Genomic DNA, 144,179 nt, shown 5'->3' on the forward strand with positions numbered 1-144,179 from the left:
AACAACGTAGATCTAGACCCCACGACGACCTCTTCTTCCCGGTTGCCATGATCCCACATCATTGCTCAGCCAAATTTCTCATAAGTTCTTATTGGACTAATAATAACACATCCCGAATTATCCGCCATAACCTACACTCGAGCTCCTAACTTCACTGCTATATCATGAAGTCAATTAACCTCCTTGGGTCCGTACTGACCCGCCATCCGTAAGAACCCCTTCATTCATTAACATCACCCGAAGGTCCAAAATATATCATCAAGCCCTTCTCGCCACATCCAAAATTTCTTAGGAATAGAAACCACCTCAGAGATTATCTCCTTCGAGCCATCAACACTGGAAACGCCAATTCGATCCTGAAGTCGCAGCGCACAACCATCTTTGATAACTTCTTCTTAGGTTCCATCTCACGACACCGTTCCCAGAGGTAAACAAATGAAGATCAACATGCCGATGAGCCTCAATGTATTCAATCAAGAACGGTGACACCATAATATTAACAAGAGTCCCTCCAAACTCGAAAGTATCAATTCTAGACCGTAGGCAACACAAACACTGGGCTGAAATGACAGAATACCTATCCATATGGTGAAGACAATAGCTAACTCGAATATGCGGGGAAAAACATCCTGCACCTCCTATGCGGTACCTTTACAACTCCTCGATGACCAATTGGTAACAAACGCTCAACACTGTATAAGAATGAGTAGAAAGGAAACAAAGGCATAAGCCTCAATGGAATCAAATTGCACGACGAGGAATCAAGAAGGTAAGTGCTCCTAACAGCCATGTAGCCTCTCGAAGATAAGTACATAAGTCTCTGTACCTATCTGCAAGACTCTACTAGACTTGCTCATGACTCGTGATACCTAAGTGAACTTAACGCTCTGATACCAAACTATCACGACCTAAAATCCACTATAGGCCGTGATGGAGCCTAACGTCACCATCAGGCAAGCCAACAATGATTTATCCATTTAGTTACTCGTTTTATTATTTCTGAAATCATAAATATCATTAAATAAATAGAGAAAAATCGGATACTCGTAGAAAACCCGTGATTTTATTTTCTAATTCTCATATGAAACATAAATTACAAGGTGAAATGATATTAATTGCGTGAACTATAATAATGAACATCCACTAAGAACCCCCAAAACCCGAGGTCAAAAGTGCATGAGCATCTATTAGGAAATATAATAAAATATAACATCTGTCTAAAATACAAGTTAGACAGGAGAATGTAAATAACTCTGATGGAGACTCTGTATGCTGTGGATCGTAACATGGAATGCAGCTCACCGTAAAGTCCCCGCAATAGCCGCGCCTCTGCACCCAAAAGATCACCAAACATATATATATATATATATATATATATATATATATATATATATATATATATGTACAATAAGTGCAGAAGTGTAGCATGAGTACGTAAATCAATGTGTACCCAATAAGTATCTAGCCTAACCCCGGAGAAGTAGTGATGAGGGGTCGACATCGACACTTACTAGTGGTCCAATAAGTCAAATACTGTAAGAAGTAAGCAAATATGAGGCAGGTTAAACAAACAGTATAAACAAATATAGGTATGTGGTGCGATCCTCCTCTGAACAGTAAACTCAAGCTCTCAATTATCGATTATATATGTAAAATGGTCCCCACCAGATAGGTCTTCACAACTCAAATCAGGAAAACTCACGGATACGATGGCTTCTTGTCAAATATTACGCATGACGCTGCCGAGGCAAACAACCTGATCCTATAAGAGTGTTTTATGAAGCTGTCGAGGCAAACAGCCCGATCCCATAAGAGTATTTATAGAAATGTCTAGGTGAACGGCAAGATCCCATAAGAATATGATACTATCGAGGCAAACGGCTCGATCCCATAAGACTATGATACTTCCGAGGCAAACGGCCCGCTCCCAAAAGAATATGATATTGCCGAGGCGAATGGCTCGATCCCATAAGAATATGATATTGCCAAGGCGAACAGCCCGATCCCATAAGAATATGATACTGCCGAGGTGAACTGCCCGATCCCATAAGAATATGATACTACCAAGGCAAATGGCCCGATCCCGTAAGAATATGATACTGCCGAGGCGAACGGTCCAATCTCATAAAAATATGATATTGCCGAGGCGAACGGCCCGATCCCATAATAATATGAAGCTTTAATGAGTCATTGGCCCCATTCACGAATAAACGTGTGAGTTATGAAATTTAAGGATGCTTTTATAAGAAAACGCACAATGCGCGAGAAATCTGTAAGGGGACCACAACTATTCTGCGAATAAATCAAGTAGCTCTTCAAATATCTACAATAGCGAGTCTATCACACTACGCATGCCTAGTCACAGGTCATAATGTATAATAAAGGAATTCAACAGGAAAGGAAAACTCATAGTACAATTAAAGCATGGCGTAAACCTAAGTCTACCCGGACAAATTAGGAATTCTAGCATACGCACGGACACTCGTCACCTCATACGTGTATAGCTCCTACAATATGTAGCACATAAGAATATAACACCTACAAGGTAAATTTCCCCTCACAGGGTTAGACAAGAGACTTACCTCGCTCCAAAATTCCATAATCGGCTCCAACGCCTCTCTAACTCCTTGACTCAAAGCCAAACGATCCAAAACTAGTCAAACAATGTGCAAATCAATCAAAATATTCTCCAATGCCTATAATTAATCAATTTATAATATTTTTCAACTCCGCTCGAAAAGTCAATAAAGTCAAACATCAAGCCCACATGCCCGAATTCTGAAAGTTTTCGAAGATAAACTTTACCCATAACATCACAAACTCAAATATATAATTTATTCCAAATTTCATGACTAATTTCGTGATCAAAATCCAAAAAATATGATTTCTAGGTTTTTCTTCAAAAATCCAACAATTTTCGTGTTAAATCTTTATAGAATTCATGTAATTAACGTACAATATATGGGAATTACTTACCTTACAATAGATGATGAAAATCTTGCCTCCAAGAGCTCCAAATATCGCCGAACTGTAACGACCTGACTTGTTATTTTAAGAAATAACGCCCCATTCAGTGACTTAAGGTCTCGAGCAACTTCGTAATAAGTATTATGACCCGCGGGTGTGGTCGAGTTTGATTTTCGGAAGATTCGGAATTTAATTAAAAGAACAATTCTTATTTAGAGTCTTAGATGTAAAGAGTTGACCGAAGAGTTGATTTTTGAGCAAATGACTGGAATGGAATTTCGATGATGGGAATAGCTCCATTACGTCAATTATGACTTGTGTGCAAAATTTGAAGTCATTCCGGATTGATTTAATACGTTTCGGCGCAAAAAATATAGAAGTTGGAAGATCCGAAAACTCATAATTCAATTCGAGGCACGATTCGTAATTCAAACATTTGTTTGACATGATTTGAAGCCTCCACTAAGTTCGCATTGTATTTTGGAACGTGTTGGTATATTTGGTTGACGTCCCGGGGGGCTTGGGTGTATATTTTGGGTCATTGGTTGAGAGATTAGTAAAGTTAAGAAATTTGGGAGTTTGACCATGGTCAATATCGGGTCAATACGACCTCTTTTCAGTGTTTTGAGTGCGCGAGCAGGTCCGTAGCGTGTTTTATGATTGAAATTCATATATGGTTTGTGTCCGGGAGGTTCTGGATGAGTTTCGGGAGTGCTGAGGCAAAAGAGAAGTGCGAACCTCAGAGGAGTTGTGCGAACCGCACAATTTTGGTGCGACCGCGCTCCACTCCGCAGTGGAGTGTGCGGACCGCACAATTTAGTGTGCGGCTGCACTCAAGAACTCTTAGATTCACTGGTCCGACTTCGGAAGCTTATATCTTTTGATCTACAAGGAAATTTGAGATGATTCAAAAATTAAAGTTGTAGCCCTTTGTGTCTAGTTTCCTGAAAAATAAAGAAGTCATAATTTGGACATATGTATAGAAAGTTATGGCCAAAATACTAAAGCCTGGCAGTGCAGTTCCAAGAGAGTGCGGCCGCACCATTTTTGTGCGACCGCAGGAGCTGGGGATGTGCGGCCGCGCTATTTTTGTGCGGACCGCACATTGGAAGTTCAGAGGATCTACTATATATCCGAGGTTTAGGTTATTATTTTATTTTTGGACTTTGGAAACTCGGTTTGAGACGATTTTTCGTGGGTTTATCAAGAAATTCATCGGGGTAAGTGATTCTAACTAGGATTTAGTTAATATACATGAATAAATCACTGATTTCATCATTTAATTAGTACTTAGAGATGGAAATTTGGGAAAAATTGTAGAAACTTCATAAACCACAAATTTAAGATTTGGAGGTCGATTTGTTGTTCGAATTCGATAAAATTGGTATGGTTGAACTCGTATCGGAATGTGTGTTCGGATTTTGTAGAAATTTTGTCAGGTTCCGAGAAGCGAGCCCCGCGTTGACTTTTTGGAATAAATGTTTAAGTCGACGTTTTATTATCCGGAATTGTTTTCGATGAATTTTAATGAAGTTATACAATTGAATTGGATAGATTTGAGCTGTCCGGAGGTCAATTCAAGCAAGAAGGCTATTCTGGAATATCGACCTAACTTCAAAAAAGTAAGTGTATTGCTTAACCTCGAGTGGGGGAAATACCCCTTAGGCATTGAGTATTATGTGCAAACTGTATAATTGAAAACCATGTACGCGAGGTGACGAGTACGTACTTGGTTTATATGTGCAAATTTCGTTGATTAAAATCCTTAGACGCCCTTAGGTATTAAATTGGAAATTATTGACACTTATTAAATTCTTTATTTATCATGCCTAAATCCTTGTTTGTTAAAATTGTTTTATATGATGATTTGGTGTGATTGCCACCTTAATTTTATGTGAAATATTATTTTGTTGAGTTGTTCACCTCCGGATATTTTTGTTAAAATTTTGTGCACATTATGGTCGAGCCATGGGCTCTTTATTGTGAAAATTAATGTATTGTTGATTTTTGTGGCAAGTTGTAATATTTGGGCAGTGATGTGCAATTTGTGATATGTTGTAAGATTTGAGCACTTGATGTTCAATTTGTGTTACGTTGTAAGATTTGAGCACTTGAAGTGCAATTTGTGATATGTTGTAAGATTTGAGCACTTGATGTGCAATCTGTGATATGTTGTAAGATTTGAGCACTTGATGTGCAATTTGTGAAATGTTATAATATTTGGGCACTTGAGATGCAAGTTGTATTATGTTGTGATAATTGGGCACTTGAGGTGCGATTTGTGAAAAATTATGATATTGATACGCATGCGGTGAGATAAGGATGGCTTGAAACGCGTGGCTAGTAGGGGAACTACTAGAAATCATGTGGTGATATAAGGTCAGGGTGTTGAAACGCATGCGGTGAGATAAGGGTGGCTTGAAACGCGTGGCTAGTAGGGGAACTACTAGAAGTCATGCGGTGTGATAAGGGTGGCTAAAACGCGTGATGCTATTTCGGAAAAAATAATTTCTTTAAAATTAAATGTGAAGGCTCCAGCAGTGATATAAGGAAATGAGATATTGTGAATTTAATTATGATTTGGGGATATGAGGCGGTATCTCGGGAGTGCCCTGTTGATATTTCTTTATTTATGTTCTTGTCTTGGTTGATTTTGTTTCATTTAATATGTAAATTCTCGTCTTCTTCCGTGATGTACTAGTTGACTTTATTATTATGTGTTTTGTGCTCCTAGTTGCATTGTGTTGGCTTTGACTTTTTAGCACGAGATCTGAAGAAGTATATTTCTGGTTTTTCTTACTGATTTTTGATTATTGAGTTGATTTAAATAAAAGGAATTATTATTATGTTTTAAATTAAATAGTTTTACAACCAAACCAGTAGTTTATCTGATACTTTAATTTAAGTGCAATGTTATTTTCTTCACCCAAATGATTTCTAAAAAAATAAATTCATTTCTTTATTGATTTATTACTTGATTTAAAAATTCTAAACTCACTTTAGTGGAAATAAATTGATCATGTGGATCTTATATACATTGAGGATATTGACATGTAAATTGTCTGTGCAGTTGTGATATGAAATGTAGGCACGAGGTGTTGTGATTAAATGATAATGATATTTGGCACGTGAGTTGTCCGTGCAGTTGAGATATGAAATGAGGGCATGAGATGCCGGAGAAATATGATGATTCAATTATGGGCACGAAGTGCCGTGGAGATATGAAAAATGGGCTGAGACCCGTGTTTATGAAAAATATGAGAATGAGCTGAGATCCGTATTTTTATGATTATGAAATGAGGTGTCACATGGTGACTTTTCAATTGAAGAATTATATTCAAAATATTTATTTGGAATGATTTTTATTTAGAAAGTATTATATGAAAGAATTATATTTGAAAGATATTTATTTGAGAAAAATTATATTTGAAAGAGAGTTATTTGGTAGAATTATATGTGAAGGACATTTATTTGAAGAATTTGATTTAATTGGGTGTACTTTTATTTATTATTTGTTGAGAGATATTAAATGGTGTTTTTGTTGTCTTGCTATGCATATCACTGGTTGTTTTATGATGTCCTTATTATTATCTGTTTCCTACTATTTTGTATATTATATTGCACATGCTATTAGACTAGTGAGTGTCTTGATTTTACCTCGTCTCTACTCCATTGTGGTTAGTCTTGATACTTACTGGGTACCGACCGTGGTGTACTCATAATACACTTCTGCACATTTTTGTGCAGAGCCAGGTATTGGAGATATAGGACTTGAGCAGAGTTAAAGCGGGATCGTAAGGATTCAAGGTAGTGCTGCTTAGTCGTCGCAGTCCCTTGGAGTCTTTTCATTTCATTGTACTGTAAATTTTTAATCAAACAGTATTGTATATTCGGTCCTCGTAATCATCCCATGTATTCAGTTAGAGTTCGTGACTCAGTACTACCAGTCTTGGGAGGTTGTATATTCATATTTATTCTGCTGTTAGTTTTGGTTACTTATTTTAAAAACAAATGGCTTCAAAATGTAATTGAAATCGGCTTACCTAGTCTTAGAGACTAGGTGCCATCACGATGCCTGTGGTGGGATTTTGGGTCGTGATAAGTTGGTATCAGAGCTCTAGGTTCATAGGTTCTACGAGTCACGAATGAGTTTACTAGAGTCTTGTGGATTGGTACGGAGACGTCTGTACTTATCTTCGAGAGGCTACAGAGCTATTAGGAAAAATTTTCACTTCTTTCATTCCTTATCGTGCGGCATTTATTCAGCTTGAAGCATATATCTTATATTCTTTTGCATCCACTCGTGTATGAAATTGCGCACTCAGTATTAACTATGCGCCAACGGTTCGTGACACTATAGAGGGGTTACAAGAGAGCCAGGGTTGCTCAACCATTATTACAACACGTCGTCCAGATCAAGGATGCGAAAGTATTGAGAGATCATTCAGTTGTGCATATTGGGGTGCAGCAGGTTCTGACATCTGATTGATAAGTATGATATTAAGAAGGTTTAATTAATTGTCTAATCATCACAATTGCGGTAGGGTCACGAGGTGGATGTAGATCTGAAATAGTTGGTGGTATTAGAGACTATGTAGTTCTATGGGATTTCTATTTAGCGAAGGGTACATACGCAGCCAAGGCACTGGAGGAAGCGAGTTTAACTGTCACGAGCATGACATGCGCCAAATAAATGGCTTGAGGTGTCTTATGACCGGTGTCCTATGAGCGATGAAGGTTAGTATTGTGGATCATCGGAATGTGTCTTGTGGCTTCGCACCAAGTGAGGGGAGTCCACTATCAACGATCAGATTGCAGGGTCATGTGCTATATCAGTTGGGACCTGAGATGTATTTATGTGGTATTGAAAGGTTCTCCGAAACTTGTATATGATTAAGAGGTGAGATTTGTATGGGATGATGCTGGGGCTTGCGGTATTCCGCGTCCTTAATAATTCTGCATGTTAGTACCAGCAGGGTTACAAAAATAATTTTAGAATATTCTGGGTGCTACAGTAAGTTCTTACAATGCACCACCGGCACGGGATTCCTGTGATGGTTATTCCAGTTATCCGGCACATACTCAGTGTAAATAGCCGAACCCGCAGAGGGATTGTTATGAGTGTGGTGACACTAGGCACATTATGAGAGATTATCCCATACTTGGGAGTAAGGGTGGCAAGTGGGCCGGTCCAGGCCCGGGACCGTGGCCCAAACGGGCCAAACGGGCTAAACGGGCCAGGACCGTTTGGCCCGGTTTTAGCGGGCCTGGTCCGGTCTCGTGGGCCGGTCCTATGATTTGGGCCCGTCAGGCCCGGGACCATTTAGCCCGCCAGGGCCCGGGACCGGCCCGGTCCCTTAGCGGGCCAAACGGTCCCAACGGCTATTTTTATAAAAGGATATTTTCTTTTAATTTGATTCGGTTCTAAATATTGAGGTTGGTCCTCCTATTATGCTCCGCTTATGGGTGAGCTTCGTAAATTTGTGACCCACTTATATGCTTATCCCTGTTGGGAGATTTGAAGATGTGATCATGTGACTGTCATTTTATTTTTGTACACCATTGAGGGCTATAAGTCCAAAAGTAATTGTTATTATTCATTACAGTGGGTTTAATGTGTTTCGGAATGATTGATTCCAATTTTTATGAATTATAAGCCCTACCGGTATGAGGGTTCATTATGTGTTGTGAAAACTGTTTATGAAATATATTGAAAAGAAGAAAGAAAGGTAATTAAAAATTTCAGTTGGCACAATGTGCAAAATACTTGTGATTCGGAGTTGAGGACGAGATCCTCACATTTTATATGATGTGAAATATTTAAACCGGGTTGCGAGCCGCGGTGAAAGTTATACAAGGACGAAGTCCTTGTGGTGAAATATTTATGAGTTTAAAATTCTCCCTTTGTGAAATTTAATTTGTACAATAATATTAATAGGGAGACATGCCTGTTAGGCTTATTTGATAATTCTTGTATATTTTCTGTGCATATTCAGTCATTTTCGTGCTGTAAACATTGAGTTTTAGCCTATGAGATGAGTGCCCAGGCGGCGTTAAATGTGACTCATTAATCCGAGTAAGTAATCATGAGGTCTTCATGCCTCACATTTTGTTGTCAGTGTTGTACAAATTCGAAATGAGGTGGTGGTTAATATGAGATTAATTGGTGATGCTGGAAATTAATTATGAATAGCTTTTTAAGACCAGAGATATGGTGATGAGCATACATATGATGTGCTTCATGTCCGGATATTATTGTGATAATGCAGTGCTTGTAATGCTGAGATTGGTGTTATTGATATATACATTGTGGTGTTTTGTGGGGTTATGGATGTGTTTTTAGGAGTTGTTTTGGTGTTACTCTGGCAGGTGGATAGGCCCATTTACAGGGAGACTCTGCCGACATTTCTGAAAAAATTGGGAGTATGAAACATTTGGGAGATTGATATGTGCGAAAGAAGAGAAAAGTTATGTTATGTGTTTGAAGGCAGACTCTATTTCTCATTCAAGGGTGAATGATACTAATCGGGGGAGAATATAACACCCCGGAAAATTTTTGAAGTACTTCAACAATATCAAGAAAGTTGATGTATGCCTAGGCACGAGTTGGTATAGCCAGTTGAGACTAATACCGTGCGTCGAAGTGAAAATCGTGCATTTTGGAAATGATTGGAGAGTTAGGGAATTTGCTTTAAAGCTTATAAGTATGGATAAAAGAAATAATCTCAACTGAGATGGTGTTGTCGGACCCATGTTAAATTGCGGAATGTAGAATCACCCACGAGTATGTGTGTATGAATACACTCTGTAATTTAATTCCTCAGAAAGATTCTTAGAATGTTTGAGGACGAACGTATGTTTAAGAGGTGGAGAATGTAACGACCTGACTTATCATTTTAAGAATTACCGCCTCGTTCAGTGACATAAGGTCTCGAGCAACTTCGTAATAAGTATTATGACCCGCGGGTGTGGTCGAGTTTGATTTTCGGAAGATTCGGAATGAAATTAAAAGAACAATTCTTATTTAGAAGTTTAAATGGAAAGAGTTGACCGGAGAGTAGACTTTTGAGCAAACGACCTGAATGGAATTTCGATGATGGTAATAGCTCCATTACGTCAATTATGACTTGTGTGCAAAATTTTAAGTCATTCCGGATTCATTTGATACGTTTCGGCACAAAAAATATAGAAGTTGGAAGATTCGAAAACTCATAATTCGATTCGAGGCACGATTAGTAATTCAGACATTTGTTTGACGTGATTTGAAGCCTCCACTAAGTTCGTATTGTATTTTGGAACGTGTTGGTATATTTGGTTGAGGTCCCGAGGGGTTTGGGTGTATATTCTGGGCCATTGGTTGAGAGATTAGTAAAGTTAAGAAATTTGAAAGTTTGACCATGGTCAATATCGGGTCAAGACGACCTCTTTTTAGTATTTTGAGTGCGCGAGCAAGTCCGTAGCGTATTTTATGATTAAATTCATATATGGTTTGTGTCCGAGAGGCTCCGGATGAGTTTCGGGAGTGCTGAGGCAAAAGGGAAGTGCGGACCTCAGGGGAGTTGTGCGGACCGCACAATTTTGGTGCGGCCTCACTCCAGTCCACAGTGGAGTGTGCGGACCGCACAACTTTGTGTGCGGCCGCACTCAAGAACTCTCAGATTCACTGGTCCGACTTCGGAAGCTTATATCTTTTGATCTACAAGAAATTGTGAGATGATTCAAAAATAAAAGTAGTAGCCCTTCGTGTCTAGTTTCCAGAAAGGTAAAGAAGTCATAATTTGGACATATGTAGAGAAAGTTATTGCCAAAAATTCTAAGCCTGACAGTGCAGTTCCAAGAGAGTGCGGCCGCACCATTTTTGTGCGACCGCAGGAGCTGGGGATGTGCGGCCGCACCATTTTTGTGCGAACCGCACATTGGAAGTTCAGAGGATGTACTATATATCCAAGGTTTAGGTTATTATTTCATTTTTAGACTTTGAGAGCTCGGTTTGAGACGATTTTCCGTGGGTTTTTAAAGAAATTCATCGGGGTAAGTGATTCTAAATCGGATTTGGTTAATATACATGAATAAATCACTGATTTCATCATTTAATTAGTACTTTGAGATGGAAATTTAGGAAAAATTGTAGAAACTTCATAAACCACAAATTTAAGATTTTGAGGTCGATTTGTTATTGGAATTCGATAAAATTGGTATAGTTGAACTTGTATCGGAATGTGTGTTCGGATTTCGTAGAAATTTTATCGGGTTCCGAGAAACGAGCCCTGCGTTGACTTTTGTTGACTTTTTGGAATAAATGTTTAAGTGACGTTTTATTATTCAAAATTATTTCCGATGAATTTTAATGAAGTTATACAATTGAATTGGATAGATTTGAGCTGTCCGGAGGTCAATTCAAGCAAGAAGGCTATTTTGGAATATCGGCCTAACTTCAAAAAGGTAAGTGTATTGCTTAACCTCGAGTGGGGGAAATACCACTTAGGCATTGAGTATTATGTGCAAACTGTGTAATTGAAAACCCTGTACACGAGGTGACGAGTACGTACTTGGTTTATATGTACAAATTTCGTTGATTAAAATCCTTAGACGCCCTTAGGTATTAAATTAGAAATTATTGACACTTATTAAATCCTCTATTTGTCATGCCTAGATCCTTGTTTGTTGAAATTATTTTATACGATAATTTGGTGTGATTGCCACCTTGATTTTATGTAAAATATTATTTTGTTGAGTTGTTCACTTTCGGATATTTTTGTTAAGATTTTGTGCACATTATGGTCGAGCCATGGGCTCCTTATTGTGAAAAATAATGTATTATTGATTTCTGTGGCAAGTTGTAATATTTGGGCACTGATGTGCAATTTATGATATGTTGTAAGATTTGAGCACTTGATGTGCAATTTGTGATATGTTGTAAGATTTGAGCACTTGATGTGCAATCTGTGATATGTTGTAAGATTTGAGCACTTGATGTGCAATTTGTAAAATGTTGTAATATTTGGGCACTTGAGGTGCAAATTGTATTATGCTGTGATATTTGGGCACATGAGGTGCGATTTGTGAAATATTGTGATATTGATACTATGATGACAAAAAATATCATCTTTAAATTTAATAAGTAATTCTGTATTCTAAGACCTCGAAAAGCACCATTTATCATTCCTCGACTTGCGTGCGCATCCCGTAAAATTTTCTGGATGGTTTTCATGTGAAAAATAGATTAAAATGTGAAATAGAGCTTTAAAACTCAACTAAGTTGACTTTAGTCAATATTTTTAGAAAACGGACCCGGATTTGTGTTTTGACAGTTCTGGTAGCTCCGTATCGTGATTTGGGACTTGGTCGTATGTCCGAAATTTAATTTGGAGGTTCCTAGCTCAAGTTATGACCATTTAACGTAACTAGCAATTTAAAGGCTAAAGATTTCCAAGTTTGACCATGGGGTTGACTTTTTGATATCAGAGCCGGAATCCGAATCTAGAAATTTGAACAGCTCTGTTATGTCATTTATGACTTGTGTGCCAAATTTGAAATCATTCTAGATTCATTAAATATGTTTTGGCACGAGATTTGCAATTTGAAAACTTTAAAACTCAAAGTTTGAATCGGGGTGTGAATTATAATTTCAGCGTTGTTTTACATGATACGAGACCCCGAGTAAGTCTATATTATGTTATTGGACTTGTTGGTATATTCGTACGGGGTCCCGAGTACCCCGAGAGAGATACGGATTGAAATCGGATCAAGAATTGGACTTAAGCAAAATCTGAAATTTTGCCTTCTATTGTAATCGCACATACGGATTTTTGACCGCAGAAGCGAGCCTTCGATCACAGATGCGCCCGGGTATGGCTGGGCAAAGGTTCGCAGGTGCGGAAACATGCACGCACCCGCGCGTCCACGAAAGCGGACAAAATAATCGCAGAAGCGAAGGCAGCGCAGGTGCGCATTTTTCCTCCGCAGGTGCTAGTCCTCGCCTGGCAGCCCCATTTCGCAGATGCAAGATTTTTCTCGCAGATGTGAGATCGCATGTGCGAGCCCAGGCACCGCAGGTGCGGAGATGCCTGGGCAGTGTATATATCGAAGAGTCCGATATTATTTTCACATTTTGGTCGTTTTGAGCTCGGTTAAGGCGAATTTTTGGGCGATTTTCACGGGAAACATTGGGATAAGTGTTCCTTATCCTATATTGATTATATTTCATGATTCCATACTCGTTTATATCATGAATCCGTGAATTTATGGAAGAAAAATCAGATTTTTCTAAAATCTTCCAAAAACGAGAAATTTAGATTTGAAGGTCCATTTGATATCGGAATTGGATAATTTTTGTATGGTTGAACTCGTAGCGGAACGGGTGTTTGGATTTTGCACGTTTTTCCGGGATTCGAGATGTGGGTCCCACTATCGAATATTTTAATGAATTTTGGATTTTTATCCGAAAAATTAGTAAATTCATATGGAATTAATTCCTATGATTCGTATTGAGTATATTGAATTGTTTATGAATAGATTTGAAGCTTTTGGAGATAAATTTAAAAGGAAAAGTTGTGATCGAGTAATTGATTGGAATTTGCAAAGCGAGGTAAGTGTCGTGATTAACCTTGACTTGAGGGAATAGAACCCTTAAATTATTTGTTATGTGAAATGCATGTGAACGACGTATAGGCGAGGTGACGAGTGTCTATACGTCGTTAAATTAATTGTTTGCCTGCTTACTTGAAAATCATAAATTGTTTTAAATCATAAATTAATTATTATAATAATTATTTCTCTCCTATTCTTTGTCAAATATTAATTCTTGAATTCCTGCACTAATTGTTACATGCTATTTGAATTATGTGTTTTAATTGTTATTTGACATTTAGCATATTAAATATTAAACTGCCTATTTTCTCCCTGATTTCCATAATAATTTGCTATTTGTCATTGTTTGTTTCATGATTAAATCATAATTATTGTATGCTTGTTGTCTTGTAATTTTATATCAATTGTTGCATTTATTGAGGAAATTTCTTCTATAAGAATTGGTAAATGGATATAATGGAGGATCGGGTTGCACGCCGCAACAGACTTATTAAAAGTCTATAATGGAGGATCGGGTCGCACGCCGCAACAGACTTATTAAAAAGTCCATATTGGAGGATCGGGTTGCACGCCGCAACAGACTTATTAAAAAGTCCATATTGGAGGATCGGGTTGCACGCCGCAACAGACTTATTAAAAGTCAATATTGGGGGATCGGATTGCACGCCGCAACAGACTTATTAAAAAGTCTATATATACTTGATTGAAATAAATATATAACAGAATTGAATGTGAATATACTGTGAGAGCGGGTTGCACGTTGCAACAGAATTGAAGGAAATGACAATTGGTTATGACTGCTGAGTTGGCTTCAATTATTATAAATGAATTACCTGATTTATTTCTATTATTGTTGTTATCATTTATATTGCGTACAGGTTAATGTAAGTGAACCGCCTTAGCCTCGTCACTACTTCATCGAGGTTAGGCTCAGCACTTACCAGTACATGGGGTCGGTTGTACTGATACTACACTCTGCACTTCTTATGCAGATTTTGGAGTTGGTCCAAGCGGCGTAAAATAGACTTGCTCAGATTTCAGCTACCATAGGAGACTTGAGGTATAACTGCATGGCGTCCGCAGTTCTGAAGTCCCCGTCTATTTTACTTTAGCTGTGTGTTTATTTCCATATAGCTTTATTTTATTTTAGACCTTTATTTGTATTATTCTAGAATCTCATGCACTTGTGACACCAAATTCTGGGATGGTATTTAGACACCGTTATTTTTATGGATTATTCACTATATTTAAAAATTTGCTTCCGTATTTGTTTCTTTGATTATTAATAATTTAAAAATTGGTTAATATTATTCTAACGTTGGCTTGCCTAGCAAGTGAAATGTTAGGCGCCATCACGGTCTGAAGGTGGGATTTTCGTGTCGTGATAGTTAGTATCAGAGCACTAGGTTACATAGGTCTCACGAGTCACGAGCAAGCTTAGTAGAGTCTGAAGGATCGGTACGGAGATGTCTGTACTTATCTCTCAGAGGCTATGAAGTTTAGGAACAATATCACTTCTTTCTTATTCCGTCGTGCGATTTTATTCTATCATCGATGATTGAACCATTCTACTCTTATTCTCTCGCAGATGGTGATAACACATAATACCTCTACCGATGGTCAGGGACCAGAACCCCCGGTGGTAGCTATGGCTAGGGGTAGAGGTCGAGGTCGAGGTTGTGCTAGAGGCCGAGGTAGAGCTCAGTCTAGAGCTCGAGAAGCTGCACCTGTTGTAGAACCTCAGGTAAACCTTCAGGAGGAGGTCCCAGTTCAAAATGTACCAGTTGGACCAGTTCAGGTCCCAGAAGGATTCATAGCCACTCCAGTGCTTCAGGACTCTCTAGTCCGATTGGTGAGTCTTATGGAGGGTGTGGCCCAGAATGGTACATTTCCAGTGGCACCAGCCGTCTCACAGGCTGGGGGAGGAGCACAAACTCCCACTACTCCCGCTCCAGAGCAGATGGCTCCCCAAAATCAGGCTCCAGCAGCCCCGCCAGTTGGGGTAGTTTAGCCAGTTGTTGCGGCACAGACCGGTGATAGGCCCGCCATGTCTTTTGAAGCCTTATTGAGACTGGATAAGTTCACTAAGCTATTTCCAGTTCACTTCAGTGGTACACCTTTTGAGGACCCACAGGATTATCTTGAACGCTGCCACGAGGTGCTGCGGAACATGGGTATAGTTGAGACCAATGGGGTTGATTTTGCTGTATTTCAGATGACGGGTTCCGCCAAAAAGTGGTGGAGAGATTATACATTGACCAGACCAGTTGGATATCTTGCACTTACCTGGGAGCAGTTCTCTCAGCTATTCCTGGAGAAGTTCCTTCCTATCATACTGAGAGAGGAATTCCGCAAGCAATTTAAGCGTCTACAGCAGGGCAGTATGACTGTTACTCAGTATGAGTCCCGTTTTGTGGATTTGGCCCGTCATGCTCTCATTTTACTACCTACTGAGGGAGAGAGAGAGAGAGAGAGAAGGTTTATTGAGGGACTCACTCACCCTATCAGGCTTCAGATGGCCAAGGAGACCAGAAGTGAAATTTCTTTTCAGGCGGATGCTAAAGTCGCGAGGAGAATCGAGATGGTTCTTGAACAAGAGAGAGGGCAGAGCTCTGATAAGAGGCCTCATCAGTTCGGTGGTTTCAGTGGTGCCTCGTCTGGAGGCAGGGGTAATTTTGGTAAGGATCATCCTCCCAGATCATTTCATTCAACACTTCATGCATCTCCGGGTGCTTCAGGGAGTCACGGTCCTATTATGCCTTACTCTGGACAGCTGGCATTCAATGCACATTCAGATCCTATTAGTGCTTCACCACTCCAGAGTTATTACAGCGGTTATCCGGCCCATTTGGGTCAGCTTCAGCTTCAGCAGCCATGGCATCAGGATGGGTATTATGAGTGTGGGAACATTGGTCACATCAGGAGGTATTGCCCTAGATTGGCAAGTAACAGATCTCGGCAAGATTCTCGTGCCATCATACCGGCACCGGTTGCTTCACTGCCTACTCAGCCAGTTAGAGGCAGGGGTCAGGCAGCTAGAGGTGGAGGTCAGGCCATTAGAGGTAGAGGTCAGATCGTTAGAGGTGAAGGCCAGCCAGTTAGAGGTCGTCCCAGGGACGCAGTTCAGAGTGGTGGGGCCCAGCCCCGATTTTATGCTTTTCCAGCTAGGCCTGAGGCCGAGTCATCTAATGCTGTGATCACAGGAATTATTCCAGTTTTTCATAGAGATGCTTCAGTTCTATTTGATCCAGGATCTACTTATTCCTATGTGTCCTCCTATTTTGCTTCATATTTGGTTGTGCCTTGTGATTCTCTGAGTGCTTCTGTGTGTGTATCTACACCAGTGAGAGACTCTGTTGTAGTAGATCATGTCTATCATTCGTGTGTGGTTACTATTGGTAATCGTGAGACTAGTGTGGATCTTCTACTTTTTGATATGGTAGATTTTGATGTCATCTTGGGTATGGATTGATTGTCATCTTATCATGCTATATTGGATTGTCATGCCAAGACAGTGACCCTAGCTATGCCGGGGTTACCTCGGTTAGAGTGGAAAGGAACTCCTGGTCATTCTGCCAGCAGGGTTATTTCTTATATGAAAGCTCGACGTATGGTAGAGAAAGGGTGTCTAGCCTATTTGGCTTATATTCGCGATCCCAGTGCGGATGTTCCTTTTATGGACTCAGTACCAGTTGTGCGTGAATTTCCAGAAGTATTTCCTGCAGATTTGCCAGGGATGCCACCCGACAGAGATATTGACTTCTGTATTGATTTGGCTCCGGGCACTCAGCCCATTTTTATTCCACCATACTATATGGCCCCGCCAGAGTTGAAAGAATTGAAAGAGCAGTTACAAGACTTGCTTGATCAGGGATTCATTAGACCCAGTGTCTCACCCTGGGGTGCACCAGTATTATTTGTAAAGAAGAAAGATGGCTCTATGCGGATGTGTATAGATTATCGGCAGTTGAACAAAGCCACTATCAAAAACAAATATCCGCTGCCAAGAATTGATGACTTATTTGATCAGCTTTAGGGTGCCAAGGTATTTTCGAAGATCAATTTGAGGTATGGTTACCATCAGTTGAAGATTAGGGCATCTAATGTCCCTAAAATAGCTTTTCGAACTCGGTATGGGCATTACGAATTCCTAGTAATGTCATTTCGGTTGACAAATGCCCCAGCATCATTTATGGATTTGATTAATCGGGTGTTCAAGCCTTATTTAGATTCTTTTGTGGTTGTATTCATTGATGATATCTTGATTTACTCTAGCAGTCGAGAGGAACATGAGCAGCATCTTCGAAGTGTGCTTCACACCTTGAAGAATAATCAGTTATATGCCAAGTTTTCAAAATCTGAGTTTTGGTTAGACTCAGTTGCCTTTTTGGGGCATGTTGTATCGGCATAAGGCATAAAGGTGGATCATAAGAAGATTGAGGTTGTTCAGAATTGGCCTAGACCTACTTCAGTTACAGAGATCCGGAGTTTCCTGGGTTTAGTAGGTTATTATCGTCGGTTCGTGGAAGGGATTTCATTATAGCAAGCCCATTGACCAGATTAACCCAGAAAGGTGTCCCATTCATATGGTCAGATGAGTGTGAGTTGAGCTTTCAGAAGCTCAAGACCGCTTTGACTACGGAGCTAGTGTTGGTGTTACCCACAGATTTAGGATCGTATACGGTATATTGTGACGTATCTCACATTGGGCTTGGTGTAGTATTAATGCAAGATGGCAAGGTAATTGCATATGCATCGCGGCAGTTGAAAGTTCACGAGAAGAATTACCCTGTTCATGACTTAGAATTGGCAGCCATTGTTCGTGCGCTGAAGATTTGGAGGCATTACCTCTGCGGTGTCTCGTGTGAGGTATTTACTGATCATCGTAGCCTTCAGTATCTGTTCAAACAAAAGGATCTTAATTTGAGGCAGAGAAGATTGTTAGAGTTGTTGAAAGACTATGATATCACCATTTTGTATCACCCCGGAAAGGCCAATGTGGTGGCCGATGCTTTGAGTAGAAAGGCTGTGAGTATGGGTAGTCTTGCGTATATTCCAGTTGGTGAGAGGCCATTAGCTGCAGATGTTCAGACTTTGGCTAATCAGTTCGTGAGGTTAGATGTTTCAGAACCCAGTCGGGTTCTAGCTTGCACGGTCGCTCGGTCTTCTTTATATGAACGCATCAGAGAAAGGCAGTATGATGATCCTCATTTACTTGTCCTTAAGGACACGCTGCGGCACGGTGATGCCAAACAGCTTGTTGTGGGGGAAGATGGGGTTCTGTGAATGCAGGGTCATATTTGTGTGCCTAATGTGGATGGGCTTCGTGAATTAATTCTTGAAAAAGCACACAGTTCCAGGTATTCTATTCATCCAGGTACCGTCAAAATGTATCAAGATTTGCGGAAATATTATTAGTGGAGGAGAATGAAAAGGGATATAGTTGCACATGTAGCTTGGTGTCTGAATTTTCAGCAAGTTAAGTACGAGCATCAGAGACCTGGTGGTTTGCTTCAGAAGTTAGAAATTCATGAGTGGAAGTGGGAGCGTATCACTATGGATTTTGTTGTTGGGCTCCCATGGACTCAGAGAAAATTTGACGTAGTTTGGGTCATTGTGGATAGGTTGACCAAGTCAGCACATTTCATTCCAATGGCAGTTACCTATTCTTCAGAGAGGTTAGCTGAAATTTACATTCGTGAGATTGTCCGCCTTCACGGTGTGCCCGTGTCTATTATTTCAGATCGAGGTACGCAGTTTACCTCACATTTCTAGAGGGTTGTACAACGTGAGTTAGGCACGCGGGTGGAGTTGAATACAGCATTTCATCCACAGATAGACGGACAGTCAGAGCGCACTATTCAGATATTGGAAGATATGCTCCGCGCTTGTGTTATAGACTTTGGAGGTTTTTGGGATCATTTCTTGCCACTTGTGGAGTTTGCTTATAATAAGAGCTACCAGTCGAGCATTCAGATGGCTCCATATGAGGCATTATATGGAAGGCGATGCCGATCGCCAGTTGGTTGGTTTGAACCGGGAGAGGCTCGGTTGTTGGGTACCAATTTGGTATAGGATGCCTTAGATAAGGTCAAGATTATTCAGGATCGACTTCGCACAGCTCAGTCTAGGCAAAAGAGTTATGCCGACCGTAAAGTTCATGATATTGCATTCATGGTTGGAGAACGAATATTGCTCCGAGTTTCACCTATGAAAGGTGTAATGAGGTTCGGAAAGAAGGGCAAGTTGAGCCATAGGTATATCAGCAGTTCATCCGGTGTTCCATGTGTCTATGCTCTGAAAATACCATGGTGATCCGTCCCATGTGTTAGATTTTAGCTCAGTCCAATTGGACAAAGATTTGACTTACGAGGAGGAGCCGGTGGCTATTCTGGCCCGGCAGGTCCGACAGTTGAGGTCTAAGAGTTATCCTTCAGCTCGGGTGCAATGGAGAGGTCAGCCGGTAGAGGCATCTACCTGGGAGTCCGAGTTGAACATGCGGAGTAAATATCCACACCTTTTCTACAGCTCAGGTACTTTTTTCTAACTCCGTTCGAGGACGAACGTTTGTTTTAGAGGTGGAGAATGTGATGACCCAAAATATCATCTTTAAATTTAATAAGTAATTCTGTATTCTAAGACCTCGAAAATCATCATTTATCATTCTTCGACTTACGTGCACAGTCCGTAAAATTTTCCGGATGGTTTTCATGTGAAAAATGGATTAAAATGTGAAATAGAGCTTTAAAACTCAACTGAGTTGACTTTAGTCAACATTTTTAGCAAACGGACCTGGATCAGTGTTTTGACAGTTCCGGTAGCTCCGTATCGTGATTTGGGACTTAAGCGTATGCCCGAAATTTAATTTGGAGGTTCCTAGCTCAAGTTATGACCATTTAACGGAACTAGCAATTTAAAGGCTAAAGATTTCCAAGTTTGACCACGGGGTTGACTTTTTGATATCGGAGCCGGAATCTGATTTTGGAAATTTGAACAGCTCCGTTATGTTATTTATGACTTGTGTGCCGAATTTGAAGTCATGCCGGATTCATTTAATATGTTTTGGCACGAGATTTGCAAATTGAAAAGTTTAAAACTCAAAGTTTGAATCAGGGTGTGAATTGTAATTTCAGCGTTGTTTGATGTGATACGAGACACCGAGTAAGTCCGTATTATGTTATTGGACTTGTTGGTATATTCGTACAGGGTCCCGAGTGATACGGATTGAAATCGGATCAAGAATTGGACTTAAGGAAAATCTGAAATTTTGCCTTCTGTTGTAATCGCACCTGCGGATTTTTGACCGCAGGTGCGAGCTCGCAGAAGTGAGCCTTCGATTGCAGATGCGCCCGGGCGTGGTTGGGCAAAAGTCCGCAGGTGCGGAAACATGCATGCACCCGCGTGTCCGCAGAAGCAGACTAAATAATCGCAGAAGCGAAGGCAGTGCAGGTGCGCATTTTTCCTCCGCAGGTGCGAGGCCTCGCCTGGCAGCCCCATTTCGCAGATGTGAGATTTTTCTCGCATGTGCGAGCCCAGGCACCGCAGGTGCGGAAATGCCTGGGCAGTGTATATATCAAAGAGTCCGATATTATTTTCACATTTTGATCGTTTTGAGCTCGGTTAAGGCAAATTTTTGGGCGATTTTCACGGGAAACATTGGGGGTAAGTGTTCCTTATCCTATATTGATTATATTTCATGATTCCATACTCGCTTATATCATGAATCCGTGAATTTATGGAAGAAAAATCAGATTTTTCTAAAATCTTCCAAAAACGAGAAATTTAGATTTGAAGGTCCATTTGATATCGGAATTGGATAATTTTTTTATGGTTGAACTCGTAGCGAAACGAGTGTTCGGATTTCATGAGTTTTTTCGGGATTCGAGATGTGGGTCCCACTGTCGAATATTTTAATGAATTTTGGATTTTTATCCGGAAAATTAATAAATTCATATGGAATTAATTCCTATGATTCGTATTGAGTATATTGAATTGTTTATGAATAGATTTGAAGCTTTTGGAGACAAATTTAAAAGGAAAAGTTATGGTCGAGTAATTGATTGGAATTTGCAAACCGAGGTAAGTGTCGTGGTTAACCTTGACTTGAGGGAATAGAACCCTTAAATTATTTGTTATGTGAAATGTATGTGAACGACGTATAGGCGAGATGACGAGTGTCTATACGTCGTCAAATTAATTATTTGCCTGCTTACTTGAAAAATCATAAATTGTTTTATATCATAAATTAATTATTATAATAATTGTTTCTCTCCTATTCTTTGTCAAATATTAATTCTTGAATTCCTGCATTAATTGTTACATGTTATTTGAATTATCTGTTTTAATTGTTATTTGACATTTAGCATATTAAATATTAAACTGCCTATTTTCTCCCTGATTTTTATAATAATTTGCTATTTGTCATTGTTTGTTTCATGATTAAATCATAATTATTGTATACTTGTTGTCTTGTAATTTTATTTCAATTGTTGCATTTATTGGGAAAATTTCTTCTATAAGAATTGGTAAATGGATATAATGGAGGATCGGGTTGCACGCCGCAACAGACTTATTAAAAGTCTATAATGGAGGATCGAGTTGCACGCCGCAACAGACTTATTAAAAAGTCCATATTGGAGGATCGGGTTGCACTCCGCAACAGACTTATTAAAAGTCAATATTGGAGGATCGGATTGCACGCCGCAACAGACTTATTAAAAAGTCCATATTGGAGGATCGGGTTGCACGCCGCAACAGACTTATTAAAAGTCAATATTGGGGGATCGGATTGCACGCCGCAACAGACTTATTAAAAAGTCTATATATACTTGATTGAAATAAATATATAACAGAATTGAATGTGAATATATTGTGAGAGCGGGTTGCACGCTGCAACAGAATTGAAGGAAATGACAATTGGTTATGAGTGCTGAGTTGGCTTCAATTATTATAAATAAATTACCTAATTTATTTTTATTATTGATGTTGTTACTAATATTGCGTACAAGTTAATGTAAGTGAACCCCCTTAGCCTCGTCACTACTTCGTCGAGGTTAGGCTCAGCACTTACCAGTACATGGGGTCGGTTGTACTGATACTACACTCTGTACTTCTTGTGCAGATTTTGGAGTTGGTCCCAGCGGCGTACCATAGACTTGCTCGGATTTCAGCTACCAGAGGAGACTTGAGGTATAACTGCATGGCGTCCGCAGTTCTGAAGTCCCCGTCTATTTTACTTTAGCTGTGTGTTTATTTCCAGACAGCTTTATTTTATTTCAGACCTTATTTGTATTATTTTAGAAGCTCGTGCACTTGTGACACCAAATTCTGGGATGGTATTTAGAAACCGTTGTTTTTATGTATTATTTACTATATTTCAAACTTTACTTCCGTATTTATTTCTTTGATTATTAATAATTTAAAATTTTCTTAAAAATTGGTTAATATTATTCTAACGTTGGCTTGCCTAGTAAGTGAAATGTTAGGCGTCATCACGGTCCGAAGGTGGGAATTTCGGGTCGTGAAAGATACGCATGCGGTGAGATAAGGGTGGCTTGAAACGCGTGGCTAGTAGGAGAACTACTAGAAGTCATGTGATGATATAAGGTCAGGGTGTTGGAATGCATGCGGTGAGATAAGGGTGGCTTGAAATGCGTGGCTAGTAGAGGAACTACTAGAAGTCATGCAGTGAGATAAGGGTAGCTTGAAACGCGTAGCTAAAACGCGGGATGCTATTTCGGAAAAAATAATTTCTTTAAAATTAAATGTGAAGGCTCCCGCGGTGATATAAGAAAATGAGATATTGTGAATTTAATTATGATTTGGGACTACGAGGCGGTACCTCGGGAGTACCCTGTTGATATTTCTTTATTTATATTCTTGTCTTGGGTGATTTTGTTTCATTTAATATGTAAAGTCTCGTCTTCTTCCGTGATGTGCTAGTTGACTTTATTATTATGTGTTTTGTGCTCCTAGTTGTATTGTGTTGACTTTGGCTTTTTAGCACGAGACTCTGAAAAAGTATATTTCTGGTTTTTCTTGCTGATTTTGTATTATTGAGTTGATTTAAATAAAAGGAATTATTATGTTTTAAATTAAATAGTTTTACAACCAAACCAGTAGTTTATCTGATACTTTAATTTAAGTGCAATGTTATTTTCTTCACTCAAATGATTTCTAAAATAAAATAAATTCATTTCTTTATTGATTTCTTACTTGATTTAAAAATTCTAAACTCACTTTAGTGGAAATAAATTGATCATGTGGATCTTATATACATTGAGGATATTGGCATGTAAATTGTCCGTGCAGTTGTGATATGAAATGTGGGAACGAGGTGTTGTGATTAAATGATAATGATATTTGGCACGTGAGTTGTCCGTGCAGTTGAGATATGAAATGAGGGCACGAGGTGCCGGGAAAATATAATGATTTAATTATGGGCACGAAGTACCGTGGAGATATGAAAAATGGGCTGAGACCCGTATTTATGAAAAATATGAAAATAGGCTGAGACCCGTATTTTTATGATTATGAAATGAGGTGTCACATGGTGACTTTTTAATTGAAGAATTATATTCAAAATATTTATTTGGAATGATTTTTATTTAGAAAGTATTATATGAAAGAATTATATTTGAAAGATATTTATTTGAGGAAAATTATATTTGAAAGAGAGTTATTTGGTAGAATTATATGTGAATGATATTTATTTGAAGAATTTGATTTAATTGGATGTACTTTTATTTATTATTTGTTGAGCGATATTAAATGGTGTTTTTGTTGTCTTGCTATGCATATCACTGGTTGTTTTATGATGTCCTTATTGTTATCTGTTTCCTACTATTTTGTATATTATATTGCACATGCTATTAGACTAGTGAGTGTCTTGACTGTACCTCGTCTCTACTCCATTGAGGTTAGTCTTGATACTTACTGGGTACCGACCGTGGTGTACTCATACTACACTTATGCACATTTTTGTGCAGAGCCAGGTATTGAAGATATCGGACTTGAGCATAGTTAAAGCGGGATCGTAAGGATTCAAGGTAGAGCATCTTGGTCGTCGCAGTCCCTTGGAGTCTTTTCATTTCATTGTACTGTAAATTTTTAATCAAATAGTATTGTATATTCGGTCCTCGTGATCATCCCATGTATTCAGTTAGAGTTTGTGACTCAGTACTACCAGTCTTGGGATGTTGTATATTCATATTTGTTCCGCTGTTAGTTTTGATTACTTATTTAATTAAAAAAAATGGCTTCAAAATGTAATTGAAATCGACTTACCTAGTGTTAGAGACTAGGTGCCATCACGACGCCTATGGTGGGATTTTGGGTCGTGACACCAACCAAAAGCAAATGTGAGAGAAATAGGATAAGCCCCGAAATTAAGTCTCAATAACAACCTCATATGTCGCATTTTCGATATGAGGCTCGCAAATGCGATGGTCGCAAAAGGGAAATTGGCGTCGCAAATGCGAAGCCCGACCAACATTGTTTGTGTCGCAAATGCGAGCTCGCAAAAGCAACAGTCTGTTTGCAAATGCGAACTCCCCTGCCCCAGCCCATCTTCGCAAAAGCGAGAATGATCTCGCAAATGCGATAAAAACCTCGCAAATGGGAGAAAAGTGCACCAGAACCAGCTGAACCTCTAAAAACTCTTCCGAAACGCGTCCAAAACTCATTCGAGCCCTGGGGCTCCAAACCAAACATTCATACAAGTCTAAAAACATAACGCGAACTTGCTCGCACGATCAAAACACCAAAATAACCTCTATAATCACGAATCGGACGCCAAAATACATAAAATCACCATGAACTTCTAGAATTGCAACCAATCGTCCGAACCACATCAAATCAACTCTAAATGACACCAAATTTTACAGGCAAGTTCCAAATAAAGAAACAGACCTATTCCAAGTCCCGAACACAAAATCCAAACCCGATAGCCTTAGAGTCAAACTATGGTCAAACTTAGAAAAAATTCCAAAACTTTCAAACATTCAAACTTCGACTAACGTGTCTGATTCATACTTAAACATCCCGGAATGACGCCAAACTTTACGCACAAATCACAAATCAAGATACAAACCTATTCCAAGTCTCGGAACCCCAAACGGATATCGATAACACCAAAGTCCACTTCAAACCAAACTTAGAAAATTCTAAAACCTTCAAAATGTCAACTTTCCATATTAAGCGTCGAAATGCTCCGGGGCCACCCGATACTCAACCCGAACACACGCCCAAGTCCGAAATCATCATACGAACTTATTGGAACCTCTTAATCCCAATTTCGAGGTCGTTTACTCAAAAGTCAACCCTTGGTCAACTCTTCCAACTTAAAGCTTCTGAATCAACTCTGAACTTCCCAAAATTCAATTCCGACCACACGTACAAGTCCTAATACATGAAGTGAAACTATTCAAGGCCTCAAACCGCCGAACGATGCACTAGGGCTCAAAATGACCGGTCGGGTCATTGCACACATAGCGGAAGACAATAACAATTCTAGGTTGTTCTTTTCGTGTTTAAAATTTATTTGTATGTCAAAGATCGGATCTAAGACGTATCTGGTAAAGAAAGTCTTGTTTCACAATTTTCTTCGATAGTGCGAAGACTCTATGCGTATCCACACCGAGACCGATCCTTGCTATCAACTCTTTGATCAATGAAATCCCTGAACAAATTGAACGAAACTATGTGCTCAAAGTTTTCTCAAAAATCTCAACTCAAAGGTAGAAGAACAAGAAACACTTTTCTTGTAATTGTATTTTTCTCTCTTGGCTTTTTATTGTATCTCACCTTCACAGAGTGATTTTTCTTCCCACAACTTAATGTGGCAAATTTTTTTCATCACCCTTTATTGAGGTGATGATTTACTTAGGGTAAAAGTTTAATTCCAAAAATAAACTTTAAAGAAAAATCGGAAACACATTCTTAATATGGTTTGAGTCTGCCGAATTCTACATGGACTTTTCATGAAGTCCAACGTTAAAGTTTTCCTTAATCCCATTCTAAATGGGTTGAAGATGCCGACACGTATGGACTTTACCGGTCCAATTCTAAATTGGATTCTACGTAATATGAAATTAGTATTAGTATACATTCCTTATATAAATTAAATATTAATTATGAATATCAAATATATATCGCATATATATTTCAACCAAGAGATATAATTTATTTTTCTATTCCAAATAGAAAACTTCAATTTGTTCACAATATTAATTATATCCTATGTGGCTCTATGCTAGCAAAGAATATAGTAATATTTCATTTGGACTAATAATTTAAATTATTTGACTAATTAAATTCTATAATTTAATTACCAAACAATAAAATAATTAATCCTTTAGCAAAGTCCAGAACACTCGTTAGTGTGCGACCCCATAGGTTCAATACTAAATCGGTAGTAAATTGATCATATCAATATACTAATCAAGGGTAGCAACACTCCTTAACGACCGGATGGCATAAAGTATACAATTTACTCTCAAGAACCAGTAGAAGAATAATGTAGTAATTCCTTCTGTCCTTATAGCTCTGGTCACCCTAGGATATAGTTCAACTGTCAAATCGTAATAGGCGACCAACTATGTGTTCATGTCAAATATAATCGACTATTGAGTGACCTAAGAAACTCTTTTCTTCTATCATTTAATTTCCCTGGCCAAAGTCTTAATTTGGTCGTTTATAATTCATGACAACATGGAGCTTAAACTCATTGCCAAGAGTTGATAGATTCCATCTTGACCAATCACTAATTCTTCAAGTATTTAATTGTACTCAATATCCTTTCAACTATTGCCCTAAGGCCATAGGTGTCTAGTATCAAAGCACAATAAATAACTTGTCAATTATTATGATGATCTCATGCCAAAGGAAACTCTTACATCACATTCATCAAGAGAATATCTTATTGACAGTTTATGGTAATTCTAACCATTAGGAATTATCCAATGAGTCGATTCAATGATCGTATCTCTATATGTATCATCTATCTATGTGATTTAGTTAATGAGATCAACTAATCTTTATCTAATAAAGACGATCACCTAAATATTGATCTAACCGGATTATTAATGTCCAAATTAATAATCCTACGATCAAGAACAAATTTAGATTAAATTATAAGAAACTTTACTCTCATTGTCATGATCTCTATCATGATGTCAAGTCTCAAAATTTAATCAAGGACCTTATCAAATGCCATATATATATTTTATATCAAATAAAGTTCATAAAAATATGTTCAAATCATCATATATGATATTGGATCTAGGGCATATCTACTATATTCCTATCATTAACAGCTTCACAACTTTTAAAATTAACAATATGAAAGATTAATTAGATAAGTTTTTACCATGTTGAGCATAACAAGACCACATTCGTTAAACTAATAGATCTCTCATGTCAAATACACCACAATATCCTCACATCTTTTGAATCGTTGACACCTAGTTTGCCCAAAGAGTAAGACGAGAGATTAAGACATTGGCATTACTGGCTCAGTGAACCATGATTGGATACCCTTCAAGAGCTTCTGGAACTTCTATGTCATTCCAAATCTCCAGAAGTATGTCACTGACAATTCTATAAATGGCATTAGAGGAATAGCTTTACAATTGTAAACTTCAAGTCTCACAAATATAAGGCAGATAGCAAAATAGATTGAAGTCATCTAGCAAAAGCAAAAGATTAAAGAGTCTGTCAGACAACCATTAAACCATCCCAGCACCAATGGTTGGGGCTGAGAACGATCATCAACGGCTTCATGGCCCGAAGGTCACAGGGGCTGTTAATCACGCTCTGGTTTAATGGCCAGAATTCATCCACCAGACTTGGTTTTCTGTCTCCTTAGAACTCAAGGATACAGTGGTACGAGCCTATAGAACAGATCCTGTTCAAGTAAGATCTATCCATCCAAGTTGCTTCACTGATATATAAATACTTCCTTCCCTAGGTTGCTTGTCGATGTGGTACGTAAGGAGAAAACACAATGCAGTAATACTTAATAACTTAATTCTTTTTTCGTCTCCGCAACTTCGTACTTTGAACAATGCTTCTTTTCTATTCCCCCTTTTTCTTTTTACGTTTGTGGCTATAGAATTAATTCCGCATATTCCGAGTAATCATTCGCCATTTAATTCCTGTGATATCTAAGAATTCAAGGATTTATATTCGAAAGTTTTTCTTAAAAGATTCATTGAGTAGTACACGGTGTCTGGAAATGGTGAAAACATAAACTATTGAGAATGTATGCTCAAGCAAATCATAAATCAGAAGCTTATAAATGCGTCTCAAAAAAGAGTTACACTCTGAATTGGGTAGAGGTCGCGCGAACGCAGGCCCTCTGACGTAGGCTCGACCACTTGGGCCGACCTTAGGCGGGCACCCCTCCGAAGTGCAATGGAGGTCACCAACCTAGGCCACGGATCTTCTTGATCGCCCATTGACCCCGTCCAGGTAAGTATGTTTCTCAGTTGTCCTTGGCCTTATTTTATAGTATCTCCTTACCACTCTTCTATCTTCTCCACTTAACGACGTGGGACTGAGTGTTCATTTTTCGATTTGCATATCAATATTGGATTTCAGTTTTCAGAGACTTCCCACGGTAACCACATCTGATATATAACTCAACCTTTGACCAAACACTATGCATCTTCCTTGTGCATATTTCTCTCTGTATTAAAATATGAAATTAATAACAAATCATGACTGGCAGTATTTCTCCTACTCCTGCTGCTTAGCTTAGTAAAGCGTAACTTTAACAATACGGGTCGTTTGGTTGGAAAACAAGTTATCTTATTGATTAATTATCCCGGGATTAGTTATCTCATATAAGAAAGATTGAAGAGTCTAACTATTAAACCATCCCAACACCCATGGTTGGGGCTGAGAACGATCATCTACAGCTCCATTGCCCGATTATATATCAATATATATATATATATAAAAAGTACTTATTAAATAATACATTTGAGTTATAAAATAAAAGTTCAAATATATATGTTTTAGAAATGATGAATAATGATCTTATTACACTATGAATGTGCTATAATTTTATATGTCATTACTAATTGCATTGTATATTAACATTCCTCAACAGCAAGCTAAGTTAAAGGAATATTGTCAAACTAAAGGGTAAAAATATTACGTGAATTCTGATTTGTCAATAATTAATTTTTAACCTTTCTAATGGCAGTAAGGAGAATCAGGGAGTTGATTGAGCAATATCTCCACCCAATCAACTTTCTATTCTCCTTTATGATTGTCATTACATTCCACTTTAGCTTCAAACACGATAATGACAAATATTCTTTTTAATGTTAATGGCGCTCTTGGAAAAACATTAACAAAAAGATAAACTAATTAAAGGAGTTGCAAAAATTGAATTAAAATATGTGATGCGTATTCTTTGAGAATATTAATAAGTTAGTTTTAAAAATGTAAAGACTTTAAATACATTCACTATATATAGTAAGTTCTTTGAAAACTTTAAGACCAGCTTTTTAAATTATATATATTTTTTGTACATTAGTGTTTAAGAAATAATATACTTTTTGTAGTCAAAGTAGGCCTTAATCATTGTGGGCGACATAAACATAAGATATGCTACTCTGACAAAATCTTAGAAATTTGGTGAGACGTCAAACAAGGTAATATTAAGGGACTCTACTCATTTCCCAATCGTTTATTACACCAAAAAGAATCAGTAAATTACAATAAAACTATATATATATATATATATATATATATATATATATATATATATATATATATATATATATATATATATATAATTCAATTAGTTTCTTATTTTAGCTGCAATTTGGCGCTAATTTACCATTAAATTCAATATAATTTCTTGCTTTGTGATTCATGATGACATCTTCAATCTCAATTTATGCATTGAATCTACAAATTATATAAGAGAAGTTAACCAAATGAATAATCAAACAAATTAACTATGTACCCGTCCAACTTTCTTGAGAATACATTTGTTCACCGTTTATTAGGTCAAAGTCATGATGTTTTAGAAAACTTGTTAGGATTTTTGCAAATAAGGTTTTCTTTAGGGAAAAGTTTCACGCTATAAGATAGTAGGGATCGGAAGTTTGCATAGGAATCCTAGCAAGAACACACTTAAAATAGGTTATACCTTGTGTCCAAAAAAATTAATTTTTCCTAATAAATAAATAAATTTAGTTTTAAATATTAGGAAAATAATTAAAATGACTATATTGTAACTCTATTTTAAAATGGTAAAAAAGTTCGTTAAGGATCTTCGTGCTTTGAATATAGTATAGATTTAAAGATATTTCCCCAAAAATATCTTAAAAATTCCTGGATTACAAAATTTAAAGTTGTTCCAAACTATATAAGAATTACAATTTTTTTTTTTAGTTTTTTTTTTAACGTAGGAGGTAGGAGATTATAAGATAAGGAATCGAACCTTCACCAACAAGGTGGTTATAAAGTCTTTTTGACAGAAAGAGAAAGACACAACTTTGCCCAGAAACAATAGAGATGAAATTCCACAAAGCCCTTCCAAAATTCAGAAAACAAGACAGCATTACAAGAATGGAGTTGAGAATATGTGCTCAAGCCAATTGATGGGCCTGTTAATGAGACACTTAAAAATAATTGGGCTTTGGATTGGGTAGGGGTCGTGCGAACTTAGGCCCCACTACCATAAATTATGACGTAAGCACGACCACTTAGGTCGACCCTATGCGGACACCTGCCCTGGTAAGTATGTTTTTCTGTGGTCCTTGGTCCTGTGTTATAGTATATCCTCACTATTATTTTATCTTCTTCACTAAACGATATGTGACAAAGTACTTTAATCTTCATAACATTGTCACTTCAGTTGTTCTGAGACTTTATGTAATTACTGCGTTATTCGACCTTTTCACATACACTATTCCAAACTGCAGACTATGCATCTTCCTTGTGAAGCTTTTATTTGTATTAAATGAAGAAATTAATAACAAAATCATGAAGGGTAATATTTCTCTAAAATATTGAATTTTACAGGTCATTTTCAAGTTGTCCTAATTGTGTTTCTGAACAATAGATGTAACAAGAGTTCATCTTCATTCCAAGAAAATAACATGTCAACACTGAATCCGAGTGATCTGTACTTACATTTTGATTCTCCATAACAAACAAAACTAAAAAATGACAGTCCGATACACTAAGCTCCTGCTATACGTGGAGTGTAGGGACGGATCACAAGAGTCTATATTGTACACAGTTTTACCTTGTACTTCTGCAAGACAGCAAGAAGCTATTTCCACGGCTCGAACCCGTGACCTCCTGGTCATATGACAACAACTTTACCAATTACGTCAAGCCACCCCTTCCTATAACAAACAAAAGTACAGCAAAAAAAAAAAGGAAAAATGAAGAGTCTATCAGACAATCATTAGACCATCCCAACACCATTGTTGGAGCTGAGAATAATCATCTACTATTGTGGTCGCAAATATAATTTAATAGTATTTATTTATTTATCTTTCCTACTACCGCAGTCGCAAAACTAATTTTAAATTATTTAATTTATTTAATTTTCCCACTACAGCAGTCGCAAATGTTCCTCAATCTGAAAAATTAATAAGCACTTTGCGATTACCATAGTCGAAAATCTGAAAATATTTTGCCAGATTCCAGCTGTTTTAAAGCAGCACCATATGCCAATACTAAACAATCAATCCACCTCCAACCAATCAAACTACCATTTTAACTAATCAAACTCATAAAATGCAAACAATTATAAAAAAAAAACATAAGCATTTGTAACTAAAACATCCTAACACAAGTTAAACATTCAGGCACCATTCAATCTAGTCTAGAACATTATTATCATAGTCAAGTGCAAACATTACCAAGTCTAAACATCCAACCACAACAAATAATGTCTCAAACATCACAACCACAACGAACTAAAACTCACGATCCTTGTCATCCTCGCCATGCAAAGGATCAAATTGACGTGCGCTCATAAGTTTCTCCACTAGACTCTGCAATTTGTTAAATTTTGCACGATCTTCTTTATGTTCCTCCTTCAACTCATCAACTTCTTTTCGTAATGCTTCTACCTCTTCTTCATTATGCGAATAACTCACATCACCAGACAACAGTGTCGTAGGACGACCTACGGAATGTTGTGATCCAAGACCGTAGGCTCTACCCTTCTTTGCGCCACCAACCACTTGCGCCCATATTGAAACTACATCATTAAGTGACACTTGGGTTGAGCTACCATCCTCAAAATCGGGTTGACTTTGACGCCATTCCTCCAAACCTTTTTGATAGGCTTCCTGAAATTAAAATGTTAAGCATTAAATTATGTTATACTAACAGTGCGAAGCACCAATAAATAAATTATGTTAACTTTTCACGAGACTTTAACACAAAAGCCAAAGTCTTCTTCAGATCCACTTGATATAATAATAATAATAATAATAATAATAATAATAATAATAATAATAATAATAATGATAATAATAATAATCATGATAATGATAATAATGATGATGATAATGATAATAATAATGATAATAATGATGATGATAATGATGATAATAATGATAATAATAATGATGATAATGATGATAATAATTCCCTCATTCTATTTGGCATATTTTTTGAACTTCTTTTGGATGACACATTACTGGGTGTTAAAACTCATAGGATTCTCTGAAGGTGGGAAAGAGTTGCTTTAATTATTCTGAAGGTCCATGGCTTAGCAGTAATGATGATTGTCTGCTCCTATACTTGGGTGACTTGTTCTTTTGAAAGCAAATAGGAGTAACATTCTTCTCATATTCTTTTCATATGAACTTCAAAGTACAATTATGATTATTTTTGTTCTTTATCCATACAAGACCAAGATTAAAGCTATGATAACCCAAAATTCATCTTATGTTTTAGAATTCGAATATGCGCAGTCCGGGCAGATTTCCGAAAAGCTTTTATGTTAAAAACTAATGAAAATAAGAATTTTTGCCTTAAAAATTGATTTAGTTGACTTCGGTCAACATTTTTGGTAAACGGACCCGGATCCGTGCTTTGACGGTCCCGGTAGGTCTGTATCGAATTATGGGACCTGGGCGTATGCCCGAAATTGAATTCGGAGGTCCCTAACTTGAGTTATGAATTTTTGATGAAAATTAAAAGTCTGAAATTTATTTGTTTTTAAGAATTGATTGATATTTGGCATTGTTAGTATCGGGTCCGTATTTTTTGTTCCGGAGCCCGGTACAGGTTCATTATGATATTTTAGACTTGTCTGTGAAATTTGGTGAGAAACGGAGTTGATTTGACGTGATTCGGACGTCCAATTGAGAAGATATGAATTTTAAAGTGTTCTTGAGAATTTCATTTGATTTGGTGCTAAATTCGTAGTTCTAGGTGTTATTTTGGTGATTTGATCGCGCGAGCAAGTTCGTATGATGTTTTTAGACTTGTGTGCACGTTTGGTTTGGAGCCCCGAGGGCTCGGGTGGGTTTCGGATAGGCTACGAAGTGAGATTTGGCTTGGAAAACACTGTTGTGCATCTGATATTATTGCAGGCCCCTGATCTCGCATTTGCGAGATCAGACATCGAACTTCTCATCGCAAATGCGAAGAGAAGCTGGGCCAGCATGTGTTCGCAATTGCAAACTTTTCTTCGCATTTGTGAAGGGAGTCTGAGAGGGGTATGGATCGCAAATGCGATCTTTTATCCGTATTTGCGAGGTCAGTGATCGCAATTGCGACACTTTCCTCGCATTTGCGAAGGGCAGCAGGATTGTGAAGGCTTCGCAACTGCGATAGCCCCTTCGCAATTGCAAAGCTCAGGTCGCAAATGCGACGTCTGCAGCTGAACAAAATGACTTTTGGACGGAAATTTTTATTCATTTCCCAAATTTTCAAGACCTAAAACACAAGAGGCGATTTTCCAAAGACCATCTCTTCCCCAAATCATAGGTAAGTGATTCTAAACTGGTTTCTTTCAATCTTTCACTACATTTTACAAGATTTCAACTAAAAATCTAAGGTTTTCATGGTAGAATTAGGGGTTTAGGGTAGAAACTAGGGATTTCGAAAATTTGGGGATTTAGACCTCAATTTGAGGTCGGATTCCAAAACCAATTATATATTCGGGCTCGGGGGTGAGTGGGTGAATGGAATTTGGTCTGAACCTCGGGTTTTGACCAAGCGGTCCCGGGGTCGATTTTTGACTTTTTGGAGAAAAATTTAGGAAATCTAAATTTATGCAATGTAATTGATTCCTTTAGCAAAATTTAATATTATTGAGTCATTTTTGAATAGATACGAGTGGTTTGGAGGTGAATTCCAAAGGAAAGTTGTGATTGAGAATTAAGTGGCCTTCAGAGCAAGGTAAGTGTTGTGTCTAACCCTGACTTGAGGGAATTAGAAACCTTAGATTACTTGCTAAGTGAAATTCATGTGAGCGGCGTATATGTGAGGTGACGAGTACTTATGCGCCGCCAATTTACCTATTTTCCATGTTTCTCAGTTTTTCTTATACTGTCTCAAGCCTATGCCTAATTGCGATGTGTTATACTAGTGTTGTTCAATTTATCGTTCTCATCATGTTTACAGATTTTCTGGTGTTAATTGAGTTTTTATTTCAAAGTTAAGATTGATGTTATGGAACCAAACGTTGAGGTAAGGTTTGTACTTGCTATTCTATCTCCCTGTTGATATTTATGCATTGCATTATGGTAAGGGAGAGTGTTAATACACGAAGGGTGATGTCGTGCCATATTGTGAGTGTTAATGTACGAAGGGTGATGCCGTGCCATATTGTGAGTGTTAATGCACGAAGGGTGATGTCGTGCCATATTGTTAGTGTTAATGCACGAAGATGATGTCGTGCCATATTGTGAGTTAATGCACGAAGGGTGATGCCGTGCCGTTTCTATTGATTTTTATGGTGAGATTGAGAGTAAAAGCACGAAGGGTGATGCCGTGCATTTTTCCTTACTGTATTTACTATTCCTGTTGATTCATGGTATATTGACTGCTCCGGTGATCATTCTGGTGTAGTTCTTTATCTTGTATCCCCCTCAGTATGTTCCCCTCCCGACCTTTCCTGTTTAGTTCTTCATTTCTGTTATTTGTATATATACTGTTAAATTGTCCAGGTTGATTGTAGGTGCCTTGCCTTAGCCTCGTCACTACTTCGTCGAGGTTAGGCTCGACACTTACCAGTACATGGAGTCGGTTGTACTGATACTGCACTCTGCACTTTCTGTGCAGATTTTGATACAGGCTCGGGTTGATCGAGATTTTGCTATTGGTCCGCTGTCCGGAGACTCAAGGTAGATCTGTCGGTGTTCACAGACCTTGAAATCCCCGTCTATCTTTTCTGTTCTATTGTTTCTTTCATTTAGACAATTACATTTCTTTCAGACTATTACTTGTAGTAAATTCTAGAATACTCGTGAATTGTGACTCCAGATCCGCGTGGTAGTAATTAATACAGTTTTATGATATTCCGCACTTAATATATTTCATCTTAGTTAATTATTGTTAATTACTGAATGGGAATAAAGAATTGGTTAATGATTCTCTAACGTTGGCTTGCCTAGCAAGTGAAATGTTAGGCGCCATCACGGTCCCGTCGATGGGAAATTTCGGGTCGTGACAGTTGGTATCAGAGCACTAGGTTACATAGGTCTCACGAGTCACGAGCAAACTTAGTAGAGTCTGAAAGATCGCTACGGAGACGTCTGTACTTATCTCTCAGAGGCTATGAAGTTTAGGAACAATATCACTTCTTTCATTCCTTATCGTGCGGCATTGATTTTTGCTTGAAACCTATATCTCGTATTCCTTTGTAACTACTCGTGTATGACATTGCGCACTGGATATCAGTTGTGCGTCGACGGTTTGTGATGCCGCAGATGAACTACGAGGGAGCCAGAGATGCTCAAACATTGCCTCAACGTGTGATTCTAACTGAAGATGCAGACGTATAAAGAGATCACCCAGTGAATAATGTGGGGGGTGCAACGTACCTTGGCATCTGGTTGATTTATACGAGTTGTGAAGGTTAATATTGTGGACCACCGGACGTGGTGAACTATGACTTCGCGCCGAGTGGGGAAGTCCACTATCAATGAATGGATTGCGAGTCATGTGTTATATCAGTTTTGGCCTGAAATGTATATATGTGGTACTGAAAGGTTCTCCCAAAATTTACATGTGTTTAAGGCCCGAGATTTTGTAGAGGATAAGGTTGGGACTTGCGGTATGTCCGCCTCCGTAATAATCTTATACTTCAGTACCAAAGGAGTTAGAGAAACAACATTAAATTTATAGAAGGTCTACTCAGCGTGGACGTCACGATTGCAGATTTTGGGGTGCTTCGGAGGAAGTACAATGGTTGAAGAGATTCTGGACTAAGAATTGTCTGTATGGAGCTCTACTTTTGTGATCATTGTATATAAATAAGGGTAAAGTTTACCCCAAAGAAGAATCGAAGAGTATGTTAAGAAATGGGTAAGCTCAACAGTGTTGAGTCAGCATAACAAAAGAAGAAATTGGCCTGGGGAGAGATAATTCTCCACAGGTGTCTGTGGCAAGCCTATGAAGAGGGCAGACCAGTCAATACAACACCCCCCACTTGGCTCGGTTCTCAGAAATGCTTTTGAAAGAGTTTGTTTCCCAGACTCTCCGTAATGCATGGCGCATAGGGTTTGAACGATTTCGTCAGGTCACCATGACAGTGTCATAATATGCCATCAGATTCAATAAGTTAGCCCGTCATATTCCTACTTCGCTTCCTACAGCCAGAGAGCGAGTCCACAGACTCATTAAAGGACTTAATTATGATCGTAAAATTTTGTATGACTCGGAAGCTACAGACTGATACTTCATTTCCACTAGTGGTAGAAATTACCAAGATATTAGAACGCGTTCGGGGTAAGGAAAAAGGAAACTAAGGAGACCAAGACGTTCCGAGGTTCTGGGGGATTCAGTGGATTCTACACTGCGAGTATAAATCATTATGGCGGGGGCTCGGGTAGTCGGCCTTCCCAGTTCGCACATCGGATTAATCGAGGTGCTCCAGTAAGTTCTTTTAATGTACCACTGACATGAGTTTCCTATAATAGTTATTCCAGTTATCTGGCACATACCCAATATGAGCAGCCAAACCCGCAAAGGGGTTGTTATGAATACGGCGATACTAGGCACATCATGAGAAAATTGTCCCAAACTTGGGAGAGGCATATTTCATCAAAGCACTCAGGCTACGTGCCCCATTGCAGTTACTACATCACCGACACGATCAGTTAATGGTGGAGGACAGGCGGGTAGAAGGCGTCCTAGAGGTGGAGACCCAGCCGTTGTTATATTTGTTTTATGGTATGGTGGAGGTCATTACATCAGATGGTGTCGTTATAGGTACGACCTCGATTTAAAATAAAGGAATAATTTCCTTAACTTGATTCGGTTCTGAGTATCAAGACAAGTCCTCCTATTGTGCTCCACTTATGAGAAAGCTTCGTAATTCTGTAATCTACTTATGTGTTTACTCCTGTTGGGAGTTCTATGGAGACAATTACGCCTATCGTTCTATGTTGGTCACTAATAAGAGCTGTGAGGCTAAATGTGGCTTTCTGTTACTCATTTCGGTGAGTTTTGATGTAATTTACGGATAATTAATTACAAATTTTGCATTATATGCCCTATCGGTGTGAGGTTCATTATGTGTTGTGATTTTGTTTAACGAAAGTTATTTAAAAGGAGAAAATGGAAAGTTTCGATTGGCAAGATGTGCATATTACTTGTGATTCAGAACTGAGGCCGAGGTCCTCGTATTTTAAAATAAATTGATATGTTTAAACCGGGCAATGAGCTGCGGTGGAAGTTATATAAGGACGAGATCCTTGTGATAAAAATTCTTGTGTTTAAATTCTCCCATATGAAAATTAAATTTGTACTACAGTACTAATAGGGAGTCATGCCTACTAGGTTTATTTGAAAAAAAAAATTGTATGAAATTCTCTGTGCATACTTGCCAAATTCGTGTTGTAATATTGAGTTGTAACCTACGAGGTAGGTGCCCGCCCAGGTGGCGTTAAATGTGACTCGTTAATTCGGGTAAATAATTATGAGGTTTTCATGCCTCGCATCTCATTATTAGTATTGTGAATGTTTGAAACGAGATTTTTGTTAACATGAAGTTAATTGACGATTCTGTAATTGATTATGAAGAACTATTAAGACCAGATTGACCCAGAAGGGTGCCCCATTCAGATGGTCAGACAAGTGTGAGTTGAGCTTTCAGAAGCTCAAGACCGCTTTGACTACAACACTAGTGTTGGTATTACCCACAGGTTCAGAATCGTATATAGTATATTGTGACGCATCTCACATTGGGCTTGGTGCAGTATTAATGCAAGATGGCAAGGTAATTGCATATGCCTCGCGGCAATTGAAAGTTCACGAGAGGAATTATCCTGTTCATGACTTAAAATCGGCAGCCATTGTTCATGCGCTGAAGATTTGGAGGCGTTACCTCTACGGTCTTTCGTGTGAGGTATTTACTGATCATCGTAGCCTTCAGTATCTGTTCAAACAAAAGGATCTTAATTTGAGACAGAGAAGATGGTTGGAGTTGTTGAAAGACTATAATATCACCATTTTGTATCACCCCAGAAAGGCCAATGTGGTGGCTGATGCTTTGAGTAGAAAGGCTGTTAGTATGGGCCGTCTTGCGTATATTCCGGTAGGTGAGAGGCCATTAGCTGCAGATGTTCAGGCTTTGGCTAATCAGTTCGTGAGGTTAGATGTTTCAGAACCCAGTCGGGTTCTAGCTTGCACAGTCGCTCGATCTTCTTTATATGAGCGCATCAGAGAGAGGCAGTATGATGATCCTCATTTACTTGTCCTTAGAGACACAGTGCGGCACGGTGGTGCCAAGCAGGTTACTGTTAGAGATGACGGAGTTTTGAGGATGCAGGGTCGTATTTGTGTGCCTAATGTGGATGGGCTTCGTGAGTTGATCCTTGAGGAGGCTCACAGTTCCCGGTATTCTATTCATCCAAGTACCGCCAAAATGTATCAAGATTTGCGGCAACATTATTGGTGGAGGAGAATGAAAGAGGATATAGTTGCATATGTAGCTCGGTGTCTAAATTGCCAATAGGTAAAGTGTGAGCATCAGAGACCTGGTGGTTTACTTCAGAGGTTAGAAATTCCTGAGTGGAAGTGGGAGCGTATCACTATGGATTTTGTTGTTGGACTCCCACGGACTCAGAGGAAGTTTGACACCGTATGGGTTATTGTGGATAGGCTGACTAAGTCAGCGCACTTCATTCTTGTGGCAGTTACCTATTCTTCGGAGAGGTTAGCTGAAATTTACATTCGTGAGATTGTCCGCTTTCACGGTGTGCCCGTGTCTATTATTTCAAATCGAGGTACGCAGTTTACCTCACATTTCTGGAGGGCTGTACAGCGTGAGTTGGGTACACGGGTTGAGTTGAGCACAACATTCCATCCTCAGACGGACGGGCAGTCCGAGCGTACTATTCAGATCTTGTAGGATATGCTCTGCGCTTGTGTTATAGACTTCGGAGGATCGTGGGATCAGTTCTTGCCCCTTGCAAAGTTCGCCTACAACAACAGCTACTAGTCGAGCATTCAGATGGCTCCCTATGAGGCATTATATGGTAGGCGGTGTCGGTCGCCAGTTGGGTGGTTCGAGTCGGGAGAGGCCCGGTTGTTGGGCACAGACTTAGTACAGGATGCCTTGGATAAGGTGAAGATTATTCAAGATCGACTTCGCACAGCTCAGTCCAGGCAGAAGAATTATGCCGACCGTAGAGTTCGTCATGTTGCATTCACGGTCAGACAGAGAGAGTGTTACTACAGGTATCACCCATGAAAGGTGTAATGAGTTTCGAAAAGAAGGGCAAGTTGAGCCCTAGGTATATCAGACCTTTTGAGATTCTGGAGAGAATGGGAGATGTGGCTTACAGGCTTGCGTTGCCACCTAGTTTAGCAGTTGTTCATCCGGTATTCCATGTGTCCATGCTTCGAAAGTATCACGGCGATCCGCCCCATGTGTTAGATTTTAGCTCTGTCCAGTTGGACAAGGATTTGACTTACGAGGAGGAGCCGGTGGAAATTCTAACCCGGCAAGTTCGCCAGTTGAGATCAAAGAGTTACCCTTCAGTTCGAGTGCAATGGAGAGGTCAGCCTATTGAGGCAGCTACTTGGGAGTCCGAGTCCGATATGCGGAGTAGATATCCCCACCTTTTCACCAGCCCAGGTACTTTTGTATGTCCGTTCGAGGACGAACGGTTGTTTTAGAGGTGGAGAATGTGATGACCCAAAAGGTCATCTTATGTTTTAGAACTCGAATCTGCACTCTTAAGCCGTAAAAATCTCATTTTTACCCTCCTCGATTTGGGTGCGCAGTCCGGGCAGATTTTCGGAAAGATTTTATGTTGAAAACTAATGAAAATAAGAATCTTTGCCTTAAAAGTTGATTTTAGTTGACTCCGGTCAACATTTTTGGTAAACGAGCCCGGATCCGTGCTTTGACGGTCCCGGTAGGTCCGTATCGAATTATGGGACCTGGGCGTATGCCCGGAATTGAATTCGGAGGTCCCTAGCTTGAGTTATGAATTTTTGATGAAAATTAAAAGTCTGAAAATTATTTGTTTTTAAGAATTGATTGATATTTGGCATTGTTAGTATCGGGTCCGTATTTTTGGTTCCGGAGCCCAGTACAGGTTCATTATGATATTTTAGGCTTGTCTGTGAAATTTGGTGAGAAACGGAGTTGATTTGACGTGATTCGGACGCCCAATTGAGAAGATATGAATTTTAAAGTGTTCTTGAGAATTTCATTTGATTTGGTGCTAAATTCGTAGTTCTAGGTGTTATTTTGGCGATTTAATCGCGCGAGTAAGTTCGTATGATATTTTTAGACTTGTGCGCATGTTTGGTTTGGAGCCCCGAGGGCTCGGGTTAGTTTCGGATAGGCTACGAAGTGAGATTTGGCTTGAAAAACACTGTTGGGCATCTGATGTTATTGCAGGCCTCTGATCTCAGGCATCGCAATTTCGATCTCTTCTCATCGCAAATGCGAAGAGAAGCTGGGCCAGCATGTGTTCGCAATTGCAAACTTTTCTTCGCATTTGCGAAGGGAGTCTGAGAGGGGTATGGATCGCAAATGCGATCTTTTGTCCGTATTTGCAAGGTCAGTGATCGCAATTGCGACACTTTCCTCGCATTTGCGAAGCGCAGCAGGATTGTGAAGGCTTCGCAATTGCGATAGCCCCTTCGCAATTGCAAAGCTCAGGTCGCAAATGCGACGTCTGCAGTTGAACAAAATGACTTTTGGACGGAAATTTTTATTCATTTCCCAAATTTTCAAGACCTAAAACACAAGAGACGATTTTCCAAAGACCATCTCTTCCCCAAATCATAGGTAAGTGATTCTAAACTGGTTTCTTTCAATCTTTCACTACATTTTACAAGATTTCAACTAAAAATCTAAGGTTTTCATGGTAGAATTAGGGGTTTTGGGTAGAAACTAGGGATTTCGGAAATTTGGGGATTTAGACCTCAATTTGAGGTCGGATTCCAAAACCAATTATATATTCGGGCTCGGGGGTGAGTGGGTGAATGGAATTTGGTCTGAACCTCGGGTTTTGACCAAGCGGTCCCGGGGTCGATTTTCGACTTTTTGGAGAAAAATTTAGAAAATCTAAATTTATGCAATGTAATTGATTCCTTTAGCAAAATTTGATATTATTGAGTCATTTTTGAATAGATACGAGTGGTTTGGAGGTGAATTTCAAAGGAAAAGCTGTGATTGAGAATTAAGTGGCCTTCAGAGCAAAGTAAGTGTTGTGTCTAACTCTGACTTGAGGGAATTAGAAACCTTAGATTACTTGCTAAGTGAAATTCATGTGAGCAGCGTATATGTGAGGTGACGAGTACTTATGCGCCGCCAATTTACATGTTTTCCATGTTTCTCAGTTTTTCTTATACTATCTCAAGCCTATGCCTAATTGCGATGTGTTATACTAGTGTTGTTCAATTTATCGTTCTCATCATGTTTACGGATTTTCTGGTGTTAATTGAGTTTTTATTTCAAAGTTAAGATTGATGTTATGGAACCAAACGTTGAGGTAAGGTTTGTACTTGCTATTCTATCTCCCAGTTGATATTTATGCATTGCATTATGGTAAGGGAGAGTGTTAATGCACGAAAGGTGATGCCGTGCCATATTGTGAGTGTTAATGCACGAAGGGTGATGTCGTGCCATATTGTGAGTGTTAATGCACGAAGGGTGATGCCGTGCCATATTGTGAGTGTTAATGCACGAATGGTGATGCCGTGCCATATTGTGAGTGTTAATGCACGAAGGGTGATGTCGTGCCATATTGTGAGTGTTAATGCACGAAGGGTGATGTCGTGCCATGATATGAGAGTTAATGCATGAAGGGTGATGCCGTACCGTTTCTATTGATTTTTATGGTGAGATTGAGAGTAAAAGCACGAAGGGTGATGCCGTGCATTTTTCCTTACTGTATTCACTATTCCTGTTGATTCATGGTATATTGACTGCTCTGGTGATCATTCTGTTGTAGTTCTTTATCTTGTATTCCCCTCAGTATGTTTTTCCCTCCCGACCTTTCCTGTTTAGTTCTTCATTTCTGTTATTTGTATATACACTGTTAAATTGTACAGGTTGATTGTAGGTGCTTTGCCTTAGCCTCGTCACTACTTCGTCGAGGTTAGGCTCGACACTTACCAGTACATGGGGTCGGTTGTACTGATACTGCACTCTGCACTTTCTGTGCAGATTTTGATACCGGCTCGGGTTGATCGAGATTTTGCTATTGGTCCGCTGTCCGGAGACTCAAGGTAGATCTGTCGGCGTTCACAGACCTTGAAGTACCCGTCTATATTTTTTGTTCTACTGTTTCTTTCATTTAGACAGTTACATTTCTTTCAGACTATTACTTGTAGTAAATTCTAGAATGCTCGTGAATTGTGACTCCAGATCCGGGTGATAGTAATTAATACAGTTTTATAATATTCCGCACGTAATATATTTCATCTTAGTTAATTATTGTTAATTACTTTATGGGAATAAGGAATTGGTTAATGATTCTGTAACGTTGGCTTGCCTAGCAAGTGAAATGTTAGGCGTCATCACGGTCCCGTCAGTGAAAAATTTCGGATCGTGACAAAAGCACCCAATATCCCTAATAGACCATGATCAGAAATTGATTAGCAAAACCAAAATCGGCAAATTCGAATACAATCCCATATACAAATGCATAAACATAGTGCCTTTTTCATGAAATGAAAATTACCCAGCTCCCCCAACCCTCCACCCAAAACAAAGAGCTCTAGAGTCCAGTATGACAATCAAAGAGGGAATATAGCAAAATCATACATACACACAAACACATAACAAAGATGCATAAAGATTGTGACTTTTTCAAAAAAAAAAAAAATAGAATTAGCAATTTCAAATAAAAAGCTCCAGATTGAAAATCAAAGAGGGAATACAGAAAACCCATAGATTCTAACATAGAAAGCACATAAATATTTTGCCTTTCTCGAAAAATTAGAATTACCCAATTCAAAAAACAAACTCCAAATAAAAATCAAAAAGAAAACACAAAAAAAAGAACCCTGGATTCCAACACAAACACATATTAAAACACATAAAAATTGTGCCTTTTAATGAAATTAAAGTTACCCATTTCCTGAAGAAAGCTCAAATCTTTTAGAATTGAAGATGAAAAAATTAAACAGAAAAAGGAAAAAAAGACTTACCGTCAGTCAGAGAGAGAGAGAGAGAGAGAGAGAGAGCAGTCAATGGCACAAGTGTATTGGAAGAGAGATCCAAGAACAATCAGCCTCACACTTGAAATGGAAGAGAAACTAAACAAGAAAAAGGAAATCGAGAGTGAGAGAGAGGAATAGAGAAATTGGAAAAATAGGCACAAATTAAAGAAATCGAGAGTGAGAGAGAGAGAAATAGAGAAATTGGGAAAATAGGCCCGAAATTGGGTTTTGGCCTAACATATTAGATTTAGGTTTCTGACTACGCTAATCGTAAAACCACTTAAATATTATTTTATCATTTTAATTTTAATTTTGACTTTTTATTTTCCGACTGAATCGATCGCAAACATAAAAGCGGGAAAATTGGCGCGCTTTATGACCGAAATTTCTGATCGAAAATAAAAAAAGTAATAAAAATTCAATCTTTTTGCGACTATTGCGTTCGCAAAAGTAGTCCCATTAGCGACCGTTTTATTTTCGGTCAGAAATTTCGGTCAGAAATTGAGCTGCATTCTATTTGTCGACCCGCAACCAGCACAGTCTCCTTCAGAGTATTTACATTTTTTTTCCTGTCCAATTTGTATTACGGATATCTGCTGTATTTTATTTTATATTCCTAGTTAATGCTCATACACTTGTGACACCGGTTTTTGGGATGATTATGGGTTGTTCTGTATTGAATTTGTTAAAAGTATTATTATTTACTCTGTAAATCCCCATTCTTTACTATTTAAATTGAAGGAAAATATGATTTCAAAAATAATAAAATGAGAACCCAATTAAGTAATTATTGTTGGCTTGCCTGACAGTGGTGTCTGGCGCCATCGCGAGCTTTATGGATTTTGGGTCGTGATAAAAATTGATTCTGCGTGAAGTCTGTACCTACATTTTAATTCTCCATAACAAACAAAACTAAAAAAGTCAGTCTGGTACACTAAGCTCCCGCTATGCGCGCGTGGGGTATGGGAAAGGGTCGGACCACAAGGATCTATTGTATGTACTCTTACCCTGTATTTTTTGCAAGAAGTTGTTTTCACGGTTTGAATCCGTGACCTCCTAGTCACATGACAACAACTTTATCGGTTACGCTAAAGCTTCACTTCCCATAACAAATAAAACTATAGCAGAAAACAGGAAAAATTTAAGAGTCTGTCGGACAGTCATTAAACCATCCTAGTATCATTATTGTTGAAGCTGAGAACGATCATCTACGACACTATGACATGAGTATCAGTTACGCTAAGGCTTCACTTCCCATAATAAATAAAACTATAGCAGAAAACAGGAAAAATTTAAGAGTGTGTCAGACAACTATTAAACCATCCTAGTATCATTATTGTTGAAGCAACGATCATCTACGGCACCATGACATAAGGGCCCTAGGGCTGTTAATCATGCTCTGGTCCATTAACTATGCCTCTCATCAACCAGACTTGGCTTTCTATCTCCTTAGAACTCAAGGATACATAGTACGAGCTTATAGATAATTATGTATTATAGGTTAAAAGTATTTAATGTGGTGGTATCTTAACGAACACTTCTTTGTGGACAATATTTTTTTGTGTATGTTTCCTCCTAATGCTTTGGTTGCTCTGCCTTAACCAGACTCTTGTTGTCGATCTTGATATCCCTCTTGAAAGTGCAAAATATAATTATTCGTGCAAGAAAATATATTACGGTAAATATAGTCCAATATTTAGGATGTTTATCCTTGTGTTTTATTTATTATATTTGCAAAACATAAATATACTAAAAATTATTTTCACGCAAATTTAAAAGGATATTCCTTAGTTTCGGAAGAAGAAAGTTGAATTAAGGGATAAGAATATACTTAAAACATATTGACCAGTACCATAATTTTTGTATTTATGGCGTTATTGTCAAAACTTCTATATACCATTTGTGTGCTATTACATAAGCTATTCGGGGTATTTATGTTTTTCAGTAGCATGACAGACATATTTTTCTTCAAAATCAATCTATATAAAATGAAAGATCAACTTAGTCTATTATATATACGGTAACACTAACATACAAAAGAAACAATAAACTTGACAACGAACATGTATGGTAGAAGGCCGTTTGGTATTAAAATATTTAAGTATTCTTCTTGATAATAACTATTGGTATCACTTTCTGCTGAGTCATTTTGTTTTTACTATAAAATTTTGCAATCAACTTTTTAATGAATTGATCAACATATTCATTTCTGTTAGCTAAGATGTCTTTTTAATTTTATCATGTGATTTGCACAAATTACATTTTAATCTAGTGAGAGAAATATTTCTCTTATTAAATGCACTACTATTACCATTGCGATTGATAACCAAGTGTTTAAGAAGAACCAAATCAACTTTTATTGGATGATCTTATTCGTTTCCGACGCGAAGCAAGAAGACACTGAATACTGAATCTTTTCATTTGAGGCCAGAAGTATAACTTTGGCAAGCTAGCTTTTACAGTCTCTGCTTTTGTCGATTTTGAAACTATTGGTAGTACTTGACATAAATTACCTCTCAAACCATTATTTTTTCACCAAATGGTTAATTAGAATCCAATGTATCTGTAGAACTCCGTTTGACACTTAGCCATAAGTGTGTAATCCCATATTATCAATTTTGCTTTCCTTATAAATTTAGCACCATTGATCTGCTTTGATATATTTGTGGTGGTTATTTAAGTTGTTTGAAGAGGTATATCAAATCTAAAGTGGGTGGCCTCACAATAAAATTATTATTGGTACACCGCTTGCTATTATTGCTAACAGTGGCATGCCTCTTGATATGATATTTGCAAGTAATGCATGACATAGAAATATTATTTCGATTCCGCCGGAGGCATCTACAAAGAATAATCCTGTTATAACAGAGTCGACTCTTTATAATATAGTCTTGAAAGCTTGTTCTTGTTTAGGATTTAGCTTTGATTGTGCTTTCTCAGACACTTGTATAGCATTTTGATTCTTAATAATATACTAACATTTTTACTTTGTGTTCTAACGCTCTTTTTATGGAATAAATTTATGCACCCTAAGATTTTTTTAAACTAGAATAAGAAGTTTACTCTTATGATGAATTTAAAAAATAATTGAATTGGATTCTCTTGCTAAATAATTAATTAAAAGATTTAATTATTTAATTTTAACATAAAAAATAATTTATTCTATGTTGATTCAGATCTTAATATTAGTTCATCTCTTGTTTTGAATATTTAATCTTAATTATAATTTTATCCACCATAAATTTTATATTCAAAGAGTAAAAAACTGATATGACATTTCATTTTTAGATCTTTATGTTTGTAGAATCATTAGTGATATTGAGTCTTACTAACCATTATTTTTCTCTTTCTCACACATTTATATTCTTAAATATTTTCGTAGTTATTATTTAATAATTAGGTATTTTTTTTAATATTACACGAAAAATTGATAAAAAATATTATTTGAGTAGGAGAATAGTTCAAATATAATATAAAAATATATTATCGTGGGAGTATTTTTTCCCCTCAATTTTAACTCTTTATGCAGTCCATTTAATATTACTTTTATTTTTTCTTGGTATTGGACATTATGAAGTGGTAATGTATTGCCAATACAGAGGATTCTTGTGAAATTTATTTTATTAAACCTTCCTAAATATTTTTAATAAGAATTTAATAGACAAAATTTTATTAATTTTAAAATCTTAAATATTTAAAATTAGCATAGAAGGTATTGTAGTCCAATATGTTATTGCAGTTATGTCCTTTCCCTATGAGTTCTTTCGTTTAATATTTTAGAGCTATTTTGATATATTAGTATTGTATTTATGCTTTTATAATAATATAGGCTCTCAATTTTTAAATGGATTTGGACAATATAATACATTCTCAAATTAAATTAGTAATAGGACATTATAATATATTTTCAAATTAAATTAGTAATAGAAATTTTTAAAAGGTATATCCTAAAAGTAATAGGATTAAAGATATTTAATTATTCAATTTTATATGAATTAGACATCCTGAAAGTAATTATACTAATAGGATTCCTAAAAGTAATCATGAGGATTCCTAACGTGTAGTATTATGTTCTAAAATTAATAAGATTATAAGGCTAATATCTAGAATTCCAGTTATATCCTTTTATTATGATTTATTATGCTTAATATTATAAGATTATTTTTTGTAAACCGACATTATATTCATATTTTTATAATTAATATATGTATACTTGCTAGAAAAATAAATACTTGATTGCAAACATAAAACTCAACGCTAATATAAAATATTCACGTATATTTATTAACTATATTATACGTAATAAGTAAGAGTTTTTGGTGCGAGGAAGGGTATTGCGGTAATTAAATCACAAATGAGAGGGCTAATAGCAGTTCTATCTTACACTATCCTGTTCACTGGGGCCACTTATTGTTCCACGTAGGGGTGTACGTGAGGCGGTTTGGTTCTGTTTTTTATTAAACCAAAACCAAACCAACTATGTCGGTTTACTAAATTTATAATCAAATCAAACCAACATAAACTCGGTTTTTTCGATTTCGGTTTTTGTCGTTTTTTTCGGTTTCCTCGATTTTTCGGTTTATTTTCAGTTTTTCTTTTTAGTTATATTATGCTTGAAAAAGAGATCAAATAATCACCAATTGTCCGCATGATTACTATTCATTAAAATAATATATGAGGAATAGCAATTGTTCGTATGAATCATAATTCTGAGACCTTCCATAATAGAAAATGACAACAAACATGTGATAAACCAAAAGCTCCAACCCAATTTGTAGTTCCACAAAAAATATTAAGTTAATTAAAGTTGGCCAAGACAAAAGTTAGAAATAAGCAGCAAGCAGCCAAGCACCATGAATAGGTTGACACTATTTTGTTTAACTGAAGTTCTAAACTAATCAATACTCAAAGGGTCACCTGGACATTCTGAAGAAAAAAAAAACAGTTACATGTTAAACAATATAAAGATAGAATCAAATTCATTACAAATTAAATATATAAAATTACCTTCTTCAACTTGCTCAAATTTCTTAATTTCTTCTAGATAGTCTTGAAGCTTGCATTCCTTCTTAGAGAACCTTTAACATTAAGCAGTGATTTCATTACAAATGTAAGTGCAATATTGGATTGAAAGAACACAACTCGTAACATCAAATTTCAGGACCAACAATTTAAGATAACAATTATACCCAAATTTAAAGGGACAAAATAACATAATTGGTTTAATCAAATACTTTAGCTTACCAAATTGTGTTGGAGCAATAAGACTAATATGTAATTACAAACTTGGACAGTGGCTCGAAATTGTAAAGAAGGAAGCTCGTCGTGAAGTGGATGGAAGGGTTTTCACTATTTGGGGTTTTTTGACTTTGGAGTTGGAAGATAAGAAAGATACAGAAGAATGAAGACAAGGAATAACCTATATTATTATCTTTTCTTATTGGGTTTTAGTTTGGGCTTCAAATTTAGGTTGTGTAATTAGAATCTATTAAGTGGATAGTGAATTTACAAGCCCACAAATAAATAATATCTCAAGACATTGAAAACTATAAAATAATTTAGAAAATACTTACAAATTAGATTTTAATGATTATTTTTTATGTATAAATTTATATATATATTATGTCGGTTTAATTTAGATTCGGTTTGACTTTTTTTTTTGTTAATACCAAACCAAACCAAGAATGATCGGTTTTTTATTTTCCAACACCAAACCAACCAAACCAAACTACAAGTCGGTTTTTTTCTTCGATTTAACTTGGTTCGTCGGTTCGGTTTGACTTGATGGCTTTGGCTTCTTCTTTGTAAAATTTGTTAGCAAGTTTTATTGCTCATCTTCATTTTTCTCTCTCTCTTTTAATGAGAGAGTAATTGCACGTATACCAAGTCTCTGTGCCATTTTCTGGTGCAATTTGAACCATAATGAAAAAGAATTATACGAAAAAGCAGGACGAAGGGACAAACATTAAATACGAAATGTAACTATTAACGTATAAAACTGACAGGAGTACATTATATCTGTAACTAACCAAAAGATTTAAGGGAATACTTTTTTAATAATTTCACTATTTACTATATTGTTGGTAAATTGGTCAACATCTTATCATCTGCTTTCAGACTGCAACCTTAATATTTCAACAAAATGGATATATGGTATATCTGGTTAGAAAATCAGCCACGGTCAATGGAAAAGTAAATAATTAGAAAAGATTATAATACTATCGTCATTACATACCAACATGGAGCTTTTGTACGGTGCATAAGGAGGGCTGTTTTATCCAAATTGGTGTTCAGCACGTATACTTTTTGAACGACACAGTGTTTTGAATCTTCTCTTCTTTCTTCGTATTCATATTTCTAGAATTGTAGTTTCCCATTGCGCTCTTTCTCCCTCTCTTGTGCGGGGAATTAAGTTTTTAAGACACTTCAAAACTTATATCATTTTTTAAGATAAAAGTATTAAGAATGGAGTAAAAGATCTGTGATTAGGATTAATGATACTATTTTTAAAATTCTCAAAGGTTTCTTATTTATAAAAAAGTCTCATCCTCCTCCACTCTCTATTCCTCCTCCCACTCCTCCCCTCCTTCTCTTCCCGCCACTCCTCCTCCTCCCCTTGTTCCTCCATCCCGCAACGTTCTTCTTTATCCCCGCCATTCTTAATTCTCAAACATTTAGGAAAGATATTTCAATTATCTAGAGAAATATTTCAAATATCTATTCAAATGTTTCAAACATCTGCATATATCTGTGGGAACGTTTGAAACATTTGTGAAAAAAAGATCAATGAGAATAACACTAGAAAAAAAAAAAGCAGAAGAAATATCCCGATGGATGTTTCAAACAATCTGGAGATGTTTCAAACATCCCCGTGGATGTTTCAGCAGAATACTCATTCATAGAGATGTCTCAAAATATCTCGAGGGTATTTTACAAAATACTTACTTTGTAAAATTTTATATATTTTTTTTCTCGTATATTTTAAATCACTAGAAGAAAAGAAAAAAATAGAAAAAAAAGAATAAGATGAAAATGAGATGAAGAGGGAAAAAATAAAATGAAGAAAGAAGAAGATGGCATGGACGAACTAGCGACAGCAACAACAAAAGTTGAAGAAATAGAAAAAAGTAAGGAGAAGAATGAGAGAATGAGGAAGAGAAAGAAGAAAGAAGAAAGAAGGTGAAGAAGAAGTAAAGAAAGAAAAAAGAAGAAAGAAGAAAGAAGCAGAAGAAGAAATAAAGAGAAAAAGAAGAGTGAAATGAAAATTTGAAATAATTTGAATGAGAGTGATTTTTTAAAAGTTTTAAAATTTTTAATATTTAATCATAACTTTTGTTATTTTTAATCTGAGTCTGAACCCCTTTAATTATCGTTTATCTCATTTTTTCATTACCCTCTTACATCCTCTTCTTCCTGGCTTCTGATTTTTTTTTTCCTGAAATTTTACCTCTGCCCTCTTCGAATGGTATAGAAATTTATGATGGCTATTCTAGAACTACCTGTTCTTTAGCTCTTTTCTTAATTGATTCTACTTATCCATGTTCGAATTTCTTGGTTCTCTTCAGATTGCTTCAAAGGAAATTCTTTGAGAGGTCGTGATGTTTTAGAGATCAGGGCGGTCTGCAATGAGGTATTGTTCTAGAGATTTTGCCTTTCTCCATCGTTCTCCTTGACGACTGGCCCCAATAGAAAAAAATGAATTTTATTGAAGGCAATTGTGGAATTTCTTGAGTTCTTTAGCTATTCTTTTAAACTGATTTTGCACATGCTTCTTTTCATTGACTGTTTTATGTCAATTTGGTTCCAATCGGCGGTACTAAAAGAAACTCAATGAGAATATAAATGATATGTGAACAAAATATTCAAAGGTCTGTAATGCAGTTATGTTCTTTCAATTATTTTGGTTGCCTTTTATAGTTATCTTCTGCATTGGTGGTAAGATGAGCTCAAATAACACGAAAGTGTACATCAATCATAAGAGGCTTGATCATTTGCCTAACACTTTGTGGAATTTAATCAATCATCTTTTACCGCACTTACATTTAAATATACCCTTATTTTGGATGGTGTGTCACGTGTATTTAAATGATTCCGAAGAAGTCACAAATATACCTTTATTTTGAATTTTGCGGCAACGAATTTCTTCATCCCGACATCTTCAGTTTTATATTTCTTTTCAAGCGCATTCCACAATTCTTTTGACGTCTCCACGCCACTGTATACATTATACAAATTATGGATGGAGAATGAGCCTCAAACATTTAAAGAAGTTATGACTTCTTCGGAATCATTGTTTTGGAAAGAGGCAGTCAATAATGAAATAGAATCCATATTGAACAACCATACATGGGAATTGGTTGATCTTCCTCCTGGAAATAAACCTTTGGGTTCTAAATGGATTTTTAAGAGAAAATCAAAGATGATGGCACTATTGATAAATTCAAGGCAAGACTCATAATCAAAGGGTATAGACAACGAGAAGGTCTAGACTACTTTGATACATACTCTCCAGTTACAAGAATTACGTCCATACGGATGTTAGTAGCATTAGCTGTAGTGTATGGTCTTGAAATTCATCAAATGGATGTTAAGACGGCCTTCTTAAATGGAGAGTTGGAGGAAGAAATTTACATGGAACAACCTGAAGGGTATGTGGTTCCAGGTAAAGAAAAGAAAGTATGTAGACTTGTTAAGTCTCTTTACGGACTAAAACAAGCACCCAAACAATGGCATGCGAAATTTGACCAAACAATGTTGTCAAATAGTTTTAAGATAAATGAATGTGATAAATGTGTGTACATTAAAAATGTTCCAAATCACATAGTCATTGTTTGCCTATATGTGGATGATATGCTGATAATGAGTAATGACATTGCCAACATAAATGCTACTAAACGTATGCTCAATAGCAAGTTTGAATATAGTATACTTGGGAGTTGCTGATTTAATTCTGGGAATTAAGATACATAAGACTCCTCAAGGTCTGGCATTGTCACAATCTCATTATATTAAGACAGTACTTGAAAAATCCAAGCACTTGGGCTTTAAAGTTGCAAAGACTCCAATTGACGTGAATCTTGCATTAGCAAAGAATAAAGGCCAAAGCATATCACAATTGGATTATCCTCGTGTGTTGGGATGCTTAATGTATATCATGAATTGTACACGACCAGATATAGCTTGTGCTATAAGTAAACTGAGTCGATATACGAGCAATCCAGGCCAATCTCATTGGATGGCAATGAAACGAGTTTTGGGATATTTAGAACATACCCAGAACTTTGACTTGCACTATAGTAAATTCCCTGCGGTGATTGAGGGATACTGTGATGCAAATTGGATCACCGGTTCAACTGATTCTAAGTCCACGAGTGGATATGTATTCACTATTGGTGGAGGAGCGGTATCTTGGAAGTCGTCCAAACAAACATGTATTGCCCGCTCCACAATGGAGGCTGAATTCATAGCCTTAGATAAAGTCGATGAAGAAGCTGAATGGCTCCGGAATTTCTTGGAAGACATTCCATTTTGGCCCAAACCGTTGGCACCAATATGCATACATTGTGATAGTCAAGCGGCAATTGGAAGGGCTGGGAGCGTTATGTATAACGGTAAATCTCGTCATATACGACGAAGACATAAAACCGTTAGGCAATTACTCTCTAGAGGAATTATCACGATTGACTATGTAAAGTCAAGTGATAATGTGTCGGATCCACTTACAAAAGGCCTAACTAGAGAGGTAGTTGAGAAATCATCAAGGGGAATGGGGCTATAGCCGAGAACAAGTCATTGTGGCGGTAACTCTACCTAGAAGACTGGAGATCCCAAGATCTAGGTTCAAGGAGATCAAACAAAGTCATTAATGACGGTTCAACATTGTCAAATAAAATTTTAGTCCGTTCTCGTGATGAGACAATGTTCAGTACCAAGGATAAAGCATTAAGGCTTTTTAATAATTTCTAAATTTGATACGGGGTATATCAAATAGTGTATCTACAGGATGACACGTTTAGGAATCACCTATGTAAGTGTGAAGTGTTAGCCGCTTCAAGGAGAACTTTGTAAGGCCAGTTCTCTACGCACTTATGAAACCGGGCGGTGTTCATGGCTGAAACGAACACAACAATGAGAACCAAAGACGGTTAAGGGTTGATTGTGTGACTTATGGTTGTCTAGGTATACACCAAAGATCGACGGTTCAAAGATATCAAATCTACCGATTGACCGAGTATATCCGACATAAGTTCACTACGGAAAGTTCAAAGGGAAACCTACTTATCCAGATGCGATTAATCATTGCTTGCAAATCACACAGTTTTTTCATGCATACTTTCGTGATATAGCCATTCCCCATTCATATGGAGGATTGTTGAGGTTTTTGTTATTTAAGATGAAATAGTCTTAAAATGAGGGTGAATGTAAAATGAAGGGAAAAATAAAATTTTTGAGTAAAATTTTAAGTTTCCCCCTCTTGACAATGAAACATTGTCCCATATTGGAAGAGGAAAAGATTTTTGGTGGGTATATATATAATTGCTCTTTTTGCAGCTCTTAAAGAGTTAATAAGAAAGCAAGCCTCGCGCCGTCGTCGCTCGCTCGGCTCGGCTCGGCTTCGGCTTCGGCTTCGGCTTCGGCTTTGGATTCGGATTCGGATTTAGATTTGGATTTGGATTTGGTCAAATGATTGATTGATTAATTATTTGGACCAAATTTATTTGTTAATAGTAAATATTAACGTAAGATTATCCGTATTTGTAACGGATATGTTCCAATCCGTGTATTGACCACCAGCTGCAATAACAGCCGCCTAATGCTCTTCCCACCATGGCCAAGTGCTTGCTCCACAAACAAGCTAGTGCATGCTCCACCATGGAGGGTGGAGGGTCGTTCATCTTCAAAGCTGACTGCTATAAATATGTGCAACAGCTGTTGAAGAAACACACCAAACTGAAAACGCTCAACTTTGGCTATACATTGCACTCCTTCCTCTCAGCATTTCCATACGATTTTCTGAGTTTCTACTCCTTTGTTCTGCATTGTTTTAACTTCAAACAAAGTAACTGTAAGTGTGATTTGCTATCGAACTTTGTGTTCGCTGAAACACTGGGGTTTGAAGTACCGCTACACCAGTGTGTGATTCGTTCTATCCTGGGAGGAAATAATCCATAACCTTGGGTACTAGAAGGGGATTAAATTCCTTAAGGAAACACTGTGAATTCAGTGAGCTCGAATTAATTACTGTTTTATTACGATAACTTATATTTTCCAGAATTATTATTTACAAATACAGCAATATTGGCGGGACTAACAATTCTCTATGTGGATCCTCCCATGGTTGTTTGTAATTTTGTTAGCCTGGACTATTAGATCAGTAAATCTGTTGGGATTTTAAGCTTGTATAACTTAAAGAGGGTGAATGAGAAATGGAGAGAAAATGAAATATTTGAGTTTCCCTCCTTGGCAAAGGGACATTGTCCCATATTGGAGGAAGAAAAGGCTTTTGATGGGTATATATATAATTGCTCTTCTTCTAGCTCTTAAAGAGTTAAGAAGAAGGCAAGCCTCGCGTCATTGTCGTCGTCGCTCGGCTCGGCTTCGGCTTCGGATCCGGTCAGACCCATTTTCTTTTTCGGATTATTTTAAATTCATTTTCCCGCAATATTTCAAACAACCCTGTTCCAACAGCCATGACTGTTTCTGAAAGGTTGCAAACCTTTTCAGAAACAATGCCATCAACTCTATAAATAGAGTTTGAATCCCAGAATCTTTCCTTACGAATTTTTCTGAGCTTCTTCTTCTTCTTCTGCACAAATATTCCAGTGTGTTTTACAGCCTTCGAGTGGCTCGCTGTTCACCAGCATTTTGATACCAACACTCCGGTAAGTTAAATCGTTCTATCCTGGGAGGATATATTCCAGCACCTTGGGTACTTGAGAGAAATAATTTCCTTAAGGACACACTGTGTATTCAGTGGGCTCGATTTATTCCTATGTTGTTTTTCCAGAATTTATTTCGTTAAACATGTATTACTAACTTTCTGTTTTGTTTATATATTTCAGAAAGTTTAATAGTTTATTACAACAATACAGAACTAAAACAAAATCATGGTTGACTAGGATTATGTCTGTGAACTTATTTAGACTGGTTTTGGCTATTACTGGATTGAAGGTCATGGAAAAGGGATCTTGGAACGTCAGCAGCTTTTGGCCGAGTGTCAAGCAATTTGCCAATATGACAAAAAGAAAATAAATGATCATGGATTTGAAGAAGTGCCGATTAGGTGATTTTGCTAAATGGCAGAGTTATGTGTTAGACTTTATTTGCCACACATATTGGTTAAGATGAATTATTAGACTGATTTGGCTATTGCCTTCTTAAAGTTAATGTTCCATCTGCTGAACCAGATGTTAGGGGTGTAATTGATTTAACTATAGTTTCAATTATGAAGAAATTCATATTTAGATCAAATTAAATTCAACTGCTGGCCTCTTGGTTATGTAAGTAGTTTCTTAACTGATTCTGCACATGCGTGTTCTGTTTTTAGTATTTGATGTCAATGTTTTTGGTATAAACTTGGCAAAAGGTGTCATGGTAGAAGCCAATGGAGATATTCATCAGTCTACCCTTCTTATCTGGGATTTTTTTTCCACCTGAAAAATAGAAGACATAGGGATAAGATCCAGAAGAGCAGTTGGTAAACTTCTCCTTTTTTTTTGGAAATATTTGAATTAAAATGCTTTGCTTGTCAAAATGTATAGTCTTAGTTCAGATCTTGCCTTAAACTCATTTCTGTCAAGTTCCTTAAAGTGTAGATGATAGAATATTTTGGCATGGGTTAATTACATTGTTATCCTTCTCAATCTTTTGATGTGAAGCTCTGAATGCATATACTCTTGCCATCAATCTAACTTCTAAGGGTATTTCTTCTGTTTAGAACTGTGAATCACATATTTTAAACTAATGTACGTAGTAAATAATAGGGTGAAGATTTGTGGGAGAGTACTACTGCAATTGTCATATACTTTCTGTTAAATGCATTAACAAGAAGGCATTTCAAGATCATTTTTCCTTGAGTTTGCTTTGGGTATAGCTACATTTGGAGTATGCCTGTTGGAGTGTATAGTGGTCTACAACCAACAGAAGCATTAATGGCAGAGATAAAATCCATCATACTTCACAATGTCGCAAAATTTGCAATCAAGATCCTTTAAAGGGGATATGGCCGCTTTGCTATTTGTTGCATTTCAGGTTAATATTTAAGGCGAAAAAGTTGTCACTACATCGTAAATTCTTTTTAATGTGCAAAAAGTTGTCGCTATGTCCAGAATTGTTAAGTACTTAGTTGATGAATTACCATTATTTTCCTTTCTACTTAGAGTTTTCCTTTTTTATATGCAGAGGTTGTTTATGCTCATTTCTATTTAATTGTAAATGAATTAGGATTCAAATATATCAACACCCGCAATAACTCATACCTATCAATTTATTGATTTATTGATAAGGCTTCAATGTTTGATTGATGTAACACTTTTATGGGTTATTCCGGATTGAATTTTTCGTTATTAATAATTAAATAATTGAAAGAAATTTTGTCCAAAAAGATTAATCAATCAGTCCAAAAAGATTAATCAATCAATCTTTGACCGAATCCGAATGAAGCCGAAGCCGAGCGAGCAACGACGACGACGGCGCAAGACTTGCCTTTTTCTTAACTCTTTAAGAGCTAGAAAAAGAGTAGTTATATATATACCCATCAAAAGCCTTTTCTTTCTCCGATATGGGACAATGTCCCTTTCCCAAGAGAAACTCAAATATTTCATTTTCCCTCCATTTCTCATTCACCTTCTTTAAGCTACATAAGCTTAAAATCCCAACATCATCATCTCCTCATATTCTTTTAACATCTTTGAAATTAACTTATTTTTGCTCTAATTTCCACTTATTAAAGCGTAGGGAGCAATTAAGCTTCTTCTTCATCTCTAACGTACCATATGAGCTGTCAAGTACTATATCTTCGCTGACTGACCAAAGCAACAATTTCTAACAGATTCCCTAGCAAATAACTAACACAATATACTCCAGAACATTCAGTAATGTACCAGTATCTTCTAAACAATAAAAGTAGAGTGAAGAGAATATTACACATACTGTTTTTTTTTAATAATAGTATTGTGTACTGTTCTGATTTTGTCATTAATTGAACTCTTCTGTTGTTTACAGTGAAAAATGGCAATTGATAACGGAAATTCTTCTGCGATTATTGCGGCAACGACGATAGCCTCGTCAAGTCGGACTGCTGTTCCACCGGCAGAGAAACCGGAAAAAATTTTCGGAGCCAACTTTAAAAGATGGCAGCAAATGGTGTTCTTCTGGCTTATCACACTTGGTATGCAGAAATTCACTAGTGAAGAACCTCCAGTGCCTGTTGCGGACATGCCGGACAACGAAAAATTCATGCTTGTTGAGGCGTGGAAGCAGACAGATTTTCTTTGCAAAGGCTATATCTTAAACACTTTAGAGGATGACTTGTACAATGTGTACAGTGCGATGAATACTTCGAAAGAATTATGGGACGCACTTGAGAAGAAGTACAAGACTGAAGATGCATGCTTGAAGAAGTTCGTAGTTGCCAAGTTTCTAGACTATAAAATGATAGACAGTAAAACTGTTGGAACCCAAGTTCAGGAGCTTCAACTTATTTTTCATGACCTTATTGATGAAGGTATGGTCGTGAATGAAGCATTTCAAGTGGCTGCAATGATTGAAAAATTGCCTCCTTCGTGGAGAGATTTTAAGAACTATCTTAAGCACAAGCGCAAAGAAATGAAGTTGGAAGATCTTGTGATTCGTCTCAAGATTGAGGAAGGCAACAAAACAGCCGAGAAGAAGTCTCGTGGAAATTCAACGATCATGGGAGCGAATATCGTTGAGGAGACTGCTCCAAAAAGTAAGAAGAGAAAGAGGTCTTTTGGATAGACTAAGGAGCAGAACAAAAAGAAATTCAAGGGCAGCTGCTACAATTGTGGAAAAACCGGTCACAAAGCCCCTGATTGTCGTCTCCCGAAAAAGTATAAGAAGAAGGGACATGCCAACATAATGGAGAAGAATTATGACATTGATGATCTGTGTGCAATGCTTTCGGAATGCAACCTAGTTGGAAATCCGAAGGAGTGGTGGATTGACACTGGAGCCACTCGACATGTTTGTGCTGTCAAGGAAGCATTTGCGAAGAAGAGCTTTTCATGGGAAATACTGCAACAGCCAAGATTGAAGGTTATGGGAAGATATTCCTGAAGATGACTTCCGGCAATGTGTTAACGCTCAACAACGTTCTTCATATTCCTACTATTAGGAAGAATTTAGTTTCTACTTCTTTGCTTGTTAAGAACGGATTTAAATGTGTATTTGTTTCTGATAAAGTTGTTGTAAGCAAGAATGAAATGTATGTTGGAAAGGGCTACCTCACAGAGGGCCTCTTCAAACTAAATGTAATGGTTGTTGACAGTATGAATAAAATTGCAGCTTCTTCTTATTTATTGGAGTCAAATAATTTATGGCATATTCGTTTAGGACATGTCAATTACAAAACTTTGCGGAAGTTAATTAATTTAGAAGTGTTGCCTAAATTCAAGTGTAATAAATCAAAATGTCAAATATGTGTTGAGTCTAAGTTTGTAAAACATCCTTATAAGTCTATTGAAAGGAATTCAAATCCTTTAGACTTAATTCATACTGACATTTGTGATATGAATTCCACACCATCTCGAGGTGGGAAAAAGTATTTTATTACTTTTATTGACGACTGCACTCGATATTGTTATGTTTATTTGCTTAGTAGTAAGGAAGAAGCAATTGAAGCATTTAAGCAATACAAGAATGAAGTGGAGAATCAATTGAATAAAAAGATCAAAATGATTAGAAGTGATAGGGGTGGAGAATATGAATTTTCATTTGCGGAAATATGTTCAGAATATGGAATTATCTATCAAACTACTGCACCTTACACACCTCAATCCAATAGAATTGCGGAAAGGAAAAATCGGACATTAAAGGAAATGATAAATTCTTTATTAATAAGTTTCGGATTACCGCAGAGTTTGTGAGGCGAAACTATCCTTACAGCTAACCGAATACTCAATAGAGTACCCCACAGCAAAACGCAATCTATTCCATATGAAAAATAAAAAGGAAGAAAATCCAACTTGAAATATTTCAAAGTGTGGGGGTGTCTAGCAAAGGTACAAGTTCCTTTACCTAAAATGGTTAAAATCGGACCAAAAACTATTGATTGCATTTTCATTGGATATGCTACAAACAGTAAAGCATGTCGGTTTTTGGTTCATAAATCCGATAATCCCGAAATTCACATTAATACGGTAATGGAATCAGATAATGCTGAATTCTTTGAAAGCATCTATCCATATAAAACTGAATGTGAGTCGTTAAGTAAAAGACCTAAACGACCTCGGGAAGAACCAAAGGAAAATACTCCAAGTATAGAAGATCCAAGGCGTAGCAAACGTCAAAGAACATCTACTTCCTTTGGACCAGATTTTGTGACATTCTTGCTTGAAAATGAGCCTCAAACTTTTAAAGCAGCTATGTCATCTTCTGATTCAGCGTTTTGGAAAGAGGCAGTCAATAGTGAGATTCAATTAATTTTGGATAACCATACATGAGAATTGGTAGATCTTCCTCCAGGAAATAAGCCTTTAGGTTCGAAATGGATCGTTAAACGGAAAGTGAAAGCTGATGGCACTATTGACAAATATAAGGCAAGACTTGTTGTCAAAGGTTATAGACAAAAGGAAGGCCTTGATTACTTTGACACTTACTCGCCAGTAATGAGGATAACATCTATTAGGGTGTTAGTGGCACTGGCGGCCGTGTATGGTCTTGAAATCCATCAAATGGATGTTAAAACAGCTTTCTTAAATGGAGAATTAGAGGAAGAGATTTACATGGAACAACCTGAGGGTTTTGTGATAACTGGTAAAGAAAAGAAAGTGTGCAAACTTGTTAAGTCACTTTATGGACTTAAACAAGCACCCAAACAATGGCATGCCAAATTTGACCAAACAATGTTGGCAAGTGGGTTTAAAATCAACGAGTGCGACAAATGTGTTTACATTAAAAACACTCCAGGTCATGAAGTCATTGTTTGTTTATATGTTGATGACATGTTGATAATGAGCAAAAACATGGCAGATATAAATGCTACTAATCGCATGTTGGCTAGCAAATTCGATATGAAAGACTTAGGAGTTGCTGATGTGATCTTAGAAATCAGAATTCACAAGACTCCACAAGGTCTAGCATTATCACAGTCTCACTACATTGAAAAGGTACTTGACAAGTTCAAATATTTGGATTTCAAAATTGCCAAGACTCCAATTGACGTGAGTTATGCACTTCAAAAGAAGGAAGGTGAAAGTGACTCACAATTGGATTATGCAAGAGTATTGGGAAGTTTTATGTATATCATGAATTGTACACGACCAGATATAGCATGTGCTATTAATAAACTGAGTCGGTTTACAAGTAATCCCAATCACATACATTGGATGGCAATGAAACGAGTTTTGGGGTATCTCAAACATACCCAAAATTACGCTTTGCATTATAACAAATATCCTCTGTGATCGAGGGATATAGTGATGCAAATTGGATCACTGGATCAACTGAAGTTAAATCCACGAGTGGATATATTTTCACAATTGGGGGTGGAGCAGTATCTTGGAAATCATCCAAACAAACGTACATCGCCCGTTCTACAATGGAATCTGAATTCATAGCTTTAGATAAGGCCAGTGAAGAAGCTAAATGACTCCGGAATTTCTTGGAAGATATTCCATTTTGGCCCAAACCTTTGGCACCTATTTGTATACATTGTGATAGTCAAGCGGCAATAGACAGGGCAGGGAGCGTTATGTATAACGGAAAATCTCGTAATATACGACGGAGACATAATACCGTTAGACAACTACTCTCTAGTGGTGTTATCACAATTGACTACATGAAGTCAAGAGATAACGTGTCGGATCCACTTACAAAAGGCCTATCTAGAGAGGCAGTTGAAAGATCATCAAAGGGAATAGGGTTAAGGTCTAGGACAAGTCATCATGACGGTAACTCTACCTAGCAGACTAGAGATCCCACGAGCTAGGTTCAAAGAGATCAAACAAAGTTATGAATGACGGTTCAACATTGTCAAATAACTCAACCCATTCTCGTGATGAAGACAATGTTCAGAAATCGAGGTAAAGTATTAAGGCTTTTTGATGAGTCAACAAAGCTTAAAGGTTTTTTAATGATTTGCTAAGTCTAGCAGGATATGATCAGATAGTGTGTCTATAGGATTACACGTTTAGAAATCACCTATGTGAGTGTGAAGTGTAAGCCGCTTCAAGGGGAATGAAAGTAAAGGCCCATTCTCTAAGCACTCATGAAATCAGGCGCTGTTCATGGCTGAAACGAACACAACCGTGAGAACCATAGATGGTTAAGGATTGATTGTGTGACTTATGTTGTCTAGGTATACAACAAAGCTCGACGGTTCAAAGATATCAAATCTACCGATTGACCGAGTATATCCGATATAAGTTCACTACGAAAAGTTCAAAGGGAAACCTACTTATCCAGATGCAAATAATTCTTGCCTGTAAAACACACACGCGTCCGTGCATTCCTTTATTTTATTGCCATTCCCCATTCATGTGGGGGATTGTTGGGATTTTAAGCTTGTGTAGCTTAAAGAAGGTGAATGAGAAATTGAGGGAAAATGAAATATTTGAGTTTCCCTTGGGAAAGAGACATTGTCCCATATCGGAGAAAGAAAAGACTTTTGATGGGTATATATATAATTGCACTTCTTCTAGCTCTTAAAGAGTTAAGAAAAAGGCAAGCCTCGCGCCGTCGTCGTCCCTCGCTCGGCTTCGGCTTCGGCTTCGGCTTCGGATTCGGATTCGGATTTGGTCAAAGATTGATTGATTAATCTTTTTGGACAAAATTTCTTTCAATTATTTATTTAATTAATTAAATAATTAATGAAAAATTCAATCCGGAACCCGCGACCCAGTTCGGTCAGGCACGTTTTCTTTCCTGGATTATTTTAAATATATTTTTCCCGCAATATTTCAAACACCCCTTTTCCACCAGCCATGGCTGTTTCTGAAAGATTGCAAACCTTTTCAGAATCAATGCCAGCAACTCTATAAATAGAGTTTGAATCCCAGAATCTTTCCTTACGAAATTTTCTGAGCTTCTTCTTCTTCTTCTTCTGCACAATATTTTTCAGTGTGTTTTACAACCATTGAGTGGTTCGCAGTTCATCAGAGTTTTGATACCAATACACTGGTGAATTAAATCGTTCTATCCTGGGAGGATATATTCCAGCACCTTGAGGGGAATAATTTCCTTAAGGACACACTGTGTATTCAGTGGGCTCGATTTATTCCTATACTGTTTTTTGTTTTCCAGAATCTATTTCGTTAAACAAGTATTACTAACTTTCTGTTTTGTTTTTTTTTCTTTCAGAAAGTTTAATTGTTTATTACAGCAATACTGAATAATAACAGATGATGCATCGTGGTATCGAAGTGGAGAATTTTAAGGAAATTTATAAGGATATAGTCATTGCAAAAGAACATTCAATTCTACATGAACTTGGTGTTTAAAAAATTGGAAACTAAATATTTGGTAAACCTCATGTTCGTAGATATGCCGCACCAGTAGTAAAGTATAATAGCACGTCCTGTGATTTAAGATATAATTCAGTTCTCTTTCTAAATCTGTTTGTAAGAATAGGAATTACCATTGTTGATCATAAAGTATTTGACGGAGTCTTTACCTTAGTCTGTTTGAAATAATAGGGACTTATGGTCTCATAAAAAATCGTCTTATTATATCCTCCCCTCGATTAGTATTCCTTTATGTTGCTTTTACTGGGGTGTGAAATAAGGATTTAATATTTTAGCCAAGAAAGAAGGAGAACGTATGAGACTGCAACAACTTTATCTGATATTAATTCTTGTTGTTAGCAGGGAATGAAGGTACATCCATTTTACGTGATGTGCTCGTCTCTTACCAGAGTTTTTGCATCCTTCTTCCCACAACAAGACATAATGAAGGTAGAAAATATCCTGAATCAAACTACCACCATGTGTGAGCATGCCTAGGAATGGCTAAATCTTCTGTTGTCTGCCGAATGTTTTATTAAATTTGCCATTCCGAAGAGCAACATATGTAGGGGTAACATGAGAACCTACTTAAGTCTTTAAATCAATTTTTTCTTTTCTTTAACTGTATCTTTTTCTTTATAGCTCTAAAGTCGTGTAAATTATTTTCTGCCAAGCAACTAAATCATATGCATGCCTCCTGGGCCTTATTAAAAATATTTTTGGCATTTTTCTTTGCAGCAACATTTAGATAAAATGGAGGATTCATATTTTATTTATTTCAACTTACAAAACTCATATGTTTTTAGCTTTGTGATTTATGCATTCTCAGTTTGCTATTGTTATTCACCAAAAAAGAATATTCTACAATTATTGTTCTTAAGAAGAACTTATATTTGCATGAGCTTATTCAAAAGTAAAAACATTATGTAGAATGACAGATAAAAAATAGGATTATGATTGAGGCGCGAGATGCAAATAGAAGAAGAATTAATATGTATCAATATTTTGAATTAATTAGATATAGCAAAAAGTTTGAGACTATTGAGTTATTATGTCATCCTAACAGTAGTAATTCTTTTGCAAGGTAAAGTTGTAAAGTAGCTTTAGTTGATTATATGACGCAATTTTATAACTATTTGCTTATAAAGTATCATAAATACTTGGTGAACTGCTGCCTAAACCAAAACTTTGTGGGAATTGACTCATTTATTTATGAAACTGGAGATGAATGAGTGAAGCATAATTTTAATGGCAATTCTAATATGGTTTCGTGTCATTTAATATGCAAGGAACCTGCAGCGTATGAGCACGTATTATATGTTCTTATTTCTTGTTGTGAGTAATGATGTGTATTGTAGTCCTCGAAGAGATTGTCCACCCAAATCTACTACATGCTTTATAATATTAATTTATTCTATGGCTTTTAAAGGTGTTAGTGTTACAAAATCATGGAGCCTCTGCTTCTATTTTGATTTGGGGACTACATGTGTCAACTTTTTGTATACATGCAGGACCATATCTGTTAAGTGGTATATAGTAAGGACCAAAATAATCCATCCCTTATACATTAAGGACCATTTTGATCATTTTCTTGTTCTTTGAAATCACTGTTGCGTGTCTGAAAACTGTTGCGGGTCGGAAAAACGGTTAATAGAGGACCGCCATAAGAGAAATCACAGAGAGCTAATTAGAGCTTGACCCATTGACCCAATTGGCTCACCCAGCTTATTCCATATGTTCACTTCTCGACTGACTGCCTCCAGTTTCCGACTTGTACGTTGCCGCATCTTTTCTCTTCCTTCACCCCCTTTGACATCCTTCCTCTCTTCTTCTCTGCTCTGTGGTTTCCCTGCTTTAGCTTCTTCAATGGACAACACGGGTTTCCACAAACCTTCTTCATCCTCCTCTGCCTTTGCTCATTCCAATCGAAGGTAAAATGTTTTCTTCTTCTTTTGCTGAATAATTCTCTGTAGAGTTTCAATCTTGAATTAGAAAATTATGGTTCTGAATCAATGGCAGCGGTGGTAGAGGAAGAGGGAGAGGATGGGACAATAACGAAAGATCAGGAGCCCGTGGCGGTGCTGCTGCCAGCTCCGGCAAAGATAAAATTGATGCTCTTGGGAGACTCTTGTATGTATATCACTTTGTATTTCTTCTTTCGGGCTTTTGGTATTGATCTTTTTTATTACGTGACACCATGGTAGTCAATTAATTAACTAAGCCTTAATTCCAAATTAGTTGAGTGCGCTATATGAATCATCTGTTTACATTTCCTTCTATTGAGGTCAGATGCCAATGATTTCAGTAATTCATGTAGATACAGTATCCTTAGACAAGTTGGGTTGCTCTGATGGTAAGTGCCCTCCACTTCCAACCAAGAGGTTGTGAGTTCGAGTCACCCCAAGAGCAAGGTGGGGAGTTCTTGGAGGGAAGGATGCCGAGGGTCTATTGGAAACAGTCTCTCTACCCCAGGGTAGGGGTAAGGTCTGCGTACACACTACCCTCCCCAGACCCCACTAGTGGGATTATACTGAGTTGTTGTTGTTGTTGTTGTTGTATGTAGATACAATATTCTCCTTCTTGGGACACATGATAGTAAAATAAATTCAATCAGTCAATCAACAGAACGGTAATCCCGATTAGTTGGCTTTGTTTTCATGAATCCTCTCTACCCAATTTTGCTTTATTTGGGACCTTCATTTTTCGCCAAGGGGAGCCTTGGCGTAACTAGTAAAGTTGCTTCCATGTGATTAGGAGGTCACGGGTTCGAGCCGTGGAAACAGCCTCTTGCAGAAATGCAGGGTAAGACTGCATACAATAGACCCTTGTGGTGCGGCCTTTCCCCGGACCCGCGCATAGCGGGGGTTTAGTGCACCGGGATTCCCTTATTATTCGAAGATTCATAATGATTCTTAGATAGACCATTTTACACTTCAACTTAAAGTGATCCTCTTCCTTTATCCTGGTTTGGGACAAGCAATGCTTTGCGAAACTCAGGGGGAGGGGGAGTTAATAAAAGAAAAAATAATACTTAGATAAATTTTGTCTACCCATGACGATCATTGGAAGTGATTAGTTCCAGGCTTCTAGGTATTATAATGGTATGTACATACTGTAGTGTTTGAAACTATAGTAAATACCAATTGTCACTTGCTTTAAACTTTCTAAGTTATCTTATCAAAAACAAAATTTTGTCTTAAATTAAATATGATATCTCGAATATTCTGTAATGTTAGGACACGCATTTTGCGGCACATGGCCTCTGAGCTAAACTTGAGTATGAGGAATGATGGGTATGTGAAGGTGCAGGATCTGTTAAAGCTCAACTTAAAAACATTTGCGAATGTCCCATTGAGGTCACACACAATTGATGATGTCAAAGAGGTTAGTTATGCGAAGCCTTGTGCACCTTAATTTGTTGCTTCCATTTCTTGTATGAGGTTGGCGAAAAGTCAGATTTGTTTATTCCTTGGATTGTAAATGGTTCTCGAGTCAATTTCGTTGAAAAAGATTGATACCTTCTGGTCCTAACTGGAAAACAGATGCTGGCTTTTCATTGAATGAACTTCCTTTCACTCAATTGAGTGAACTGGTTTCCATTGTTTTCTTATAGGCAGTGCGGAAGGATAATAAGCAAAGATTCGGCCTGTTGGAAGAGAATGGAGAACTTCTGATACGTGCTAACCAGGGCCACACAGTAAAGGTACGTACTCTTCTTAAAGTGGAATAATGTTATTTCTTTTTCTATTTCAAGCAGAATCATGTTGGATTAGTCTGTCAATAAATTTGGCCATTCAGAGGGTGTTCCAGTCTTCACGATAGCTGGACAAATTCGTGAACTTTTCATGAATGAAGAGGTAAAGTCTCAATATGTTTGGAGATGAGAAGAGAAAGAGAAGGAGAAAGAAAGACTGGAAAGTGAGAGATTCAAAGTGGATTTTCATTCAATTCATGCAGTTTAGAAAGTGTGTTAAGGAGTCCCTACAAGCATACTTCATTTAGTGCAAGCTATTACACCCTTATTGTTCCTAATAATAATGAAACACTATTATTAGATTCTCAGTGCATCCATATCTTACTCATAAACCACTACGCCTCAGTCCCAAAGAAGTTGGGGCCAGCTATATGATCCTCAATTACTGTGTTTCTTTATTTAATTTATCTCAGGCCAACATTATACAAAATAAAAATTAATTCTCTATATATTTTGTATTACAAATGAAACACTATCATGAAACTCTCAGTGCATCAGTATGTTACTCATGATTCTAGAAGTTCCAATTTCATCTTTTCGTTATTGAAAAGGTATCTCATGATATGCAGACCATTCCAATATGTGTTTTTCCCTTGTATGATAAACTAAAGTAATGCTGTAGCAGATATCCAATAGACTTCTGGGGCACACAAGTTAGCAGTATCATCGTTAGTAGCTGAAAATTATTTTGTTCCAATGGAGGGGACTCCAATGTTCTTTGTTGTTCGTCTTCTTTATTCTGAACATGGTTGACATCAAAATTACTCTTGTATAACTAGATCTAGCTTCTTCTCGTTTACTGAGTATGTCAAATATTTATTCTTTTTAAGTTTTGCACAACTATGTCCATGCTTTTTCTGTTCTTTTGAACATAGTTGATGTCCAGTATTTAGTTCTTTCTATTTTTATAGACTTCTGGGGCACACAAGTTAGCAGTATCATCGTTAGTAGCTGAAAATTATTTTGTTCCAATGGAGGGGACTCCAATGTTCTTTGTTGTTCTTCTTCTTTATTCTGAACAAGGTTGACATAAAAATTACTCTTGTATAACTAGATCTAGCTTCTTCTTCTCGTTTACTGTGTATGTCAAATATTTATTCTTTTTAAGTTTTGCACAACTATGTCCATGCTTTTTCTGTTCTTTTGAACATAGTTGATGTCCAGTATTTAGTTCTTTCTATTTTTTATGACTAGATCCAATCTGGCTGGCATTTATGTTTTATTCTTGTAGAAACTTCAAATGAACAACAGTTGTCTTCTTCAATGTCAACTATACTATATTCATTTACAAATTCCAACACTGCAAATGAAAATAACGTATATGTGCCCTTTACCCAATATCAATTCATAATCTTTTGAGTTGGCAATTTTTTCTAAGTTTTTATGTCTCTTAGCAGATAGTTGAAACTGAGAGCTTATTGAAACCGATCCTTTCAGCTGACGAAGTTTTAGGTATAGTGAATTTTGTGCATTTAATAACTTACAAAATACTACTAGTTGGAATATTTCTTTTTTCATAGGAAAAATCACTCTTATTTGGAGTCTGTCTGGGCTACTATTTGAACTGTTTTATACATTCTAAGCACCCTGTTCAACATCATGGGAGTGGGGGTTGATTGGTCATAGGGATAAAAGGAATAAATTTGGATCTTGCTCAATGTCAAACTGCGATGTATTCCTTCTATCACAACTTGACTCACTGTCAAATATTTAAATTGTTGATAATTTTCCTGGAAAGATCTTGCTTTTACCAATGTAGTAGCAGATACTAAAGTCTGAGTAATTTTCTTTTGTATAAAGTGCTAAAATCTGAGTATTAATGTTAATAAACGTATAATGTAAGAGTACAAAAATTCAGTGTTTCATTTTCAAATTCTCATTTTATATATTGTAATATTGACCAGAAGAGGGGTGATCCGGAACTCAATACATGTATAATGTAAGTTCAAAAAACTCTTCAAGTTTCATTTTTAGGTTCTTGTTTTCAAGATTGTAATACCAACACAAAAATGGGTGGACTTGACCTCAATTCATTAAGTGTGTCTACAAATTGAGAACACTTCCTCATCTCGTGCCGAACAACAATTTTTATATCAATGTCCCCTGGGTCTTACTTGAGAATTTTCTGTCTCTGATGTTTTGGTTTTCATTTGTGGGAATATGCAGTTTGTGTGCATGGCACTTACAAGAAGAATTTGGAATCAATTTTGGAGCATGGACTCAAACGGATGAAAAGGTTACATGTTCATTTCTCATGTGGCTTGCCAACAGATGGGGAGGTAATTAGTGGTAAGATATCTTTTAGAATCTTGTATCTGTTGCTATTTTCACAATTTAGAAATTCATTGTATTTCATGCTAATGTCATAAATCCACTTGCACCGATTACTTTCTCATGGCATGAGTAATCCCTGTAACATACAAATTTCTCAACTGTACCATCAAAGATACAGTAGTTGATCTAGTAGAATCCTGACATGGTGCATTTCCAAGAATCATTCCCTGCGATTTCTTACTTCTTGTGCTTTCGGATCCCATGTGCGAACTTATGCATCATTGTTTATCTTTGACCTTCTGTATCTTCCTTATCAGCAACGGACTCTTGCTTTTAGACAGTTCACATGAACTTCAATATACTTGGTTTTCTTGGGTAACTGAATAATCTTTTTCTCTGACCAGGAATGAGGCGAGATGTTAATGTCCTCATCTTTCTTGATGTGAGAAGAGCTCTGGAAGGTAATTGTTTTGATTATGTGACTCTAGTCAAGTTTTTCTAAAGTATTATCATAATTCCAATAAAATGGAATCAAATAAGGTATTAGGTAGAGACTGAACATATTAGAACTTATAATCGGTTCTCAAGAAATAAGTAATATCTGCAGTGAGATGACAGGAAACAATGTTCTAACTTTTTGTATACAGAGTGAAGTCTTAGCTTCTTTTATATATTCTTTCTAGATTCAAACACTAACCTCGAAATCACAAAGAGAACATATTCATAATTTGATAGTTGTGAAAGTGATGAAAATTCAAAAATCCTACTTTTCCCTGTTTCTCACTGTTATGCATTGTTTCAGATGGGATGAAGCTTTATATCTCAGACAACAGAGTTATCTTGACGGTGGGATTTGATGGTGCGGTGCCTGTGAAGTATTTTGAGAAAGTAGAATCATGGCCAGATAGAAAACCTTTGCCATTATAAATTGGAATATGTCACTTTTTTCCTTCATTCCCTTTTGCATCCTTCTTTCTTCTTACTCCCTTGCACTGCACCTACCCTTCCACTCCCTGGAGAAAAAAGAAGGAAAAGAAATTTGTAGCAGGTCATAATGCTCTTTGTTTTTTGCTGTTTTCCTTAGTATTACCCCCTTTTCCACCATGAGTTTTAATCTGACTATCATTGTGATTTGATTACTAATTTTATTGTATTTTTCCTCAAAAAGGAAAAGAATATTAGTGAAATGGAGGACTTGAGGTCTGAGCAAACGAAGGCTAATATCCCTTTTGAAAAATGAAATGAAAGATAATTTGTTGCACGTATATTCTTTTCAATGTATTTCTGGAAGAACAGACAAGTAGATCCTTTTGAATCAGATATGAGACTTAACTATGACTAGTTTGGTGAACAGACGCATCTGCACTGAAGCTTTGATATACAGTTAAACTTTTCTATAATAGTCTAGTTTGTTCCTGATATTTTTGGAATTATAATACAGCATGAAATTTGGTTCCGAAAAAAATTTGGTTTTTATATTGAAGTGTTGTTATATAATGATGATGTTATAGAGAGGAGAGGTTTGGCTTTATTGTTATCAAATTCTTTTGGTTAACAATGAACACCTGTTCAAATGGTTTCTCGAAAATTAAGTAATATCTGCAGTGCCTAACGTTCAAATGCATGTAAACATTGTGATAGAAGATTGCAGAAAAGAATAACTGGCAAAAGCATCCTAGAAGTTGGTTCATTTATTAATATTTTGGACAACGGAGATGTCCCTTGTTTAGAATTTCGAAAGTCGATGAACAATGGGCCTGTTTCTCTCTATTTAATAGGAGTACTCGAGTTTGATCATAATAAAATTCTAACACCAGAACTTGTTCAAAATAAATATTCTAACTCGCGATTTGCATCTACGACAAACCTTGTGTTGTATAACCTTTACTACTGCACCAAAGTCCAGGGACACAAGGTTTATTGTGCATTGAGGGCACAAAGGAAAGGGCTAATAGGAGTATAATAGAGCAGCCCGATATACAAAGCATTTCACATTCACGCAAGGTCCTGAAAAGGGTCGCCGCACTCCAAGGAATATAATGTAGGCAACCTACCCAGATGTAAGCATCAATGACTGATTCTACAACTCGAACATGTAACCTATAAGTCACTCGCAAAGTGTCAACAAAATGTGGCTACCAAGACACTAAAGCAGGGTTACGAGGGAATAATTCCTAAAGGGAACTCCATCTGTCAAAGGGAGAAGGTGTTAGGAGTGTCAAGTTGCACCTAGTAGATAACACCGCAAAAAGAATTGTTACATATTGTCGGTTAACAATTTTGCAGCTAACTGTAAAAATTTATCTTATAAGCAACTCGAGAGTAAAAACAGGATCTACCATTTTATCATTTACTTTGAACTTACAAGGTTAGACTTAATACCAATCTACTAAACGAAATCTTACATCACATAGACATGATGTGTAAACTGAAAATAACAAGATCGATGACAATGTAAAAGATGGCCAAACTTTTCATTGCTACAGATGCCAAAAATGCTATTCCAAATGTCTGAAAATCAGTAGAAAGGGAATGAAATCCAAGGAAAGCTCTCGCTACAGACTCCAATAGAGTCCCAATTTTGTAAATGGTCAGAGAAGAATGAAATCTGGGGAGAGCTTTCACTATGGTACTCAAATTTATGGCACTGTGACAGCTTCTTGATCCAACTGTTACAGAGACCAAGGTTGCAACTTTTTTGTCTTCTTGATACTGTACTAACTAGTTTTCTGGTAGAGCGTTAGGGAGTTGCAACCTCAAAGGGAAGTTGAGCGCTAGGGAGTTGCATACTCAAATAGAAAGGAAAAACAGAAGCTGGATGTGGGAGTTCTCTTCTAGCTTCTTAACTGCATGACATATCATTCTTCGTCTTCTAATTTCCCTACTTCAGGGGCGGAGCTACAGTAGTGGGTTTCGTGCGAACCCAGTCACTTTTTCCGGAACCCTGTATTTGTATTGAAATATTTACTAAATCTATATAAATATACACTGCCGAACCCAGTAACAAAAGGAGGCTTGGTTCAATGGTAAGAGTCGTGGGTTTGCTGGGGAAGATGGGGTTTTCATATCTTGGACCGAAATATACTACTTTTTAGTTTTAAATGGTGGTTCCTATTCCCTGCCCCCCTTTTTCCATAAAGAAACTCTCTAACCAACAGGGAAAAGAACAATGGAAATAATCTATTCTAATGAATCTAAATAATCAGCTTCCAATAATAAACCACGAGATATAGAATCACAAAGTACATAATCCTATTTAACTGCCAAAATAAGAAATATACAACCTCAGCATTCATGTAAAAGCATGATCTCAGAAATGTCCTAACCAAATAAATCTATGGAAGAACACAAATGTGGAACTATCGTGTGCTTCATTTATTAGAATTTAACAAAAGATGATACATGTCCGCTGTCCATCAATCAGCAGTGGTCTATCAGTCATGAATCCTAAATTGATAAAACTACAACAATTACATTCCAAAAGTAACAAAAGTTTGTTTCAGTTCCATTTTGAAGCAAAACATTGTGCATCCACCACAAAATTTCATCATCAGGGGATCTGATGTGCTTCATCATCAAGATATAGAAAGCAAGAAAGTAGGGCAGCAATCGGTGATGCTTTTAAAAACAATCATAAGAATCAAAATGAACAAGAATTGAATGGTAGGATCCTACCGCACAATCGAAAGAATGTATCACTGGGCACTCTTCTTTCCATTACCATAGTAATTGAGGTACCATCGAACAAATTTCTTCAATCCCGTCTGCAGATCGGTACTAGGCTTATATCCAAGCTCCCTCTGGGCCGAACTTATATTCGCATGAGTAAACTGCACATCCCCATTCCTTGGCAACTTCATCACCAATCTCTTAGCCTTCACCTTTAGCAACCTCTCCAAAATGCTGACAAGATCAGAAACCGGGACAGGGGATGTGTTCCCCAAATTAAACACCCGCAATTGAGCAGGGCCTTTCTTCTTCCCACCACTTCCAGTGCTCTTCTCCGCAGTATCCAATGCTGCCAAACAACCCTTCACTATGTCCCGGCCATTGTAGCACGTGTGTCGCGCAGGGCATAAGGGGCATGGATCATGATGACTTGATGTTATCCTCACCTTCCTCCGGTTTATCACCGGCAGTCTGTTCAGGGTTCCAAACTCATCGATGGCAACTAAACACGAGGGCTGCGCTCGTTGCGAGACTTAACCCAACACCTTACGGCACGAGCTGACGACAGCCATGCACCACCTGTGTTCACCTTTAGCAACCTCACCAAAATGCTGACAAGATCAGAAACCGGGACAGGGGATGTGTTCCCCAAATTAAACACCCGCAATTGAGCAGGGCCTTTCTTCTTCCCACCACTTCCAGTGCTCTTCTCCGCAGTATCCAATGCTGCCAAACAACCCTTCACTATATCATCTACGTAGGTGAAATCCCTAGCTACCGTGCCATGGTTAGCTGCCTCGAATATGGGAATCGATTTTCCCTTCAAGATATCCCTTGTGAAAAAGAAGTAAGCCATGTCCGGCCTACCCCATGGTCAGTAAACGGTGAAAAATCTCAATCCAGTTAATGAAAGCCCATAGATATGATTATAGGTATGAGCAATTTCTTCACCAGCCTTTTTAGTAGCAGCATAAAGACTAGCAGGCTGATCTGTCTTATCCCTCTCTGAAAAGGGTACTTTAGTATTCAATCCATATACAGAACTAGATGATGCCCATATGATTATGGGAATCTTCTGGCTTCTTGGAGGGACTGGTTGTTGTTGTTGGAACAAAATGGTAGTAGTAATTATTTTCTTTTTACCTTTTTAAAACTTTTGTGGGGGGTTTCTTTGGCTTTGGTTTAGACAGAAGAAAAATTAATGATTGATTAAGATATGTGTGTGTGAGAGAGAGATTTGTGGGGGTATGTGTGGGAAGTGTGGACTAAAAGCTTGTTTGGATGGTTGTTAAGTATCGTATTGTATTATATTGTATTGTATTATTATTCTAAAATAATGTTTGTTTTGATTGTTTATTTAAAATTGAGTGTATCGTATTGTTAAATTCATTATTTCGAAATAACAAAAAATCTCATTTTATGAAACAACCGATTTGGTGTGGTGATATTATTTTCTATTTTCTTTTTCAATTATGCCCTTACTTATACTCCATAATTCTTTTTTATTCTTTACCTTTTTCTATTTTAACTCTAAATCTCCAACCTATTGACCTACTTTGTCTTCGTCCATCCTTTTCAGAGTTGGTTGCCGTTCTTTTCATCCAAATCTCCGTTCGTTTCTTTGTCTCTTTTCATCATTTTAGATTTTTACTTTGTTGATAATGATAGTTAACCTTTTTCTTCAGGTTTTTGCTCTTGTTTTCAAATTATATAATTGGTGATAAATTAGTAGAAAAAGATTTTATTAAATTATTTTTATGTGTAATTTTTGATACATTTTATTTAAAATAATTGAGGGTATTTTAGTAAATTTATCAGCAATAGTACAGTACGATACGATCAAACCAAATAATAAAAATATTATTTAATAACATCAAACGATACAATCTATCCAAACGTTGTATCCATAAAATAATACGACACAATACAATATAGTACAATACAATACATCATTAAACGATGGATAACAATGATCCAAATATAATGTAATTGAGGAGGGAGAAAGAGAATATGGTTTGAACAATTTAAAAGGGAATAATAAAGATTGGAACTGGACTAATAGAGAAGAGGTTGAGTTTTAGGAGGGTGGAGCTGCTCAAACTGAAACCGCAACTCTTCCCTCTGGGAGGGTGGAATATACATGTCCAAGAAAAGGCGTGTAAACTGATCCCAAGTCAGGGGAGGAACCTGCTGGTCTGCCAAGAAGATGAGACGACTGCCACCATCTACGGGCCCTGCCCTCCAGCTGGGAAGTAGTTAAATCCTCCCCGTGGGACTCTAATATCCTCATGTTGTGCAGTCTGTCCGTACAACGATCGATGAAGTCCTGGGGATCCTCATGTCACCCCCGAAGACAGAAGGGTGTAGCCTAGTCCATCTGTCCAATAGCTTCTGCGGCTCGCCGGCCGCAGCTGGTCTGGGCTCAGGTACGGCTGCTTCTACTGGCTGGGCCCCGCCTACATGTAGTGTGCCCGGAGTCTGATATACAACAGCTGCATGCCTAGGAGCCTAAGCAGTAGGGGTTTGTGCTCTCCCTCCCTCATGAGATGTTATTCACATGCCCATAATAACATCCCCGATAACAATAGTCGAGATATCTACGAATATGATGTCCACAACACATCTCATGATACATATAAGTCTTGTTCCAACTCTTGTAATGGTTCCACGAGGGAAGAAATGTGTATAAATTCATAACCAACTGTCGAGTCAACAAATTATTGAGTTTCTCCTTCTGACAAGGATCATTACCTCATTCTGAACTGAACGTCGATATTTATTCTTTAATATACCTTATATAAATCTGATTGCACTGATCCTAGGTCCAATAATCTTGTCTCACCCCAGTACAAGCTGCCCAAGCAATAAGCCACCTCAGACACGGCAAAAAGCCTCATATGACGCCACAATGAGCTAATAAGCTACGGACTCGATTGCGATACATAAGGAAGACAAACTCTGGAAAGGATTACTCAACCCACGTGACTAATTAGACAACTAAAAAGGTGTCATGAACCTTCCTCAGAAAATGGGACATAAAACACACAAAATAGAATATAGAGGACTTTACTCAATATCACACTGTTGCGGCATACAACCCGATCCAATCAACATACCCGTGGCGGCGTGCCACCCGATCCGCACAAAAAGAATCTATAAGGAAATACTTACCGAGCTAGAATGCTCATTACTACAAAATATCCGAATATCGGACACAAGCAGGCTAAGTGCATAATACCATCCCTGGGAGGACCAACAACGCCATGCGCTACAAAACTCAAGTACAACTAAGGTGTGATATATGATCTGAATCTCGAGAGCCATCCTGCTCACATAACACCATCGCTACGCGGAACCTCAACACATAGGAAATTTATCAAGCCGTTTCACAACTCACACGGCACAATATAGTATTACATGAAATAACCTACGACGAATCGACATCCAACGTCTGAATACTCCCCCATAAGGAGCGCTATGCTGAAATGAACACATCCGGCCTGATATAGAGCCCATATTCATATTTAAATCCATCCACAGACCTCAAGCCGATTCTGATCGCACTGTACTAGGCTAATAACCTTTCAAGGATCCATAATAACCCTTTTCCCCATAACACACAAGAACAACCATCATAACCGAAACAAACTTTCTCAGTCCACAACCAAATGAACCGAGTGCCCTCCAGGCATAAATTCTCGAATCAGCGATATTACCACAATCTTCATACTTGGTTTCAATCTTCACTCAATAAAGTGACTACATGCCACTCTTACACAATCTTTCTGTGGGACACGCTCCCATGACATACTGCACCAGGTAACAAGTCTGCACATCCATGCCACCGGTTACACTAATGCTGTAAAGCATATCAAGAATCCACAAATCAATACACAAGGTCTCTTACACCTGACATCGACCTTAGGTGATGCCGAAAATAATACCATATTACTTTAAACATCTAAATCCTTTTCCTGCTCATCCGAGCTCATGACATACTTGTCAACACCGAACCGAAATCTTGAATCCTCAACTTTCGAATCTCATGCTACTTAATGCACTTAATCACGCAAATGTGTAGGAGTACAAGAATTCCATTATAACTCCCGAACCACTAATAGGGTAAACACTTCATCATATAGAAACCTCTACTTAACTCATTTCACGAGAACCATTGCAACACGTGACTGAATTCCCATATCCTCAAAAAATACCGGCCTCAAGTAGTGGTCTAAACCACCATAACTCTTCCGGGATCCCTTTACACATAACATGCCATAATACTTGAATTCCTCCAAATAAAATCAATTATGGCGGCCATCAAACCTCGCACGTACCACCATAAATCACATGCATAACTCAATGTGCTAAAGGAACTGATCATTGCCACCATCATGCCAATTCAACCATTGTTAGCCGTCCCGTCTTTTCTCTCAATTTATTCTCAACTTTCCTTAGAAATAATAATAGCTCCATTCATTACATCACGAACTCAAATCCGCACTCATCCCGAGTGACCTTATTTTATGAGACCACACTGTTTCAAAACCCACGAATCATCTCATACTCCTCCTTATGCGCACTTTTACATCTTCAACTGATACGCCCATTCCGATATTTCCTTGATGAATCCATAGTCATTTTTATCCCATTCCTCCAATGCTACACCGCAGACCGAAGATAACATAGAACACCCTAAACCCTTTTCAAAACCTGCTGTAAAAGCTCGATACTTAACCATACTACAAGCTCGAAATCCTTATGCACCACACTTTAACGTTTTGAATCCACTAGGACCATTATTGAGAGTCATCCATTCCGACCTGGTCCCGAATAAAATCAACTCCAAGGCTCTGTTAGCAGTTGAACACTCTGTCGAAGAAGCACCCGGCCGAATCACCTTCCTCGTACATCACATCAATACGAAGCATAGACTCTGAGTCTTCCCAAAACCTGAATATGAATCGATAAGGCCAAATATGGCACACATTCCCCAAATCCTTTGCTCAAATTACCACTGATGTTTTCTTTCCTTAGTTGAAATGACCCACCAATACACCGATAACCAGAAACCTCACAAATAGACAACCATGCAATCCAATTGTAGACGGTGGGGCTCTCCCGATTAGCTTTAATATACTATCACATAATATTGAGCCCACAACTATTCCTCCTCCTCATTTACCATGATCCCGCGCCGTTAACTGCCAACTTCTAAAAATCCTTTTGTTAAGCGTTTCCCCGAACATTCTGAACCATTAGCCACAATCACTTATTCGATCTCTTACCGGGTAACAAGTAAAATTCTTCGTAAAAGCTCCATCAACACCATGCAACCGCTAACCTGCTCACAGGAGATATCCCTGTGGAAATTCCATGCTTACATCCTCCAACAATGCTGCACTGAGTATTATTACTACGAAATCAGTAGATCATCCTGAGTCTGAGCTCATTCACCAGCTGCACCAGTACGTTCACTCCTCATGGACGTCAACTAAAGGTGCGACAATACATTCCAATCCAAAGTCATGTTGTATCCTTCTTCATATCAAGCAACTCCCTCATGTCACATCCAATCTTCCTCAATATAGTAGCCAATATTCCAAATTAAGCCCGTAGACCTAGTCACTGTCCATCCTAAATCCCAAATCACTTCAAACGTTCCTCAAGCCGTGTAGTTATCCTACCACGTAACTCATATGCTATCTTGCCACTCTTTTTTAAGCAACTACACAACTTCTGTTTCTCACACTTGGCCTCCTAGGAACTTAACCACCACAAGACACCTTCCACATGTCCTTTCTCATCCTTCGCTGCCCAGTTGTTTCCTTACTAAAAATCCGTCTCTGTAGCACTTGAACCAATAGCTCGTTACCAGCTTTAAACCTTTCTGACGATCATCCTTCTCGAGACATCAATACTAAATCCCAAATCACTCCAAACTTTCCTCAAGACGTGTAATCATCCTACCACGTAACCCATGTGCTACCGTGCCACTCTCCCACTTTGGTCAACCATCTCCTTTAAGCAACAACTTGACTTCTGTCTTCTTACACTTGGCCTTCTCAGAACCTAACCACCACAAGACACCTTCCACATGTCCTTCCTCATCCTTCACTGCCCAGTTGTTGCCTTAACTAAAATTCCGTCTCTGTAGCACTCGAATCAATAGGTCGTTACGAGCTTTAAACCTTTCCGAGGATCATCTTTCTCGAGCCATCAATACTAGGAACACTGCTTCGATCCTGAACCACTGCACACCGCGATCTCTAACAACTGCTTCCCCTACACCAATTCCTATTACCCCGCCGTGAAGGCGAGTTGAAGAAAACCATAACACCGGCGAACCTTATCGCATTTAATATGGCGATGACACCATGTCACAATTGAGAACTCTACCACGCTCGAAAATATCAAGCTTCGTTACTCCATCAACCCTAAACCTGAACATTCCTAGTCCGATTACACTTTTCTCTGCTGGAAATAAAACATGGAACCTCTAAATCATGTACTGAGAAAAACTTTATTTCAAGTCGTTTACTGCCCTGACACATAGACATGCATTCTACCATTACATAAACAATGTGCGATAACAATGCACGAATCATTATAACAATCAATGCCAAATCTCAAAATCTTAGGTAGTACCGATACTTAACTTGAAATGACAGAGCGGCCTTCCGCAATGCGACGACAATAACGCAATTAATTACACAGGTAGAAGCATCATGCACTACATCTGTAGTACCATTAAATATTTCCTCTATCCCCAATTTATAACAAGCGCTTCACGTCACATAAGATCGAATATGAAGGAAATAAAGGCATAAGCCTCAAAGGAATCAAATCGCACGATGATGAATCAAGAAGGGAAGTGCTCCTAACAACCTTGTAGCCTCTCGAAGATAAGTAGAGACGTCTCCGTACCGATCCGCAAGACTCTACTAGACTCGCTCATGACTCGTGAGACCTAACTGAACCTAGTGCTCTGATACCATATTGTCACGACCCAAAATCCATTAAAGGTCGTGATGGCGTCGGACACCGCTGTCAGGCAAGCCAACACTATATAGTTAATTAAATCCTCTTTTAGTATTTTTGAAATCAAAATTTTTTCAATGAAATAATAAAGATAGAACTCATAGAGTAAATAATAAATATTTTTAGCAACTAAATTTCTAAACAATTCACAACCATTCCCAAAATCCGGTGTCACAAGTGCATGAGCATTTACTAGGGAATTAAGAATAAAATACAGCATCTGTCCAGAATACAAATTAAATAGGAAAATATAATAACTCTGAAGGAGACTGTATTAGCTGCGGATCGTAATACAAAATACAGCTCACCTATGTCCCCACAATTTTTAACCACACCTCTGCGCCCACAAGGCCGCTAGACATATACGTACCTACGCAATAAAATGTGCAGCATGAGTACGAAAAACAACGTGTACCCAGTAAGTATCAAGCCTAATCTTGAAGAGGTAGAAACGGGATGACTGACTTTGACACTCACTAAGAGTCAATAATAATAAATAAAAAACAAATAGCAATATCTAGATCGACATGATTTATAGAATTTACAATGATTTTCTTTAACCAGCAGAAATAATTAAATTCCTTAAATTCCAATAAATTTCTAATTTATCAATTAGCCTCATTTACAGGAATAACAATAATTTTCTTAACAAGCAGAGATAATTAAATTCTTTCAAATTCCAATAATTTCCAATTTATCAATTAAATTCCTTCAAATGCGACAATTCTCAATCTATTAATTAAATTCACAAGCTGCAATTAAAATAGCAAAGTATCGAGTAATTATTATTATTATTAGGCACGATTTCTGTCGAGGTCATACGACCCGATACAGAGTGTCGTGTACACTGTCGAGAGATGTGCGGCGCGATCCATAGATGCATCTATCCTGCTGAGGTATTCGGCCCGCTCTACAAGAAAGGAGGACATTTTCTTATAGTACCTCGAGAAGGATTCATTATAAGATTAATTCGAGGGGATGAACAATTTCTTTTAACAATTAATTAATTTAAACAGAAAATTAAGTATAAGAGATTTCCATCTTTATTATATTTCCTAACAATTCATAATATATATCAAATAATATTAATTAAACAAAGAATACAATTTGCACAAGTAATTCATGCTTTGAGTCTTAAACTACCCAGACATTAGCATTAATAGTAGCTACGCACGGACTCTCGTCACCTCATGCGTACGTAGCCCCCACAATTAGCAACAATTATTAATTTAGTTACCTATGGGGTACTTTACCCCTCACAAGATTAGACAAGATACTTACATTGTCTCAAAGTCCACTTTCCGATTACCACATCGCGTAAATTTCTCAATTCGATGCCGAAAAATCCAAAGCTATCCAAATATTATACAAATAATTAATACATGTTCAATAATTCGAATTTAGGCTATTAAATAAATTACCTTAACCAAAACAGTAAAATTCCTAACATTCATCCCGGGCCCACGTGCCCGGATTCCGGAAATTTTTGGATGAAAACGTTACCCATACTCTTAAGAACTCAAATATATAATTTCTACCCAATTCTATAAGCATTTTTGTGGTGAAAAATCAAAAATACTAATTTCTAGGTTTTTCTTCAAAATTCCAAATTTCTACAAATTTTTATGTCTAAATTCATGTATAAACCTTGTATTTAACTCACAACTAGTAGGAATCACTTACCTCATGATTGATGGTGAAATCCCCTCTTCAAAAGCTCCAAAAATCGCCTAAGCCATGTGAAAAATGGGTGAAATGAACTCAAACCCCGTTTTAAAAACGTTCTGCCCAGCACAGTCACGCGTTCGCGACCAAAGTCTCGCGTTCGCGAAGGCCAAAACGCCACTGCCCAAAAGTTCTTCTTCACGTTCGCGATGGCCAGCTAACCTGTCCCTTCGCGTTCGCGTTCCACTCTTCGCGTTCGCGAAGGGCAACGACCTTAGGCCCATCTCCTCCATTCCCTTCTACGCGTTCGCGACTGGCCCCTCACGTTCGCGTAAGTCCATCACGCATCTCTCCGCGTTCACGAGCCCGCCTTCGCGTTCGTGAAGGCCAAATCAACAGCCCCTCAAATACCTCTTCGCGAATGCGGGACTCCCTTCGCGTTCGCGAAGATGGAAACTAGACACCAGCAACAGCAGTTCCAAAACAGCCCGAAATGATCCGAAACACACCCGAAGCCCCCGGGACCTCATTCAATCATACCAACCAGTCCCATAACATAACACAAACTTACTCGAGACCTCAAATCATATTAAATAACATCGAAATCATGAATCACACCCCAATTCAAACTTAACGAACTTTGAAACTTCAACTTTTAAAATCGATGCCGAAACCTATCAAATCACGTCCGATTGTCCTAAAATTTTGCACACACGTCATAATTGACATTACGGACCTACTCCAACTTTCAGAATTGGATTCCGACCCCGATATCAAAAAGTCAACTCCCCGGTCAAACTTCCAAACTTAAATTCTTGTTTTAGCCATTTCAAGTCTAATTTAACTATGGACTTCCAAATAAAATTCCGAATACGCTCCTAAGACTAGAATCACCATACGAAACTATTGGAACCGTCAAATCTCGATTCCGTGGTCGTTTTCTAAAAATATTGATCGAAGTCAAATTTGCCTTTTTTAAAAGCCAAACTAAGGAACCAATTGTTCCGATTTCGACCCGATCACTTTCAAATTCCGAACCAACCATTCCCGCAAGTCATAAATTAATAAAAATACATGTAGGGAGTTTTATTAAGGGTAACAGGGTTCTAACAATCAAAACGACCGGTTGGGTCGTTATAATAGAAGTTTTGACAACGTCATACATGCAAAAATTATGATATTGATTAATGTACTTCTAAGTATATTCTTATCCCTGGATTCAACTTTCATCTTTCGAAACTAAGGAATATCCTTTTAAATTTGTGTGAAAATAATTTTTAGTATGTTTATGTTTTGCAAATATAATAAATAAAGCATAAGGACAAATATCTTAAATATTAGACTATATTTACCGCAATATGTTTTATTGCACGAATAACTGTATGTTGCACTTTTAAGAGGGATATCAAGATTGACAACAAGAGTTCTGGTTAAGGCAGAACAATCAATGCATTAGGAGGAAACATACAAAGAAAAATATTGTCCACAAAGAAGTGTTCGTTAAGATACCATCACATTAAATACTTTTAAACTATAATATATAATTATCTAACTAACATGACAAAATTGCTCATTTGTGTAAGTTTTGATGATGTCCTTTTATTTTAAATTCATGTATTATGCTAATGTAATAATATTTTTCGGCATTTAGATGATTGTTGTATTATTATACATAAAATTTCTCTCATTAGTTAAATTTTATTGTTCTTTCATATAAATAAATATTTAAATCATCACGTGCCATTATTAAAGTGCAACTCACGTTCATAAATACTACTTAGTAAATAAAAAAGTTTCACAATTTTGGCTCAAAGTATTTTAAACGTTAGGCAAAGTAGTAGCATGTTTTTCACCATTCACGACTTTCTAATCTTCCCTTTTTTTGTTTCTTTTTTACTTTTGTTCTAGATTGATTTTCAGAAAATTATCTTGTTTCATGCATTTAGATTATGCAATGAATATATACATTTCTTCATCCTTTTTTCTTCTTGTTTGTTTATTTATTTGTTTATTTATTCGTTTATTTATTTTGGTTTGGCAATAAGCATGTACTGATGTACTGCTCTAGTAAATGAGACATGCCCATAGATGCTATTCCAACAATCAATTATAGAAAAAAAAAACTTTTCATTTTTTTTGTCTAAACATAAAAAAGGTTTTCGTTCGCTATCCGATTTATAAAAGAATATAGCAAATGAGTGACTAGAATATGCTTCCCCCTAGTGCATTTTTCGGGACCTATTGATAAGGACAAATAAAGGCTTCTTGTCAAATATTGATTTCTCACTTCCTTCCACATGACTTTTGTTACTCTAGAAATGCAAGGGAAAAAAAAAAGGAAGAAAAAAGATAGAGGCAATAGCCCTCCAATTTTGCACGAGTACAATCCAAAAAAAAAGGTTCCTCTCGACAACAATTTTATAAAGTTGTTTAAAGGGAGGGGTAAGCCACTAAATAGGGGAAGGGAAGTCTTTTGATGAGATTGAAACAACTAGTTTAAATAATGAATATTAGAACATCACAAACTCAAAATTCAAAAATTGTTTACATCCAAAAGAAAAAAGTTAGCTTTATAAAGCTGATCAACTCCTCATTTTTCTTATATATTTTATTTCTTTTCTTCTTTTTTTCCCTCTTAATTTATGGTGAGATAGATAAAAATAGACCAAGAATTTAAGTCAATAATTGGTCTAAACTATCTAATGCACATCGAGCGGATCACATCGAATCTATTATATATATGAAATCTTATGATACATTTTGCTATAAATTATTTATACTGTTCGAACTTATAACCTCTTGTTCATAAAACTCCTCCGTAATATTACACCAAACCTCCCCCTTATACGGTTAAAAGTGATAATATTACACCAAAACTCCCCCAAATACCGATACAAACACTCCCAAAATTTGGTGTCACTGAGTACATGAGCATCTTTATATTACAAGTCTGAAAAATATGATCTATAATGATCTAAGACCAAATACAATAAACAAGAGGATAGGGAAGGAGAGACAAGGTCTGCGAAACATGGCAGCTACCTCTGAATCTCCGGAAAATCAACTGTGTGAAAGAATCAACACCCCTCGTGTCCGGGATCACCTGGATCTGCACACGAAGTACAGGGTGTAGTATGAGTACAACCAACTCAGTAAGTAACAATAATATATAAGAGCTGAGAGTAGTGATGAGCTTCACAGCTAAGTCCAAGTACAGTAATTTTTAACATAAAAGGGTAAGCATGCTCTCAAGCTCAGCATTTAAAATTTCACAGTAATTTCATATCAACTTCGACTGAAACAGAAGATAATGTCTTTCAGAAATTTTCAAAACTGTGATATATGACAGCTGAAATGCAGCAATAATGAAATCAACCTCACAGTCACTATTTCCTCACAGTCACTATTTTCTCACAGTCACTCATTCCTCACAGTCACTCATTCCTCTCAATCACTCAACACTCGGCACTCGGCACTCAGTAGGTACCTGCGCTCACTGGAGGTGTGTACAGACTACGGAGGGGATCCTTTCGCCCAAGCGCTATAACAAGCCAATCATGGCATAAATCAATGAAACATGTTGCGGCGTGCAGCCCGATCCCATAAATATCCTCACAATTAGGCCCTTGGCCTCACTCAGTCATCAACCTCTCTAGTCTCTCGGGCTCTCAGAAATCATGATAAGCAGCCCAACAACAATGATATGATGCATCAATAATGAACAAGAGAGACTGAGATGGAATATGCAAGTAAAACCGTGACTGAGTATAAAATAGTAATTTAACAGATAATTCAACATGTACACTACATGTGTGGGTCCCAACAGTGTTAACACGTGGTTTAAACTTGATTTATAGTTCGATTTCTCTAATACGCAGAAAAATGTACGGATAACAATAATTTATTCAACTACACAGATCCATAGAATTGGCCAAGTCATAATTTCTACGGTGCACACCCACACGCCCGTCACTTAGAATGTGCGTCACCTCAAAACCAATCACATAACACATAATCCGGGGTTTCATACCCTCAAGACCAAATTTAGAACTGTTACTTACCTCAAACCGTAAAATTCTTTACTCTGCTATGTCTTTGACTCACAAATCGGCCTCTGAATGCCTCGAATATAGTCACAGATAATTTATTTCAGTCGATACAAATTACAGGAATTAATTCCATATGAAAATACTAAATTTTCAATAAAAATTCGAAATTGCACCCAAAAGTCGTCCGTGGAACCCACGTCTCGGAATCCGACAAAACTCATAAAATCCGACAACCCATTCAATTACGAGTCCAACCATACTAATTTCACTCAAATCCGACTTCGAATCGATATTCAAATCCCAAAAATTTATTTTATAAAATTTCTATAATTTTTCCTAAATTTTAATCTCAAACTACTAATTGAATGATGAAAACAATGATATATTCATGTATATTAACCAAATCTGAGTTAGAATCACTTACCCCGATGAATTTCTTGAAAATTCCACGAACAATCGCCACAAATCGAGTTCCCAAAGTCCAAAAATAAAAAATGAGATGAAACCCTCATTCATATAGTACAAAATCTGATCCCCATTGTGCTGATCGCACATTTTCTTGTGCGGTCGCACATCCCAGGTGCTGCGGTCGCACTCCAAATTGCGCGGCCGCACTTCAGCAGCTCTGCACTACTAGGCTTCTGTAAATTAACCATAACTTTTCGTACAAATGTCCAAACTATTAACGGTATAACTTTCTGAAAACTAGATTCAAAAGGCTACAACTTTCGTTTTTAAATTATCTCTAAATTCTTTGTAGATTAAAAAATATAAGCTTCCAAAATCGTACCATCGAATCTGTGAAATCACATTTCTGCGGCCGCGAGAAGAATTCTGCGGACCGTATAATTTCAACTGCGGTCCGCACAATTTCTACTGCTACAACACTTTGGGAGTTTGCGGCCGCACTTCTGCACTCTAAAATGTGTCCTCTGCTCTATAACTGTCCCATAACATCGTTAGAGTGCCGAAATGCCCGGACTCGCTCAAAACTCACACCCGAAACACATCTGAGCTACTCGGGACCCCGTCCAAATATACCAACAAGTCCTATAACACGATACGAACTTAGTCGGCCCCTCAAATCACATCAAATAACATCAAAAACACGAATCGCACTTCAATTCAAGCCTATTAAAACTAAGAAAATTCCAACTTCTACGATCGATGCCGAAACCTATCAAATCAAGTCCGATTGACCTCAAATTTTAACCTATTCTAATTTTCAGAATTGGATTTCAATCCCAATATCAAAAAGTCAACTCCCTGGTCAAATTTTCAAACTTAACTTTCTATTTTAGCCATTTCAAGCCAAATTCAACTACGGACTTCCAAATAGTTTTTCGGACATGCTCCTAAGTCCAAAATCACCTTATAGAGCTGTTGGAATCATCAAAATTCTATTCCGGGGTCGTTTACACGTAAGTCAACATCCAGTCACTATTTTAACTTAAACTTTAAACCTTGGAACTAAGTGTTCCAATTCATTTCAAAACCTCACCGGGCCCGAAATTACCCTCGCAAGTCACACAACAACTGTAAAGTACAAATTGAGCAGTAAATAGGGGAACATGACTGAAATACTCAAAATGACCGGCCGGGTCGTTACATTCTCCCCTACTTAAACATACGTTCGTCCTTGAACGTGCATAAAGTTATTTCCAAGCCATCACATCACTACTCCATCTTACCACGCACATACCCGGGGGTGATCCCACGCCACCCTATTCCATAGACCTGACAACACAATATAATTGAAGATCATTACGTTAACCTTAGTCTGTAAAACTTAGAACCCAATTTCCAACATCCAGAATTTCTTACAAGACCCGAGTCTCACATCTACACACCTTATAAGTTTGAACAAGTTGTATCAAGCCATAACCATAACCCCAGATATAATCACATAACATACTACACAACTCGCATACTCGCAGCACCATTCCCGATCACAGTAACTACTCAAAACCAACCTGGTACTAGTATTAAATCCCATAACAAATAAAACCTCATTCCAAAACCTTCGTACACTGCTGATAATGAAAGAAACACGGGGAATATTATAACCAATTATTAGATCAACAAGTCATGGAGCTCTCTCGCCCCAACCCGAATCATAATCACTTTCTAAACCGACTTTCGATGTCATACTCCCAAATATACCGTAATCAAATCCGATAGCATACATTCTAGGCCCAATGACCTTATATTTTTTTTAAACATAACTATCTCACAGACATGCCACACTAATATAACTCAAGCCATAACTGCGCAACCCGTGTACCCATAAATGAAAAATGTCTCAAAGAAGAGAACCGTATTGCGAGTTCTATAAGCACCACCATAATTGCAATGCTATAAGCTCATTATATATAGTAGAACCAAGACACACAAATTTAATAACAGTAACCAGCTCTTCTAGAGCTCAGATTAACATCACTCGCACGGATAACTCACGTGCTATAGTATCAATATCTGGACCCGCACACGGACAACTCACGTGCTATAGTATTAATATCTGGACCCGCACGGACAACTCACGTGCCAATAATATCAATATCTGGACCACACGGATAACTCACGTGCCAATAATATCAGTATATGGATCCACACAGACAACTCACGTGCCAATAACATAATCCGTCTGGCATGGTCACAGGCCTCCAGTCCAAACATATCTTACAAGAGCAATCAAGTAAGTACACATGTATATGATAAATGAAATAAGATTCACATGCTCCTGAACTGGTATAAATAACACGTCATAGGGTAGGCATGTGCAAAGTGTTCTATCACAACTCAAATCGGTAAGTTAACGAAGAATTAGTAACTACTCGATTTATTCAGGGAATCAGCTTCTTTGTAACCTCAAGTATATCCCAGATAGTTCTCAGCAAAGGTACGAATACGAGAAACGTTATAACTTTACGCTTAACAGTCAACTCTAGGCATATCATAGCCTAAGCATTCTTCCGAGTATGAATACTTACTCTGATGCCCGCATATGGGCTCAGACCTCACATATATGTGCACTCATAGCGCGTAGCTATCACAAATAATTAGCGCAACTAGTGCCTCCACTAAGTTTAAATAAAACACTCACCTCAAGTAGGTCGCAACCCTGAAACAATATGCTTCGGAGAACTCCTAGTCTCTAAATTCATAGAACACATGAACCACCGTAATTGATACCAACTCCAGCACTCGAATGACTAACACATCTTTCATGTGCGATCATCCCACGAGGAATACTTTCATAATTCTTCTGTGCCACATAGAAATAATTTGAATGTCAACAGTCTATCAACCAGGTGAGTATCGCAATACCAATGAACATCCATAAGTCAAAACACAATGCGCCTTTTAAAATGCGCACCCTTCTCAGGGATTACTGAGCAGTTATAACATTCATCTAAATATCTGAAACTAACTATTCTGTCCAACATTCGTGATCTTCCTTTCAAGAATGAACTGCCACCTTGTACATGTAAGTCTAAATCCCGCACAACAAACCACATCTATCATGTGAAAAGCACGTGAATCTCATTATAAACGCTGAGTCACCAGCAAATTACATACCTTATTAGTTAGAAACCTTTATCTTGGTTCTTTCCGCGAGGAAATCACAATACAAAACACGTTCCCTACACCGGTAGAAAATATCTGGTTCAAACCATGGTAGAAACCATCATGAACACTTTGAAATCCATTTGCACACAATCAAGCTATCAGAACTGAATTTCTCTAACTCGACCAAGCCACACAGGTTGCCAAATCTGAGAGTATTGCCATAAAACACGCGTAAAGCCCCACCTCATTATAAGAACCAAAAGAACCGAGCATACCATTACCATACTGATCCAGCATGTTACCCATTTGTCCTATTTTCTCCGAATTTCTTCTGAATTACCCTCAAGTTGACATTTCTCCTAGTCAGAACACTACTATCCTTACCCAAAGCTCACTACAAGATATCCTAACATAAAACCACACCGCCCTAAGGCCCATAAGCCACATTATTCTTCTTAAGCACCTTCATAAATACCACAATCGTAACACTCACTCTGAAAATACCTTATGTGAATTTAAAATTGTTCCTCTTTCCTTTCTTATACTGAAATGTAGAATCCATAGTCAAACAGAATTACCGCACGTCCCAATACCATCCAATGTAAGTAACCGATTCTAGTGATATACAAATTGGAAAAAATTTCAATTGCCACATATAAATTTTAAATCCATTAGAACCCTCTTGAGATTCATCCACTCTGCTCAAATCTAATTTGCTCCTCCCAAACGGGCCGAAAGACATGTGCTCCTTTAGCACAATCAACACTCAAAGAAGTAACCGTGCCTTAACATCACCAATCAAATTCATACTTCGTGCGCATTAAATTCCTCATAATAACCACTTAATCGTTCCATGATTTTCAAATTTTCATAAAGTGCAATGTAACCCGTATTCAGGAATTTCCTTACTCGAGCCATCCTCGATCTCAACCTCTGCAAGTTATAACTAATCCATAAGTATGTCTCAAACCAAAACTAAAATTTAACTTGTCACCATGAAATTAGACCGTCAACAGCAGGCTCCCCCACTTGGCTCAAAGCCATAGATTAAAACACTCGATAATTCACAATACCCATACCGTATTACTACTATGATACTGCAGTCGGTCCAACGAAAATTCTTTTCAAGCTCATGCAACACCAACCATAAAATACCTCAATCATCCGCTAAGTTCGCATTTATTCTCGTGATAGTCAAGTCAACTTTCTCAACCAGATTCAAATTCAAATCTCAATACATATGCCTCGCTGGTAGAAAAGAAACTCTCCACTCAACATTATAAGGAACACACCTATGTAGATTACTCTATAGGAGATAACCCACCTGCTTAGCCTCAAATTGGCATCTTGCTATACCCTTTCGCAACCACAATTACCATAGAATCACTTAATATTTCTGAGTTTAAACTCATCAACACGACATAAAAATCTACTTCGCCCCACAATTAAACAACATGACAGATCCCTCAACGCACTCACAACTCAAGACTGTATGTCACATTAAAACGGAATCAAGTACCCAATAGCATACTCTTGAGTCATAAGTAAACTTTATTCGTCTCATTCAACCCACCTGACTCATCCCGCATTCACATCATACTCATCATATAGTCATTCAACCGCCCATTGAGCCACAAATTCTACTCATAAGGATACTACCAATGCATAAGTCCAAACGCACAAGTTCTCACTTCCATAACTACCGAGCTTAAGTTGCGGTCTAACCCTGGCCTCAAGTCCTCCAGACTGGCCCATCACCAAAACACAAAATACTCATCTCGAATCTCGTTCATGGAATCACAAGTCGGTGATGAACAATTGATATCGAGCGCTCACATGCGCACACGAATGCGTGGAAGGAATTCAAAGAGTTATGTTTCAAGCTGAATCAATTTCGCATGATAGAATACAAGAAATGCAAATTTTCCTAAGGGTTCGACAACCTCTTGAAGATAAGTACAGACGTCTCTGTACCGATCCACAAGACTACTAAACCTGCTCATGACCCTTGAGACCTATGTAACCTAGGCTCTGATACCAACTTGTCAAGACCCAAAATCCTAACCTGTCATGATGGCGCCTATCTCAATACTAGGCAAGCCGACACCATCAATAACCCACAATTTCCTTTAAGTTTGAAAATATAATATTTAAACACAATCCAAAAATCTCGCAAATACCGATACAAACACTCCTAAAACCTGGTGTCACTGAGTACATGAGCATCTATACATTACAAGTCTGGAAAACACGGTCTATAATGATCTGAGACCAAATACAATAAACAACAAGATAGGGAAGGAGAGACAAGTTCTGCGAAATATGGCAGCTACCTCTGAATCTCCCAAAAATCAACTGTATGAAAGAATCAACACCCCTGAGTCCGGGATCACCTGGATCTGCACATGAAGTACATGATGTAGTATGAGTACAACCAACTCAGTAAGTAACAATAATATATAAGAACTGAGAGTAGCGACGAGCTTCACAGCTATGTCCAAGTACAGTAATTTTCAACATAAAAGGGTAAGCATGCTCTCAAGCTCAACATTTAAAATTCCACAGTAATTTCATATCAACTTCGACTGAAACAGAAGATAATGTCTTTCAGAAATTTCTAAAATAGTGATATATGACAGCTGAAATACAGCAATAATGAAATCAATGCATGCTCTCAGACTAACAGTCCCTCAGTTCTCCCATTCACTCCAACCTCATAGTTACTCTTTCATCACAGTCACTCATTCTTCTCAATCATTCAGCACTCGGCACTCGGCACTCGCACTCAGTAGGTACCTGCACTCACTAGGGGTGTGTAGAGACTCCGGAGGGGCTCCTTCTGCCCAAGCGCTATAACAAGCCAATCATGTCATAAATCAATGAAACATGCTGCGGCGTGCATCCTGATCCCATAAATATCCTCACAATTAGGCCCTCGGCCTCACTCAGTCATCAACCTCTATAGTCTTTCGGGCTCTCAGAAATCATGATAAGCAGCCCAACAATAATGATATGATGCATCAATAATGAACAAGAGAGACTGAGATGTAATATGCAAGTAAAATCGTGAGTGCATACAAAATAGTAATTCAACATGTACACGACCTATGTGGGTCCCAACAGTGTCAACACATGGTTTAAACATAATTTATAGTTCGATTTCTCTAATATGTAGAAAAATATACGGATAACAACAACTTATTCAACTACACATATCCATAGAATTGACCAAGTCACAATTCCTACGGTGCACGCCCACACGCCCATCACTTAGCATGTGCGTCACCTCAAAACCAATCACATAACACATAGTCCGGGGTTTCATACCCTCAGGACCAAATTTAGAACTGTTACTTACCTCAAACTGTGAAATTCTTTACTCTACTATGCCTTTCCCTCGCAAATCGGCCTACGAATACCTCGAGTCTAGTCACAAATAATTTGTTACAGTCAATACAAATTACAGGAATTAATTTCATATGAAAATATTAAATTTCCAATAAAAATTCAAAATTGCACCCAAAAGTCGCCCGTGGGACCCACGTTTCGAAATCTGATGAAACTCATAAAATCCGACAACCCATTCAATTACGAGTCTAACCATACTAATTTCACTCAAATCCGACTTTGAATCGACATTCAAATCCCAAAAATTCATTTTATGAAATTTCTACAATTTCCCCAAATTTCTATCTGAAACTACTAATTGAATAATGAAAAAAATGATATATTCATGTATATTAACCAAATCCGAGTTAGAATCACTTACCCCGATGAATTTCTTGAAAATCCCACGAAAAATATCCACAAACCGAGCTCCCAAAGTCCAAAAATAAAAAATGAGATGAAACCCTCGTTCATATAGTACAAAATCTGATCCCCATTGTGCTGACCACACATTTTCTTGTGTGGTCGCACATCCCAGGTGATACGGTCGCACTCCAAATTGGGCGGCCGCACTTCAGCAGCTCTGCACTACCAGGCTTCAATAACTTGACTATAACATTCTGTACAAATGTCCAATTTTTTAATGGTATACCTTTTTGGAAACTGGATTCAAAGGGCTACAATTTTCGTTTATGAAGCATCTCCAAATTCCTTGTAGATTAAAAGATATAAGCTTCTGAAATTAGACAATCGAATCTGCAAAATCACCTTTCTGCGGCCGTGAGAAGAATTCTGCGGACTGCACAATTTCAATTGCGGTCCGCATATCTTCAAGTGCGGTCCGCGCAATTCCTACTGCTACAGCATTTTGGGAGTTTGCAACCGCACTTCTGCACTCTAAAATGTTTCCTCCGCACTTCAACTGTCCCATAACATCGTCAGAGTGCCGAAATGTCCGGACTCGCTCAAAACTTACCCTGAAATACACCCGAGCCACTCGGGACTCCATCCGAATGTACCAACAAGTCCTATAACATGATACGAACTTAGTCGGGCCCTCAAATCACATCAAACAACGTCAAAAACATGAATCGCACTACAATTCAAGACTATTAAAACTAAGAAAATTCCAACTTCTCCGATCGATGCCGAAACCTACCAAATCAAGTCCTATTGACCTCAAATTTTGCACACAAGTCATAAATGAATAAGGACCTATTTCAATTTTCAGAAGTCAAATTTTGGTATTATGGGTATTGTGGAGTCTAGTGGGATTGCTTACGAGGTGGTACCTCGGTAGTGACTCGTGTTGATACTTTCTATTTCTTCACTTGTATTTTTGGTGAATTTATTTTGGGTCATAATATTTTTATTTTATTCCGTGATGTATCACTTACCTTTATTCTGTGTAGCTAAATTGTGGTATATTCCTTACTTGTTTCTTTTTCCATTGTCATTATTAATATATTGTTAAATCTTTCGTCATGTTTCTTATTATTTTCAGCAGGGATATGACCTGACCTCGTCACTACTCTACCAAAGTTAGACTTGGCACTTACTGGGTACTACTATAGTGTAATCATGCTACGCTTCTGCACATTGTGTAGATCTAGGTACTTACTACCAGATCAGACATCAGTGAGCTGAGTCCGTACGTGAAGACTTCAAGGTATACCTGCCGGTGTCCGCAGGCCTCAAGAGTCCCCCTTTACCTATGTTATGTTGTTTCCTTCTCCTTATTAGACTCTGATGTATAGAGATATTCAGTGTTACTTCTTAGAGCTTCTGACTTATATTTCGCCGGGGTTTTGGGAAATTTGAAAATTTACTGAGTTGTTGAGATTTAAGACCTTAAATTATTAATTCAGTTATTAATAGGCTTACCTAGTCTTAGAGACTAGGTGCTATCATAATATACCACAGAGAAAAATTGGGATCGTGACAAGTTGGTATCAGAGCTCTAGGTTCATAGGTTTTATGTGTCAAAGCAAGTTTAGTAGAGTCTCGCAGATCGATACGGAAACGTTTGTACTTATCTTCGTGTGATGACCCAAAAGGTTATCTTATATTTTAGAACTAGAATATGTGCTCTTAAACCTTAAAAATCACATTTTTATCCTCCTCGATTTGCGTGCACAGTCCGGGCATGTTTCCAGAAAGCTTTTATGTTGAAAATTGATGAAAATAAGAATTTATGCCTTAAAAGTTAATTTTAGTTGACTTCGGTCAATATTTTTGGTAAACGAGCTCGGATCCGTGTTTTAACGGTCCCAGTGGGTCCGTATCGAATTATGGGACCTGGGCGTATGCCCGGAATCGAATTCAGATTTCCCTAGCTTGAGTTATGAATTTTTGAAAAAAATAATTTAAAGTCTGAAAATTATTTATTTTTAAGAATTGATTGATGTTTGGCATTGTTAGTACCGGGTCCGTATTTTGGTTCCGGAACCCGGTATAGGTTCATTATGATATTTAAGACTTGTCTGTGAAATTTGGTGAGAAACGGAGTTGATTTGACGTGATTCGGACGTCCAGTTGAGAAGATAGAAATTTTAAAGTGTTCTTGAGAATTTTATTTGATTTGGTGCTAAATTTGGAGTTCTAGGTGTTATTTTGGCGATTTAATTATGCGAGCAGGTCTGTATGATGTTTTTAGTGCATGTTTGGTTTGGAGCCCCGAGGGCTCGGGTGAGTTTCGGATAGGCCACGGGTTGTTTTGGACTTGGGAAAAATCTGGTTTTCTGCAGATTCTGATGTCTGGCATATCCTTCTTCGCGTTCGTGAAGGTCCTCTCGCGAACGCGAAGTGTAAACTGGTGAGGCCAAGACTTCTGCTTCGCAAACGCGAAGGCCTGGTCGCAAACGCGAAGTGATGGGGGATTTACCCTTCACAAACGCGACTGGCTCATCGCGAACGTGAAGCACTTGGGGACCTGGGGGGTTGGTCGTTCCTTCATCGCGAACGCGAGCAATGTCTCTCAAACGCGAAGGCCAAGGGGGAGTAACCATCGCGAACACGAGCAGCGTCTCGCGAACACGAAGGCTTGGTAGCCAGTACCCTTCGCGAACGCGACAGTGTCCTCGCTAATGCGATGCACACTGTCGCCCAGTGCATAAAACAGAATCAAACACGGGTTTAAGCCATTTCTTCAACATTTTTCAAGAACCAAACGGGTAGAGGCGATTTTCAGAGTTATTTTCTTCCCCAAAGTGTTGGTAAGTGCTTCTAAACCATTTTCTTTCAATTACCCATTACATTTGTTGAATTATCAACCAAAAATCTAGAGTTTTCATGGTATAATTGGGGGTTAGGGTAGAAACTAGGGATTTCGGAAATTTGAGGATTTAGACCTCAATTTGAGATTGGATTCCAAAACCAATTATATATTCGGGCTTAGAGGTGAATGGGTAAATGTATTTTGGTCCGAACCTCGGGTTTTGACCAAGCAGGCCCGGGGTTGATTTTTTGACTTTTTGGAGAAAATTTTGGGAAATTTAATTTATACAATTTAATGGATTCCTTTAGCAATATTTGATATTATTGAGTAATTTTTGAATAGATACGAGTGGTTTGGAGGTGAATTCCAAAGGAAAAGCTGTGATTGAGAATTAAGTGGCCTTCAGAGCGAGGTAAGTGTCGTGTCTAACTTTGGCTTGAGGGAATATGTATTATGTGTTTATTTGCTACGTGTTTGGTTGTTAAATACGATGTATAGGTGAGGTGACGAGCATCTATGCATCGTTGTCGAGTCATAGCCTGCGAGTGAATTTCTATTCTTGTCTATTTTGTAGCCTTAAATTCTACTATCCATGCTTAGCGGGTTATTTGAAATGTTGGGTGACTTATATCTGGTTTCACTGAGATTTGGTAACTTTCGAATATTGATTCAAGGTTAAGGTTACATTGTGCTATTGATTATGGGTAAAATATTGGTTTCTTTGTGATACTCATATCTATCAGTTGTTATTGATTCTGTGATTTGTGAGGAGGAGTGTAAAGCACGAAGGGTGATGCCGTGCATGCATTAATTATATTGTGAGGAAGAGTGTAAAGCAGGAAGGGTGATGCCGTGTATATTATGAGAGGTTTAATGCACGAAGTGTGACGTCGTGTCGTTCTATTTATTTATTTGGTGAGGTTGAGAATAAAAGCACGAATGGTGATGTCGTGCCGTTTTATTTATTTATTTGGTGAGGTTGAGAGTAAAAGCATGAAGGGTGATGCCTGCCATTCTATTTATTTATTTGGTGAGGTTGACAGTAAAAGCATGGGGGTGATGCCGTGCAGTTTTCCCTTGCTATTTTATTTGCTCAATTCGTGTAAGGATTTTCAGTTTAATTCTGTCTTTTCATTATTCTCACTCTTTATATTGTATCCTCCCCCCCCCTTCCCTTCCTCTTATTTCTGCGTTATTTCTTTATTTACTGTTGTTGCCACTAGCATGATTATACTGTTCAGGTTATATGTGGGTGTCTTGTCCTAGCCTCGTCACTACTTCGCCGAGGTTAGGCTCGACACTTACCAGTATATGGGGTCGGTTGTACTGATACTGTACTCTATACTTTCTGTGCAAATTTTGATACCGGCTCGGGTTGATCGAGATTTTGCTATTGGTCCGCTGTCCGGAGACTCAAGGTAGATCTGCCGGCGTTCACAGACCTTGAAGTCCCCGTCTATCTTTTTTGTTCTATTGTTTCTTTCATTCAGACAGTTGTATTTCTTTCAGACTATTACTTGTAGTAAATTCTAGAATGCTCGTGAATTATGACTCCAGATCCGGGTGATAGTAATTAATACAGTTTTATGATATTCCTCACTTATTATATTTCATCTTAGTTAATTATTGTTAATTACTGAATGGGAATAAGGAATTGGTTTAATTATTCTCTAACGTTGGCTTGCCTAGCAAGTGAAATGTTAGGCGCCATCACGGTCCTGTCAGTGGGAAATTTCGGGTCGTGACACTTCAGGAGGCTATGAAAGTGTTAGTATATCGAGAACTATTACTACTGCTTTTGGTATTAAATGAGTAGTTATATTCTGACAGTAGTTTTTGTTATCTATTTGTATTTGTAAAATAATTACGGAGAAGATAAAATAACATAAATGTAAAAAAAAATAGAATTTAATCCGAGCCCACTAAATTCACAGTGTTTCCTTAAGGAATTTAATCCCATCCTAGTACCCAAGGTTGTGGATTATTTTCTCCCAGGATAGAACGAATTACACACTGGTGTAGCAATACTTCAAACACCAATGTTTCAGCAAATACAAAGATCGGTAGCAAATCACACTTACTGATTCTTTGTTTGTAGTTAAAACAATGCAGAAGAAAGGAGGAGAAATCAGAAATTCGTATGGAAAATCTGAGAGAATGGACTGGTATTTATAGCCAATGTTGAGCTCAATCTGAAGAGGTGCAACTCTTCAAATCCGAAGAGGTGCCAACTGTTTCTTCAAATCTGAAGAGGTGCAAACTGTTCTTCAACTCTTCAGATTTGAAGAGGTGCAAACTGTTCTTCTGAAGAGGTGTAAACTATTTTGTAAATGTCTTTTACAAAAAGCGAAAGGCATATACTATTACGTTTAGATTTAATATTAATATTCCGTTTACAAAAACCGAATATTTAATAACAATTCTGTTAATATTTACTATTAACAAATAAATTTGGTCCAAAAAATTAATCAATCAATCGATCATTTGACCGAATCCGAATCCGAACCCGTAGCCGTAGCCGAAACCGAGCTGAGCGAGCGAGCGACGACGACGGCGCGAGACTTGCCTTCTTCTTAACTCTTTAAGAGCTATAAGAAGTGCAATTGTATATATATATATACCCATCAAAATCTTTTCCTCTTCCAATATGGGACAATATCCCTTTGTCAAGGAGGGAAACTCAAATATTTTCAATTTCCCTCCATTTCCCATTCACCCTCTTTTAAGCTACATTTAAGCTTTTAAAAAAAACCCAACAATCCCCCACATGAATGGGGAATGGCTATATCACGGAAATATACATGAAAAACTGTGTGATTCGCAAGCAAGGATTAATTGTATCAGGATAAGTAGGTTTCCCTTTGAACTTTCCGTAGTGAACTTATGTCGGATATACTCGGTCAATCGGTAGATTTGATATCTTTAAACCGTCGAATTTTGGTGTATACCTAGACAACCATAAGTCACACAACCAACCCTTAACCGTCTTTAGCTCTCATTGTTGTGTTCGTTTCAGCCATGAACACCGCCTGGTTTAATAAGTGCGTAGAGAATTGGCCTTACAAAGTTCTCCTTGAAGCGGCTAACACTTCACACTTACATAGGTGATTCCTAAACGTGTCATCCTGTAGATACACTATTTGATATACCCCGTATCAAATTTAGAAATCATTAAAAAGCCTTAATGCTTTATCCTTGGTACTGAACATTATCTCATCACGAGAATGGACCAAACTTTTAGTTGACAATGTTGAACCGTCATTAATGACTTTGTTTGATCTCCTTGAACCTAGATCTTGGGATCTCCAGTCTTCTAGGTAGAGTTACCGCCACAATGGCTTGTTCTCGGCCATAGTCCCATTCCCCTCGATGATTTCTCAACTACCTCTCTAGTTAGGCCTTTTGTAAGTGGATCCGATACATTATCGCTTGACTTTACATAGTCAATCATGATAATTCCTCTAGAGAGTAATTGCCTAACCGTTTTATGCCTTCGTCGTATATGACAAGATTTACCGTTATACATCACGCTGCCAGCCCTTCCTATTGCAGCTTGACTATCGCAATGTATGCATATTGGTGCCAACGGTTTGGGCCAAAATGAAATGTCTTCTAAGAAATTCCGGAGTCATTCAGCTTCTTCACCGGCTTTATCTAAGGCTATGAATTCAGCTTCCATTGTAGAGCGGGCAATACAAGTTTGCTTGGACGACTTCCAAGATACCGCTCCTCCACCAATAGTGAATACATATCCACTTGTGGACTTAGAATCAGTTGAACCGGTGAATCCAATTTGCATCACAATATCCCTCAATCACCGCAGGATATTTACTGTAGTGCAAAGCAAAGTCCTGGGTATGTTCTAAATATCCCAAAACTCGTTTCATTGCCATCCAATGAGATTGACCTGGATTGCTCGTGTATCGACTCAATTTGCTTATAGCACAAGCTATATCTGGTCGTGTACAATTCATGATATACATTAAGCATCCCAACACACGAGCATAATCCAATTGTGATATGCTTTGGCCTTTGTTCTTTGCTAATGCAAGATTCACGTCAATTGGAGTCTTTGCAACTTTAAACCCTAAGTGTTTGAATTTTTCAAGTACTGTCTTAATATAATGAGATTGTTACAATGCCAGACCTTAAGGAGTCTTATTGATCTTAATCCTCAGAATTAAATCAGCAACTCCCAAGTCCTTCATATCAAACTTGCTAGTTAGCATATGCTTAGTCGCATTTATGTTGGCAATGTCATTACTCATTATCAGCATATCATTCACATATAAGAAAATAATGACTATGTAATTTGGAACATTTTTAATGTACACACATTTATCTTAAAACCATTTGATAACATTGTTTGGTCAAATTTTGCATGACATTGTTTGGGTGCTTGTTTTAGTCCATAAAGAGACTTAACAAGTCTACGTACCTTCTTTTCTTTGCCAGGAACCACAAACCCTTCAGGTTGTTCCATGTAGATTTCTTCCTCCAAGTCTCCATTTAAGAAGGCCGTCTTAACGTCCATTTGATGAATTTCAAGCCCATAAACTGCAGCTAATGCTACTAACATTCGTATGGACGTAATTCTTGTAACCGGAGAGTATGTATCAAAATAATCAAGACCTTCTCGCTGTCTATACCCTTTGACTACAAGTCTTGCCTTATATTTATCAATAGTGCCATCATCTTTCATTTTCCTCTTAAAAATCCATTTAGAACCCAAAGGTTTATTTCCAGGAGGAAGATCAACCAATTCCCATGTATGGTTATTCAATATGGATTCTATTTCACTATTGACTGCCTCTTTCCAAAACAATGATTCCGAAGAAGACATAGCTTCTTTAAATGTTCGAGGCTCATTTTCCAATAAGAAAGTCACAAAATCTGGTCCAAATAAAGTAGACGTTCTTTGACGTTTACTACGTCTTGGATCCTCCTGATTAAATATACTTTCTTTTGTTTCTTCCTGAGGTCGTTTAGATCTTTCACCAATCGACTCACATTTCTCGTTATACGGGTATATATTTTTAAAGAATTCAGCATTATCTGATTCTATAACCGTATTATTATGAATGTCGGGATTTTCTGATTTATGAACCAGAAATCGATATGTTTTACTATTGGTCGCATATCCTATGAAAACACAATCAACGGTTTTCGGTCCTATTTTTACTCTTTTGGGTTTAGGAATTTGTACTTTTGCCAAACACCCCCATACTTTAAAATAATTCAAGTTGGGTTTCCTTCCTTTCCATTTTTCATATGGAATGGATTGTGTTTTGCTATGGGGTACTCGATTTAGTGTCCGGTTAGCCGTAAGAACGGCTTCCCCCTACAAGTTCTGTGGAAAACCAGAACTTATCAACAATGTGTTCATCATCTCCTTTAATGAACGATTCTTTCTTTCCGCAATCCCATTGGATTGGGGCGTGTAAGGGGCAGTTGTTTGATGAATTATTCCATATTCTAGACATATTTCTTCAAAAGGAGATTCATATTCGCCACCCCTATCACTTCTTATCATTTTAATTTTCTTGTTAAGTTGCGTTTCAACTTCATTTTTGTATTGCCTGAATGCATCTATTGCTTCATCTTTACTATTAAGTAAGTAAACATAGCAATATCGAGTACTGTCGTCAATAAAAGTTATGAAATACTTCTTTTCACCGCGAGATGGTATTGACTTCATGTCGCAAATATCTGTGTGAATTAAGTCTAAAGGATTTGAATTCCTTTCAACTGACTTATAAGGATGTTTAACATACTTAGATTCCACACATATTTGACATTTTGATTTGTCGCATTCAAACATAGGCAATACTTCCAAATTAATCATTTTTCGCAAGGTTTTGTAATTGACATGACCCAAACGTATATGCCATAATTCATTTGACTCAAGTAAGTAAGAAGAAGCTAAAATTTTATTATTATTCTCAATAACCATTACATTCAGCTTGAAAAGGCCCTCAGTGAGGTAACATTTTCCTACAAACATTTCATTCTTACTTATTACAACCTTATCAGATACAAAGACACACTTAAACCCATTCTTAACAAGAAGTCCAGCAGAGACTAAGTTCATTCCAATCTCGGGAACATGAAGGACGTTGTTCAAGTTCACCACCTTACCAGAAGTCATTTTCATAAATATCTTTCCAGATCCTTCAATTTTTGCCGTTGCAGAATTTCCCATAGAAAGCGTCTCTTCGGGTCCAACAAGAGCATATGTAGCAAATGCTTCTCTAACAGCACAAACATGGCGAGTGGCTCCAGAATCAATCCACCACTCCTTAGGATTTCCTACCAGGTTGCATTCAGAAAGCATAGCACACAAGTCATCGATATCTTCGTGCTTTTCAACCATGTTTGCTTGACCCTTCTTCTTGTCTTTCTTTGGAGCACGACAATCTGTAGATCTGTGTCCAGCTTTTCCACAGTTGTAGCAATTTTCATTGAATCGCTTCTTGCTTGGGTTGCTTTTCGGTCCATAAGCCTTCTTCCTTTTTCTATCCTCAACAATGTTTGCTCCCATTATTGTTGAGTTTCCACGTCCTTTCTTTTCAGCAGCTTTATTGTCCTCTTCGATTCTCAACCGAACAATGAGATCTTCAAGGGACATCTCCTTTCGTTTGTGTTTCAAGTAGTTTTTGAAGTCCTTCTACAAAGGAGGCAACTTTTCAATCATTGCTGCAACTTGAAACGCTTCATTGAAGACAAGACCTTTAGCAAGGAGATCGTGAATAATCACTTGCAATTCTTGGACTTGGGTAATAACAGACTTGCTATCTACCATTTTATAGTCCAAAAATTTAGCGGCAACGAATTTCTTTAACCTGGCATCTTCCGTTTTGTATTTCCTTTCAAGCGCTATCCACAGTTGTTTTGACGTCTCCATATTACTATAGACGTTATACAGATTGTCCTCTAGTCCACTAAGAATGTAATTCTTGCATAGAAAATCAGAATGCTTCCATGACTCAGTCACGAGAAAGCGTTCATTTTCTGGAGTTTCGTCGGGCAGAACAGGAACATCTTCCGTAATAAACTTCTTGTCACGACCCAACTGGAGGGTCATGACTAGCACCCAGGCCATACTTGCCGAGCACCAACGTACATTTTATCTAACCTTCCTTATTATCTTTAAGGGCCGACAAGATCAATATAAATAGTAGACATGGATCATGAAAATCCAACAATAAAAGATAATGTCATGAACATACATAACATGGGACGACAAGACTGTCAAGAAACTATATATAAGGTACGAGCTATCATGATGCCATGAAAGACTATACAACAAAAATCAGCCGACAAGGCATTCTAAACCATACATAAGTCGACACCTGTCTATGAGCCTCTAAAGGAACATAAGTGCTACAACATTGCCGGAACAGGGCCCCGACATACCCATAATGTCTATAACAAAAATGCATACCAAGACCACGGCAAGTCCGGAGAAGGGATCTCGCCAATAACCGCTGAACTGGACAGCCTACTGTGGTAGGGGAGCTACGTCTACCTGTCTATCAGGACCTGCAGCACGACATGCAGCGTCCACAAATAAAAAGGACGTCAGTACGAATAAAGTACTGAGTATGTGAGGCAAGAAAGCATAAGTAAGAACAGTAATGTAAACAGGGATAGAGAATATATAACCTGTGACATCTGGGTACCTCTGAGGGCTACTGACATGAAATACATGATACATACATATATATACATAAACTTTTAAAACATACGCCTTTGTGGGCATCACCATCATCATATTGTACCCGGCCATAATAGGCTCGGTAAAACGTACCCGGCCATCATAGGGCTCGGTAGAATCGTACCCGGCCACGTGGAGCTCGGTAAAACCCAACTGATCAGTGGTTGCACAATAGGTGCCGTACCCGGCCGACTATAGCGCGGCTCGGTAGAGTAAAATAGATACATATATATGATGCATGCTGGACTCATTGGAATCACATTTTGAACCTTTCGGAGTGACGTAAGGTCGGTATCCTTCGTACACGTTATTAGGATTAACTCTTCATCAAGAATCTTATAAGAATCAGGAACTACCAACAACATTGATAATATAAGAATAAGAGAAGTAACATCAATATCAATCGTTTCATAAGAAGGGCAGTAATGTAAGTACTGCTAGCTTCTAAGAGTAGAGTATCTTTGGGAGCTCGTTCATTACATTATGTACAATTGGAGTCGTGCAAAAGAATGAAGGGGATAGCCTCACATACCTTGTATATACTGCCCAACCTCAAGCTATGCAAATGTCACGACTCCTTAGTCTACAATAAGACAAATGACACTATCATTATCGTTTAAGCGTCGTAACTATTATGTATCGACCACAACCTATTTTACGATGAAACGGACAGTACCTCCCCTATTTATATGACTTCCCACAAGTCAATACAATCACCAAACAGCCCAAACAACATCATTAATAATCATATTGAGCCTCCAAAACAGTCTACCAACCAACAACATTACTACCAAGCCTTTCGATATATATTTCACAAGTTCTAGCTTCAACGACTTAGCTGCGACTTGGATAATCTTAAATATATATAGAGTAAGAGGTTCGTTACCTTTAAACAGAAAGAACAAATCCAATTTTACCTTAATTTTCCACGAAATATCCCTTCAATTCTGCCACAAGAACAAGGAAGCGAAACTAGCAATTAATTCGGGTTTTTCGGCACTAGTATTACTTTAGAAGACTTGAAATCACCTAGGGTTGATATTAAAAACTTGAAGGTGTATTTACAGGACATAAAACACTCAAAACAACCTCCCACACGAGCTGGAACAACACAAAAATCAGCAACAACAAGAAGAACAAGAAACTTACTAGCGCCACGGGATTCCCGACATTTGATTTGTGTTGTTTGCCCTTTGTTTGGGTCTTGGATCATGAGAGAACCTTGAGAGACTGTTTTTAGGGTTATAAGGTCTGAATATACTGAAAAATAATGACTTAAAACGGGGTTGAGGTATCTTATATATGTCCATATGTCTTAAACCGCCTTTATGGGCCCCATAGAGAGCAGCTTGGCGCACTCTCGCGAAAATGCGAATATCTCTCTATTCCGAGATTGTATCGACAAACAGTTTAATGCGTTGGAAACTAGACTCATAGATATTCAATTTGATAGGTAGATCACCCCATAATTCCAAGCACATTGGGCTAAAAATACAGTAACATTTGACCTAAAGTTTAAGTAAAATTATAAACCTAAGTTGTGACAACTTTTATCGACTTTTGTTTCATAACTCGCTTGACTTCAAGAATTATGATGCGGATATTATATGATTCAAATACATTAAAACAAGACCTCTTGGGACAATTAATCACCTCTAGTGTTACCCGAAAATACGGGTTACAACATCCTTGATTCGTTTAACTTCAAATACTTGTTAACTACTCTTATACACCCTTGTATCGTTTAAGACCAATAGGATTAACTTCTTATCATCTCAAAGATAATCTCTTCTTGGATTTACGTCGATTAACTTATGGCGTGATCTATGGTATGCGAATTTGGGTTGTAACACCCTCTCCCCCTTAGGAACATTCGTCCTCGAATGTAAGGGTTTATGGGGTGTCTAACTCATTTTGGATTCCGACAGAGATTTCCGGCTGAGTTTCCCCTATAAAATGGACACTAGCCAAACTTGCAAGCAGTTAAACCTAACCTATGGCCTTACAAGACTATACAAAGCATTATGGATTTGTACATTATCTGCATATTACCATTTTGTATTAAAAAAAGAGTATTCACAAGCTATTGCTTACCTCATAGAGCCGTTTCACCTTATAATGCGTCCTTCTTTCCCCCGGCATCCTCGTTATCTTCACTCTGGAATAGGTAAGGGTATTTAGACTTCATCTCCTCTTCTGCTTCCCATGTCATTTCTTCTATATTCTTGTTCCTCCATAATACTTTCACGGAAGCTACATCCTTTGTTCTCAGCTTGCGGACTTATCGATCTAATATAGCCACTGGCACTTCATCATATGATAGATCCTTTGTAACTTGTACATCTTTGATAGGGACGACCCGAGAAGGGTCTCCAATACATTTCCTCAACATAGATACATGGAATACCGGGTGGACAAATTCCAATTCAGATGGAAATTCTAACTCGTAAGCAACCTGTCCAATTCGTCGAAGAATTTTGTACGGCCCAATATACCGCGGACTCAACTTACCCTTCTTCCCAAAACGCATAACACCCTTCATCGGCGAGATCTTCAGGAAAACCCAATCACCAACCTCAAATTCCAGATCACGACGTCGGACGTCGGAATAAGACTTTTGCCTGCTTTGTGCCGTCCTCAGTCGCTCTTGTATCACTTTCACCTTCTCAATGGCTTGGTGAATCAAATTTGGCCCATATAATTCTGTCTCACCGACTTCGAACCATCCAACTGGTGATCTACATCTCCTCCCGTACAGTGCCTCATACGGGGCCATTTTAATACTGGAATGGTAGCTATTATTGTAGGCAAATTCTATAAGTGCCAGATGGTTATCCCAATTCCCCTTGAAATCTAGAACACATGCTCGTAGCATATCTTCAAGCGTCTGGATGGTACGTTCAGCTTGTCCGTCAGTCTGCTGATGGAATGCAGTACTGAGATTTACTTGTGTGCCTAAACCCTTCTAAAAAGACCTCCAAAAGTTAGTCGTAAATTGAGCTCCTCGGTCTGATATAATAGATACTGGCACACCATGAAGCCTAACAATCTCCTAGATATACAACTTCGCATAATCTTCAGCCGTGTAAGTTGTCTTAACTGGCAGAAAATGGGCAGATTTTGTAAGTCGATCAACTATCACCCAGATGGAGTCAAACTTATGATAAGAGCGAGGTAATCCAATAATGAAGTCCATATTAATAACCTCCCATTTCCAGGTCGGAATCTCTATATTCTGAATCAATCCACTAGGTTTCTGATGCTCGATCTTTACTTGTTGACAATTAGGACACTGGGCTACAAATTCTGCAATAGACTTCTTCATGTTATCCCACCAATACTGCTCCTTAACGTCATGATACATCTTTGTCGAGCTAGGATGGATAGAATATCGGGACTGGTGAATCTCAATCATAATCTTCTCTCGCAACCCTGCCACACTAGGTACACATAATCGGCCCTGGTATCTCAGTGTCCTATCTCCTCCGATCTTGAAAGCTGTAATCTTACACTGCTGAATTCCCTCTCTCAATCTTATTAAGGTAGGATCTTCATATTACCGTGCTTTTACCTCGGCTACCAAAGATGATTCTGCTGTATTCTGTACAGTAACACCTTCGTCATCAGAGTCCAACAATCTGATTCTCATATTGGCCAGCTGGTGAAGCTCTTTGGTCAACCCTTGTCTACCTGCCTCAATATGTATTAAGCTTCCCATTGACTTACGGCTGAGAGCGTCTGCCATAACATTAGCTTTACCGGGATGGTACAATATCTCGATATCGTAGTCTTTCAGTAATTCAAGCCACCTATGCTGCCTCAAATTCAACTCCTTCTGCTTGAAGATGTATTGTAAACTCTTGTGATCTGTGTAGATGTCAACATGGACGCCGTATAAGTAGTGCCGCCATATCTTCAAAGCATATATTACTGCAGCCAATTCCAAATCATGAGTCGGGTAATTCTTTTCATGCTTCTTCAATTGTCTTGATGCATAAGCAATCACCTTCCCACGTTGCATCAATACGCATCCCAAACCTATACCTGAGGCATCACAATATACCACATAACCTTCCGTTCCTTCTGGGAGAGTGAGCACTGGCGCGGATGTCAATCGATTCTTTAGCTCCTGAAAACTATGTTCACAAGCATCAGACCACTGGAACTTGGTAGCTTTCTGTGTTAACTTAATCAATGGTGCTGATATAGAGGAAAACCCTTTTACAAACCGCCTATAATATCCTGCTAGCCCCAGGAAGCTGCGGACTTCTGACGGTGTTGTAGGTCTCGGCAAATTCTTCACTGCATCGATCTTCTGAGTGTCGACACTAATACCCTCATCAGATATCACATGGCCAAGGAATGCTACTGAGTTCAGCCAGAATTCACATTTAGAGAGCTTAGCATATAACTTATGATCCTGAAGGGTCTGTAATACTATCCGCAAGTGGCCCGCATGTTCCGCCTCCGAACGAGAATACACCAGAATGTCATCAATGAATACGATCACGAACACATCAAGATAGGGCCTGAATACACTATTCATGAGATCCATAAAAGCTGCTGGGGCATTTGTTAGCCCGAACGACATCACCAAGAACTCAAAATGCCCATATCTTGTCCGGAAGGCCGTCTTTGGAATATCCTTCTCCTTAACCCTCACCTGATGATACCCTGAACGCAAGTCAATCTTGGAGAAATACTTGGCACCCTGGAGTTGGTCAAACAGGTCATCAATTCTTGGAAGTGGATACTTGTTCTTTATTGTAAACTTATTCAATTGTCGATAATCGATACACATCCTTAACGACCCATCTTTCTTCCGTACGAACAAGACTGGTGCACCCCAAGGTGAAGTGCTAGGCCTAATGAAACCCTTATCCAGCAAGTCCTTCAACTGTGCCTTCAACTCTCGCAACTCTGCCGGGGCCATCCTGTATGGAGGGATAAAGATCGGTTGAGTGTCAGGCAATGCATCAATGCTAAACTCAATCTCCCTTTCAGGAGGAAGTCCTGGGAGTTCATCTGGGAAAACATCTGGAAATTCATTGACCACGGGGATTAATTGTAGAGTAGGCGGCTTCGCCTCCGCATCCCTAACGCGAACAAGATGATAAATGTAACCTTTTGAGATCATCTTCCTTGCCTTAAGATAGGAAATAAACCTACCTTTCGGCGTAGCAATGTTCCCCTTCCATTCAATGGCGGGTTCACAAGGAAACTGAAACCTAACCATCTTCGTACGACAGTCAACATTTGCATAGCATGAGGCCAACCAGTCCATTCCCATTATCACATCGAAATCAACCATTTCTAACTCAAATAAATTTGCCGAGGTTTGACGACTACAAATCATCACAGTGCAACCTTTATATACCCTTCTAGCAATCACAGAATCTCCTATCGGAGTGGATACCGCAAGTGGTTTACTTATCAATTCAGGTTCAATGCCAAACTTATTAGCCACAAAGGGTGTAACATATGATAAGGTAGATCCTGGATCAATTAGCGCATATACATCATAAGAAAACACAGACAATATACCTGTAACAACATCCGGAGATAACTCGAGATCTTGTCGACCTACTAGAGCATAGGTTCAATTTTGAGCACCACTCGAACTCGGCACTGAACCTCTACCTCTACCACAACCTGTCGACTGTTGAAAACCTTGTGCTGGAGGTCGAACTGATAAGGAAGAACCAGACACAGATCCAGTCGGTTGAGCCATACCACCACCTCCTCTGTTAGGACAATCCCACATCATATGGCCACGTTGTCCGCAAGAATAGCATGCATCGGAACCTCGACGGCACAGTCGAAAGTGGGCCTTGCTGCACTGATCACAACGAGGTGTTGGGGGTCTCGTCTGACTAGTATCTCTATGAAATTGTGAGCCCGATGCCCTCAAACTCTGACCTGAACCAGAATAGGTAAATCGATCATACCGAGGCCTCTGAAACTTTGGAGGAGCACTAGCTACAGGTGGCGCCGAACTCCTCGAAGATTGGGGCCTGATACTGCCTCTAAACTCATCAGAATACCCTGCAAATCTCGCCCTCTTATGCTGGCCCCTATCCTGCTCCCTATCTGCCCTTTGCTGGCGCTTACGATCCTCTAGGGTCTGGGCAAAAGCCTGAATACGGGAAATATCCATGCCCTCTACCAAGGAGGCTATTGTGCACTCATTTATCATATGTGGTCCCAACCCATTCACGAACAGATGCACCCTATCACTCATCTCGGCCACCATATGGGGAGCATACCTTGCTAAAGAATCAAACTGTATACTATACTCTCGTACACTCATATTACCCTGTCGAAGGTTCAAGAACTTATCAGCTCTAGCTCGTCGTATCTCAACTGGCAAGTAGTGACGAAGAAAGGCCTCAGAAAATTCCTTCCACACGGCTGGAGGAGCGTTCGGACCCCTAGATCTCTCCCAACTATCATACCAGAAAATCGCTAAATCCCGTAACCGATAAGAAGCCAACTCTACTGCCTCCGTATCACTAGCATGCATAACCCGCAATGTATGATGAATCTGATCAATAAATGTTTGTGGGTCCTCCTTGGGTCTGATCCGGTAAACACTGGAGGGTCTAGATTAATAAAATCACGAACTCTCGCACTAACCGGTTTATCAGCAGCACCGGTATTCTGCCTCTGAGCCTGAGCAGCTACCAAGCTAGTCAACAATTGCACCGCACTGCACATATCGTGGTCTGTAGTGCTAGACGGAGGAACTGGATGTACTGGGTGCCTCCTAATATCCTCTGGAGGAGACGGAGAGGTATGAGACGGCATCTCACTCTGAGCCTCACTTTGGCCTGCTCTGGCTGGAGGCACCTGAATGTTACCCTCTCCCACAGTTGTATCAAGCCGTTTACTAATTGCTTGCTTCCTAGTCGAAGGCATCGCTAAAAGAAAACAAGGTGAATATTAGATATGAACACTTACTACTCAACACTATGCACGATCTAGATTCAGGAAGAAGGTAACAACCCTAGATGTCACGTAGCCTCCTGATTATAAATGTGGCGCGCTACACATCTATAATCAAAACTCTACTAGACACGGCTCATAGACATCCCCTAGGACAGACTTGCTCTGATACCAAGTTTGTCACGACCCAACTGGAGGGCCATGACTAGCACCCGGGCCATACTTGCCGAGCACCAACATACATTTTATCTAACCTTCCTTATTATCTTTAAGGGCCGACAAGATCAATATAAATAGTAGACATGGATCATGAACATCCAACAATGAAAGATAATGTCATGAACATACATAACATGGGACGACAAGACTGTCAAGAAACTATATATAAGGTACGAGCTATCATGATGCCATGAAAGACTATACAACAAAAATCAGCCGACAAGGCATTCTAAACCATACATAAGTCGACACCTGTCTATGAGCCTCTAAAGGAACATAAGTGCTACAACATTGCCGGAACAGGGCCCCGACATACCCATAATGTCTATAACAAAAATGCATACCAAGACCACGGCAAGTCCGGAGAAGGGATCTCGCCAATAACCGCTGAACTGGACAGCCTACTGTGGTGGGGGAGCTACGTCTACCTGTCTATCAGGACCTGCAGCACGACATGCAGCATCCACAAATAAAAAGGACGTCAGTACGAATAAAGTACTGAGTATGTGAGGCAAGAAAGCATAAGTAAGAACAGTAATATAAACAGGGATAGAGAATATATAACATGTGACATCTGGGTACCTCTGAAGGCTACTGACATGAAATACATGATACATACATATATATACATAAAATTTTAAAACATACGCCTTTATGGGCATCACCATCATCATATCGTACCCGACCATAATAGGCTCGGTAAAACGTACCCGGCCATCATAGGGCTCGGTAGAATCGTACCCGACCACGTGGAGCTCGGTAAAACCCAACTGATCAGTGGTTGCACAATAGGTGCCGTACCCGGCCGACTATAGCGCAGCTCGGTAGAGTAAAATAGATACATATATATGATGCATGTTGGACTCATTGGAATCACATTTTGAACCTTTCGGAGTGACGTAAGGTCGGTATCCTTCGTACATGTTATTAGGATTAACTCTTCATCAAGAATCTTATAAGAATCAGGAACTACCAACAACATTGATAATATAAGAATAAGAGAAGTAACATCAATATCAATCGTTTCATAAGAAGGGCAGCAATGTAAGTACTGCTAGCTTCTAAGAGTAGAGTATCTTTGGGAGCTCGTTCATTACATTATGTACAATCGAAGTCGTGCAAAAGAATGAAGGGGATAGCCTCACATACCTTGTATATACTGCCCAACCTCAAGCTATGCAAATGTCACGACTCCTTAGTCTACAATAAGACAAATGACACTATCATTATCGTTTAAGCGTCGTAACTATTATGTATCGACCACAACCTATTTTACGATGAAACGGACAGCACCTCCCCTATTTATATGACTTCCCACAAGTCAATACAATCACCAAACAGCCCAAACAACATCATTAGTAATCATATTGAGCCTCCAAAACAGTCTACCAACCAACAACATTACTACCAAGCCTTTCGATATATATTTCACAAGTTCTAGCTTCAACGACTTAGCTGCAACTTGGATAATCTTAAATATATATAGAGTAAGAGGTTCCTTACCTTTAAACAGAAAGAACAACTCCAATTTGACCTTAATTTTCCACGAAATATCCCTTCAATTCTGCCACAAGAACAAGGAAGCGAAACTAGCAATTAATTCGGGTTTTTCGGCACTAGTATTACTTTAGAAGACTTGAAATCACCTAGGGTTGATATTAAAAACTTGAAGGTGTATTTACAGGACATAAAACACTTAAAACAACCTCCCACACGAGCTGGAACAACACAAAAATCAGCAACAACAAGAAGAACAAGAAACTTACTAGCGCCACGGGATTCCCGACATTTGATTTGTGTTGTTTGCCCTTTGTTTGGGTCTTGGATCATGAGAGAACCTTGAGAGACTGTTTTTAGGGTTATAAGGTCTGAATATACTGAAAACTAATGACTTAAAACGGGGTTGAGGTATCTTATATATGTCCATATGTCTTAAACCGCCTTTGTGGGCCCCATAGAGAGCAGCTTGGCGCACTCTTGCGAAAATGCGAATATCTCTCTATTCCGAGATCGTATCGATGAACAGTTTAATGTGTTGGAAACTAGACTCATAGATCTTCAATTTGATAGGTAGATCACCCCATAATTCCAAGTACATTGGGCGAAAAATGCAGTAATATTTGACCTAAAGTTTAAGTAAAATTATAAACCTAAGTTGCGACAACTTTTATCGACTTTTGTTTCATAACTCGCTTGACTTCAAGACTTATGATACGGATATTATATGATTCAAATACATTAAAACAAGACCTCTTGGGACAATTAATCACCTCTAGTGTTACCCGAAAATACGGGTTACAACATCCTTGATTCGTTTAACTTCAAATACTTGTTAACCACTCTTATACACCCTTGTATCGTTTAAGACCAATAGGATTAACTTCTTATCATCTCAAAGATAATCTCTTCTTGGATTTACGTCGACTAACTTACGGCGTGATCTATGGTATGCGAATTTGGGTTGTAACACTTCTGCAGACTTAAAGTCGTCAAGTAGAAGAACATCTTCTGCTGCCAGCGCTTGAAGTCAATCCCGGAAAATTTTCCGGGTTTTTCTGCCGGTGCTAGTGCCGGTGTTGTTCGGCTTGTCGATGCGTTGGCAGTTACCATAGGAATAGTCTGGTTCTCGTTGTCGTTCGTCATTTCTGTAAAAGAATGACACAAACAAACGTTAAAATTACGTAGATTTTAATTTCCACTAGAGTAGAAAACCACAGAGGTTTTAGTCTCCAAAAATAGTGAATATAACACAAATACCGAAAATATTAAATTCCTTAAGCTTGTTATCTATCTGTATTTGTAAAATAATTACGGAGAAGATAAATTAACATAAATATAAAAGAAACAGAATTTAATCCGAGCCCACTGAATTCACAGTATTTCCTTAAGGAATTTAATCCCCTCCTAGTACCCAAGGTTGTGGATTATTTCCTCCCAGGATAGAACGAATTACACACTGGTGTAGCGATACTTCAAACACCAATGTTTCAGCGAACACAAAGATCGGTAGCAAATCACACTTACTGATGCTTTGTTTGTAGTTTCAAATCACACTTACTGATGCTTTGTTTGTAGTTAAAACAATGCAGAAGAAAGGAGGAGAAATCAGAAATTCGTATGGAAAATCTGAGAGAATGGACTGGTATTTATAGCCAATGTTGAGCTCAATCTGAAGAGGTGCAACTCTTCAAATCCGAAGAGGTGCCAACTGTTTCTTCAAATCTGAAGAGGTGCAAAATGTTCTTCAACTCTTCAGATTTGAAGAGGTGCAAACTGTTCTTCTGAAGAGGTGCAAACTGTTTTGTAAATGTCTTTTACAAAAAGCGAAGGGCATATACTATTACGTTTGGATTTAATATTAATATTCCGTTTACAAAAATTGGATATTTAATAACAATTCTGTTAATATTTACTATTAACAAATAAATTTGGTCCAAAAAATTAATCAATCAATCATTTGACCAATCCGAATCCGTAGCCGTAGCCGTAGCCGAAGTCGAGCCGAGCGAGCGACGACGACGGCGCGAGGCTTGCCTTCTTCTTAACTCTTTAAGAGCTATAAGAAGTGCAATTGTATATATACCCATCAAAATCTTTTCCTCTTCCAATATGGGACAATATCCCTTTGTCAAGGAGGGAAACTCAAATATTTTTAATTTTCCCCCATTTCCCATTCACCCTCTTTTAAGCTACATTTAAGCTTTAAAAAAACCCAACAATCCCCCACATGAATGGGGAATGGCTATATCACGGAAATATGCATGAAAAACTGTGTGATTCGCAAGCAAGAATTAATTGTATCAGGATAAGTAGGTTTCCCTTTGAACTTTTCGTAGTGAACTTATGTCGGATATACTCGGTCAATCGGTAGATTTGATATCTTTGAACCGTCGAACTTTGGTGTATACCTAGACAACCATAAGTCACACAACCAACCCTTAACCGTCTTTGGCTCTCATTGTTGTGTTCGTTTCAGCCATGAACACCGCCTGGTTTAATAAGTGCGTAGAGAATTGGCCTTACAAAATTCCCCTTGAAGCGGCTAACACTTCACACTTACATAGGTGATTCTTAAACGTGTCATCCCGTAGATACACTATTTGATATACCCCGTATCAAATTTAGAAATTATTAAAAAGCCTTAATGTTTTATCCTTGGTACTGAACATTGTCCCATCACGAGAAAGGACCAAACTTTTAGTTGACAATGTTGAACCGTCATTAATGAGCTCGGATTAAATTCTATTTCTTTTACATTTATGTTATTTTATCTTCTCCGTAATTATTTTACAAATACAGATAGATAACAAGCTTAAGAAATTTAATATTTTCTGTATTTGTGTTATATTCACTGTTTTTGGAGACTAAAACCTCTGTGGTTTTCTACTCCAGTGGAGATTAAAATCTATGTGATTTTAACATTTGTTTGTGTCATTCTTTTACAGAAATGACGAACAACCCATTTTCAATTCTTTTCTATTTTTGAGCTCGGGTAAGGCGATTCTTGGGCGATTTTCATGGAAAAACATTGGGGTAAGTGTTCCTTATCCTATATTGATTATATTTCATGATTTCATACTCATTTATGTCATGAATCCGTGAATTTATTGAAGAAAAATCAGATTTTTATAAAATCTTCTAAAAACAAAAATTTAAGATTTGAAGGTCCATTTGATATCGAAATTAGATAATTTTTGTATGATTGAACTCGTAGCGGAACGGGTGTTCAAATTTCGCGAGTTTTTCCGGGATTTGAGATGTGGGTCCCATTATCGAATATTTTAATGAATTTCAGATTTTCATCCGGAAAATTAGTAAATTCTTATGGAATTAATTCCTATGATTCGTATTAAGTATATTGAATTGTTTATGAATAGATTTGAAGCCTTTGGAGACAAATTTAAAAGGAAAAGTTGTAGTCGAGTAATTGATTGGAATTTGCAAAGCGAGGTAAGTGTCGTGGTTAACCTTGACTTGAGGGAATAGAACCCTTAAATTATTTGTTATGTGAAATGCATGTGAACGACGTATAGGCGAGGTGACGAGTGTCTATACGTCGTCAAATTAATTGTTTTCCTGCTTACTTGAAAAATCATAAATTGTTTTAAATTATGAATTAATTATTATAATAATTATTTTTCTCATATTCTTTGTCAAATATTAATTCTTGAATTCCTGCATTAATTGTTACATGCTATTTGAATTATGTGTCTTAATTATTATTTAACACTTAGCATATTAAATATTAAACTGCATATTTTCTCTCTGATTTTCATAATAATTTGCTATTTGCCTTTGTTTGTTTCGTAATGAAATCATAATTATTGTATGCTTGTTGTCTTAAAATTTAATATTAATTGTTCCATTTATTGGGAAAATTTCTTCTATAAGAATGGGTAAACGAATATGTTGGAGGAGCGGGTTGCACGCCGCAACAGAATTAATTATAATGAATATATTTGAGGATCGGGTTGCACGCTGCAACAGAATTAATTGTAATGAATATATTGGGGGATCGGGTTGCACGCTGCAACAGACTTATTAAAAAGTCCATATTGGAGGATCGGGTTGCACGCCGCAACAGACTTATTAAAAGTCCATATCGGAGGATCGGGTTGCACGCCGTAACAGACTTATTTAAAAGTCTATATATACTTGATTGAAATAAATATACGACAGATTTGATTAAAATGAGTATATTGGAGGAGCGGGTTGCACGCCGCAACAGAATGGAATATGAATATATTGTGAGAGCGGGTTGTACGCTGCAGCGAAAATTGATGGAAATGCTAATTGATTATGACTGCTAAGTTGGCTTCAATTATTATAAATGAGTTACTTGATTTATTTCTATTATTGTTGTTGTTACTAATATTGCGTACAGGTAATGTAAGTGACCCGCCTTAGCCTTGTCACTACTTCATCGAGGTTAGGCTCAGCACTTACCAGTAAATGTGGTCGGTTGTATTGATACTACACTGTGCACTTCTTGTGTAGATTTTGGAGTTGTTCCTAGCGGCATACCATAGACTTGCTCGGATTTCAGCTACTAGAGGAGACTTGAGTATAGCCCTAGATTGGTGAGTAACAGATCTCGGTAGGATTCACGTGTCATCATACAAGCACCGGTTATTTCACCGCCTACTCAGCCAGCTAGAGGTAGGGGACAGGCAGCTAGAGTTGGAGGTCAGGTCATTAGAGGTGGAGGTCAGGCCATTAGAGGTGGAGGTCAGACCGTTAAAGGTGGAGGCCAGCCAGTTAGAGGCCGTCCCAGGGACGCAGTTCAGAGTGGTGGGGCCCAGCCCCGAGTTTATGCTTTTCCAGTTAGGCCTGAGGCCGAGTCATCTGATGCTTTGATCACAGGTATTATTCCATTTTGCCATAGAAATGCTTCAGTTCTATTTGATCCAAGATCTACTTATTCCTATGTGTTCTCCTATTTTGCTTCATATTTGGTTATGCCTTGTGATTCTCTGAGTACTTCTGTGTGTGTATCTACACCAGTGGGAGACTCTGTTGTACTAGATCATGTCTATCATTCATGTGTGGTTACTATTGGTAGTCTTAAGAGTAGTGTGGATCTTCTACTTCTTGATATGGTAGATTTTGATGTCATCTTGGGTATGGATTGGTTGTCACCTTATCATGCTATATTGGATTGTCATGCCAAGATAGTAACCCTAGCCATGCCGAGGTTACCTCGGTTAGAGTGGAAAGGAACTCCTGGTCATTCTGCCAGCAGAGTTATTTTTTATATGAAAGCTCGACGTATAGTAGAGAAAAGGTGTCTAGCCTATTTGGATTATATTCGTGATCCTAATGCGGATGTTCCTTCTATGGACTCAGTACCAGTTGTTCGTGAATTTCCAGAAGTATTTCCTGCAGATTTGTTGGGGATGCCACCCGACAGAGATATTGACTTCTGTATTGATTTGGATCCGGGCACTCAGCCCATTTCTATTCCACCATACCGTATGGCCCCGTCGGAGTTGAAAGAATTGAAAGAGCAGTTACAAGACTTGCTTGATCAGGGATTCATTAGACCCAGTGTCTCTCCCTGGGGTGCACCAGTATTATCTGTAAAGAAGAAATATGGTTCTGTGCGGATGTGTATAGATTATCGGCAGTTGAACAAGGCCACTATCAAAAACAAATATCCGTTGCCAAGAATTGATGACTTATTTGATCAGCTTCAGGGTGCCAAGGTATTTTCGAAGATTGATTTGAGGTCTGGTTACCATCAGTTGAAGATTAGGGCATCTGATATCCCTAAAACAGCTTTTCGAACTCAGTATGGGCATTACAAATTCCTAGTGATGTCATTTGGGTTGACAAATGCCCCAGCAACATTTATGGATTTGATGAATCGGCTGTTCAAGCCCTATTTGGATTCTTTTGTGGTTGTATTCATTGATGATATCTTGATTTACTCCAGCAGTCGAGAGGAGCATGAGCAGCATCTACGGAGTGTGCTTCATACTTTGAAGAATAATCAGTTATATGCCAAGTTTTTAAAATATGAGTTTTGGTTAGACTCAGTTGCCTTTTTGGGGCATGTTGTGTCGGCAGAAGGCATAAAGGTGGATCCTAAGAAGATAGAGGCTGTTCAGAATTGGCCTAGACCTACTTCAGTTACAGAGATGTGGAGTTTCCTGGGTTTGGCAGGTTATTATCATCGGTTCGTGGAAGGGTTTTCATCTATAGCAAGCACATTGACCAGACTAACCCAGAAGGGTGTCCCATTCAGATGGTCAGACGAGTGTGAGTTGAGCTTTCAGAAGCTCAAGACCGCTTTGACTACGATGCCAGTGTTGGTATTACCCACAGGTTCAGAATCGTATACAGTATATTGTGATGCATCTCACACTGGGCTTGGTGCAGTATTAATGCAAGATGGCAGGGTGATTGCATATGCGTCGCGGTAGTTGAAAGGTCACGAAAAGAATTATCCTGTTCATGACTTAGAATTGGAAGCCATTGTTCATGCGCTGAAGATTTGGAGGCATTACCTCTACGGTGTCTCGTGTGAGGTATTTACTGATCATCGTAGCCTTCAGTACCTATTCAAATAAAAAGATCTTAATTCGAGGCAGATAATATGGTTGGAGTTGTTGAAAGACTATGATATTACCTTTTTGTATTACCCCGGAAAGGCCAATGTGGTGGCCGATGCTTTGAGTAGAAAGGCTGTGAGTATGGGCAGTCTTGCGTATGTTCCGGTTGGTCAGAGGCCATTAGCTGCAGATGTTCAGACTTTGGCTAATCAGTTCGTGAGGTTAGATGTTTCAGAACCCAGTCGGGTTCTAGCTTGCTCAGTTGCTCGGTCTTCTTTATATGAGCGCATCAGAGAGAGGTAGTATGATGATCCTCATTTACTTGTCCTTAAGGACACAATGCAGCACAGTGATGCCAAACAGGTTGTTGTGGGGGAAGATGGAGTTCTACGAATGCAGGGTCGTATTTGTGTGCCTAATGTATGGGCTTCGTAAATTAATTCTTGAAGAGGCACACAGTTCTAGGTATTCTATTCATCCAGGTACCACCAAAATGTATCGAGATTTGCGGGAACATTATTGGTGGAGGAGAATGAAAAAGGATATAGTTGCATATGTAGCTCGGTATCTGAATTATCAGCAAGTTAAATACGAGCATCAGAGACCTGGTGGTTTGCTTCAGAAGTTAAAAATTCCTGAATGGAAATGGGAGCGTATCACTATGAATTTTGTTGTTGGACTCCCACGGACTCAGAGAAAATTTGACGCAGTTTGGGTCATTGTGGACGGGTTAACCAAATCAGCACATTTCATTCTGGTGGCAGTTACCTATTCTTTAGAAAGGTTAGCTGAAATTTACATTCGTGAGATTGTCTGCCTTCACGGTGTGCCCGTGTCTATGATTTCAGAACGAGGTACGCAGTTTACCTCACATTTCTGGAGGGTTGTACAGCATGAGTTAGGCACGCGGGTGGAGTTGAGTACAGCATTTCATCCACAGACAGACGGACAGTCAGAGCGCACTATTCAGATATTGGAAGATATGCTTCGCGCTGGTGTTATAGACTTTGGAGGTTCTTAGGATCATTTCTTGTCACTTGCGGAGTTTGCTTATAATAATAGCTACCAGTCGAGCATTTAGATGGCTCCATATTAGACGTTACACAGAAGGCGATGTCGATCGCCAGTTGGTTGGTTTGAACCGGGAAAGGCTCGGTTGTTGGGTACCGATTTGGTACAGGATGCCTTGGATAAGGTCAAAGTTATTCAAGATTGACTTCGCAAAGCTCAGTCTAGGAAAAAGAGTTATGCTGACTGTAAAGTTCGTGATATTGCATTCATGGTTGGAGAAATAATATTACTCCAAGTTTCACCTATGAAAGGTATAATGAGGTTCGGAAAGAAGGGCAAGTTGAGCCCTAGGTATATTGGACCCTTTGAAATTATTGAAAAGGTGGGTGAAGTAGCCTATAGGCTTGCATTACCACCTAGTTTATCAGCGGTTCATCCGGTGTTCCATGTGTCTATGCTCCAAAAATATCATGGTGATCCTTCCCATGTGTTAGATTTCAGCTCAGTCCAATTGGACAAAGATTTGACTTACGAGGAGGAGTCGGTGGCTATTCTAGCCCAGCAGGTCCGACAGTTGAGGTCTAAGAGTTATCCTTCAGTTCGGGTGCAATGAAGAGGTCAGCCGGTAGAGGCATCTACCTGGGAGTCCGAGTCGGACATGCAGAGTAAATATCCACACTTATTCACCAGGTCAGGTACTTTTTCTAACTTCTTTCGAGGACGAACGTTTGTTTTAGAGGTGGAGAATGTGACGACCCAAAATGTCATCTTTAAATTTAAATAAGTAATTTTGTGTTCCAAAACCTCAAAAAGTACTAATTATCATTCCTCGACTTGTGTGCGCAGTCCGTAAAATTTTTCGGATAGTTTTTATGTGAAAAAATGGATTAAAATGTGAAATAGAGCCTTAAAACTCAACTAAGCTGACTTTGGTCAACATTTTGAACAAAAGGAACCGAATCAGTATTTTAACAATTCCGATAGGTCCGTATCGTGATTTGGGACTTGGGCGTATGCCCGAAATCGAATTCCGAGGTCCCTAGCCCGATATATGAAATTTTGATGAGAAATTAAAAGCTTGAAAGCTTAATGATTTTTAAGAAATTACTGATGTTGAATTTATTAGCCTCGGGTCCGTATTTTGGTTCTGGAGCCCGATATAGGTCCATTATAATATTTATGACTTGTCTTCCTAATTTGGTGAGAATCAGAGTTGATTTGACGTGATTCGGATGACCGGTTGCAAAAATATAAGTTTTAAAATTTTCTTGAAAATTTTCTTTGATTTGGTGTCCAATTTGTAGTTCTAGGTGTTATTTTGGCGATTTGATCGCGCGAGCAAATTCGTATGATGTTTTAGGACTTGTGTGCATGTTTGGTTTGGAGCCCCGAGGGCTCGGGTGAGTTTCAGATAGGCTACGGGATGATTTTGAACTTAGAAAATCTATTTTTTTAGCTTCTGTTGTCATCTGGTGCATTGTGCTTCGCGATCGCGAAGCCATTCCTACGATCGCGAAGAGGAAATTTTAAGTAGTCAGTTTTACTCTTCGCGTTCGCGAAGATAGGCACGCGATCGTGGAAGGTAAACTCCCAGTGCACTGCGAACGCAAGAGACCAGTTGCGATTGTGTAGAAGGAAGGAAGGCAAAAGCTAGGCACGTCAATTGTGCTACGCGATCGCACAAGTAAGTAAGCGATCGCGTAAGGCTAGAAAAATGTACTCCGCGATCGCATGACCATTTACGCGATCGCCTAGAGTTAAAAATCTGGGGAGCCAAAATGTGCTTCGCGATCGCGAATCCATTCCCGCGATCGCGAAGAGTAAAATGAACCTGGGCAAAAATGCAATCGCGAACGAATTTCCGCGATCGCGATGAGTAAAAATCTGAAAAACAAAACTTAAGTTCTGGAAATGGGGTATCGACCCATTTTCAACTATTTTCCATTTTTGAGCTCGGGTAAGGCGATTCTTGGGCGATTTTCACGGAAAAACATTGGGGTAAGTGTTCCTTATCCTATATTGATTATATTTCATGATTTCATACTCATTTATATCATGAATCCGTGAATTTATTGAAGAAAAATCAGATTTTTATAAAATCTTCCAAAAACAAAAATTTAAGATTTGAAGGTCCATTTGATATCGAAATTGGATAATTTTTGTATGATTGAACTCGTAGCGGAACGGATGTTCAAATTTTGTGAGTTTTTCCGGGATTTGATACGTGGGTCCCACTGTCAAATATTTTAATAAATTTTGGATTTTTATCCGGAAAATTAGTAAATTCATATGGAATTAATTCCTATGATTCGTATTAAGTATATTGAATTGTTTATGAATAGATTTGAAGCTTTTGAAGACAAATTTAAAAGGAAAAGTTGTGGTGTAGTAATTGATTGGAATTTGCAAAGCGAGGTAAGTGTCGTGGTTAACCTTGACTTGAGGGAATAGAACCCTTAAATAGTTTATTATGTGAAATGCATGTGAACGACGTATAGGCGAGGTGACGAGTGTCTATACGTCGTCAAATTAATTGTTTGCCTGCTTACTTGAAAAATCATAAATTGTTTTAAATCATGAATTAATTATTATAATAATTATTTCTCTCCTATTCTTTGTCAAATATTAATTCTTGAATATCTGCATTAATTGTTACATGCTATTTGAATTATGTGTCTTAATTATTATTTAACATTTAGCATATTAAATATTAAACTGCATATTTTCTCTCTGATTTCAATAATAATTTGATATTTGCCTTTGTTTGTTTGGTAATGAAATCATAATTATTGTATGCTTGTTGTCTTAAAATTTTATATTAATTATTGCATTTATTGAAAAAATTTCTTCTATAAGAACGGGTAAATGAATATGTTGGAGGAGCGGGTTGCACGCCGCAACAGAATTGATTATAAGGAATATATTGGAGGATCGGGTTGCACGCCGCAACAGAATTAATTATAATAAATATATTGGAGAATCGAGTTGCTCGCCGCAACACACTTATTAAAAAGTCCATATTGGAGGATCGGGTTACATGTCGCAACAGACTTATTTAAAAGTCTATATATACTTGATTGAAATAAATATACGACAGACTTGATTAAAATGAGTATATTGTAGGAGCGGGTTGCACGCCGCAACAGAATGGAATATGAATATATTGTGAGAGCGGGTTGCACGCTGCAACGAAAATTGATGGAAATGCTAATTGGTTATGACTGCTGAGTTGGCTTCAATTATTATAAATGAGTTACCTGATTTATTTTTATTATTGTTGTTATTACTAATATTGCGTACAGGTAATGTAAGTGACCCGCCTTAGCCTCATCACTACTTCATCGAGGTTAGGCTCAACACTTACCAATACATGGGGTCGATTGTACTGATACTACATGTAATGACCCGGCCGGTCGTTTTGACTATTGCAATCTCGTTCCCCCATTTACTGCTCAAATTGTGAATTACAGTTGTTGTTTGGCTTGCCGGGGTAATTGATTTGGGTTCGGTGAGGCTTTGAAATGATTTAGAGTGCTTAGTTCCAAGGTTTAGAATATAAGTTGAAAAGGTTGACCGGATGCTAACTTATGTGTAACGACCTCGGAGAAATTTTCCTAAGGAAATTAAGTTTTGGGTTGAACAATGCACCGAAGTGTAAAGAAAACTTTTATCGGAAAATGGTCATTTCTGCAACCACTATGCGGTCGCAGAATCACTCTGCGGACCGCATAATGGTCGCAAAGTGGAACAGGAGGAGGTCAAGATTTGAGGAAAATCTGCGGTGCACTATGCGACCGCAGACCTATTTTTCAGTGCATTATGCGACCGCCGAATAAGTATGCGGACCACATAATGACCGCAGAACAGGTCAGTAATGCCCAGCTTTGGAGGCCAAATTATGCAGCCGGTATGCGGACCGCATACCTGTTATGCGATCGCATATGCGACCGCATAACTGCGTCGGAGCTTCCATTCTTTCTAATTTTTTACCCGACCCAACTTCAATTTATAGCCCTTGAAGCTCATTTTGAGCCAAAAATCTGATATTTTAGAGAGAGGTGAGAGCATTTTAGAGAGAGAAAGTGAAGAATTAGTGATTTATCCATCAATTCTTATTCAAGGTTTGAATATTTCACAAGGATCTTGCTAGGGCTTCAAAGAGGTAAGAATTTCTTTCCCTAATTCTTCAATTTCGGATTTGGAGTAAAGATGGGTGATTAATAGTATGATTCTTGGGTGTAGAGTATCATATATACATACCAATAAGGTTGTTGAAAGATTGTTAAGTTCAAATTGGTAAGGATTGGGTTGAAAATGGTAGAAATCTTCATAGACTTTAATTGAAGATTTGAGGGTCGAGTTGGTGTCGGATTTTGGTGAAATTTATATGGTTGGACTCGTGGTTGGATGGGCATTCATATTCTGTAACTTTTGTCGGGTTCCGAGACGTGGGCCATATGATCGATTTTTGAGTTAATTTCGAATTTTATTGGAAAAATTTGTATTTCCTTATGGAATTAATTACAATAATTTGTATTGACTGAATCGAATTAATTGTGGCTAGATACGAGACTTTCGGAGACTAACGCTCGTGGAAAGGGCATAGCGGAATAAATAATTACACGGGTTGAGGTAAATAACAGTTATAAATCTAGTCCTGAGGGTATGAAACCCCGAATTTTGTGTCATGTGATTATTTTAGAGGTGACGCACATGCTAGGTGACGGGCGTGTGGGCATGCACCGAAGGAATTGTGACTTGGTCCGTCCCGTGAACTGTAAAGTTGAATAACCCGTTGTTAGCTATAAGCTCTCTTTGTGTTGGAGAAATTTGACTGTAAATCATGTTAGAAATCATGCTTAGGCTATGTGATAGTACTGTTGGGACCCACATAGGTCACGTACTTGTTGAATTATTTGCTAATTACTATCTTGTATTCAGTCATGATTTTACTAGCGTATCATACCTCAGTCTTTCTTGATATTTGTTGATGCACTATGTTATCTTTGTTTGGGCTAATCTTTGTGATTTCTGAGAGCCCGAGAGACTTGAGAGGTTGAGGACTGAGTAAGGCCGAGGGCCTGTCGGTGAGGTAAGGATATTATGGCACGTGAGTTATCCGTACAGCACGTGAGTTGTCCGTGTAGATTATGGCGCTTGGATTGTAGGAGCCACTCCGGAGTCTGTACACATACCCCAGTGAGCGCAGGTACCCATTGAGTGTGAGTGCTGAGGAATGAGAGCCGAGTGGTTGAGCTGTTGTGATGAGCTGAGTGACTGTTGCCTGAGAGGCTTTACTTGCTTTGCATTTATTGTTGCACTTGGTTGCTTTCTGTCATTGTTGTGAAATCTCTGAAAGAATTTATGTCCTGATTACTTAAAATTGAACTGTATAAAATTGATTTGACTTAAACTGCCGGATTTGAAAGCATGTCTATTCTTTGCTGGAACTACTGAAAGTGAACTATGTCTGTGTAGCTCGTCATTATCTTCAGTTCCTCAGTTATTATTGTTACTTGCTAAGTTGGTTGTACTCATACTACACCCTGCACTTCGTGTGCGGATCCAGGTATTCTTAAATATAGCGGGTATTTATCATTTCGCGCAGTTGATTTTCAGGAGATTTTGAGATAGCTGTCGTCTTCCGCAGACCTTGTCTCTCCTTCTCTATCTCCTTGTTTACTATATTTGGTCTCATACTATTATAGACCGTATTTTCCAGACTTGTACTCATATTAGATGCTCATGTACTCAGTGACACTAGGTTTTGGGAGTGTTGTATCGGAAATTGCTAGATCTTTGGTATTGTATTAAACGTTACGTTTTTAAATTTAAAGAAAATCGTGGGTTATTGACATTGTCGGCTTGCCTAGTACTGAGATAGGCGCCATCACGACAGGTTAAGATTTTGGGTCGTGACACTACACTCTGCACTTCTTGTGCATATTTTGGAGTTAGTCCCAGCGGCGTACCATAGACTTGCTCAGATTTCAGCTACTAGAGGAGACTTGAGGTATAACTGCACAACGTCCGCAGTTTCTGAAGTCCTCATCTACTTTACTTTAGTTGTGTGTTTATTTTCAGACAACTTTATTTTATTCAGACCTTTATTTGTATTATTCTAGAAGCTCGTGCACTTGTGACACTAAATTCTGGGATGGTATTTAGGTACCGTTATTTGTTTTTATGGATTATTCACTACATTTCAGACTTCACTTCCGTATTTGTTCTTTGTTATTAATAAATTTAAAAAAAAATTTAAAAATAGATAATATTATTCTAACGTTGGCTTGCCTAGCAAGTGAAATATTAGGCGCCATCACAGTCCGAAGGTGGGAATTTCAGGACGTGACAACTATATTGTTGGATTTGTTCTCATCTGTATCAGAATATATATTTTATCTGCAGGAAGTTCTTACTGTGTGATGTTAATGCAGGAATTTAAACAAGAATATTCGACTCAAGATCATGCAAATATAGATGCCGAGAATAACACATCGTCAATAATGGAGAAGAAGATCAAGAATATCACATTGTTAATAAGGGATGTGGTCTACAACCTAAAGTTTAGTTGTCATGTACATTAGGATACATCTTTTACAAGTCGCTATATGAGTTGGTGTGTTGAGTTTGATACTTCCTGTTTTAAGTGAATGACATTATGAGTTTGATAATTCTTCTAGTATGAACCTTGTAACTGATTGTTCTTGTGTTTGATGTTATAAAATAGTACTTGGTTAAATATGTGAATTGAAGTGAATTTATGGTCAATTTTAGCTGCATAATAATTGTCACTAAAACATATAACCTTTATTATCAATTATTGCATTTTTGCTGGCAATAAAAAAAGCCACATAATATGTAGGATAGTACAGTTCTTAGATAGCTTTAGTGGCTATAGCAATTGCCGCAAAATAAATGCCACTAAAAGTAATTATTTTTAGCGGCAATAAAATGGATCTTTACCAGCATTTAGCATAAATGCCGCTAGAGTGTCACGACCAAATTTCACCTATAAGTCGTGATGGCGTCCAACACTACAGCTAGGCAAGCCAACTAATAAATTAAGCATATATTGATAAAATTTAAAACCAAGAAAAATATAATAAAACTCAAACTCTACCAATGTGTGTGCCAAGACCTGGTGTCACAAGTGTATGAGCATCTAGTACATTATACAAAACCTCAAATACTGTCTGAAATAAAAATAGACAGAATGAAAAATATAAAGAGAGATACTAATAGCTGCAGAACGGATCAGAGAAACAGCTCACCACTATGCCCCTGGATAACATGGGTGCAAGACGATAGGTCCCCCACTATTACTTGCCTCATTTCCTGCACAAAAAAGTGCAGCAAGTATAGTATGAGTACGTAAACAACGTGTACCCAGTAAGTATCAAGCCTAATCTCGAAGTGGTAGACACGAGATGGCCGACTTTGACACTCACTATGGGTCAATGGTAATAATTAAAATACAACTAGGATATTTAAATCAGTATGACTTACAGAGTTTAAAATAATTTATTTAATCAACGAAAATAATCAAATTTCTTCAAATGCAACAATTCTCAATATATCAATTAAATTCCTTCAATTCAAATAATTTCCAATTTATCAATTAAATATCATTTACAGGAATAACAATTAATTCTTTAACAAGCAAGAATAATAATTCATTAAATTTCAAGGATTTTTTTTCAATTTATCAATTAGCTTCGCAAGATGAAATAAATTATTAAAGTATCGTGTAATTATTAATATTATTAAGCACGATTTCTGTCGAGGACGTACGGCTCGATGCAGAGTGTCGTGTACACTGCCGAGGGACGTGCGGCGCGATCCATAGATGCATCTATCCTGCCGAGGCGTTCGGCCCGCTCCACAAGAAAGGAGGACATTTTCTTATGTACCTCCGGAAGGAGAGTATATTTATTATGAGATAAATTCGGGAGGAAGAATAATTTCTTTTAACAATTAATTAATTTAAACAGAAAATCAAACATATAAATTTTTCCATCCTTTAATATTTTGATCTAACAATTCACAATATATATATAGATATATCAAATAATATTAATTAAATATATATATATATATTAATTAAACAAGGAATACAATTTACACAAGTAATTCATGCTTTGAGTCCTAAACTACTCGGGCTTTAGCATTAATAGTAGCTACGCACGGACTCTCGTCACCTCGTGCGTACGTAACCCCCCACAATTAGCAAAAATTATTTAATTTTAATCACATATGAGGTAATTTCCCCCTCACAAGATTAGACAAGAGACTTACCTCGTCTTGCTCCAATTTAATCCACTAGAAGTCTCGATTCAATGCCGAAAAATCCAAAAAATCCGAAACTATCCAAAAGTTATATAAAATAATTAATATATATTCAATAATTCGAAATCCATCTATTAAATAAATTACCCTATCCAAAATGGCAAAATTTCTCAAATTCACCCCGAGCCCACGTGCCCTGATTCTGGAAATTTTCGGATGAAAACGTTACCCATAATCTCAAAAACTCAAATATATAATTTCAACCCAATTTCATAACTATTTTCGTGGTTAAAATCTCATTTTTATAAAAATCTAGGTTTTTCACCTAAACCTTTGATTTCTAAGATTTACTAGTTATAATCTACTTATAATCTATGTATTTAACTCAAGGGGTGTAGAATTAACTTACCTTTTAATTTCTAGTTGAAATCTCCTCTCAAAAAGCTCCAAAATCGCCTAAGAATGGAAGAAAATGGGCTCAAAATGACTGAGCCTCGATTTTTAACACATTTTGCCCAACAGTGATTTTCGCACCTGCGGACAGTGTACGGCACCTGCGGAAAATCCTCGCAGGTGCGAGTCTCACTAGCCTTGGCCAAACCCGCATCTGCGCACTGCTTCGCACATGCGCGAATCGCAGGTGCGCCAAAATTCCGCATCTGCGGCGATGGCCTCCCCTTCCCTTTTCCGCTTCTGTGAAGAAATCTTGCATCTACGCGTTCCGCTCCTGCGAGCTTCTGTTGCATCTGCGAGTGTCGCACCTGCGACTGGCCAAGTGCAGGTGCGATTCTGACAGTAGCTGGGAGCTTCAGTCTTGGCTCCCAACTTCCAACTTGGTCCGAGCCTCGTCCGATTGACACTCGGGGTCCCCGGGACCCCGCTCGAATATACCAACATATTTAAAATCATAAAACGAACTTGCTCGAACTCACGGAACGTGTAAAACAATATCAAATCTAAGAATCATATATCAAATCTAAGAATCATACCCCCAAACCAAATTGAATCAAACTTAAGAACTTTAAGTTCTTCAATTTACTTCCAATACGCCGAAACTTACTTAAACTACCCGGAATGACACGAAATTTTGCGTGAAAATCTTAAATCACTATACGGAACTATTTCCAAACTCGGAATTCCAAACGGACTTCAATTTCTCAAAAACCTACTCCAAACCAAATTTAAATAACTTTAAACCTTCAAATAGTTGATTTTTACTATTAAGCGCCAAAACGCTCCCGGGTTATCCAAAACCCGATTCGAACATACGCCCAAGTCTGAAATCATTATACGAACCTATTGGAACCATCAAATCCCGATTCCGGGGTCGTTTTCTCAAAATATTGACCGAAGTCAAACTTGTCCATTTAAAGCTAACTTAAGGAACTAAGTGTTCCGATTTCAACCCAAACGCTTCCAAATCCCGAACCAACCATCGCCGCAAGTCATAAGTTAATAAAAGCATGTTCGGGGAGTTTTATTTTAGGGAATGGGTTTCTAAAAGTTTAGATGACCCGCTGGGTCATTATATTCTTCACCTATTAAACAAACGTTCGTCCTCAAACGGGTTTAGAATAATACCTGGAGTGTTGAATAAGTGTGGATATTTGTTCCGCATGTCCTCCTCGGACTCCGAAGTCGCTTCCTCGACTGGTTGGCCCCTCTATTGGACCTTTACTACAGAAATCCTCTTTGATCTCAACTGGCGAACTTGTTTATCAACAATGGCAAATGGCTCTTCTTCATAACCCAAACTCTGATATAACTGAACTGTGCTGAAGTCCAACACATGTGATAGGTCGGCATGATACTTGTGGAGCATAGATACATGGAAAACTGGATGAACTCCTGATAGACTGGGAGGCAATGCAAGCTCATAAGGAACCTCCCCAACTCGTCTCAACACCTCAAATGGGCCTATAAACCTTGGGCTCAACTTCCCTTTCTTCCCAAATCTCATGATTCCCTTCATCGGCAAAACCTTCAAGAGAAATTTTTCACCTACCATAAATGATAAATCACGCGCTTTCTGATCCGCGTAACTCTTCTGCCTGGACTATACTGTACGAAGTCGTTCCTGAATCAACTTTACCTTTTTCAAGGCATCCTTTACCAAATCAGTACCATATAACTTAGCCTCACCTGGCTCAAACCATCCGATAGATGAACGACATCGACAACCATATAAAACCTCAAATTGAGCCATCTCGATGCTGGATTGGTAACGGTTATTATAAGCAAACTTGGCCAAAGGCAAGAAACGATCCCATTGACCTCCAAAGTTAATCACACATGCCCTGAGCATATCCTCCAAAATCTGAACTGTCCGCTCTGACTGCCCATCGGTCTATGGATGAAAGGCTGTGCTGAGCTCTACACGGGTCCCCAACTCACTCTGTACTGCTCTCCAGAAATGTGAAGTAAACTGAGGGCCTCTATCTGATATGATGGAAATTGGCACACTGTGCAACCGAACTATCTCCTGAATATAAATATGGGCCAACCTCTCTGAAGTATATGTAGTCACAATAGGAATAAAATGTGTCGACTTGGTCAACCTGTAAACAATCACCCAAGCTGCATCAAACTTCCTCAAGGTTCGCGGCAACCCAACTACAAAATTCATAGTAATTCGTTCCTATTTCAACTCAGGTATAGTCATCTGCTGAAGTAGGCCACCTGGCCTTTGGTGCTCATATTTAACTTGCTGGCAATTTAGACACCTAGCTACATACTCAACTATGTCCTTTTTCATTCTTCGCCACCAATAATGCTACCTCAAGTCACGATACATCTTCGTAGCACCTGGATGAATAGAATACCGAGAACTGTGTGCCTCCTCCAAGATCTTTTTCCTCAGTTCATCCACATTAGGAACACACAGACGATCCTAGAGTCGCAAAACACCATCCGCACCAATAGTAACTTCCTTGGCACCACCTCGTAGTACCGTTTCTCGAAGAACCATTAAGTGTGGGTCATCATACTGGCTAGCCTTGATCTGCTCAAATAGTGAAAACTGAGCTACGACACATGCAAGAACTCAGCTGGGCTCTGAAATATCTAGTCGCACAAGTCTGTTAGCCAAGGACTGAATATCCGAGGCTAATGGCCTTTCCTCTGCTGAAATGAAAGCCAAACTACCCATACTCTCTGCATTTCTGCTCAAGGCATCTGCAACCACATTTGCTTTGCCTGGATGATATATAGGATAGTAATATCATAATCTTTTTGTAATTCCAGCCATCTGCGCTGCCTCAAATTTAGGTCCCTCTACTTGAGAAAATACTGCAAACTGCGATAATCAGTGTAAACTTCACAAGACACCCCATAAAGATAATGCCTCCAAATCTTAAGAGCGTGAACAATCGCAACTAAATCCAAATCATGTACCGGATAATTCTTTTCATGGGGCTTCAGCTAACGTGAAGCATATGCAATAACTCACCCTTCCTGCATCAATACACAACCCAAACCAACGCGTGAAGCGTCACAGTACACTATATATATATATATATTCCCGAACTGGAAGGCAACACTAACACCAGTGTTGTAGTCAATGTTGTCTTGAGCTTCTGAAAGCTCACCTCACAATCATCAGACCATCGGAACGGAGCACCCTTCTGGGTTAATTTGGTCAAAGGTGCTGCAATAGATGAAAAGCCCTCCACGAACCGGCGATAATAACCTGCTAAACCCAGAAAACTCCTGATCAGTCGCCGAAGGGGGACGATGCCAATTCTAAACTGCCTCAATCTTTTTGGGATCAACTTTAATACCTTCACCCGATACAATATGTCCCAAAAATGCTACAGACTCTAGCCAAAACTCACATTTAGAGAACGTAGCATATAGCTTTTGTTCCCGCAATGTCTGGAGCACTACTCTCATATGCTGCTCATGTTCCTCCTTACTGCGAGAGTAGATCAAAATGTCATCAATGAAAACAATGACAAACGAATCAATATGGCCTGAATACCTTGTTCATCATGTCCATAAACGTTGCTGGGGCATTAGTTAAATCGAAAGACATTATTAGAAACTCAAAATGACCATATCTAGTACGGAAAGCAGTTTTCGGAACATCCGAATCTCGAATCTTCAACTGATGATACCCCGACCTCAATTCGATCTTAGAGAACACCCTAGCACCATGCAACTGGTCAAATAGGTCATTACTACGCAGCAACGGGTACTTGTTCTTAATAGTGGCTTTGTTCAATTGGCGATAATCAATTCACAACCGCATTGTTCCATCCTTATTTTTCACAAATAATATTGGTGCACCCCAAGGCGATACACTCGGTCTGACGAACCCTTTGGCTAGTAACTCTTCAAGTTATTCTTTCAATTCTTTCAATTCTTTCGGAGCCATGCGATACGGTGGGATAGATATAGGCTGAGTATCTGGAGCCAAGTCAATACAAAAATCAATATCACGATTAGGTGGCATACCTGGAAGATATGAAGGAAATACATCGGAGAACTCCCGAACTACTGGCACTGAATCAATAGCCGGAGTCTCTGTAGTAGTATCCCGAACATAGGCTAGATAAGCCAAACAACCCTTCTCAACTATGTGTTGAGCCTTTATAAAAGAAATAACTCGATTAAATGAACTAACCGACGAACCCTTCCACTCCAGCCTAGGCAAAGATGGAATAGCCAAGGTAACAGTTTTGGCATGACAATCTAGAATAGCATGATACGGAGATAACCAGTCCATACCCAGAATAATTTCAAAATCGATCATCTCGAGCAATAAGAGATCTGCTCTAGTTTCATAACCATAGAATGTAATAATACAGGACCGGTAGATCCAGTTCACAATAACAGAATCGCCTACAGGAGTGGACACATAAACAGGAGTACTCAAGGAATCACAAGAAATACCCAGGAATGGAGCAAATAGAGACGACACATATGAATACGTGGATCCTGGATCAAATAATACTGAGACATCTTTGCCGCAAATAGAAATAATACCTGTAATCACAGCATCTGAGGCCTCTGCATCTGGTCTAGCCAGAAAAGCATAGAACCGAGCTGGAGCGCCAACTAGCTGGCCTCTGCCTAGCTGACCTCCACCTCTAGGACGGCCACTACCCACATATCCTCCACCTCTTGGTGGTCGGACTACTGGTGGGGCAACTGGTCCGGTAAGCATAGGCTGTTGACCCTGCTGTACTGGTCTACCCCGAAGTCTGGGGCAAAACCTCCGTATGTGACTGGGATCCCCACACTCATAATAACTTTTCGGTGCGATGGGCTGCTGACTAAGTGTCTGGCCCTGGGGAACTGAATACCAACTTGGAGGACCCTGAATAGCTGGTGGGCGATAAGAACTCTCTGGTATAGCACTGAAATAAGGTCGCACTGGAGCACCTCGAGGAGGTGGTGGTGCTGGATATGTGGGTCTACTGGACTGCCCCCTCACAAACTGACCTCTGCCCCCAGACGGAGCACCTCTGAACTCTTCAGAGTACCTGAACCGCTTATCTCTCATAATCTGCTCTCGCCTCCGCTGACGCACACCCTCAATCCTCCGGGCTATCTCCACAACCCGCTCATAAGAAATACTCATCTCAACCTCTCGAGCCATAGTGGCCTGAATACCAGTATGTAAACTGGCTACAAACCTCCGCACTCTCTCCGCCTCAGTAGGGAGTATCATAAGTGCATGGCGAGATAATTCAGAAAACCTCGCCTTATAATCAATCACTGACATCTGACCCTGCTGGAGCTGCTTAAACTGAAACCACAACTCTTCCCTCTGGGAGGGTGGAATATACCTATCCAGGAAGATACGGGTGAACCTGTCCCAAGTCATGGGAGGAGAATCTGCTGGTCTGCCAAGAGCATAAGACTGCCACCATCTACGGGCTCTGCCCTCTAGCTGAAAAGTAGCAAAGTCAACCCCATGAGATTCCAATATCCTCATATTGTGCAATCTGTCCCTGCAACGATCAATGAAGTCTTGTGGATCCTCATGTAGCTCACCCCCAAAGACAGGAGGATGTAGTCTAGTCCATCTGTCCAATAATTTCTGAGGATCGGCAGCTACAGCTGGCCTGGGCTCAGGTGTAGCTGTTGCCACTAGCTGGGCTCCACCCATGGGTAGTGCACCCTGGGTCTGATATACAGCAGCTGCATGTCTATGAGCCTGCGCAGTAGGGGTCTGTGCTCTCCCGCCCGCCTGAGATGTGGTTGGGTCTACCGGAAATAAACTGGCCTGAGTCATATTTTTCATGAACCACAGCATACGACCCATGACATCCTGAAATCCCGGTGCAGATGTGAAATCCACCGGAGCTGGCTCTGCCACAGGCACCTCACCCCGCTCCTCAATAATGGGATTCTCTGCTGGACCCACTGGCGGCATAACTGGAACAGTCCTGGGACGTCCTCGCCCTCTACCACGGGCTGGAGCCCTCCCGCGGCCTCGGCCTCTAGCAACTGAAGGAGTAGCTCTTTCCTGGTCTGGAACTTCATTCGAGCGCGTTCTCACCATCTGTGAGAGAATAAGAGAAGGATATTTAGTACTACATTAATTGCATGATGGAATATGAAGAAAGGTAATTTCCTAACACCATATAGCCTCTTGAATATAAGTACAGATGTCTCCGTACCGATCCGCAAGACCCTATTAAGCCTTCTCATAACTTGTGAGACCTAAGTGAACCTAGTGCTCTGATACCATGTTGTCACGACCCAATTTCACCTATAAGTCATGATGGCGCCCAACATTACAGCTAGGCAAGCTAACTAATAAATTAAGCATACATTGATAAAATTTAAAACTAAGAAAAATATAATAAAACCCAAACTCTACCAATGTGTATGCCAAGATCTATTGCCACAAGTGTATGAGCATCTAGTACATTATACAAAACCTCAAATACTGTCTGAAATAAAAATAGACAGAATGAAAAATACAAAGAGAGACACTAGTAGCTGCAAAACGGATCAGAGAAACAACTTACCACTATGCCCCTAGATAACGTGGGTGCAAGACGATAGGTCCCCCATTAGTACTTGCCTCAGTTCCTGCACAAAAAGTGCAGCAAGTGTAGTATGAGTACGTAAACAACGTGTAACCAGTAAGTATCAAGCCTAATCTCGAAGTGTTAGAGACGAGATGGCCGACTTTGATACTCACTATGGGTCAATGGTAATAATTAAAATACAACTAGGATATTTAAATCAATATGATTTACAGAGTTTAAAATAATTTATTTAATCAACGAAAATAATCAAATTTCTTCAAATGCAACAATTTTCAATATATCAATTAAATTTCTTCAATTCAAATAATTTCAAATTTATCAATTAAATATCATTTACACGAATAACAATTAATTCTTTAACAAGCAAGAATAATAATTCATTAAATTTCAAGGATTTGTTTTTCAATTTATCAATTAGCTTCGCAAGCTGAAATAAATATTAAAATATCGTGTAATTATTAATATTATTAAGCAAGATTTTTGCCGAGGACGTACGGCCCGATCCAGAGTGTCGTGTACACTGCCGAGGGACGTGCGGCGCGATCCATAGATGCATCTATCCTGCCGAGGCGTTCGGCCCGCTCCACAATAAAGGAGGACATTTTCTTATGTACCTCCGGAAGGAGAGTATATTTATTATGAGATAAATTCGGGAGGAAGAATACTTTCTTTTAACAATTAATTAAACAAGGAATACAATTTACACAACTAATTCATGCTTTGAGTCTTAAACTACCCGGACTTTAGCATTAATAGTAGCTACGCACGGACTCTCGTCACCTCGTGCGTATGTAGCCCCCCGCAATTATCAATAATTATTCAATTTAATCCCTATAGGGTAATTTTCCCCTCACAAGATTAGACAAGAGACTTACCTCGTCTCAAAGCCCACTTTCCGATTATCGCGTAGCGTAAAATTCTCGATTCAATGCCGAAAAATCTGAAACTATCCAAAAGTTATATAAAATAATTAATATATGTTCAATAATTCGAAATTCATCTATTAAATAAATTACCCTATCCAAAATGGTAAAATTCCTAAAATTTACCCCGGGCCCACGTGCCCGGATTCTGGAAATTTTCAGATGGAAACGTTACCCATAATCTCAAGAACTCAAATATATAATTTCTACCTAATTCCATAACTATTTTCGTGGTTAAAATCTCATTTTTATAAAAATCTAGGTTTTTCACCTAAACCTTTGATTTCTAAGATTTACTAGTTATAATCTACTTATAATCTATGTATTTAACTCAAGGGGTGTAGAATTAACTTACCTTTCAATTGCTAGTTGAAATCTCCTCTCAAAAAGCTCTAAAATCGCCCAAGAATGAAAGAAAATGGGCTCAAAATGATTGAGCCCCGATTTTTAACACATTCTGCCCAATAGTGATTTTCGCACCTGCGGACAGTGTACCGCACCTGCGAAAAATCCTCGCAGGTGCGAGTCTCACTAGCCTTGGCCAAATCCGCATCTGCGCACACTGCTTCGCACATGCGCGAATCGCAGGTGCGCCAAAATTCCGCATCTGCGGTGATGACCTCCCCTTCCCTTTTCCGCTTCTGCGAAGAAATCTCGCATCTACGAGTTCCACTCCTGCGAGCTTCTGTCGCATCTGCGAGTGTCGCACCTGCGACTGGCCAAGCACAGGTGCGATTCTGACAGTAGCTGGGAGCTTCAGTCTTAGCTCCCAACTTCCAACTTGGTCCGAGCCTCGTCTGATTGACACTCGGGGTCCCCAGGACCCCGCCCGAATATACCAACAGGTTTGAAATCATAAAACGAACTTGCTCGAACCTACGGAATGTGTAAAACAATATTAAATCTAAGAATCATACCCCCAAACCAAATTGAATCAAACTTAAGAACTTCAAGTTCTTCAATTTACTTCCAATACGCCGAAACATACTTAAACTACTCGGAATGACACGAAATTTTGCGTGAAAGTCTTAAATCACTATACAGAACTATTCCCAAGCTCGAAATTTCAAACGGACTTCAATTTCTCAAAAACCTACTCCAAACCAAATTTAAATAACTTTAAACCTTCAAATAATTGATTTTTACTATTAAGCGCCAAAACCCGATTCGAACATACGTTCAAGTCCGAAATCATCATACGAACCTATTGGAACCGTCAAATTCCGATTCCGGGGTCGTTTTCTCAAAATGTTGACCGAAGTCAAACTTGTCCATTTAAAGCTAACTTAAGGAACCAAGTGTTCCGATTTCAACCCAAACGCTTCCAAATCCCGAACCAATCATCCCCTCAAGTCATAAATTAATAAAAGCATGTTCGGTGAGTTTTATTTTAGGGAACGGGTTTCTAAAAGTTAAAATGATCGGTTGGGTCATTACATAGAGGCTTTAGCGACATTGGATCCAATGGCATTTAATCAATTGCCGGTAAATATTTTTGGAGCAATAACTATTGCCGCTAAAAGGAAAATTTATTGCCACTAAAAGCCTCTTTTGGTGTAGTGCGAAGTAAGTATGGTAGTGTTTTCACCTTCTGATCTTAGCTTAATTAAGCCTAATAATAACAATGCTAGTTTGACTCTGAAGCAGGTATCATGCAGTTTAGCCTAGTCCAAAATAACATATAAAGATGCATTTGTTTTTCGATAGTCCTGACATTCTATTTGGATAATAACATAAAGAATAGTCACAAAGTATCAGATTATATTTTGAACGACAAATCATAATTGCTCCGCGTCGTTCCAAGAAAACAAACACTGAATTTGGGAGCATAGCTCTCTTCAGAAGCTTCAGACCCTGTATATTGCCAAATATTAAAGCCGAGAAATATATGTTGAAGAGTTTTCACCCTATGCCTGATTATACTATACTATTGAGTGCTCTTGAGCAGCTATCAACAGCATCATCTTTTACACAGTATTTCAAAAAGGCGGGTGTGAGGCGACGCATTTTACTTAACATGCGGTGAGGCGCAAGCCTTAAGACTTGAATGTAAGCTCCATTTATCTTTAAAAATTTTAATATATAAATTAATAAAATAGCACAATAAACAATAGCATATATATATATACACACACATATATAAGTACATTAAAAATTTAAGAAAATCAAAATAACTCATAAAAAATAAAATATTTAACATTTTCTTATTAATATAAATAATGCAATACAGTTAAAGTTAATATGAGACAAAAATCAACTATAATGTCTTATCTTTCGAATAATCAAAAAATCATACTTTCTTAAAAAAATATTATCGAACTACACTGATCTCTCTAAAAGTTAATAATCAATATACTTCATTAGTATTATAATTTAAAATAGCATTCCTTATCAGTAAATATAAAAGTGCTTGCAAATAGCAAAATGATAAAATTTTAATAATTTTGAGAGACATGAACTAAGATATGAAGATCTTGTTGGAAAAATAATATCCCGCCCAGGAATAATATCCACGATAAATAATAATAACACAAGAGAGTAACAAAGGCACCAAATCTTTTAATATGGTAAAATACATTACCCTAGCGGAGCAATAGTACACTATAATATTACAACTTAATAGTGTCAAGAGACTACTATAACTTCGAAAGAAATAACACTCTTTATTTTAAATATTTCAATACAATATTATTCATGCTCACTATTTATCTCACAAACTACGATATGTGGATTACTCTCTCTAACTTCTTCTGTTACTTCTCTCTGCTTTTTGGTGTATTTAACATTGAGAGAATGTCCTCCTTTTATAAGGCAAAAGAGCCGTGGACTCAAAGTAGTCTATAGGAGCAATTTGATTCTCCTCCACATCTTTCCAAACTTGGTCACCAAGTATTATTTAATAGGCACATGCCTATATTGATGGGATGGACCCCACAATCTCTCCCTTAATTTTTATTTTTATTTTTCATTCCAAGTCTTCATCTCAATCTCTGAAAATCTTCAAACTTGAGAGGCTTTGTAAAGATATTCGCAGCTTGATCATGAGACTTCACATATTTAACCTCGACTTATTTCTTGGCAATGCATTCTCTGATAAAGTGATATCTTGTATCTATATGCTTGCTTCGATCATGATACACTAGATTCTTCGCGAGTGCTTGTGAGAATTTGTTGTTAATACAAATCTCTATAGCTTCAATCTGTTGTAAATTGAGCTCCTTCAGTAATCTTCTCAGCCAAATAGCATGACATGTATAGGATGTTGTTGCTACATATTCAACTTCACAAGTTGAGAGAGTAACAATTGATTGTTTATTTGAACTCCAAGAAATAACAGAATCACCCAAGAAAAATACAAAACCAGTTGTGCTTTTTCTATCATCAATATCTCCCGCATAATCACTATCACAAAATCTCACAGGGTTGAAATCACTAGAAGAAGATAAAATAGCCCAAAATCAATCGTACATTTTAGGTAACGAAGAATTCTTCTAGCGACTTTTAAGTGAGTAGAGTTAGGAGCTTCCATGAAACGACTTATTACTCCAACTGCAAAGAGTATATCTGGCCTATTACAAGTCAAGTACCTCAAACTTCCCACAAGACTTTTGAAAAATGTGGGATCCACTTTTTCTCCTTCATCAAACTTGGACAATTTTGTTCCACTCTCCACTGGCGTGTTCACGGGGTTGCAATCGAGCATGTTGAACTTCTTCAATATCTCTTTTATATAGCTTTCTTGAGAGATAAAAATTACATCCTCCATCTGCTTCACTTTTAGGCCCAAGTAGTATGACATGAGCCTTACATCCGTCATCTCGAACTCACGGGATATATCTTTCTTAAAAGCTTCAAATAAACTTGAGTTATTACCCGTGAAAATAAAATCATTTACATAGAGACAAACAAGCAAGATATCCCTATTAGTATGAACTTTAAGGTAAAGAACATATTCATGGAGACAACGAGTAAACCCATTTTCTTGAAAATACTTGTCGATGCAACTATTCCATGCTCGTGGGACTTGCTTCAATCCATATAAAACTTTCTTCAACCGCAACATTTTATCTTCATGGTTTTTTTAACCATAAATTCAGTGGTTATTCAACATAGACTTTTTCTTCAAGATAAACATTCAAGAATGCCGACTTGACGTCTAGTTGATGGATCTTCTACCTCATTTGCGCCGCTAAAGAGATCAACAAACGAATTATCTCTATGCGGGCAACAGGTGCATAGACTTCTTCATAGTTAATGCCTTACCTTTGCTTGTAGCCTTTAGCCACAAGTCGTGCTTTGTATCTTTCTATTTCTCTATCAGCATTCTTCTTTGCCTTGTATATCCATTTCACTCCAATTGCTCGATAATCCTTGGGAAGAGTTGCTAACTCCCAAGTGTTGTTCTTCTCTATTGACTCGATCTCCTCCTCTATGGCTTGTCTCCACCTTTTGTCTGTAACAACTTCATCAAAGTTCATTAGTTCACTATCAGCAAAGAGACAATATAAAAAATCAAAATTAGTAACTTCTTTTGTGTCCTCATAGAACTCTTGAATACTCTTCATCCTTTGTAGTTGTTCATTTTAACTTTCTTGAGAAGAAGGAGATGCAATATTGGTTGGAGAAGGAGGTGGAGTTATATGCTGCACAGGTTCCACGGTCTCTGGTTATTCTCCATTACCAAAGTATGGAAGAAAATCATATGAAGTTTCTTCCTGAACTTCCCAATTCCATGCCAATTCTTCATCAAATTCAATATCGCGACTTACCACCACTTTGCTGCTACTTGGGTTGTATAATTTGTAGCCTCTTGAACTCGTATCATAGCCAACAAACACATGCTTGACACTTCGATCGTCAAGCTTCGTTCTCCCTTACTGTGGCACATGAGCATAGGCTATGCTCCCAAAGATTCTCAAGTGTTTAACACTTGGCTTTCTTCCACTCCATGCTTCTTGAGAGGTTTGATCTTTAACATTTCTTGTTGGAAACCTATTGTTCAAATAAACTGCACAAGAAACAGTTTTGGCTCAAAATTCCTTGGGCATACTTTTAGCTTTCAACATACATCTAGCCATATTAAGAATCGTTCGATTCTTTTTCTCTGCAACTCCATTTTGTTGGGGTGAGTAAGGTACCGTTAGAGGGCGACGAATTCTATGAGACTGACAGAAGTCATTAAATTCTTTTCAAGTGAATTCGCCTCCTCTATTGGACCTTAAAGATTTTATTTTATAGTCACTTTCTTTCTCCACAAGTACTTTGAAATTTTTAAAAGCAGCAAAAGATTCAGATTTTTGGTTCAAGAAATAAATCCAAGTCATTCTACTAAAGTCATCAATAAAGAGAAGAAAGCATTTACGTTTACCAGAGGAATGTTGATTGATTGGCCCACACATATCAGTGTGAACAAGTTGGAGTGGCATGGTTGCTCTTGACATGGACTCCTTCGAAAAACTCCTCCTTGCATGTTTTCCAAGAAGACAAGATTCACACAATTGATTGGGATGGTTGATTGATGGTATCCCATGCACCATGTTCTTTTCTTCCATTGATTTAAGCCTTCAAAATTCAAGTGCCCAAATCACATGTGCCAACACCATGATTCATCTTGCACATTAGCCTTCAAACACTTTGCATCAATTGTCTTAAGATTCAGAGAAAAAAATATATTATTTTCCATATGCACTTTAGCAATTAGAATCCCACTTGAATCTCTAAGCCAAAGATGCATATCTTTCATATGAATATCATATCCCTTTTCAAGAAGTTGTCCCAAACTCAAAAAATACTTTTTAATTTTGGCACATAATAAACATCTTGAATTAACTTGTGGCCACCATTTTGACAGGAGATCAGAATTGTACCTATTCCTTCAATTTGAATCTTTGAAATATCTCCAAAGGACACATTACTTTTCACCGTCTAATTGATCTCCATAAACTTCTCTTTATATCCACACATATGATTGCTTGCTCCATTGTCCAATACCACGAGCTACAATCATCCTTATCTTCTTCCTTGAGTGCCAACAACAATGTCGACTCTTCTTCTTCTTTCTTGTTCTTAACAAGGTTAGCTTTCTCTTCAACATTGCTATGACATTCCCAAGAGTAATGGCCAAATTTATGATAATTATAACACTTAATTTTTGATTTGTCATACCTTTGTTCATTATTTTTTTGATTGTAGCCAAGTCATCTTCCTCCTCTTTGTCTACGACCACGACCTCTTAATGTTTGGTGGATTTTAACTTTATTGTTGAAGTTGTTACCGTTACTTCTTCCTCTTCCATGACCTCCACGGCCTCGTTCCCGTCCATTCCCTCGATAGCTTTTTTTTACCTCCATAATCCTTGAAGGATGCCTGAGTTTTAAGAAGTTACTCCAATGGCACTTCTTGTCTCCTTTTGATCTATTCTTCGTGGGCCTGTAAAGAACCCTCCAATTGCTCCACCATCATAGAGTCTAAATCTTTAGACTCCTCAATAGCACACATCACAAAATTAAATTTAGGTGTTAAAGTGCGAAGGATCTTTTCTACCACGTGGACATCTTCTATGTCCTCCCCGTATCTTCGTAATTGATTCACAATAGTCTTCACTTTTGAACAATAATCCGAAATGCATTTGGATTCTTTCATTTTTAAAATTTCAAAATCAGCCCTTAGAGTTTGAAGTTTTACCTTCCTCGCCTTGTCAACTCCATGGAGAAAATTTTGTAAAATCTCCCAAGCTTCCTTTGAGATGGTAGCATCTGCCATCTTCTCAAACATGGAATCATCCAAACATTGGTGGATGAGCGTGAGAGCTTGTTGATCCTTCTTCCTTGTCTTTGCCAAGACATCTTTTTCATTTTGAGGCAGAACTTCCTCATTATCGGGTTTTGCATACCATTTGTCTACGATTTTTCACACATCCTGGGAGCCAAGAATGGCTTTCATGCGTAGACACCATTTCTCATAATTATCTTTTATGAGACGGGGGTATTGAAAAGACAGCGGACCATTATTTGCCATGGCTCTAATACCACATTGTCGAAAAAATAATATCTCGCCCAGGAATAATATCCACAATAAATAATAATAACACAAGAGAGTAACAAAGACACCAAATCTTTTAACAAGGTAAAATACAATACCCTAGCGGAGCAATATTACTATTATAACTTAGTAGTGTCAAGAGACTACTACAATTTCGAAAGAAATAACACTCTATATTTTAAATACCTCACTACAATATTACTCACACTCACTATTTATCTCACAGACTACGATCTGTGGATTACTCTCTCTAGCT

At 38.1% G+C, this 144,179-nt stretch overlaps 1 protein-coding gene, 2 long non-coding RNA genes, 1 other non-coding gene and 3 pseudogenes across 4 annotated transcripts; 2 read left to right on the forward strand and 5 right to left on the reverse strand.

Moving 5' to 3' along the window:
- Nucleotides 1-28,266: 28,266 nt before the first annotated feature.
- Nucleotides 28,267-28,481, reverse strand: LOC142168592 (small nucleolar RNA U3). Its single transcript, XR_012698439.1, has one exon. It is a non-coding gene; the product is annotated as a small nucleolar RNA U3 (small nucleolar RNA).
- A 408-nt stretch (nucleotides 28,482-28,889) lies between these two features.
- On the reverse strand, nucleotides 28,890-29,036 carry LOC142168458 (U1 spliceosomal RNA; annotated as a pseudogene).
- Nucleotides 29,037-32,268: 3,232 nt separating this feature from the next.
- On the reverse strand, nucleotides 32,269-44,573 carry LOC142167807 (uncharacterized). Its single transcript, XR_012697941.1, has 2 exons — nucleotides 44,398-44,573; nucleotides 32,269-32,888 (listed from the first exon to the last, which is right to left on the reverse strand). It is a non-coding gene; the product is annotated as an uncharacterized LOC142167807 (long non-coding RNA).
- A 6,912-nt stretch (nucleotides 44,574-51,485) lies between these two features.
- On the forward strand, nucleotides 51,486-56,971 carry LOC142168387 (uncharacterized). Its single transcript, XR_012698251.1, has 3 exons — nucleotides 51,486-51,874; nucleotides 51,975-52,039; nucleotides 56,581-56,971. It is a non-coding gene; the product is annotated as an uncharacterized LOC142168387 (long non-coding RNA).
- Nucleotides 56,972-65,719: 8,748 nt separating this feature from the next.
- LOC107788943 (uncharacterized) lies at nucleotides 65,720-71,383 on the forward strand. Its single transcript, XM_016610690.2, has 8 exons — nucleotides 65,720-66,022; nucleotides 66,111-66,221; nucleotides 67,328-67,475; nucleotides 67,705-67,794; nucleotides 69,243-69,297; nucleotides 70,012-70,134; nucleotides 70,524-70,580; nucleotides 70,922-71,383. Exons 1-8 carry the CDS (start codon nucleotides 65,826-65,828, stop codon nucleotides 71,044-71,046), a joined length of 906 nt encoding a protein of 301 aa, XP_016466176.1. The 5' UTR covers nucleotides 65,720-65,825; the 3' UTR covers nucleotides 71,047-71,383.
- A 2,141-nt stretch (nucleotides 71,384-73,524) lies between these two features.
- On the reverse strand, nucleotides 73,525-103,258 carry LOC107788942 (UDP-glucuronate 4-epimerase 3-like; annotated as a pseudogene).
- Nucleotides 74,206-74,369, reverse strand: LOC142168600 (18S ribosomal RNA; annotated as a pseudogene).
- Nucleotides 103,259-144,179: the final 40,921 nt, after the last annotated feature.

Source organism: Nicotiana tabacum, chromosome 13 (genome assembly GCF_000715075.1).
Source record: "Nicotiana tabacum cultivar K326 chromosome 13, ASM71507v2, whole genome shotgun sequence".
NCBI classification, from domain to species: Eukaryota; Viridiplantae; Streptophyta; class Magnoliopsida; order Solanales; family Solanaceae; genus Nicotiana; species Nicotiana tabacum.

What these genes read in the sequence shown, in the direction of transcription:
- LOC107788943 (XM_016610690.2), top strand. Translation starts at nt 65,826, where the DNA reads ATGTTCACTTCTCGACTGACTGCCTCCAGTTTCCGACTTGTACGTTGC. An exon ending in AGATGGGGAGGTAATTAGTG is followed by an intron (nt 70,135 to 70,523) that starts GTAAGATATCTT and finishes TTCTCTGACCAG; the next exon opens with GAATGAGGCGAGATGTTAAT. An exon ending in TGTGAGAAGAGCTCTGGAAG is followed by an intron (nt 70,581 to 70,921) that starts GTAATTGTTTTG and finishes GCATTGTTTCAG; the next exon opens with ATGGGATGAAGCTTTATATC.